This window comes from Xenopus laevis, chromosome 9_10S (genome assembly GCF_017654675.1).
Source record: "Xenopus laevis strain J_2021 chromosome 9_10S, Xenopus_laevis_v10.1, whole genome shotgun sequence".
NCBI classification, from domain to species: Eukaryota; Metazoa; Chordata; class Amphibia; order Anura; family Pipidae; genus Xenopus; species Xenopus laevis.
In genome coordinates this window covers 17946348-18090526 of record NC_054388.1, presented here as the reverse complement: position 1 = coordinate 18090526, position 144179 = coordinate 17946348, and the positions used below count along the sequence as shown (strand labels likewise).

The 144179-nt window shown below is 40.6% G+C and overlaps 3 protein-coding genes across 9 annotated transcripts in view; 1 reads left to right on the top strand and 2 right to left on the bottom strand.

Annotated features, from left to right (window-relative positions):
- Positions 1–45173, bottom strand: part of LOC108702681 (ABC-type organic anion transporter ABCA8) — a 107373-nt gene extending 62200 nt beyond the window's left edge. Inside the window, exons 1-11 of one of the 4 annotated variants that reach the window (XM_018238290.2) lie at positions 45083–45166; positions 17929–18070; positions 13686–13790; positions 12769–12976; positions 10964–11119; positions 10226–10323; positions 9232–9458; positions 8396–8534; positions 7516–7701; positions 5017–5164; positions 3215–3380 (exon numbers count right to left, since the gene is read on the bottom strand). In XM_018238290.2, the coding sequence (XP_018093779.1) occupies positions 3215–3380; positions 5017–5164; positions 7516–7701; positions 8396–8534; positions 9232–9458; positions 10226–10323; positions 10964–11119; positions 12769–12976; positions 13686–13790 (1433 nt within the window). In that variant the 5' untranslated portion in view covers positions 17929–18070; positions 45083–45166. Of the gene's footprint in view, positions 1–3214; positions 3381–5016; positions 5165–7515; positions 7702–8395; positions 8535–9231; positions 9459–10225; positions 10324–10963; positions 11120–12768; positions 12977–13685; positions 13791–17928; positions 18161–45082 lie in introns of those variants that run through there. The other 3 variants (XM_018238291.2, XM_041578221.1, XM_041578220.1) reach the window with 3 other exon arrangements.
- A 16105-nt stretch (positions 45174–61278) lies between these two features.
- On the bottom strand, positions 61279–109757 carry pgs1.S (phosphatidylglycerophosphate synthase 1 S homeolog). 3 transcript variants are annotated; one of them, XM_018237517.2, is made up of 10 exons: positions 109612–109757; positions 79998–80196; positions 78984–79061; positions 77547–77634; positions 76819–77008; positions 73622–73800; positions 71830–72324; positions 69328–69476; positions 65004–65134; positions 61279–61569 (listed from the first exon to the last, which is right to left on the bottom strand). In XM_018237517.2, the coding sequence occupies exons 1-9, from the start codon at positions 109707–109709 to the stop codon at positions 65015–65017; spliced, it is 1596 nt and encodes a 531-aa protein (XP_018093006.1). In that variant the 5' UTR covers positions 109710–109757; the 3' UTR covers positions 61279–61569; positions 65004–65014.
- Positions 109758–122947: 13190 nt separating this feature from the next.
- socs3.S (suppressor of cytokine signaling 3 S homeolog) lies at positions 122948–125566 on the top strand. 2 transcript variants are annotated; one of them, XM_018237266.2, is made up of 2 exons: positions 122948–123145; positions 123984–125566. In XM_018237266.2, the coding sequence occupies exon 2, from the start codon at positions 124078–124080 to the stop codon at positions 124675–124677; it is 600 nt and encodes a 199-aa protein (XP_018092755.1). In that variant the 5' UTR covers positions 122948–123145; positions 123984–124077; the 3' UTR covers positions 124678–125566.
- Positions 125567–144179: the final 18613 nt, after the last annotated feature.

Here is a 144179-nt window from a genome sequence, read left to right as displayed (position 1 = left end):
AGTGGCTGCGACCAAAAAAATGCCTATTTTCTGCATTTATATGACATAATTTTTCTGGCCTCTGTGCTTCAGTGGCTGCAACCAAAAAAATTTATATTTTCAGCATTTATATGGCATAATTTTTCTGTCAACTGTGCTTCAGTGGCTGCGACCAAACAAATGCATATTTTCTGCATTTATATGGCATAATTTTTCTGGCCTCTGTGCTTCAGTGGCTGCAACCAAAAAAATTACTATTTTCAGCATTTATATGGCATATTTTTTCTGGCAACTGTGCTTCAGTGGCTGCGACCAAAAAAATGCATATTTTCTGCATTTATATGGCATAATTTTTCTGGCCTCTGTGCTTCAGTGGCTGCAACCAAAAAAATTTATATTTTCAGCATTTATATGGCATAATTTTTCTGTCAACTGTGCTTCAGTGGCTGCGACCAAAAAAATGCATATTTTCTGCATTTATATGGCATAATTTTTCTGGCCTCTGTGCTTCAGTGGCTGCAACCAAAAAAATTTATATTTTCAGCATTTATATGGCATAATTTTTCTGGCAACTGTGCTTCAGTGGCTGCGACCAAAAAAATGACTATTTTCAGCATTTATATGGCATATTTTTTCTGGCCTCTGTGCTTCAGTGGCTGTGGCCAAAAAAACTGGGCAAACAATGCCTACAAGGTCAACGACGTTGACCTTGTAGGCATTGTTTGCCCAGTTTTTTTGGCCACAGCCACTGAAGCACAGAGGCCAGAAAAAATATGCCATATAAATGCTGAAAATAGTCATTTTTTGCCATACGTTGACTCAACGTATATGGCAAAAAATGACTATTTTCAGCATTTATGTGGCATATTTTTTCTGGCAACTGTGCTTCAGTGGCTGCAACCAAAAAAACTGGGCAAACAATGTCTACAAGGTCAACGTATGGCGAAAAATTACTATTTTCAGCATTTATATGGCATATTTTTTCTGGCAACTGTGCTTCAGTGGCTGCGTCCAAAAAAAACTGGGCAAACAATGTCTACAAGGTCAACGTATGGCGAAAAATGACTATTTTCAGCATTTATATGGCATATTTTTTCTGGCAACTGTGCTTCAGTGGCTGCGTCCAAAAAAACTGGGCAAACAATGCCTACAAGGTCAACGTATGGCAGTTGTTTAAAGAGAACAGTAGATTACTAGCCAGCAAAGCTACCTAAGCTAAAATGTCCCTCAAATCCCTGCAGACTTCTGTCCCTCCAATACAGAGCAGTATCAAGCAGATTACTAGCCAGCAAACTTACTATCATCTGTCCCTGAAATCACTAACAGCTCTCCCCCTACACTATCTCTTCCAAGCACACACAGGCAGATTTTTCAGATACATTTTTGCCCTTGATCCCCCTCTGGCATGCCACTGTCCAGGTCGTTGCACCCTTTAAACAACTTTAAAATCATTTTTCTGGCCAGAAATGTCTTTTCTAGATGTTAAAGTTCGCCTTCCCATTGAAGTCTATGGGGTTCGCGAACCGTTCGCGAACCGCTCGCATTTTTGCGCAAGTTCGCGAATATGTTCGCGAACTTTTTTTCCGACGTTCGCTACATCCCTAACTGCTAGTATAGGAATAAAAAAAGTCTGCAGGATCATTTACTGAGGGTGTTGGTCAATGGTACATTCTCTGCTTAGAGCAGAGACACACTTGGAGATTCGGGGAGATTTAGTCGCTTCTTCTTTGGGCGACTAATCTCCCTGAACTGCCTTCCCGCCGGCTAGAATCTAAATCGCCAGCGGGATGGTACTCGGAGCTCTTTGTTTTCCAAAGTTGCCCGAACTTCCCTCACGAGGCAGTTCAGGGCAGGGCCGGAACTAGGGGTAGGCACAAGAGGTACGTGCCTAGGGCGCAAAGCTTGGGGGGCGCCAGGCACTTACCTTATGTGCAGCCTACCCCTAGTCTGGCAACTGTTACCACATTGAAAAGTGGGTGCGCTCTGTGAAGTCGGTGCTTTGCGCACCATCACGCACGCACGTCCTCGGTTGCGCACGGTTACGCACAAACGTCCTCGGTTGCGTGTGGTTACGCACTGTTACGCAAGCGCGTCCTCGGTTGCGCTCCGTTGCCCACAGCTGCGGTGGGGACCGAGGTTGCTAACGGCCATCTGGGTTGCCTGGGGCAACTGACAGACCTGGCCTGACACTGTTTCATATGGCTTTACCTTTGCATCTATGGCCAGCTTTAGGCAGGTTTCACTTTAACAAAAAGGTTGAATTGATGGGCATGTGTTTTGTTCAACCTCAACTACTGTGTTACTATGCATCTGCCCAAATACTATAAAATAAACTAGTGTTCAGTTAAAAAAGGTGGTTTTTATTGCCCTTATTGCATTAAAATATGTACCCATATCCAGTGAAAACATAATACTACATGTGGAGGTTGGGAATCAGCCTTCAAACTAATATAGATAGCAAGCATTATCAACTAAGGAACATCAGAAGTAAAATGGATCTAGCAAAAGAGAAACAGAATGAGAAAATGTGGCAATTCCACTCATTGTTTTACAATTCCGCTGAGTAAACAAATATGCTCCTTGTTATCTGTTATCTAATATATCTGGGGGGGGTTGTCATGAGCAGTATTTTTCATAAACATATGAAGAAAAAATGTTTAAATTAAATGCATGAAACAACTTACCATTTTAACTCTACAAGCTTATTGTTATACTTGGGATTCCAACATTTACATTTGTAATTAGTCGTGCAAATGCTACAACTTTTCCCACTGTTTGTATGTTGGTTACTCCTAATAAATAGTGCAGAGCCGCTGTCACACAAGGGGTTAAACAGGAATAAAAATGGAACCTGTGAAAAGGACCCAACATCCAGCTTACCTTCTAGAGCAGTGATCCCCAACCAATGGTTGCTCACCAACCCCTTGGATGTTGCTCCCAGTGGCCTCAAAGCAGGTGCTTATTTTTGAATTCCAGGCTTGCAGGCAGGTTTTGGTTGTATAAAAACCAGGTGTACAGAGTCTCCTGTAGGCTGCCAGTCCACATAGAGGCTACCAAATAACCAATCAGAGCCCTTATTGGGCATCTCAATGAACTTCTTTCATGCCTGTATTGCTCCCCAACTTTTTTTTTTATAATTGAACATGGCTCACTGGCAACATAAGTTGGGGACCCCTGTTCTAGAGAGTACATTTTTCAAGTCACTGATTATTAGTTCGAACGATAAATACCGTACCTTATAGCCTTTTTTCCATGTAAATCCGTAGGAACCTTTTCAACAAAGTCTCCCAGGGAGGATTCACCACCATCGTCAGTTTCTACCATTAGTGGAGACAGTTTCTCTTTGGACCAATAAGAAGCTTTCAGGAAAAACAATGGCTTATGCTTAACTCCTTGCTTATCTATGCATGGTGAAAAGAAAAATGTTTATTTACAAAATGCTACTGACTAGCAAAATGTCTATTTAATGTGTTATGTAAAAAGGTGCCCAGTGACAGCTAACATTCTATATTCTGAAATTGAGACACTTAAAATTGTTATGGAAAATACTGTACCTATAACGGTATACAGTTCAGTCTAATCATACCTGTGTATTAGGGAGTTTGTAATAGGGATCCACCGAATCCCTGAATCCTTTTTGAATCCCATACACGGGCCGATAAAAGCTGCTGACAAACCGAGTCAGCAGCTTATTGGCCCGTGTGTGGGGCCATCTGATTGATATCTGGCTGAAAGTCGACTAGATCTCGATTGGGCAGGTTAAAAAATCCCGTAGGATCGCAGCCGCATCTGTGCCTCAATGCAGTCCTGCGATCCGACCACCCCTATCGGAATCATTCTGATCCGATCATTGGGCCCTAGGGTCCACAATCGGATCAGCTCGATATCGCCCACTTCAATGTTCAGCTAGTTTGGCGACCCTATGCATGAGCCTCTTCTGCCTACCCATAGTTCTGGCTCTGGCCTAGGGAAGCAGGATTCTAGGGGCAGTATGCCTAATCCATATTAGTTCTGAAGCACTGGGGATGCACAGGTAGGGTTGCCACCTGGCCGATATGATGATTGATTCCAATGTTATTAATAAATATAAAAAGATAAATATATAGGAAGGCCGGTATTTTTTTCCAGAAAAGGTGGCAACCCTATTCACAGGAGAAGTGACCGTTTTTAAAAATTTCCTGTGTGTCAATCCCTAGAGCTATGGACCCGACAAAGCAAATTTGCTCAAGCTTGTGAAGGGGATTTGACAAGCAGTGTTTGGCCTAGGGGAGGCCACTATGTAAATCCGGCTGTAAATATTAGTAGAGATGCAAGATATGTAGATAGGAAATATAATTAAAAACAGAACAGCAAACTGCATTTGCTTCTAATAAGTTAATTCCATACCATAGTCTAATATTCACCAATATTCTTTCTGCTGAGCTTTAAATGATACCAGAATAATGGATTACCCTAAAATTTATCCCCATCATATAGTTACCTGCCTGTTGAAAAGAGTAACAGTGTTTTTCTGTTTTTAGAAAAACACCGTATTTCAGCAATAGGTATACTGCACTGATAAACTTTGTTCTGTAGATGATGGGGTTAAAATACAGTATGGTAAAAGATAATAACAGTAATTTTTTTACTTTATTTCCATGCCTTTAGGACAAATTAATAGCATGTAGGCCTGGACTGGCAATCTGTGAGTTCTGGCAAATGGTGGGTTGCTGTAAGATGCCATAGACAATCACTATTTAGTGGGCTGGTGGGTGGCTATTTGGGCCTTGTTGTACTTGGAATGTCAGGACCTGTTTTGACTCCTAGTCCAGATCTGACAATATGCATGGGGAAATAGCAAGAAGTCTCCTTCTGAATCCAGTACTTGGCTGTGTCAAACTTAGCCTGTTTGTAATATAATTAAAATATAACAAATATTTAAAGGTACCAGATACTTTCTATATAATTTAGTGACCAGAAACCTGCAAAAGCCCTTATGTCCCCTTGAGAACTTTGTGCCTTAATGAAAGAGACAAATAATACTTAAGCTGTACTTACCTGGCAGAACTTTTTCTAAATAAATCGTCAGGACCAGGAAAAATACAGAATCAAAAACAAGAATGATGAAGCTGGATAACATGTGAGAAGAAGCCCCCATCAAATCGGAGAAATACACGCCTTCTATATCACTCTCCATATGAACACTCTAAAACAACAGATGCATCACATTTGTAGAGATCAAAAACAAATAATCATAGGGTAATCTACCCTCTATTTCTATGTAAGGGGAAAACAGGGGAGAGCAGCCCCTACTCTTTTCTTTAGGCTATAGAATCCTTTGTCCTGTCCTTATATTTTAGCCTGTTCACGATACAAACCCAAACTATGAAGGCCATCATTTTAAAAAAAGGCTTATGGTGATGCACTGTAAGAGCCATGGGGACTCAGATGGCAAGTCAGAGGAGAACATATTAGAGGTCTTATTATATTTCAAAGTTTATAGTTAAAACATATTATACAACTCAAGAAACTAGCATTAGGTCAACAATTCATCAGCTAAGTATGAACCAATTTTAATGGGGCTAATTTATGAATATAGGTGCTTAAACTGCACAAGTGAAGTTGCCAAAAGCAACGCAAAAATGAAGGCAAAATCCTGATTGGTTGCTGTACTTGTTCAGTTTAGCACCTATGTTCGGAAAGCAAAGATGTAGGGGGCTTATTTATTATAGGTCGGATTTTAGTGGTTTTAGAGGTTTTTGAAACCAGAACTAAACACACAAATCCTAAAAACATGGTTGTAATTGAATTTATTAAAAGAGCGAATGCAAAAAAAAAGGACAAATACCTCAAAATTTGAAGTATAATCTAAAAACCTCTAAAAGTCCAAATTGATTTAAAGTAGTTCAATCAGATTAGCGCAGCTCCTATTGACTATAGCACCTCGACAACTTTTACTCTGCAAAGTTTGGCCTTAGAGGTTTTCATGGTTTTCACACTTAGGAGCAAATTTACTTATGGTCGAATAGCGAGGGTTAATTAACCCTCGATATTCGACTGCAGAATTGAAATCCTTCGACTTCGAATATCGAAGTCGAAGGATTTACCGCAAGTAGTTCAATCGAATGATCGAACGAAAAATCGTTCGATCGAACGGTTAAACATTGCACCTTCGAACATTGCACCTCGGTAGGTTTTAGGTGGCGAAGTAGGGGGTCAAAGTTTTTTTTAAAGAGACAGTACTTCACTATCGAATGGTCGAATAGTCGAACGATATTTAGTCGAAGGTCAAAGTAGCCAATTCGATGGTCGAAGTAGCCAAAAAAAACATTCGAAATTCGAAGTTTTTTTTATTCTATTCCTTCACTCAAACTAAGTAAATGGGCCTCTTAATAAATCTTGGATTTTTAGAACTTTTTAGAAATATAGGAAAACCACTTTTTTAGAGTGACTGCTTCTGTGGCAGTTAATGGACATTCATTTTTCATATCCCTCTACTAGTTTTGAGTGTTTGGTCATTGGGTGCATGCTTTTTTATAGGACAACTAAAGATTAACAAAGAAGTAGGCAAGAAATGTTGCACATCATGTTTTGTGATTCCGTGCCAGCCCAAGGCAATAATAGCAGTGAAGACGCCCCCAGTAGCTCCCCATTCTTTTCTTACAATGTTCTGTGCTGCTGTCAGTTACTTGAGCTTAGGGTTCAACCAACAACATATTGCATATATTAATGCTAAAAGCAGCTGGGAAATTGACAATATGTCTAGCCCCATGTCAGATTTCAAAATTGAATATAAAAAAATCTGTTTGCTCTTTTGAGAAATGGATTTCAGTGCAGAATTCTGCTGGAGCAGCACAATTAACAGATTCATTTTGGGAAAAAGAATTTTCCCCATGACAGTATCCCTTTAAGTACAACATCTCTGCTTCTCTTTGTTTTTAGGGTTTAGTTTCCTTTAATCTAGTGTAATTTGATCCCTGCTCACTAATTGTTGGAGCTTTGCAATTAGGTCTTGATCCGACTGATGTCCACTATCTTAAGGTGGCCATACATGGAGAGATCCGCTCGTTTGGCGATGTCGCCAAACGAGCGGATCTCCCTCCGATATGCCCACCTTGAGGTGGGCAATATCGGGCTGATCCGATCGTGGGCCCTAGGGCCCAACGATCGGATCCTAACGATGCCCAAATGGGTGGTCGGATCGCGGGACCGCATCAACGAATAGATGCGGCCGCGATCCGACGGAATTTTCTGTCCCATCCGATCGAGATCTGGCCGACTTGCGGCCAGATCTCGATCGGTGAAGCCCGTCTGAGGGCCCCATACACGGGCCAATAAGCTGCCGACACGGTCTGTCGGCAGCTTTTATCAGCCCGTGTATGGCCACCTTTACTCTTCAGACCTACAAATGGACCATGTGTGACCAGAGTTTTTACTATATCTTTTTTGTATAACTTTGTTGCACGATTCTTGATCGCTTTACTTTGCACTTTTAGAACTTTAAAAAGTCTCTATCTGAGTCTGAATCTGAGTTGGGTTAAAGCTGTCAAGAATTACCTGCGTTATTCCAACTGCAAAGGCAAACTGTGGGAAGATACTCAATAGGACTTCAAGAGATTTAGGAAGATCCTTTAATAGTAATGTGAGACCCAAAGAAGAGAGTAAGAGTGTAATAAAAAACCCAGCAATGGCTGTTGCTCTGGGACTCCTAAACAGGGCACTCAGCATGAAGGTGAAAGACATCTGGAAAACAAATATCGTTTTGCTTTAGTTAAAACAACTGAATGCAACCACACCAATAAACTTTTTTAGAAACACCTTTTTTATGCTAATTAATTCTGGAATAATTGTGGAATCAAATGAAAAACTGAATTCTGAATTTGGCGCATCCCTAGAATATACCAAGATAAAGGAACCTGACCAAGCTGTGTGAACTACAAAGATGAAAGATGGTGAAGAGAAATGGACATGGGGGAGTTTGGGGAAGGTATGGGGAAGGGGAGTCCAAGAAGGAGATAATTAGAATGAGGTTAGGAGGAGAAGGTAGTTTGCAAAGTTAATTGCTTTGTGAAAGGTAAAGAAAAATGGTATCCAGAATGCTTGGCACCTGTGGGTTTTCCGGATAAAACCCTTTCATTTTTTTGTGTTACGTTTCCTTTAAAAATAGACCGAAAATGCACTAGTTACTTTTATAGGTAGCTCACAGTTACTTCTCTTACTGCTAGGGAAATGAAGCACTCTGCATCCTATAAAAACTATTGTCAATTGGAGGCATTTCTGATTTCTTTTTAGTTTATTCGTTTATTAGTGGCAAAAGAGTTGAAGGTTGCAGTTCCCTAGTCAACAGTAGTATTTCTTCTAGACTAGCAGTAATGCTAGTTATTACTCTTCAAATGTCACACTGTACTTTTCAGAATTACTGGGAATGCAGACTTACCAAAGCTATTCCATAAAGGAAGAAAAGAAGCATAATGACACCATAGGAACTTGTTATAAATATGAAAGGCTTTGTGACCAGAGTCATCAGGTTGGCCACTATTAATACATAGCAGGCATAAAACAACCCCCAGGATAACCTGAAAAAAAAAAGTCAAATAATAGATTTAAAATTACTGTTCTGGTTCCACTGCAAATAATTTATTATTTTGCATTTGAGGATAAAACTGGATCAATAATAGAGAGAATAAGGTCCTACAAATTAAATGGTGGGATTTGCAACTTGAGGGTTACCAGTGAACACCAGACCTATTGTTTGGCCTATGGCCAATCTTCCTTGTGAATATAATTTATACCAAATGTATGCTGCTTCTAGCTGTTTGATTCCATGACTTTGGGTTTGCTTACTTATCATTCTAGCCATTATACGAGATGGGTTGCATGATGGTTGTTTTTCAAGAAAAATGCACATAGTAACATAGCTAAATAGTAATTTAAGTAAAAAATAAAACCGCACACATTCATCAAGTTTACACTTTTGGTCTAAATGAGACCTGCTTGTTGATCCAAAATTACTAATTACGCACATCTGCTTAGTCCTTTAGAACTATATTATTTCAGTTTTAAATTGAGCTGCAGTCTGTACCTGCATCTTTATACTTTTGATACACTAAAAAATGGAATTATTCTTTTCCAGTAAAGCAATCAGTTCCTCGTTTTCTAGCTTTGACTTATCGCAGTAGTAGTAGATGCAATATTCCTGTCACCATAATGTAGTTTCTGCAATTAATTTTTTTTGGCCTTGTTATACTTGGGTTGACATACAAATGAACTTACCAAAATGCTAAGTCTTTGAGCCGCATTAATCTTAATATCTCCTTCATTTCACACCTTTCTCTTGTCACATACAGGGATAAGAGGTACATCAGCGAAACATAGCACATGGGCATAACAAAAATAAATGATCCAACATCCAAAAGTTGTCTAAATGACCGTTCAGTAGATTTCATTTTCATTGCCACAATAGAAGCCATATTGCTCCACACAGAATGATTGCTGGCAAGCTGCAATAACAACACATTTAGTTGAAGTATAGTGTGCACAAGTAAACATATTTTATGTCAGCACAATTAAAGAGTCACATACTGTCCATACTATCTACATTTTCATAGTGATTTGTGCACAGATTCTCTGAAAAGGGAGGGATGTTCCAGAGTTCATCACTTCTCAAAGAACAAGTGACATGACACTGTGAGCCTGATGAGGCTGGGGATGGGGTGTATACTGTATGTATATATATATATATATATATATATATATATATATATATATATATATATATATATATATATATATATATATACACATACACACACACACACACACACACACACACACACATACATACACATACATACCTACAAAAAGCATTGAAACAGTGAAAAAGGATTTAAAACCACACATTTTCTTAAGTGTAAAACCATGGCTCTAAAAGTTGCTGAAATCATGTAGATGTCAATAGGAGTTGTCCTTAGCAAATGGTAAAATATTTACTGTGAGGTTTTGAATTTTTCAGGTTTCTTGGAATTAAACACATAATAATGCTGAGTAAATGATGATTTCTGATTTATAATTCAATAAATAAGGAAACATTTGTTCATTTTAAATGGTGAGTTAGACAATTATTAGGCTCCACCTAGCGGTAATACTCAAACCATCATCATCATCATTTATTTATATAGCGCTGTCAAGCGGTAATACTCAACCCTTCTTCCTCCCATGGTTTTTATAAAAAGGAAAATTCACAAAACAATCCAACCAAACTACTTACTTCAATAATAGCAGAGTCAATACTTGCTTGCAGTGAAAGGAACCCATCTGACCAGTAATATGTAGGATAGCAGAATGGCAAGCCACTGCCACAATGACCTAGAGACATGAAAATGTGCTGAGCTGGAGTATCTACATGGGATTTTCCCCGGTTTTGCATATGCTATGTACAGGGTGATGGACAGTGTTAGACCGGAATGCCAAGGGCCCACTATTGTTTAGCCTTCTCTCCATTTCTTCTCATACAGAAAAGATTAATGACAAATACAGTAGAGGCACAAAAGGCAAAATGGCTAGATGAGCAGGAAACTTTGACACCTGTGCCCACTAGGAGTTTTCCAGATATCTTGGGACTGTCGACACTATAGATAGACTTTTCTTACTCGTGTCAGTAAGATTTGCTTGTTTTTTATTAAGGTACAGCCTGAAATGTTATTGTTTTTCACATTATGTGGCCTAAATGAGTGAAGCACCTGCCTAATGTAAGTTGTGTGTTTGGCCTCTAATTTGCTTTCTACTGGTCATTCATTCAACATACACAACCAGATAATAGTACAAACCTTTCAAAAACTTCTCTGTATGTATGGCCAATTTAAGTCTCCTTATCTTTGCATGAAGGATGCTTGGACGGTCTTATTGTTGCCATTATTGTTAATATTATTATCATCGTCACCCCAATAGCATGGAGGTAGTGGAAGACTCTGACTAATGGCACACAAAGGATGAAAAATCGTCTTACCCATAACAGCAAAGTAATCATTTGGATGTTTCATTTGGTGCAGTGGGTATCTGATATGGTAACTGAACTTGTCTACAAAGGTGACTCCAACCACTGACTTGTTACGAAAAGCCTCCATTAGCTCCTCTTCATCCGCAAATTCTTGGATCTTTATATCTTAGAAGTGAAATGGTTTTTGATGATTAGTTGGTTAATTACAACTATTTTAAAAAATAATGTACCTCCTACTTTAAAATATGTTGATATCTTAAAGGACAAGGAAAGTCTAAAAAAGAATAAGGCTAGAAATGCTGTATTTTGTATACTAAACATAAGCATGAACTTACTGCACCACAAAGCCTAATCAAACAAATGATTTATGCTTTCAAAGTTGGCCACAGGGGGCTGTCATCTTTGTTAAACATCTTTGCCTGACCCTGACCCTGCACATGCTCAGTGTGGTCTGGGCTGCTTAGGGATCATCATAAACAAAGCTGCCCCTACTGTTCATAAGTATGATTGTTTACCTGCTCAGCAGTTAGGCACTGTCTGACAATTCCTATCCACAGCAGTAAATGAGAGAATTTCACTGCATACAGTCAGGTTTCTTATAAAAACGGCACACATTTTTTAATTAAAGTATTTTGGAGATAGGTTTCTTTTTCATTAAAGAAATTAAAAATGGGATTTCATTTTTTTGCCTTTCCTTGTCCTTTAAGTCCCCTTGAGAGTTCCATGTGTATCTTTAACATCATTTTCTAATAAAATGAACATTTCTGCTATAATCTGTCTACTATGCACATAGACAAAAAAAACATAAACATACTGGTTAATATTGAACTCCAACATTCTGGTGAAGCCCCTATGATTCGTCCATGATAAATTAGTTAGGAAGCTTCAGAATTGTTATTTTTCAAAAAGGGTTTGTATGGTTTTCAGAAAGTACAGTATCTCTGAGTGGTCCGAGGTTGAACATCTAATTTATTTTAACATTTATTTCTTCATACCTGAAGTTTGCTGTAAAATGCAAGCTTATGTAACCACTGAAATATCAGCTATAATCTTGGGACCCTTCAGGGCAAATCTAATAAACCTATCTTTTAACTCAGTGCCTCTACATCATCAAGGTATGAATCTACTAAAATTTTATTTGGTTACATAGCAGTTTTAACTACTTCTTGCTCATAGAAAAAAAAAACAAATTGTAGCCCTGCAACTGCCAAAAATAATTCACAGTGACTCCCACCCAGACATAAACAAGAAGTGCTCTCTACCTGAACCAACTCATGGTCACATATTTACCCTCAAGTCCAGACACACCAACACAGTAAATACATTAGAAGTAGTGCTGCCCTAAGCTATTCCACTATTCTTGCAACAGGAAAGTGACCATCCTGCAGGTACATTTCTAATTAGGGGAACTTCTTTGGTAGCACTTGCATTTTTTGACTATTATTCAATAATTCAAAAGTGAAAAAAAGATACATATTTTTATATCACTATATGGGAGTGCTGTCCTAAATAACAGAACATTATTAGCAGTATAGGATGAAACATAGTAAGTTAGGTTTAAAAAAGACACACATCCATCAAGTGTGAACAGGAAGTGTCATGAACACAGTCCAATAAGAACTTCAAACAGAAGCTCTTAAACTACTATGTTTGTGAGGTAGAGCTAATTTTTGTTCTTTTTTTGTTATTTTGGTAATTACCTTTAACTAATAATTGTTGCAAATGTGCTTATCAAAAAGTACATGCAATGATAATATACAAAGTTTTTAAATAGTATACAATGGGCTTGCTAAATCTTAATGATGCATTTTTACCAGGTACAATGACGCTTCTGGACACCTTCTCCATAATAGCTCTGGATGTAGCGGTGGTGCTCACATATCCAACAGAGAAATTGTTAAATGCATCCAATGGACCAAGGACTTGTGCTGGTGATATATGAGTCGCTGATGTGGTGCTATTAAGCCCTAGGACAATTATTAGAAACATCAGGAACACAAAGGCCAAGTTCTGCAGCCATTCCTGGGTAGAGAAAAAAGTTGGCTTAGATAAGGTTTATGCTTTAGTTATGAAATGAGGCTGTGTAATGTAATGGGCATTGCGGCCTAAGACAGGCCCTGAAGATGTATGATTCAAAGTACGTAACTTTGGAAAAAAAGAAGACCAAATTAAAAATGTTTAGAATAGATCTCTAACATAAACTCATGGATTGTGGGGCACTAGGCGTTTCTATGGTTGTGCAGAATGCATGTGGAGAAAAGGCCAATCCATTGTCTTCCATTCCAGTAAGTATTATTGTATACAAACAGGTGTCATCTTAACTATATTATTACAATTATTATTATTGTGTTGGGATTTAAAAGAATCAGTGTACTAGAACAACTACACTGCAAACTTAAAACAGTCAGTTCTCCTAAATGCAACAAAAGTAGTTATCAGGACTTGTGTTTTTCAAACTGTAAGGCCAACCTCCTCTCCCACCAACCAGGGAACTTCCAGTGAGCTTACCTTTTCTACCAACCATTAGCCCTTCTATACTTGGACTTTGGCTATACCCTCTTACTGAATGCAAATGAAAGGGTCAGAAGGAAAAGGTAAAGAGAAAGTGAGTTATTGAGACTATATTTTAGAAAGAGCCGCTGATTATGAGTGTTACCACGACATTATCTACAGTTGCATAAATTCTCAGTTATCAGTTTATAATAATAATTCTGTTCGTTTGTGCACTTACCAGGGTAGTGTGCCACTTCCTCCTCCATTTCAGCAGCAGGTTCTTCCAGAGCAATGCCATGGTCTGTTGAAACAGACTTGTCTCACTCAGGTTAAGTTCCAACATCTGGAAACAATAGTTATATAAGTATATCAGTGCTGAGAAAAATTTGCCTGGAAGACAAAGAAGAACTAAAAAAGCAACCATTTTGCATAAAGTCTGATTATCTGAGTGCAGGTATGGGACCTGTTATCCAGAATGCTCAAGACCAGGGGTTTTCTAGATGACCAATCCATTTCCGTTATTTGGATCTTCACACCTTAAGTCTACTAGAAAATCATGTCAACATTAAATAAACCCATTAGGCTGGTTTTGCTTCTAGTTAAAATGTACGGACCTATAATTGCCAGACTGAGACTGTAATCCCTTTTTAGATATTGGTATTACATCAGCTTTCCTCCAATCCATAGGTACCATACTTTTCTTCATACCAGAAGAAAGTAACTAAGGGTGTATTCCATCAGGCCCTGGTCCTTTGGTTCACATTCATTTTGAGTTAACATTTATGTACCATATCCTTGAGTGAGATGAACAATCTCTGCTGCTACGGAGTGGGGTTTTTAAACTCTTCTAATTCCCCAAAGTAGCAGCCTCTTCTATTTGCAGCAGGAGATTAGCCTCTTCACTAACATGCGTGGGTCTACAGCAGGAGTATCCATACTTTACTAATGCGAGGTCTACTTTTAGTGTTGTCCAATTATGATCTACATCCATAAAACATTGTTAGCATTCTGTTCCATGGAAAATATTACTTAAATACTGATTTATGAGAAAATGTATATTGTTATATTTGCAATTATTTCTTATGTAACCTTAACGTAATAAATATCTGAATGAAAAGCATGGAATAGGAGGGTAATTTAGACAAGCTCTTTATTGACAATGTCTTCATCACCATCTAAAGGTCTACTGGTAGATCCCGATCTACCTTTTGGGCACCTCTGGTCTACAGCATGCCCCTACAATTAATTTACATGACACTATAATCTATGAAAAGACTGACTTATACGGCTTCAGCCACCTCATTTTCCACCATCACATCTTCATTTAAATTGGTTTCTAAATTCTGCTTAACAAACAGGCATACCCTCATCCATTTCTATTGCCCTTCTACATCTGAAATAAAGTACAGGTATGGGACCTGTTATCCAGAATGCTCGGGACCTGGGGATTTCCGGATAACGGATCTTTCCATAATTTGGGTCTTCATGCCTTAAGTCTAATAGAAATTTATTTAAACATTAAATAAACCCAATAGGCTGGTTTTGCTTCCAATAAGGATTAATTATATCTTAGTTGGGATCTGGTACAAGCTACTGTTTTATTATTACAGAGAAAAAGGAAATCATTTTTAAAAAATTTAGACTATTTGGATAAAATGGAGTCTATGGGAGACAGCCATTCCGTAATTCGGAGCTTTCTGGATATCGGGTTTCCGGATCAGGGATCCTATACCTGTATAGCCTTCTATATTTACTTCCCAGTCATGTTACTCATTCAGCCATGTTTCACCAATGCCAATTATGTCATATACTGTATCTCCTTCAGTGCCAGTAACTCTATCTCTCCCACTTTAGCAGCTAGGCTTCTTGTATTTGTAAATATACATTTACCATCCGAAATAGTTTGTAAATACAAATTGTACCATTAATGATACCTCCATCCAATGCTCCACCCCGATTTTCGATTACTATAGCCATAAATCTTAATCAGTGAGCTACAATAATAAACTCTAGCCATCCTCTCCCTCAAAGCAGCTGTAGTCAATTGAAAGAGGAGCCCAGTTCTCCAAAAACCCAAATCCCTCCTCCCTACACTACACTAATAAGCCACACATTCATCTCCCTAGCTCTCTGAACTACCTCAGAAGTCCTCCACCTCAGCTTTTCATTTAATTTTTAACCCCATTCTCGAGGACTGCTTTCCCTCCTCTAACTGTGTTATTGCTACCAATATGTACCAAGACCACCAGGTCTTCCCCAGCCCCTCTTGATTTTATTTTCACTTGGCAACAGACAGTTTGGCATGTCCAGTCATCTATAACTTTTGCAGGAATTCTGTACTTTTTTTCTTCAACAATTTTTTTTTGCCTTTCAGTTTTCTCTTTCCCACGTAACCCCAGTAACCAGAAAGAAAACCAAACTAAATTGAAGAGAAGAAATAAAGCAATACAAAAAGTGTGTCCAACGCTTCCACGGCCAACTGCAATCTGCAGCACTCACAGCACTACTGCCTGTATTATACTAACGTTTCATTAAAGACAAATCACTCATTATTATATCAGCCCGCTATATAACAAAATGATAAATACTGCACTTCTACAAAATAAGTGTGAAAACAAAATAAAGAGTCTCTTAATTTTCTAAGTAGTTTCCATTAAACATCTGGGCTGCAGCTGTCTGAGTTGGCCGATATCTTTGCTGTGCTCCTGGGGATCATGAAAAATTCATGCACATTCTCTCAACAGACTGAATGTTTTAGGGAGATGCTATGTAGACCCTTACGATTTTCTTAAGTCGCCATATCACATGCTCTCACTATGTCTCAACATGAGACCTTGAGTGTTCACTTCTTGCGTGACCACTGGTTATTTTTGCTTCCATTTTTTCAAAATACATCAGTTAATAGTGCTGCTCCTACAAACTTTTGCACTCAAATCCATTTTTCAAAAGAGCAAACTGATAAAGTATTTTTTAATATTTAATCTCCCCGAATCTGCCCGTTTGCCCCAACCCAGAGTAGGAGAAACAACAGCCTACCTGAAAGCAGTTCTACGCTGAAGTGCTGGCTCTTTCTGTAAGCACATGACCAGTCAAAATGACCAGAGAGGCACCTACACATCAATATTGCTATCACTGGCATACCACCAAAAGTGCTTATTTGTTTCTGTTTATTTTGAAAATATTTTATTTGATTTTCATATTAAACAAATAAAATCAGTATGACAGCAAATGTTATGCAGATGAAGAGAATGTGTTACATTCAATACAATGGCATAATATTTATTTGTTTATGTTATACCCGTTTAAGTACCAGACTGAGGTCAATGTTGTGCTGCAGTAGTGGATGCTAATACCTGTAGCACTAGCTAGTACAGGTATAGGACCTATTATCCAGGACCTAGGGCTTTGTAGATAACATATCTTTCCGTAATTTGGATCTTCATAGATTGTCTATTAGAAAATCATGTAAACATTAAACAAACCCAATAGGCTGGTTCTGCTTCCAATAAGGATTAATTATCTTATCTTAGTTAAGGTACTGTTTTATTATTACAGAGTAAAAGAAAATCAAAATTTTGATTATTTGAATAACATGGAGTCTATGAGAGAGGACCTTTCCATAATTTGGAGCTTTCTGGATAACTGGTTTCCGGATAGCGGATCCCATACCCGTATTAGTACTGGAGACCACTATAAAGTTCCACCCCAGGAGATATATGTGTGCATGTCCCATGGGAAGCTGTACTGATTGTATGTTTGGTGGCTGTATCTTATCTTATTACTCTATTCATAATTGTGGATTGCTATCACTTAATTTTTACTCTACTTGATGATTATAATGCTTTATTTGTATATAGGTTAATCCCCACAGACAGCCTCATTTATCTGAATCTTTCCATTTATTAGAGGTAAATGTATCTAATTGTTGTTATTTTGTAAGGAGAAAGTAAAAGTAAAAAGTATTGTGAAGGATAATTTTGTTTACCAAGCCTAAAAATCTAATTGCACAACACGATTCTGTAAACCAGTCATCCCCAACCAGTAGCTCGTGAGCAACATGTTGCTCTCCAACCCCTTGATGTTGCTCCCAGTGTCCTCAAAGCAGGAGCTTATTTTTGAGTTCCTGGCTTGGAGGCAAGTTTTGGTTGTCTAAAAACCAGGTGCATTGCCAAACAGAGTCTCAATGTAGGTTGATAATCCACATAGGGGCTACCAAATAGCCAATCACAGTACTTATTTGGCACCCCAAGAACATATTTTATGTTAGTGTTGCTCCCCAACTCCTTTTCTTCTGAATGTTGCTCACAGCTTCAAAAGGTTGGGGATCCCTGCTCCAAACTATCAACCCCAAGTAGTAAATAATAACAGGATGAGACTTCAAAAGAAATTATAGGAGTATACAGTAATGTGCTGTCCTAATGAAAACGTTACAGTTAGTAGTCGTATGAGAACACATTTGAAGGATGAAGATGATTACTTACTCTGAAAGTACAAAAAAGAACGTTCCAGTCAAGAGCTCAATTCTAGGATAGACCCCACAATTCAGCGCTCAGGTTTCAGCCTTGCTCTCTTTGATTCATGTTTTTGGTGATTTCGAAATTGACAAAGAATCCAAATGTGCAGCTGTGAAAGTATCAGATGGATATAATGGATATTCTTATTTCCTGTTAGCAATGCAGCTGCAGCCCCTCTCGCTCCCTCATACCCAAGTTCCTTTTTTACTTACAAAACAGCCAGTCCCTTTTGGGAAGGAGGGACCGGACTTCAACAATATGTCTGAATAACTGATCAAATGAAGCAATCTTTTTTTGTTTGTTTACTGAAATCCAGCACACTGAGAATTCAAGAATGACCACCCAGATGGGAGAGCTGCGATCTAATTGGTTTACCATGGGTTATTTCAGAGAACAAATAATAACAACCCCCATGTCCTATGTACTGTAAATTTTGGATTTATTTTTTTGGTTAAATATGCAATATTAGACAGCTCTGATGGCATATGCCTTGCATTTCACTGCTGCAGAACTACAGTTCCCAGTATATTCCCTGCTGGTTACAGTTCTGCAATAGCCGAGTGTGGTCCGTGCAAAGCTCTCCTTTAAACCTACTGTATCAAAAAATCAAATAACAAACATAATTGCCATGTTCAACCACTCAAAGAGATGTATAATCAATTTACAGTAAAGTCTTTATACTGCTAGTGGACTAAAAAAAAAAAAACTTACTGTAAGGGGGTTATTTATCAAAATTAAATTTTTTCAGATTTTTTTTAAATAAAGTCCGACCAAACTAAAATCCACTATGTGACCCTATTTAAGCACAATTTGATTGGATCAGGGAAAAACTTGATAAAATTGAGCAAATCCGAATCGTATGATTTTTTTGGGCTTTATCCTGAATAGCCCACATTTTTCAGATTTTTGCCAGTGAAGTCCGAAATAGTCGGATTTTCAGGCTAATTTCAGCGCAGACCATAGAAACTTCCAAATAGTATAGGGACATCTCCCGTATACAACCTTGGCAGGTCTGAGATGCTGGATTTTCGGATTCTGACTTTTTCCATCCTCGGGGTATAATAAATCTCGAAAAATTTGTGGGGTTTTTTTTCCACCAAAAAAATAGGATTTTATAGCAAAAAACTAAAATCTTTCACGTTTTTGGCATTCGGCTTTTAATAAATAACCACCCAAGTGTTTACATTACTTTACATCTGGCGAACAAAGAGAAGAGAAGGCTGGATTGTTGCAGGTGCATGAATTTCCTCCAACAGACAGCATTTCAACTTTTGTAAAACCGTCTTTATTATTTGAAGGACAGCCTCATAATGCAACGTTTCGAGCGGCACTCCACTCTTTGTCAAGCAAAAAGTACAAATTGGTGAAAACAGTAGGTTCGGTTTAATTGCCATAGTTGCAGGTGCAGTAAGGGTCCTGTGTAAAACTCAAATGTTTATGCACATTGTGGGAAGATTAAACTATGCAAAGGTAGGCATGTGGGTTTCTTATACAGATAAGAGACAGGGACACAAAAAATGCAAATATGTAAGACTTTACATCAACAGGGTGTTTATCTTCATAAGACATCAACATATAACAGTTTCTCACAGTTTCTTTCAGACTCTGGATCACCATAAGTTTAGCACCCTTTTTATATATATTACACACTTGAAAAAGGGCAGTTGCGCCCGAAACATGTCGTGTGTGGATTAAAATAAAATTTGGCACATTTGCAGTTATCCTGCGATTTGGTCCTTTGTTCCAGACTACAGATATTGGATTGATATTTTAGGTGCTTGGACGGAGCACCATAGGAACAGTAATAGGATCCACTGCAATCCTCCGTGTGTATCAATCACATTATTGAAGTTTAGCACCCTGTTACTCACAGTTCAGAGATCATTTCTCCCCATCAGTCAAGCCACACAGCCTTCTTCCAAGTTAGCTTCACTGCTACGCTTTCTCCAAAAGACTCAGTCTCTCTCCAGGCACAGTCACAGGTCCTTTAGCACTCGTTTTCTCTCTCAAGTCCAGACTCAGGCATTCTGTTTCTCCTTATCAGACACTGTCTGTGTCTCGGGCTCCATGGGCCCCCTTAGTCCTTTCTCAGGCTTCCTCTAAAACACTAGGAACAACCAGGACCATGTCTCTCCTCCAGACATCCAAGGAAGAGCCATAAGGTGGGAGGGTACACCTTGTTTACCTGCAGTAGCAGCTCTGTTCTCGGCTTCCATCTAATTAATTACCTGAAAAATGTAGCATTGTAAGCTCTGTGGTGGTTCTAAGTGCATAGTTACATAGTAAGTTAGGTTGAAAAAAAGACACGCGTCCATCAAGTTCAACCTTTTTACTTTTTTTTAACCTGCCTAACTGCCAGTTGATCCAGAGGAAGGCAAAAAGCCCCATCTGAAGCCTCTCCAATTTGCCTCAGAGGGGGAAAAATTCCTTCCTGACTCCAAAATAGCAATTGGAGTCTCTGGATCAACTTGTATGAGCTATCGCCCATAACCCTGTATTCCCACACCATCAAACCCCTTTTTAAAGCTATCTAATGTATCAGCCTGTACAACTGATTCAGGGAGAGAATTCCACTTCTTCACAGCTCTCACTGTAAAAAAAAACCCTTCCAAATATTTAGGCGGAACCTCTATACTTCTAATCATAATGGGTGACCTTGTGTCAGCTGAAAAGACCTACTGGTAAATAAAGCATTAGAGAGATTATTATATGATCCCCTTATATATTTATACATAGTTATCATATCACCCCTTAAGCGCCTCTTCTCCAGCGTGAACATCCCCAATTGGGCCAGTCTTTCCTCATAGCTAAGATTTTCCATTCCTTTTACCAGCTTAGTTGCCCTTCTCTGTACCCCTCCCCTAAGTCATTAATGAACATTTGTTCATTAATGAACAAATGTCAGACTTACTGGCCTATAATTGCCAGGTTGATATAATCCCTTTTTAAATATTGGAATGACATAATTTCTGATTCTGGCTGTATATCCCAATAGTGTTCAGCATTGATCTTTTGTATACATGTACAATACATCCTTAATGTATATTATAAGGTGCATATATGCCAAGAGACGGGTTAAACTGCATTAAAACCCTAAAAATAGTATTTAGGCATACCAGAGTAACTTCTTCCCCACACTCTTATAGCAAAGAGCAAGGATTCCCTAACCTGATTATCTCATTAGGCCTTATAGATTGCAAGATGTTTCTGGCTAATTTCTGCTGTCTGTAATCTCATCAAGAAATGGCAGTTAAAGGGAAACTGTGGAAGGTAATACAAATACAAGAAATTGTTTAGGGACAACTGTTCAAATGTTGCCCCGTAGGGCAAAGGCAATCTCTCATTTGACAGCAAAGAAGCTGCAAGAAGGTTGACATCAGGGGAATTCAAAACAGCTTCTGGGCAAGCTGGAACTCTGGCCACAATCACACGGGGTTTGTCTGGAGTCAAAAAAGGAGTAGCATTTGATGAAAAACATAAAAATACTTGGGGACTGGATCCATTATACTTTGAGGTTGTGACAGCCAGTGGCCTGGGAATGGATCCCAATAAGACCTACCTCAAAATGAGCTTGACCAAAATGACCATAAGCTACTTGAAAAAAAAGCAAGCTGAAGGTTTGGGCAAAAATCTCTACAGCAAGAACTGAAAGACTCTTAGCGGGACACATAAGGTGTTTACAAGCCGTGTGTTGTGCCAAAGTGGGTGACATACTTGGGTGTCCAAACTATTGTAATGTACACTCCACAATTACTGTATTCTTTGTTCATATATTTTAAAGTTGGTGAAATATTATGTGAATGTGTCGTGACATTTGAAAATATGTTGTTTTTTTAACAAGTACACCCAACAGAATCAGAAAAAACAGGAAAAACAGTGCGCCCACTTTGCATATAGTTCAGAGTTTATCTGCAGCATGTTTGACATTGAACTTCTGTATTTACAGTGTTGCTTGTCTGGCAGAATGAGTTCCCGAAAACTGTCAAAACCAGCCAATTGTGACAATAGATTAGTGCAACGTGGCTGCTATACTGTTTCTATTACACTAGAGGTGGGTGCAAAGTGGGATTGTCTGAAGCATAATGTGACCATTTTCTATTCATACAAAGTGGGCACATCAGTGTGAGGATATGTTTCAATTAAAGAAGTAATATATGCTCTTGTGCCAGCCACGAGTCCTAAATACATCCTTACAGTGTCGGACTGGCCCACCGGGATACCAGGAAAACTCCAGGTGGGCCAAAGTGCAAGTGGGCCCTCATGCTGCTAAACTTTTGGCCTATTACATGGCCATTCCCTATTATATGAGAACAAAGAGGCTAAATAGATGGAATAATAGATTATAGTATATAAAGAAACAAACTAGGAGAATAGAGGTTGATTGAGGAGATTAAGAATATTAGTACTGAGAGTGGCCCCTGGTCGAAGGTTTTTGTATGGGCCCCTGGTGTCACAGTCCAACACTGCATCCTTAAACATGAAAGAATAGGACAATTAATTGACAATTGCTAGTGCAGGATCCACAGACTGCTGATTTGGATGTATAGTATAGTTTAGAAATGCATAGGAAGGACAAATTGTAGAATATTTGGATTTTAGCAACCTAATGGATTTTGGGGGCTGAGGAAAATAGCAGAGGCTACAAATGGAAGCTCACAAAAGAAATAAGCAGAAAAATGGGAGTAAAGATATGAATACAGAAAAATGGGAAAAGGAAATTGTAAGGACTCATCCTGGTGGTCTAGTAGGCGGCGGGGTCCCCCTGCCACGTCTCCGGCGTCTCTCCAGTGTCCGGTTCCCCTATGGCGCGCGTGCTGTTGCACTTCCTGGTTTATGCGCAGACGTGATGATGTCACGCGCAATGGCGCGAAATTCAAATACTATAAAAGGGGAATTCGTTGTGTAGCAACTATTTAGAAAGTTCCTAGGTGCCTTGCTTAGTTTAATCCTATCTGTTATACTGTGTATTGACCCTTGCCTGCTTGACTACTATGACCTCTCCAATCCTGATCCTGCCTGCTTGTGACCAATCTGACCTTTGCCTGTCCTCCAACCATTCTATGCTCTCCAATCCAGATTCCGGCCTGTCTGACGATTCTCTGCTTGTGCTGGCCCGGCCTGCCTGTTCCTGGTGGTGTTCTTCCTTCGATTATCCTGATGAGACGATCGTGCCCCTTTGCTCGTCCAGAACCGTTAGCTTAGCTCCTCTCTAAAATAGGACCTGCAGGATCCGATTAGCCGAGGGCTCCTCCCGAGGTGAAAGGCGGTGGTTAGAGGCTGAAGTGAGAGCCGAGACCAGGGAGCTTAGTTTGGGTTCTGGATATAGGATGCCGAACGTGACAGAAATACAACAACAAATTAATGATGGGGGTGGCACAATATGCAGAGCACAACATTTGAGAATTATAGAAATGCATTTATGTAAATAGGCGCAACCAACATGCAAGAAGCTAATGCCACTGTAATGCTGTTATCAACGCCATGCCCAATGGAACGACGGTGATGCCATCCCCACACTCTAAATATGCTTGTTTCGACTGGCGTCTGTGATGGATCTGTGAAAGGGGGGGCATTCTAAGTATTGTATCAGTGTTTGCAGATGTTACAAAATTGACAAACTGGCATTCTGTGCAGTTAAGTGTAGAGTTGCCACCTGTTCAGATTTTACCCGGGCAGCCCTTCCGACTACCGGGCTGTCCAGGTGAAATCTGGACTGGTGGCAATCTGTCAGGATTTCCAAATTAGGAAATCTGGAGAGGACATTGAAAATAAAGACATGGTGATCAGCCAATAAAGACTCGAAAGGCAGACGGCACTTAACCTATGACTAAGGGATAACTCCCGAAACGCGTCAGGTTTTTTCCAGCAGGAACTCCAATAAACCCCATCTTCAGAAGTGCCGTCTGCCTTTCGAGTCTTTGTTGTACCTACAGTGGGGACACTGTTTTTGACTGTGCACCTGAATTGAGGGGAGAGCGGTGAGCTAGTGCGGTCCTTATTTGCTTTTCTACCGTGATCAGCCAATATGCAAGTTACTTCTACCCTTAATGGGACTGCACTAGGCAAATCCATAATGGAAATGGGCCTGGGAGCACTTGTTGATAATAAACTTTGCTGTAGCAACCGATGACAGTCATTAGCTGCAAAGCCAATAAGGTTCCCAACTATTAAAAAGGGTATAGATTTGTGGGAAACAGAGGGAAACAGAGGTAATGCTCCATCTACAATAACCCATGCCGTTCTTGTTCAGTGCTCAAAAGGGATATTATGGAATTAGAGGGAGTCCAAATAAAAGCAAGTAAGATGGTACAGGGTATGGAAAGTCTTATGATGAAAGACTGGCCAAGTTGGGCTCGTTTCTGCTGGAGAAAAGGTATTTAAGGGGAGTTATGATAACTATGTATAAGTATTAAATGGGACAATACAATAGCAACTATACAATCCAACTATCTACTTACCAGTAGGTCTTACCCCCTCTGGGACAAATTGGAGATGACTACAGAGGTTTTTTTTCTTTACTTTGGATCAAATAGCGGTTAGGCATGTTTCACTTAGCCTTAAAAGATTAAGTTCAAGAGACAAGTGTCTTTTTCCACTTGTATTGTACTATGTTACTTGTCTCTCCTTGTGTACCAATTGCACTTTATTTTTACACACTTTAAAAATATAAATAAATATATCTTAATATGTTATGCTGCACTAGATTTTATGTACTGTAGTAAGTAAGCAGAAATAACTCTGCTGTTGGAGGCACCCCAAACAGGAAGTCTTTAGTCAAAAAATAACCATCCAAAATCTGAAGTTCAGCAGTATTTGTGTGTGTTTATTCCAGCCCTTTTCAAAGTACAGCATTCTGTCCCAAGCCAGAATGCTCCCAGAACAATAGCTCCTGATATTCTGCAACTCTGGCAATTGGCAGGGTCCTTGTTACTGAATTTAATTTGAAGGTCATGTCCTTAATCCCCATAGTTCTGTGATCAAATCAGCAAAGGATTCAAGTAAAATGGATGAATTCCAGGTTTATTGACATTTATTTTCCGCTAATGACATTTTCCTGCTGAATTAATTTATTTAACAAAGAAAGAGAAAAAATTAAGCAAGTTTAAAGCATAACAAAAACCTCTTTGCTGTTTGGGCTGTACTGGTTGGGAATTCTTTGCAGAGCAAGTAATTCTTACCAAATTGTAATAAATATTTTAGTAAATATTGCCCTTTTTAAATTTTTTCCTTTCAACCCCCATATTGTGAGTGTCTCTGCGCTTTCTCAGAGATCACCTGATCAGAAATAATACCTCTCTAATTGTAATAGGAAGAAGAGGAAAAAACGAATTCATGTGCACCATGAATCGTATGGTCCCTGGGGTCAGCTCAGAGACAGGTTAAATATTACAATATTTATAAAAAGGGAATTTTTCCAATTTGTTATTTCTACTTCATTGGTGTACTTTCCGTAGCTTTCACACAAAGCCAGCCTGGAGGACTAGCAAACAGATACCGGACAGAGGGGCATGACAGATTATTTGTTTAAAGGGGTAAAGCTAAATCTTAGTATTCTATAGAACTGCTAATTTTGATAAGCCTTAATTTTTTTCTCTCTTTTATAGTTTTTGATTTATCAAGGTTCGAAATATTCGAATATTGAAATTTATCACGTACTGTCTCTTTAAAACGTAGACTTCGACCATTCGCCATCTAAAACTTGCCCAATTGCTGTTTTAGCCTATTGAGGTCCTCTTAGAACCTACATGGAGTCAATTGGTGAACTTTGAAAAACCATAGGTTTTTTTTTTTTTAAAATACTTCGAATCGAATTCGATTGAATGCCACAATACAAAAACTTTCAATTTTTTTAAATAAATTTTCGTTGGTCTTTTTTTTATTCGAATATCGAAGTTATGGGAGTTAAAAAAAAAAACTCCTATTACTTCGAAATTCGACCCTTGATAAATCTGCCCCTTATTGTTATTGCTACAGTACTTTTTATGACCCAACTTTATATTCAGGTCTCTCTTATTCATGTTCTAGTCTCTTATTCAAATGAATTATGGGTCCAAGTGGGTAATTTGGACCCTAGCAACAAGATGGCTGAAACTGCAAACTGGAGAGCTGCTGAATAAAAAGCTAAACAACTCAACAACCACAAATAAAAAAAAAAATGAAAAGAAATTGCAAATTGCCTAATACAACACACTAAAGGTTAATTTAAAGGTGAACAAACCCTTTTAATATTGTTCTTGTATGGCAAGTTGCCCACATGTCGATTTTGCCACTACGCTTATGGTTACGTGTTCTGGTTTTATTTTATGTGCTTTCGTTTTTTTTAGTTATGGTCGATTATACTACAAATATTGTATTCATTTACTTTGTAAACAGTGATAGAGAGTGAATTGAAATAATTTCTGTCAATGAAAATGGATTGAATGTCCCTGAAAAAACCCACTACTTTAAGAAACCTATTTTAAAAGGAGCAGGAAAGGCGCTCCAGCACCACAGAGCTTCTGGCTTCTTATTTCTTCGCACGGGTGCGCATACACAGCCGAACTTTAACAGCTATTTTGTTCAACTGTGCATTCATCTGCCCCAGGAAATTTGAAGAAGGAAGCCAAACGTTCCATGGTGCTCGCTGGCAAACCCCCAGACTGGTGCAGTTTTCCCCTGAAAGGAGCACCGGCCTAGGGTGTGAGGTAAGTATACTGTATATAATCACTTTTGGGTGCCTAACTTTTGGCAAACCCAATTAAATATTCCTTTCCTTCTCCTTTAAGTGGAAATACACTGCACTACAAAAATTGGGTACATATTCATGTACTTCTACCACCCTGTACCAAGTGAGTAGCTATAGGAATATGTAAAAATAGAGACTTTGGGGCAGATTTATTAAGGGTCGAATTTCGAAGTAAAAAATACTTCAAATTCGAATATCGAAGTCGAAGTATTTTTCACCGAAGTAAAATCGTTCGAATGGAACGATTCTAACAATTCTAACGATTTTAGCGTACGATCGAACGATTTTACTTCGATTTGTGTGAAGACTTAGGAAAATGTTCTATAAGGCAGGTTTAATTTGGCGAAGTATTTTTTAAAGAGACAGTACTTCGATTTTTTAATAACTATTTTACTTCGAATCGAATTCAAAGTAAATTCGAAGTCGTAGTAACCTATTCGATGGTCGAAGTATCCAAAAAATTACATTGAATTTCAAATTTTTTTACTTCGAAAATTCCCTCGAATTCACTTCGACCCTTGATAAATCTGCCCCTTTGTGTTAAAAAGATTCCCTAATAGATCAACATGGGAGTTTGTTTTTTATCAGAGGGTTTTATACACTGCATCATGTGCACCATTGGTTGTATCTCTCTTCCCAACATGAATCACGTACAAGAAAACTTGGCAATTTTGCGGAGAGTTTATTGATTATTGGTGAAGATTTAAATATCACTCTTAATCCCCTCATAGATACATCCAAAGGGCACTCAGTGTTATCAGAATTAAAAATAGCAACAAAAGCTCAAAATTATTTTGTACACACATTTTAAACTTGTACGCTCAAGTCAGAATTGATCAAGATTTTGTATTTTTGCACCACATTCTTTGTGCGCACCACTATTTGTTGTGTGCGCTGGCCTTAAAATTTGTATGCATGAGTGCACCACATTGGGAACATTGCTCCCAACACCACTTTCATTGGCTTAAAACAGAATAAACAGGTATGGGATCCATTATCTGGAAATCCGTTTATCTAGAAAGCTCCGAATTCCAGAAAGGCTGTCTCTCATAGATGCCATTTTATCCAAATAATCCAAATTTTAAAAAGGGATTTCCTTTTTCTCTGTAATAATAAAACAGCACCTTGTATTTAATCCCAACTAAGATATAATTAGTCCTTATTGAAAGCAAAACCAGCCTATTGGGTTTAATTTGTACATGATTTTCTAATAGACTTAAGGTACAAAGATCCAAATTACAGAAAGACCTCAGGTTCCGAGCATTCTAGATAATAGGTCCCATATATTCCCCTGTATTTAAGAATTCTATGGTTAGATCACGCCACTATGTCAGCCCATATAATGATACCTAACACAATTCAATGTGCCTGGCAATGGCTCAATGAAAGTTTATTAGATCTAACGAAATGGCAGGCTCTTAAATGTATCAATAAGGCTATAGTTATAAAACATGGCTTCCGAATAAAAAACACAAAGGTCACATAAAGCAGACTTATCAAAGGGATCCATGATTTGGAATTGCAACATAACAGAACCCTAGACATAAACCCTTACAATTCGAACTGAAAAAGAAAATTTTTTTTTTATCAAATGACTATCTTTATTTTATTGTTTTTGACCAGCTTTACAAGTCATTTAAGTTTTAATTCTTCACGTTGCTCCCAGATCCCGCTAGGTGGAGACACTGCACCACAGATAAAATACATGCTGTACAATAGCACAAATATTGTTACAAATATACAGGAGACTGAACAGAATACCAAAGGATACTCTGGCACAGACCTTATTGGTCTCTAACCAAGGCCAATAATATCAGGCTTGTGTGAAAGTAGAGATGCCATCTAGCCACAAATTCACTAAGCTAACTGATACAACTGGTTAAAGGAGAACTCAACCCTAAAAATGAATATGGTTAAAAATGCCATATTTTATATACTAAACTGATTGCACCAGCCTAAAGTTTGAGCTTGTCAATAGCAGCAATGATCCAGGACTTCAAACCTGTCACAGGGGGGGTCACCATCTTGGAAAGTGTCTGTGACACTCACATGCTCAGTGGGCTCTGAGCAGCTGTTGAGAAGCTAAGCTTAGGGGTCGTTGCAAATTATCAAATATAAACAGAAAATAACATTGGCATGTAGGTATGGGCGAATTTTTTCGCCTTGTTTTGCTGCGGAAATGACGGCCATATACTTTAATGGGCATCCGCATCATTTCACCAGCGGCGAATTTTTGGCAAAACTAAACGGGTCAAATTAGCCCAAGCCTATTGACCTGTAATATTAGATGATGCTACAAGGCTGATTATTATATTCTGATGCTAATTGCACTGGTTTCTGTCATGTAGTAATTATCTGTATTCAGGCCCGGATTTCTGGCTAGGCCACGAAGGCCCAGGCCTAGGGCGGCAAAATTTTAGGTGCGACAAGCCGCCCTGCCGCATCCTGAGGAGCACTGGGTGCGCTGGTATTTAAGAGCGCAATTGGGTGCGCACAGGGGCCGGCGCTAGGTCTGTGCAGCCGGTGCTAAGACCGGCGGCCACAGGAGGGCGCGCACGTGAGAAGCTTCCACGCTGCCTTGGGGTGCCGCTTGAATAAATCCAGCCCTGTCTGTATTAAATACTAATCAGTCTTATATTGTGACATTTCTATTCTATGTGTACTGTATATAAGTCAGACCCTAAGCTCAGTAAGTGACAGCAGCACAGAGCATGTGCAGTGAATCAGCAGAAAAGTAGATGGGGAGCTACTGGGGCATCTTTGGAGACACAGATCTTTACTGATACAGGGCTGTGGTTGCCTTGGGCTGGTACAGAAGCCCAAAACATAATGTACAAAAATTATATGCATTGTTTCATATACTACAGTATCTGACAGTATTAAATATGTTAATTCTCAGTTTATGTTCTTACTGGCTGTTCCACAGGCAGAATTTCAGTGGCTGCACGCTGCCCAAGCACATCCAAACTAGATATGAGCTTAGATTTGAGATTTGAACCGGACTGGTTAGACATGAGCATGTGAGCATGTAAAGTGAGGGGACAGGGAGGAGAAGGGAAATTGGGGGTTGACAAGCAGAGCTGGACTAGGGTCACCTGGTTAGTAAGTCCAGTCCTGTGGAAGCCTGCTCTTTAATAGCAATATTAGTATTAATCAACTGAAAATACAGATGTTCAAAGCATCAGAAAAGTTCTATGGCTTGTCCAATCTGCTCTGAGCAACTGTGAAACTCCTATAAGACCCACTTTGCTCACTTTTTAATATTCTGTCATTTATTACTGTGGCAGAATTGATTCAAAAGAAAGAATAGCAGTAAAACCCCTCACTTCCTTAAATTATCATATTTGATTGGGAATAAATATAAAGTGCTTCTGTGTTCTAAAAGTGCTTAGTGCCAATATGATCACAACAACGTCCAAACAATTCTGTGCCTGTGCACAATTCATTAACAACAAGTTTAAAAATTTCCGTGTAAGTTAATTAATTAAAGTGCTTGTGCTATATTCAAATTTTCAAGGTGAGTTTGTGGTTAATAAATATTAAAAAAAAGCGCCAGCAACTCTTGATAAAAGGTCAGAAAAAGAAAATAGTGTAGAGGAGGAGCTGTCCCAAAGAACTATCTATAGGTTTTTCTAAGCCCTGGGACGCCACACGAGGGAGAAGGCAGGACACTGAGGACTGCGGCCTTGTATATTACATTTAGTTAACTGTTGTTGAAGAGCTAACTCAACTAAAACATCAGCAAATCCCCAGTTCCTTAGAGTAAAAGAGTTTTAAGAGAATGCATTCCGCACTTAAAATGGCCACAAGGCTAATGAGATTCAAACGATCCGTTAATTATATTTCAAAAGAGAAGGTGAAAGATTCCTCCATCAATTTTCAGATAAATAAAAGTAGAAGGCTTGCAGACGCGCGTTTCGCATATGCTTTATCAAGGCAAATGGGCGCGCTAACCATTGCGTAGCTATTTAAGCTATTAATAGTTCTAGAACATATTTCTTATTGAGTTATAGTATATAACAATGAACATGTAATATTTATACTTTGGCACAGATTTTAAAGGGGTGGTTCACCTTTAACTTAATTTTTAGTATGCTACAGAATGGCCAATTCCAAGCAACCTTTCCATTGGTCTTCATTATTGATTTTTTATAGTTTCTGAATTATTTGCCTTTTTCGTCTCTTTTTCCAGCTTCCAAATGGGGTTCACTGATCCCATCTAAAGTACAAATGCTCTGTAAAGCTACAAATGTATTGTTATTGCTACTTTTTGATAATATTCAGGCCTCTCCTATTCATATTCCAGTCTCTTATTCAAATCAGTGCATTGTTGCTAGGGGAATTTGGCCCCTAGCAAACAGAGTGCTGAAATTGCAACTGGAGAGCTGCTGAATAAAAAGCTAAATAACTCAAAAAAACACAAATAATAAAAAATTAAAAACTATTGCAAATTGTCCCAGAATATCATTCTCTACATCATATTGCAAATTGAACAAACCCTTTAAGTGTGAAATTAAAGCTCACCATTCCTAGGGGATTTTTAGAAGTGTAACTTTCACCCATTTTGCTTGGAGCCCCTGTGAAAACGCTGGACCTTGATTTCACACAATACAATCAAGTTTCTGAATTCTATTTCTTGTACAGGTATGGGACCTTTTATCCAGAATGCTCAGGATCTGATCTTTTCTGGATAAGGGATCTTAGTACACTGTACTGTTTTATTATTACAAAAAAAAGGAGACATTTTTAGAGATTTGTATTACTTGTACCAATGTCAATCCCATCATGTGGGTATATGCATTGATTACTTTCAATTGCTATTATTATCATCATCTCTTCTGCCAAAAAAAGTTCTCTTTCTGTCACTATATTATGAGTGATGACAGCTAGAGATGGGCATATTGGGGCTCATTTATCAACACTGGGCACATTTGGACCTTAATCCATAGCAACCAGTTAGTGATTGGCTTCTTTCAGCCAGCTGCAGGTAGAATAAAAAAAATGCAACAATTTGATTTGTTGCCATTGGTTACTGCACATGTGCAAAGTTGGCCATTGTTGAACAATAACCATCATTGTTTTTTTTTATCCCACACATCAGAATAAACACCATGTGCCATAATCCTAAGGGATTTGTCATGTTAAACATTATTATGGGACTTGATTAGAAATGTGGACAAATGGTCAGTAATTCAACACTGATTTGCAACATACAGGGTGCATATAACAGAATTGGACCAAACTATTGGCATCCATGGCTCCCAACCATACTAGTCCACTTGCCACCCCTGCAATTCACTATCCTCTGCCACACTCTTAACAGTTTCTACCTTCCCAGCTGTTCATTCCCTGTCTAATTGTGCCCCCCACAATCTGCACCCAAGGCACATGCCTCTACAGCCTACCCCTAGTTCTGGCCCTGGTAAATAATATTATTATAATGTGCCGTTATTCCATTTGAAACACAATGGTGGTTGCAGATATAGTGGCCCTTTAAGATCTAGATTGTTTAATATACAAAAAGCCGAGTCTAAAATTAGCTTTTACAGGAACAACTCCGTCACCTCTAGTTCCTAAATATAACAATAATTGGTTAAAGATCTCTTGGTCATCCATTTCTGAAACCGTAATCCAGTTATTGCAACACCTTTCAGTGAACTGATTTTGAGAACACAATTTAATCAGGTTTTCAGTGGTTGAGAGAGAACAAAATGTTTTCGCCAAGCTTCAAGGTTCTGTGGAGAAATCCAGTCACTGAGAAAACTGATAGGAATGGCTTGGCACAGAAACAAGCTCTTATATAGAACAGTCCTGAGCTACAAATAAAGACACACCAAGTAAGTCATTGTTAGTCATCAAGCCCTTTCACTGGAAAGAAACCTTCCAATATTAACACAAAAAAACAGAAAATATCTTTGTGGTATTGTGGCATAAGGATAGATTCCATGAGGATAGATTCAAAAACATTCCAGAAAAGTCCATCACCCTTCCAGGGCTCTTAGGAAAACAAAAAAATAAAAATTCAAAACCATCAAGACTGAACAATTCTTAACTCCAAGAAGAGAATCGGAATTCTGCCAGGATAGTTTAACAAGTTGATGGGGTTAGAAAGCCTTTTTTCTGATATTTTTCATTTGCAATTATTTTATTTAACTTCATTGCATTAATATAAACCCTTCCTGATACTGAAATTTCCTTTCCACCAATCTCTCTGAATTCGCTTATGATATCACAACACACTCCCTCTTTCACCCATGAGTCAATGGATCGGACAGAATGGGTGGAGAGTGCCAGGGAGGATCCTTTCTGCCCCCCTGCCAATGTGTCTAAACCATTTATTCTTTATTACCGTTGGTGTCCTTGTGCTAAAATATAGGGTCTATTTATTGTTCTCAAGGGGATGTAAAATGCAACCACATGGAATCAAAAGAAAACTATGCTTAGAAAGTGCGTTACTTTATGTGCTGATGTCGGTGATGATGATCAGGGCCGCCATCAGGGGGTCACAGGGGGGACAGTCCTCCCGGGCCCGGAGGATTTTTAGCTATGAGGGGGCCTGGCCACGCCACAATTAACAAATCTCGCCGTCGAAATTTACATTGGTTGCGTACCGTGCGTATGCATGACGTCAGTACGCATGGACGCAACTCTATTTAAACCGCCGGCAGCCTGCACACAGGAGATTGAAGACGCGTCTGGAGAAGGAGCTTCTTCCTGGAGACGGCGAAGACGCGGAAGACACTGCTGGAGGAAGAAGACTGCACAAGAGAAGAAGACTGCACAAGAGAAGGAGAAGTCATCACTGGAGACCCCCAGTTGCAGGTAAGTGCCACTGACCACCAATGTGAGCCCCTGATCCCACCATGCAGTGCCACTGACCACCAATGTGAGCCCCTGAACCCCCATGCGGGCCCTTGAACCCCCATGTGGGCCCCTGAAGCCCTAATGTGGGCCCCTGAAGCCCCAAGGAAGGGCCCCTGATCCATCAATGCAGGGCCCCTGATCCTCCCAAGGAAGGGCCCCTGATCCCCCCCCAAGGAAGGACCCCTGATCCATCAATGCAGGGCCCCTGAACCATCAATGTCCACATGACCTGGTGGGGGCATGGTTAGGGGAGGCATGGTTAAGGGAGGCATGGCAAGGGGGCCCAGAAAATTTTGTTGTGTAGGGCCCCGTGATTTCTGATGGCGGCCCTGGTTATAATAGAAACCTTTTCAGAAGATATAACTTACTTCTTAAGTCCATTGTAGACTTTTGGCATATAACCACATTAATACAAGGAGTCAGGTCACACACACACACATGGGAGACAACATTCTGACTTTTATATTTAACCAACTGAGTAGCTTGGATGTGGAAAGAAGGAACACAACCTGAGTTTCCTTGAGTATAATGTTATATGCTCAAAGTTTTTTAAAACGTTATGCTTCCTAGTAGTGATAAACAAATTTTTTTCACCAGGCTTGGATTAGGGATGAAATTCCGCATTTCTCCATTTGTAAATTTTTGCTCGAAACTGTGGCAAGAATCCACCGTGAAACATTTTGCAGCGACAAAACAAAAAAAAAAACCACCTATTGAATTTAAAGGAAAAGGAAAGGCCTATTTTCTTGGGGGTGCCAAAAGTTAAGCACCCCCTCACACCTGGGCCGGTGCTCCTATCAGGAGAAAACTGCACTGGTCTGGGGTTCTTCCAGTGAGCACCACGGAGTGATTCGTCCGTTATCACCCTGCTTTTGGTGGGCATATTGATGAAAGATCTGCTTGTTTAGCAATCTCGCGGGCTTCTGAATTCTTCTTTCTTCACATGCGCAGTACAATAAAATAGTCGACTTCTTCTTTGGCACAGCCTTTCCTTCACCTTTAATGCAATTGGACAAAAAAGCCTCGGAGACAAAAAAAGTCTCCAAGACAAAAATGTCGCCAAGACAATGATGTCGGCAAAAGAAAAACGCCCTGTTGACTTTAATGCATTTGGAGTGAGAAAATTTTTTTGTGGGCAGTTTCTGGGAAAGCGATTCGCTCATAACTACTTCCTAGACCTAAGGTCCATTATATCCAGGGTCGTTTCTGTGTCAGGAGTAGTCTGAGGCGCCTCCTGCAGTGCCACCCCCAGTGCTTACCTTTCTTGCTCTGGAGAAGGTCGGGGGGGGGGGGCAGAGATTCAAATTTCCGGTTTCCAGTTACCAGGAGCAGTGGGGAAATCACATGGAGTTGAAAATTGTCTTTCTACTCAAGTAAAACATAGTGGTGTTACTAGACTTTTACCAACCGAATAGTTTCCATTCTGTGCAAAAATATTTTCACGCTTGATATAGAATGTAATACAAAAGGCCCCATTACAGTTAATGAAATTGGAGAATATTAAAGAATTTTACAATACATTCAATCAACAGCATGGTTCTGCCATTTTTGTTTTGTTCTCACTGTCTGGAAGATAAGTATGTGGGGTAGGCCCTATGTCAGCTTCCCTAAAATAGCTGCAGTCTTTAGAAAGAGGTCGTTATCATAATTAATCAGATATTGTAAGCTCTGTTGGGAAGGACCCCCCTTTACCCCTTGTATGGGTGTGTCTTGTGTGATTTACTATATGTTTAATGTATACAAGTTATTATTGCTCTTGTTTTTAGATTTACCTATACTAGATATACCATGACCTGGATGAATGAAAATCTTCATAGTCATATTATTGCTCTTCATTACAATACATCACTTGTCTCACTGTATGTTCTTGCGTATCCTCTGCAACTCGCAGAATTGTCTTATCACACCATCCGCATCCATTGCCACTTCTAATCTAAAAGCTTTCTATCTTGCTGCCCCATACCTCTGGAATTCCATCCCTGAATTCTTCCATAAAGATGGCCATACACTATATGATCCACTCATTTGGAGAGGCGGATCTTCCCTGCCCACCAAAGTCAGGGCGTTATTGGACTAATCCGATTCTTTGGCCCTAGGGTCCTCTATTGCAACGGAAAATCAAATATGCCCGATTGATATCTGGCCAATTTTTTGCCTGATATCGATCAGGGGGGCCCGTTGGAACACCCCATACACGGGCAGATAAGCTGCCGAATAAGTCTAAAGGACCGATATCGGCAGCTGAAATCTGCCTGCGTAATTCCATTTTAAGGAGCGCTTGTGGGAGGGTCTTCCAGATTCTAAAGGGGAAATTAACTCACCACACGAAACTCGATGATAAAAATTTAACCAAAAGATTTTTATATACAGGAACACTAAGATCTTCCACACCAGGCACACTTTACTCACTCCAGCACATGCTTTTCTTTACATGCATTCAATTACAGATGTTGCAGGGAAATCAGTCTTCAGTTAATAGGCCCACCTTTCCTTTAAAGACCTTGGATCCCACCTAACTGCTTGTGGTCCGGTATATGCATCCACCCATATCCCCCCAATCTCTCCAATAGTGGGTGATACCCCTCCACTCTTCCAAGTAAGGACCTTTTCCATCCAAGTCCTGGCCTGAAGCCTTGGTGTCCTTCCTACCTTGTCCTAAACTATCACGGATTCCCTTACTTACGGAGTGCCCGTAGGAAACAAATTCCACTTTACTCCTTGATGGGGCCACAGCTGCCCTTACTAATTAACCTCACTGTCTCGTGCACCTAGTGCTCGCTTTACTTAAGATCTTACTATCTATCATTTTCCTATCTGTCAATGATGTCTCCACTCACCAACCAGCTGATGTTTCTTCGGCCATGCCCTCCCTTCAAGACAGTTTACCTTCAAGGGTTATAAAAGGCACCTCCTTTTATAGCCCTTCTGTGTTCTATAATGGCTTCTAGTATCTGGGGTAGAAATTACAACTAAACTAAACTGCCATCTAGTGGTAATTTACACAAATTACACTCAACATTTTAAACACACAAACATTTTACAGTCAAAAACAGGATTTTTGATACTCACCGTTAAATCTGTTTCTCTATGGTCGATAGGGGGACACAGGGACTATGGGGTTAAGCTCCACCCTCCAGGAGGCAGGACAATTTATTCAAATGAAAAAAGGGGGTGTGCCAGTACTGCGGCTTAACCCCAGGCTAGAGCCAATGTATTCAGTTGGTACCAAAGACCTGCTAACCAAAAAACATAAGTAATGCTCATATAAAATATTAACGGCAGAACAGATAACTCAGGAAGAAATTCCACACAAACCAACATGGTCAAACTCGCATAGGGCGGGAAGCCCTGTGTCCCCCTATCGACCACAGAGAAACAGATTTAACGGTGAGTATCAAAAATCCTGTTTTCTCTGTTGTCTCAAGGGGGACACAGGGACTATGGGGACTTAACAAAGCAGCCCCAGAACAGCAGGGTGGGAGCGAGAAAAGACACATTATTGCACCACAGAGTGCAACACCTTGCGGCCAAAAGCGGCTTCCGCAGAGGAAAACGTGTCAATTTTGTAAAGGTGTGAACGGAGGACCAGGTAGCCGCTCCGCAGATCTGGTCCAAAGAAGCCGAGTTGCGCCATGCCCAGGAGGCTCCCACCGACCTCGTGGAATGGGCTCGGACGCCCTCTGGCGGAGATTTACCTTTGGCTAGGTAAGCCTGACGAATGGTCTCCCGTAACCATTGAGCAATGGAGGTCTTGGATGCTACCAGACCTCGGCGGGCTCCAGAAGGCAGTACGAAAAGATTTTGAGACAGTCGAAAATCCTTGGATCTCTGAATATACCAGCGGAGAGCCCGGACAACGTCCAGACCATGAAGTCTGCGTTCTTTGTCGTTCTTGGGATCAGGGCAGAGTGAGGGTAGTACAATCTCCTGATTTATGTGAAAGGATGAAACCACCTTAGGCAGAAAAGACGGTAAAGTGCGAAGCACCGCTTTGTCTTTGTGGAAGATAAGGAATGCAGGATCGCAAGATAAGGCACTGAGTTCAGATACTCTCCGAGTTGATGATATTGCCACGAGGAAGACAACTTTCCAGGTAAGCCATTGTTCAGAGACAGTCCCGAGAGGCTCGAAGGGGGGATCCAAGAGAGCATCCAAAACAGTATTCAGGTCCCAGCCAGGAACCGGTGGACGGAATGGAGGACTGATGTGTGCTACACCCTGCAGAAAGGTGCGGACGGAATCATCCAGAGCCAAACGGTGTTGAAACAATACAGAGAGAGCTGAGACTTGAACTTTCAAGGAACTAAGCTTCAGGCCCAACTGCAGACCCCGTTGGAAAAAGGACAGCACTCTAGGGATGTTACAGTCAGTGAAGGAAAAAGGGCTGGAGATGGGAATTGCGGTGTCGTTGCACCAATTCCAATAGTTGCGCCAGACTCTGTGATAAGCTTTAGATGAAGTGGGCTTGCGTGATTGCAGCATAGTATCAATGACATCCTCCGCTATTCCCTGTCGTTTCCAGAAGGCCGCCTCAAATAGCCATCCAGTCAAAACGAAGAGGCCCGGGTTGTGGTGGGAGATGGGACCCTGGCGGAGTAGATCGTTCCTGAGGGCTAAGCGAACGGGCGGTGCTATGGACATGTCCCGGAGATCCGAGAACCACGTTCTTCTGGGCCAGAATGGAGCTATGACAATGACTGTGACAGGGGACCGCTTGATCTTCTTTAGAACCCGTGGTAACATGGGAAGAGGCGGGAAGATGTAGGCCAGGTCGAACAGCCAACATTGTGTCATGGCGTCCACTCCTGCAGCGAGAGGATCCCGTGAGCGGGCGAAGAAAGTGTTCACTTTGCGGTTGTTCCTGGAGGCCATCAGGTCGATTTGAGGACGCCCCCAACGATGAACGAGGTCCGCAAAGGCTTCCGGGTGAAGTTCCCATTCCCCTGGGTCCAGGAGATTGCGGCTGAGAAAGTCCGCTCTGGTGTTGTCGACTCCTGGGATGTGAATGGCTGACAGTCTTGCCGCATTGGATTCTGCCCAACTTAGAATCTGCTGAACTTCCGCTAGTGCTGCTCTGCTGCGGGTTCCTCCTTGGCGGTTTATGTATGCGACTGTGGTGGAGTTGTCGCTTTGGACTCTTATCGCTTTGGCCTGGAGAAGAGAGGACCAGTGAAGGAGCGCCAACTTTACAGCGCGGAGTTCCAGGATGTTTATGGAGAGTTTGGACTCCGCGGGAGACCATAGACCTTGTGCGGATAGGGAGTCGAATGTTGCGCCCCACCCCAGGAGACTGGCGTCGGTCGTGAGAACCGTCCAATCCGGTGTCGCCCAGGATTGACCCCTGGAAAGATTGCTCGGCTTGAGCCACCACTGGAGAGACAGCTTGGTGGAGGGCAGAAGAGTCATCTTCTGAAGGAGAGATCCGCCCTTCCAGGCAGCTAGAATGTGTTGATTGAAGGGGGCATAGGTGAAGTTGAGCAAAGGGTACCGCCTCTATGGTGGACACCATTGATCCCAGGACTTTCATGGCCAGATGAACAGTGGGGCACTGAGAGTGCAGGAGAAGTGTGGACAGAGATCGTAGTTTCTCCCGTTTGTCGAGTGGGAGTAAGACACGTTGTGTCAGAGTATTGAACTCGAGACCCAGGAAGGTCATTTGGTGACTGGGAACAAGGTTGGATTTCTTCCAGTTGATGGTCCAACCAAATTCTTGTAGAAGGACAATCGCTCGTCGGAGATCCTCTTCGCTCTTCTCTGCTGTGCTGGCCTTGAGTAGCAGATCGTCCAGATAAGGGGTCACCGAAATCCCCTGAAGCCGTAACGCCGCAGCCGTCACCGCCATGAGTTTGGTGAACACCCTGGGGGCTGATGTGAGACCGAAGGGGAGCGCCACAAACTGGAAGTGACAATTCTTGAAGGCGAACCTCAGAAACCGATGATGAGGAGGCCAAATTGGGACGTGAAGGTAAGCATCCTTGATGTCTAGGGACATCAGAAATTCCCTCGACTCCATGCCTCGAATGACTGATCGCAGAGTTTCCATTTTGAAGCGAACTGAGCGGATGTACTTGTTGAGGAATTTCAGGTCTAGTACTGGCCTGAAGGACCCGTCCTTCTTGGGGACTAGAAAGAGGTTGGAGTAGAAACCGGAGAAAGTCTCTGATGGGGGTACTGGTACGATCACCCCACTTTGTTCCATCTTGGTGATGCAATCCAGAAAAGCCTGGCCCTTGGTGGGACTGGTTGGAATTCTGGACATAAGGAATTTTCTTGGGGGAAGGGACGAAAAATCGAGATGATAACCCTCTGTGATGATCTCGTTGACCCAGGCGTCTGAGGAGTGTCGACTCCACACCTCCCGGAATTGCAGAAGCCTTCCCCCTATGGACTGCTGCGGTTCCGGAGGGGATGGCCCGTCAGCCTGATACGGGCTTGTTAATACCTCAGTAACACCTTTGATGATATGTTCAATATCGTGTTGGACATCGTGGCCTTTAGCCTCATCCTCAAGTTCCTCTTCATCCTCCGACGACACCTCGGAGGGGAGAAGTTCGCCCTCTGAATGAGAGGAATCCCCTCCCGCAGTTGAACCACCAGAGGGAGTGTGGGTCCCTGTGCGTGGTCTGGAAGGCTCTGGCCTCTTGCGTTTTCCGCTGGATCTTTGACACAGTCTGGTCAAGGCTTTACCCAAATTATCTGCGAGGGCAGGTAGATTTTGAAGGGAGGCCAGAGACTGTGAGAGTTGCAGAGCCCACAGAGGAGCAGGGGGTTCTGAAGAGGGCCCGGCTGCGCTGTCTTGAGGAGTGTCGTCTCCTGACGGGGGACCCGATAGTTCTGTGTGAGGGAAATTAGAGCCCCCTGAAACAGGTACAACAGAAGCTCCCTTGGAGCAAGATCTGCAAAGGGGTTCCCCCTGTCCCCCTGGGATTTTGCATTGGCAATTCTTGCAGGCAAAATAGGTGATTTGTCCTGCTGTTGCTGGTGCTCTGCCCCCCCCCCGCCCTGGGGAATAGTCCCCCAGACTTACCTTCTGCCATGAGCAGTGTCTGTGGTACCTGCTGAATAACTGGCTGTGCGCACTGAAGTAAAGCAGCTTTGTCCCCAAAAGATATACACTGCTGCAAAGGAGATGCGCTGCAAAAACGGGCTCTGTAGAGGCACTAAGCAGGGTAGTTAGCTAAGGGTAGGAAGAGGAGCGTCCTCAGGAGTAATGGGAGCGCAAAATGGCCGCCGCATTGGAAAGGGCGCGAGATGCGGCATGAGAGAGAGGCTTGGAACGCGGTTCCGCCCCCTCCTCACCCATGTGTTCCACGGGAAGCGCGCTGAAGCGCTAATGGCGCCAAATGTAAGGAGACACCTATACAGTACCCCCTGAAGCAGCGTGAGAAGAAGAACAGACCCTGGAAAAAGAGAGAGGGAGAGGGGGAGATACAACCAGGCGACCTGGCAGAAAGAAAAAACTTCCCCTCATGCAGCACAACAGCCAGAGCAGTATCAGATTGGGTAGGGGGGAGAGCAACCACAGCGTGAGGTAAAAGTAACCTTTGTACTCACATGCAGCCGCACTGTAAGGCCCTCTGCTCTCCCTCAAGGAGTGCAGGCATGCCTAACCGAGTCGGTATAGCCTATGGGCCAGGGAATGACTCCAGTGGGCCTCCCACGGAGGGGTGTACTCAACAGATACAGGTAGCCCTGATTGTGGTAGCACCCCTGTCTACTTGAAGCTTGAAAACTTGGAGCTTGCAGGTTGTCCATCCTCCTAGTAAGCAGGACACTTAAAAACTGAATACATTGGCTCTAGCCTGGGGTTAAGCCGCAGTACTGGCACGCCCCCTTTTTTCATTTGAATAAGTGTCCGGCCTCCTGGAGGGTGGAGCTTAACCCCATAGTCCCTGTGTCCCCCTTGAGACAACAGAGAAAACATTTTTGTCATTCACAAGATAACATTTTCGCATATCACACTTTTCATCTGGTTCAACCCCTTACACGCTCTCTCAATCTCTTCATGCTCTAAATGTGATCAGACTGCATATTTTAAATGTGTTTGTCTTCACCATCTCAAAGGCATGCAGAGCTTTCCTCCAGATTATTTTCAAACAGCTAAAATGCACCAACTGCAAGCAGCAGTTTGTGATAACTAGCAATAATATTGCTTTAATACGTGCTTTGGTCCATGGTGAAGAAAACAGCACATGAAGGGTACCAAAGAGCTTAGCTCTACACAGTCCTGTAATTAAGGGGTCATATTTCATTTTTCAAAAAGCCCTGTTTTCCCACACTGAAAGATAAGATCAGGTTCCCTTTCAGGTCACCTAGCTGGTTATTGGCTACCACTCAGGGGGGCACAGTCTTACTGGTCCAGGGCTTAAAAGGGGCCTGGGTGTGCTGCACTTTCTGAATCAGCCTGGCCCCACTTAACAGCACGTGAGCTAAACCCGAAGCGATGAATCCCAAATCCTGAATTGGCGAAGACTCTATGTGTCGAAGATCTGTAGTACTGAAGACCAGAAGCAACGAAGACCTGAAGTGTTGAAGACCCAAAGCCACAAAAAGACATGAAGCCACAGAAGGAGCTATAACTGATGCTCTGAAGCCACAAAAGGAGCCAAAGAAAATCAAAGGAACTGCCAAGGACAAGGAAGAAGAACCTACGGTAAGTTCCACTGAACACCAATGTGTTTTTTTCTTATTTTATTAAGCCCCTGGCTACCAATGTATGAACACCTGGATCACCGTTTTCATAGGGGGTCTTATCTGGTACACTGACAGTAGTCCTCTATACACTTGGTTTGCAAGGGCTTCAAAGGAAGAAATCACTGCAGCTTCCACTACTGTGGCCTAGTTGGTGTGGGTGAAGCCACCACCATGCATAAACTAGTTGACTGGCATTGATTGTAGCATTTGTAGGCTTATCCTAGGTCTTTCCCCTGCCCAGATAAAGTCTCTAATGCATGCTTCTGGGTGCTTAAACCATGTTTTGGTAAGTGTTATTGGTGCGTTGTGAAAAGCGTATAGAAAAGAATATCATTTTAAAGACATTGACCCGACAAGGTATGGATAGAGGTATCTTAGCCCAGTGCTGTAGTTTGGTTCTCAGGGATCTAACTATTGGGGCCAAGTTTAGCTCTAAATAATTTTTGGGGTCCTTGTGTACTATAATGCCCAGATAACTGCGTAGCTGCGTATCATGCTGTGGGTCCCTGGTGACACCCGAGTCTATTGGGAATATGACTGATTTTGCCCAGTTAACCCTAAGGCCTGAGAACCCTCCAAATTTTGTAATCTCCTGTAGGAGTGCTGAAAGGGAGCCCCTAGCATTTGTGAAGTATATCAGCGCATCATTGGCTTATAACGAGATTTTCTCCTCGAGTATCCCTATTTTAAGTCCCTCAATAGAGTGGTTATTTCTTATTCTAATGGTTACGGGCTCTATGGCTAGAGCAAAGAGCAGAGGCAACAGTGGATACCCCTGTCTCGTGCCCCTTGCCAGTGTGAACTCCTGCGACAGGTCTGCATTTACCAGTATTCTGGCTCTAGGGGAGTTATATAGGGCTTTTACCCACGTAACAAACTTGACCCCCAGCCCGTATTGTGCCAAAAGGGTCCAAAGGTACGGCCACTCCACCGTGTCAAAGGCTTTCTCTGTGTCCAGCGACACCACCACTCTTTCCCCAGTGACATTGTGCTTGGCCCATATGTTTGTGAATAGGCTACTAATATTGACATTCAGTGGCATAACTAGACACCTAGGGGCCCTGGTGCGGAAAATTGCAACTGCCCCCCCCCCACTGCATGCCTGTCTTAGGCCGGTAGCAACGTCATAACTAATGACCTAATGTCATAGGACTGAAATTAAAAATGCAATTATATAAACTGGTACACTTTGTTAGGGTAAAGTACTGTACAGGTATTGGACAATACAGGTATTGGACCTGTTATCCAGAATGCTTGGGACCTGGGGCTTTCCAGATAATGGATCTTTCTGTAATTTGGATCTTCATGACTTTAAGTCTACTAGAAAATCAAGTAAACATGAAATAAACCCAATAGGCTGGTTTTGCTTCCAATAAGGATTAATTATATCTTAGTTGGGATCAAGTACAAGCTACTGTTTTATTATTACACAGAAATTTTTAAAAATTTGGATTACTTGGACAAAATGGAGTCTATGAGGGAGGGCATTTCCGTAGTTTGGAGCTTTCTGGATAACAGGTTTCCGGATAACGTATCCCATACCTGTACAACTAAAATTACATTTTTATAACTCTGTAAAAATGTACATATGCAAATTAGGGTTCGGATTTGGTTGGGCCAGGCACAAGGATTTGGCTGAATCCTGCTGAAAAAGGCAGAATCCTGGCTGATTCCCGAACCAATTCCTGGTTATGGTACATCTTCCACTGCTTGTTTCATAGTCAAATAGCACTAGAATTCACAAAAAGAGTAGAATAAACACAGGGTCATGTATGAACAGTGGCAAATTTGCTCCTGGGCAGTAACCCATAGCAACCAATCTGTGCTCAGCATTTTTTAGCCAGATGCAGGTTTAACAATAAAAGCAAGTTTGCTTGGTTGTCATGGGTTACTGCCCAAGTGCAAATGTATCCACTGTTTATAATTAAATACAAGATTCCTCTGCACTCAACCCATTATCAATATATTTAAGACAGAGACATTTTGTGCATACTGCTACTGAAAAATGCCTTACCCTTTAAACAAAACAGGGATTGTTTGTCCATATATTGCAATATATTTAAGCTGGACAACTACGTCAAAGTCATCCCATATCTGGCCAGTCCTATGCTCAATTTTCATCTGATTCATTAAGAATTCTATGGTTTAATTATACATTTTATAAAAGGGACGAATACGTTTTACCTGCAACTTACTTGCTGCTTTCAAAGTAAAACTCCCAAACTTGGCTGCCCTTTTATTAGACACCACTGTTTATAATTGATGCATATTGTCCCAGAATACAGTATAAATGTAGTGCCAATAACATGCATAATAAATTATATGTAAAAGTGTAAAGAAATAAAAAAAAGAATACATTTACAAATAGCACAATAATATTAACTGAACAAACACTATGTATAGCTTATGTTAAACAGTAATGAAAGCCTGGAGATGTAGTGTAATTTGTATACTTAGGCTTTTTATGCAGTTGCACACATACATACAGTCATACTAGGGCAGGCATACAGTGAAAATATACAGCAGGTCTGGAGTGGGTGTCAAAATAGGCCCTGCCATTTCAAATACATACAGGACCAAACAGCCCCACAGGGGCCCAATAACTAGTGAGTGTCTATGGCATCTTACAGTAGCCCCTCTGCCATTTCCAGAAGCCACAGGCCTGAAATACACAGCTATTCTTTGACACACACACACACACACACACACACACATTTTATATTTACTAAAAAATACTAAACATTATGTTGAAACATCACTGCATATTTTATCATAGGCAATTGTTTTATATTTAAATACATCCAGATACAAATGTGCTGCTGCAGCACAGACACTCACTTCTCACAACTTCTGAACTTCACTGACACGATCATCTGCAGCTGCCTGGAGTTCCCGCCTCCTCTCTCCTTGCTCCTGCTCCGGGTGCTCCCTCCTCCCTACATTGATTGAGATTGATAGTGGCACTGTCCAATCAGCTTCTTGCTGATGCTACACCGCCTCCCCGTGGGACAGCTCCATCTTGCTTAGAGAAAATACAGACAGGCTGCAGGTTTGAAGATTTTTTTTCAAGATTACCTGCTGGTTAGTTTTAATCCGCCCAATGACTGCTCCAGTATACGCAAATTGTGCTTAAAACTTCTTTCGGCTGCTTACTTCCCCTCCTGTACATACACGGCGGATGGGCCACATTGGAGGCGGACCCTGGTGCAGTTGCACCGTTTGCACCCTGGTAGTTACGCCACTGTTGACATTGGAGGCTCTGTTTGGCATAAACCCTGTTTGATCTGGGTGTATTAGGATTTCAATGACCCCTTTAAGCCTATTGGCAAGTATTTTAGCTAGAATTTTAATATCAGAGTTAAGGAGGGATATGGGCCGATATGAAACACATCTCTCTGCAGGTTTGCCTGCTTTGATTATAAGAGTTATAGTAGGTAACTTGGAGCTGTCAGGTAGTTTTGCCCCTTTTGGGATTGCATTAAAGAGGGAACTATGCAGTCTTTGTTTGCTTTGTACCACTCAATGGGAAGTCCATCCGGACCAGGGGACTTGCCATTGGGGAATTTATCTTTCTCTTCATGTGTAATCTGCATATTGAGATTATCTGAGTCCTCTAAGGGATTTCCCTCACCCCCCCTCGCACGACTGCACAAGCTGCGTTTTCCCAGTACTCCTCAGAAAGCTACTGAGCGCCCCTAATATATTACCGCCATTGCCACAAATCTGGGCTGTACTGTAAATCCCCACAGGTTTTCACCAAAGCTCTCATTGTCATAATTATCATCATTTTAGAGTCCCAAAACAAAACATTTAGGGCTCTTACACAAGGACGTTTTTTGCTGCGCTCCCGTGTTCCGCTTTCTTCCGTTCAGCCGCAGGAGTACTTCAGGCGCATGTAAGCGCCAAACGCAGGTGGGATGCAGCATGTTGCATTCCACCAGCGTTTGGTGCTTACATACGCGTCTGTGTGAGTACAGCCCCCTTGACAATAATTGAGTGTATTTACTCCTGTGCTCCCCTGTGGAAAAAATCGGAACGCAGGGGAGCGCAGCAGAAAACATCCGTGTGTAAGAGCCCTGAGGCTCACACAGGCTGTTTTCAGGCTGCGTATTTTTGCAGGCTGAGAGAAGCAGATCTGCTTGATGCCCCTGCTCCGTTAAATTGAAACATCAGCCTGTGTGCGATCACACATAGAGGAGCTGAAGCTGAGGTGTGAGTGCACACAGACTGATTTGATTCAATTCAATGGAGCAGGGGCATCAACAGGCCTGGACCAAGCCAGCCGGGCGCCCAAGGCAACCCGGCCAGCTGCTTCGCCTCCTTGCTGGCACGGCCTCGACTGCGCATGTGTCCGGAACTGCACATGCGCAGGAATCAGAGCCGGGCCACACTGAGTTGACGCCGGCACGCATGCGAAGAAGCGCCAATCATCGTGCGTAAAGAAGCGGGAGCGCAGGAAGATGGGTAGTGACTGGACATGGGGTAGGCGAAAGAGCAGGTACGTGCCTGGCGCCCCCCCCAGCTTTGCGCCATAGGCACATGCCTACTCTGCCTACCCCTAGTTCCATAGCCTTACAGAAGATGTAAATTATTCTGCCAAAGAGGCTCAGTTGTTGCATTGGAGCACACTCTATGTATTGTAGATGCAAGGATGCAATTTTTCCTCTTTCATGCTCTCTCGCTCTCTCTCTGTAAATATATATAGTTAATACAGTACCCTCTTTGTAAAATATAACTAAATTATAAACCAATAAGGAGATACATGACAATATAAAAGCAAAAAGCCAGAGGCCTAAGCAATGTCTATAAGGATATAATTTACAAGATTATATATAAATCTAAAATGTGGTAATTTCTCTACAGGAATAAACTGTAAATTATATAGTGAATAAAGTACCCCCTATTGTAAAATATAAGGATATTATAAGTTACCGAGGAGTTTCATGTCCATATAAAAACACGAGGCTGAAGGCTAAGTGTTTTTATACAGGTCATGGAACTCCGAGGTAACTTCTAATATCCTCATATTTTGCAAATGGGGGTACTTTATTTATTATAATACACAAGTTTAAGTGAGTCATGTGACAGAAATGACATCAGAACTCACCGTTTATAACTGATGACATCAGAACTCACCGTTTACAAGATATAATTTACAAGTTATTCATGGCTTTTGTCTATTATATCCTTATTAACAGCCTGTTCTTACATCATCATAGACGCGCTGTTTATAATTTATGGTGATCCCTCTTTCTCCCTGCAGCCTCGTGCTTTTATATGGTCATGTAACTCCTCAGTGACTTATATCTTTAAATTACAGTAACTTTTAGCATGTCATAGAGTGGCTAATTCTAAGCAACTTTCCAATTGGCCTTCATTTTTTTAAATTTTTAAATGAATTGCCTGCTTCTGACATTTTCCATAATTCATATGGAGGGTCACTGACCCAGCTAAAAACAAATGGCTCTGTAGGGCTATACATTTATGGTTTATCTCTCATCTTTCTATTTATGCCCTCTCCTATATTTATATTCCAGTTTCTTTTTTAAATCAGTTTGTGGTTGTTAGGGAAATTTAGACCCTAGCAACCAGATTACTAAAATTATAAACTGCAGAGCTGCTGAATAAAAAGCTAAATAACTCAAAAACCACAAATAATAGAAAAAAATAACCGATTGCAAGTTTTCTCAGAATATCACTCCCTACATCATACTAAAAGTTAATTTAAAGGTGAACAACCCCATTAATTAATTGTGTCAAGTATCAGGTCAAATGGGGTTATGTAATAAAAGGCAGCAATTTTGCCCAGGCGCTGTAACCAGTAGCAGCCGATCAGCAGGTGGTATTTACTGATCATCTGTTTAAAAGCAAACATCTTATTGGTTGCCATTTGTTCCTGCACCTGGACTGCCTTTTATTGGAGCTATGAGTTCCGATCTAACATGCTTTATAATTTATGCATGTAGCCAAAGTAGTCCAAAGCAGAAAAGCATCTTATGCAAGGAGCTAACTGAGAGAATACATGCTTCTAAAGCCTTCCAAAAGTGCCCTATTCCCTACTTTTTTACATCCCGTTTACATCAGATAGTCTGGTTGTGAGATGTCAGTGCTGATTCACAATGCTGATCCCTATGACATTGTGCAAGATTTGTTAGGTCAGGCAAAGTGGGTGCAATAGTTGGCACATTTAGAGCGCAAGCTGATTTTCTTTATGGTGCGCTTCATGGGTGTGTACAGAAGAGACATATTATACTCAGTTTATTTCCAAATGCAGGAAATGTGCAATGTTTGTTGTCAGGACTTTAGCAACATGCATTTCCCCAGATATTGTCTTTTTGTGCGTGAGAAAAATTGCATATAATTAAAGAACTATAAAAAAAATAAGAATAGGCCATTCATATAATGAATATTCAGGGGTGGTTCACCTTTAATATAACCTTTAGTATAACACAGCTAGTTCTAAGCAACTTTTCAATTGGACTTTATTTTTTAGGTATAGTTTTTGAATTATTTTCTGATTATTTCAAGCTTTCATATGACCCCTTCAAATTCGAATCGAAATTGGACTATTCCCTAGTCGAAGTACACAAAAATTAGCTCGAAATTCAAATTTTTTCAATTAGAATTTTCACTTCAAACTTTGATAAATCTGCCCCTAAGGGTCAAAGTGAAAATTTGAATTTTATATTTTTTTATGTCGGATTTGAATTGTGAATTATCCAAACTTGATTTGAGTTTTAATTTGAATGCAAATTCTGAGATTTATCTGGCCCTTTAAGAACCTTAAATTTGACTAGTTGCCACCTAAAATCTTCCGAATTACTGTAAAAGTCAATGGGAGAGGCCCAGGGATCAATTTGGTGATGTTTGCAGCCTTCCTGACATTCGAATAAAAAAAAACTTGAATCAAGTTTTTTAAATTCGAATCGAGTTTTTCTAATTCAAATCGAATTTGATTCCGGTTTTCGGGTCGATTCAATTGGAGGCCGAGCTGAGAAAATTAGATTTTATTAATATATTTAGATTGGTCGAATTTCGAATTTATTGGAGTTTTAAAAAAACTCAACATTAATTCAAAATTTGACCCTTGATAAATTTGCCTCTTATTGCTACTTCTTATTACTCATCTTTCTAGTCAGTCCCTCTCGTATCCATATTCCAGTCTCATATGCAAAGCAATGCATGGTTGCTAGGGTAATTTGGACCCTAGCAACCAAATTGCTGAAACTGCAGACTGGAAAATTGCTGAATAAAAATCTAAATAACTCAAAAACCACAAATAAAAATAAATAAAAACCAATTGCAAATTGTCTCAGAATATCTCACTCTCTACATCAGGGGTGTCCAACCTGCGGCCCAGGATGGATATGAATGTGACCCGGCTTGAAAAGCTCAGTTCTCGAGGAAATGTCATAATAATATAATAATAAATCTGTTTAATATCTAGGTGTCCCATATTCCAATGTATAGCTTCATCTGGTTATCCAACTGGTATTGTAGTTCTTTTCTGTGTATTTTCTTTACTTTTACAAATCAAAAGTGTTTGTGTATTTCATGTGTGGCCCAGACAATTTTTATTTTTCCAATGTGGCCCAGGGAAGCCAAAAGGTTGGACTACCCTGCGCTACATCATACTTAACGTTAATTTAAAGGTGGAAAGCATTGTGGATAAATGATTAGATAATGGATGTGCAGACTAGTGACTAAAGAAACATGGGCTGAATGTAAGGATGTATATTGCACAGTGAGTGATAAGGTTAATAAGGAAAAGTATTGGTCTAACCAGTGGTGAAACTCGATGTTTCTGGAGCTCATAGCTAAATAATTTTAGGGCCCCCAAAATATCCAGAGGTTGTCCTGTTTTACCAATATATATTAAAATTACTCATTATTAGGGCCTCATGGGGCCCCCTATACCTCCAGGGCCCCAATCTGGCCCCCCCCGCCCCGCTACTGCGATGTGCCGCTCATTGCGTATTCTCGAACGCCATGCACATGTGTGAACTGCGCAGATGGCGCTGCATGGAGCCGTAGATTTTTTTTTTACAATCCTGAATATTGGGAGAGGGGGGTGTGGCCCGGCAGGGGCCCATGAGGGTCGGGCCCACCGGGTTTTTTCCCGGTGTCCCGCTGGGCCAGTCCGACACTGAAAACAAGTGATAATAAACCTAGTTTAGATAAGTGGGGGAAATATCAAGCTACTGAAAACCCCCCTAGAATTGCTGTTTCCCAAATCAATCCCTATTTTTTTTCAAAGTCTGCTCAGCTTTAAGGAATGAGCAGTTCTTTGTTCCGTCTTGTCGGGCTAGTAGCATATTGCTGTAATCATCTGGCCACAAATGGCTCATTACAATTTTTATATATTTCTGGCTGATGTTGCAGAAGAGCCTGTGGCGAAATGAAAAGAGATCCAGCTTAAGGTTGTATTCTGCTGTCTGCCTTTTCCCATAAGTCATCACAGTTTCTCATCATGTTTAGTTTAGCAATTTTGGGGAGAACCGAGGAAAAAAAAGCTTATTCGCATGGGGTGAGGCAAGAAGCAAACATGTGGTAAGAGTCAGTGTGAAACTGAATGCATATAGTAACATAGTAAGTTAGGCTGAAAAAAGACACACGTCCATCAAGTCCAACGTTTTAACTTTTTTTTAACCTGCCTAACTGCCAGTTGATCCAGAGGAAGGCAAAAAAACCCATCTGAAGCCTCTCCAAATGCCTTAGGGGGAAACAATTCCTTCCTGACTCCAAAATGGCAATCGGACTAGTCCCTGGATCAACTTGTACTATGAGCTATCTTCCATAACCCTGTATTCCCTTACTTGCTAAACACCATCCAACCCCTTCTTAAAGCTATCTAATGTATCAGCCTGTACCACTGATTCAGGGAGAGAATTCCACATCTTCACAGCTCTCACTGTAAAAAACCCCTTCCGAATATTTAGGCGGAACCTCTTTTCTTCTAATGGGAATGGATGACCTTGTGTCAGTTGGAAAGACCTACTGGTAAATAAAGCATTAGAGAGATTATTATATGATCCCCTTATATATTTATACATAGTTATCATATCACCCCTTAAGCGCCTCTTCTCCAGTGTGAACATCCCCAATTTGGCCAGTCTTTCCTCATAGCTAAGATTTTCCATACCTTTTACCATCTTAGTTGCCCTTCTCTGTACCCTCTCTAATTCAGTAATGTCCTGTTTGAGTGATGGAGACCAAAACTATACGGCATATTCTAGATGGGGCCTTACAAGTGCTCTATACAGTGGAAGAATGACCCCCTCCTCCCTTGACTCTATGCCCCTTTTAATACAGCTCAAGACCTTATTTGCCCTTGATGCTGCTGACTGGCATTGCTTGCTACAGCCAAGTTTATCATCTACAAGGACTCCAAGGTCCTTTTCCATAATAGATTTTCCTAGTGCAGTCCCATTAAGGGTATAAGTGGCTTGGATATTTTTATATTTCAGATGCATAACCTTAAATTTCTTAACACTGAATCTCATCTGCCAAGATTCTGCTGCAAATATGCCACATCCTGGATGGAATTAATCAGGCTGCATAGTTTTGTATCATCTGCAAACACTGATACATTACATCTAATACCCAAGTCATTAATGAACACATTGAATAAAGGTGGACCCAATACAGAACCCTGCTGTACCCCACTAAGAACCAAGCAGAGGATGTACTACATGTATGGGATCTATTGTCTGGAAGCCTGTTATCCAAAAGGCTCCAAATTACGTAACGGCTGTCTCCCATAGACTCCATTATAATCAATTACAGGAATGGCATCTGCTATCCAGAAACTAGTTATCCAGAAACTAGTTGTCCAGAAAGCTCTGAATTATAGAAAGGCCGTCTCCCATAAACTCCATTTTATCCAAATAATCCAATGTTTTAAAAATTATTTCATTTTTCTCTGTAATAATAAAACAGTAGCTTGTACTTGATCCAAACTAAAATATAATTAATCCTTATTGGGTGTAGAACCACCAGCCTATTGGGTTTATTTAATGTTTACATGATTTTATAGTAGACTTTAGGCATAAAGATCCAAATTATGGAGAGATTCATTATCTGGAAAATCCCAAATCCCGAGCATTCTGGATAACATGTCCCATACCTGTTATCCAAATTTTTAAAAATGATTTCCTTTTTCTCTGTAATAATAAAACAGTACCTTGTACTTGATCCCAACTAACATATAATTAATCCTTATTGATGGCAAACCCAGCCTATTGGTTTTATTTAATATTTACATGATTTTCTAGTAGACATAAGGTATGAAGATCCAAATTACAAAAAGATCTGTTATCTGGAAGCCCCCAGGTACTGAGCATTCTGGATAACAGGTTGCATACCTGTATAACATGCATTCTATATTTCATTTTGCATTCAAAGAACCACACATGAAAAGTTGAGTACAGTTTAGCAGAATAAATTGGAATTAATTAGCTCAGTGCTGTCCAACTTCTACGGTACCGAGGGCCGGAATTTTTCTAATCTACATGGTGGAGGGCCGATAACGGAAGCCAGTGTTAGCCACTCCGTTTTTAGACCACACCCACTTTAAACCACACCCAGGTTACCGCAAGACCATGTCCACATTAATAGCACACCAACAAACCAAATGGTTGGTGCTCACTGCAGGGATCAGGGCTAGGGAACTAGGGGTAGGCAGAGTAGGCAGCTGTCTAGGGCGCCATCATTGAGGGGTGCACTTTTAAGGGGATTTTTTTTTCGTTTTTTTAATCATTTCGTTTTTTTCAAGCGTTTATTTATTAATTTGTTTCAGTAATCATAGTCACCCAGTTGGGTGGAATCCATGTCCTTCACCTTCTCCCTCTTGCCGGCAAGTAATAGCTCCTTCTGTGTTGTGCAGCGTGATGTGCATACACGTGTCAATGACGTCACTGATGTGTTGGGTGACAGAGAGAGGCAGAGAGCTGGCGGCCTGCTTGGTGTGTCTCGCTCTCGCTGCTCTCAGCCTTGCACATATGATGGCTGCTCAAGGACTGTATGATGGATGGCTGCTGAGCTTGCAGGTACAGGTATGGGGGGCAGTAATATAAATGAAAAAGTGTTGTACATTTTCTTGCTCTCTTTATTTAAAAACCATCATGGTAAGGAGGGAAATGGTAATGCAGGAAAGGGTCACTAAGTGAAGCTCTTGCCTAGGGTGCCAAACTAAATTGTGCCTGCCCTGGCAAGGATTGAAGTAACTGCAGCAGCACTCTGTTCTGTGATAAATGATATTTATTCGTGCATCGGCAACGTTTCGAGCTATACCAGCTCTTTATCAAGCCAAACAATGTGTATAACAAACGTGTATAAATAGGTGATTGCTAAGTGATCCAGGGGAGTGGTTACCAATTAGTAATTCACTCCCCTTAACGAGACTCATTTCCCAGCAGTCTCGGTTAAACATAGTAAAAAACATAGTAAAAAACTGTGTAAAATCTGTGTTTAAAATCCTTCTTGTGTTGCTCATAAAGCATCCATAGGTGATCAGAGTCCATAATGTGTCCATCCGTGATAAAAGTCCATGATCCATCAAGTGTTATAAATATTATATAAATTAGTATAAAAATTTTTGAAAAAATTTTTTGTTGAATTTCAGTGAGATCAATAAAACATGTGTGTCTATAGTGTAGTCCTTAATAACAAATATCATGACATTTAAAAACATTCTTTCTTGGACTCACATATTACGTTCTGTTACTGGAATTCTGGATGTCAACCTTTATCAGGACACCAGTACTTCCAAGGCTAGAAACATAAAAGAATGCATAATTTTGAGTTTAAATGTTAAAATATAACAAATTGCTTAATAATTGTAACTATGTCTATTTGATAGAAACCTTTTATATTACATAAATTTGTCTTGTTATACTGTCCGCACGAACCTATAACTAAGAAACACCATTTCAAATAAATACTTCGGGAGTGTATTCTCTATTTAGTCCCCCTGGGGTCAACGTTCCCAATTTTAATATCCATTTCATTTCCTTTTTCTTTAATAACTGTATTCTGTTTCCACCACGTCTCAGAGGGCCCACACTGTCTATCACTTGATATCTTAGTTGGCTCACTGTGTGTCTGGCTTCTGCAAAATGTGCCGGTATCGGTAGATGTATATACTGACATCTAATATTGGACTTGTGCTGCTTGATCCGATCCTTGACTTTTTGTGTAGTCTCACCCACATACGCCAATCCACATGGGCACTTAATTAAATATACAACAAATGTGGAATCACATGTGTAAAAATTGTTAATCCTGATTGATTTCCCTGTATGTGGGTGTGTGAAATTGGCCCCTTTTGTGATATTATTACAATTGGCACAATTTAGGCATGGGAATGTTCCCATTTTGGGAGTTCCCAAAAACCTTTGTGCTCCTTTCTTAAGTGATCCTACATCTGCTGTAACCAATGTGTCTCTCAAATTTCTACCCCTTTGGTATGCCATCAGGGGAACTTGTGTAAAAGCCGGAACATGTGGAGCACATGTCTGCAGTATGTGCCAATGTTTCATGATTATTTTACGTATATGTTTACTGGCCACATTAAATTTACTAACAAAAGCCAATCTCTGTGTCTGTTTTTTCTCCCTCTGTTCAATCAATTTATTTTTGGGGATATCTTTCACCTCCTGTATACATGTGTCAAGGAGTGCTTCAGGGTAGCCCCTCTGTAAAAATCTATCTTTCATCTCCCCCATTCTCACATCACTTAGAAATTCATCCGAGATGATACGTCGTATTCTCATAAATTGTGTTTTGGGTAAATTATTTTTTAGGGGGGGTGGGTGGAAACTCGAGTATTGTAACAGACTATTCCGGTCCGTCTCTTTTTTATATAAATCGGTTGTAAGGACGCCATTTACATTTTGAATTGTGACGTCAAGGAAATTAATGCTCACAGTACTATGTGTCATTGTAAATTTTATAGTAGGTACTGCTGAGTTAAGTTGGCCACTAAATGTCATTAGGCTCTCCAATGTACCTGACCAAATCATAATAATGTCATCGATATATCTCTTATACAGCTGACCATGTAGCATAAAACTCGGATTAGTATATACATACATGTGCTCAAACCAGTCCATATACAAATTTGCATACGTAGGGGCCACATTACTCCCCATCGCTGTGCCTTGTAACTGTTGAAAAAATGTGTCCTGAAATAGAAAATAATTCTCTCTCAACACAATATTCAGCATTGACATAAGGAACTGCTTAGCTTCTTGGGAATAGTTATCATTAGAGTCTAGCATTGTCTGCACTGCACACAGCCCCTCTTCGTGCATAATTGATGTATAAAGACTCTGGATGTCCATCGTCACCAGCGTCGCATTCTCTGGTATTCTCAATGTATTGAGGATACCCAGTAATTGTGTCGTATCTTTTAAATAAGATTTAGTTTGTATCACCAGTTCCTTATGTCAATGCTGAATATTGTGTTGAGAGAGAATTATTTTCTATTTCAGGACACATTTTTTCAACAGTTACAAGGCACAGCGATGGGGAGTAATGTGGCCCCTACGTATGCAAATTTGTATATGGACTGGTTTGAGCACATGTATGTATATACTAATCCGAGTTTTATGCTACATGGTCAGCTGTATAAGAGATATATCGATGACATTATTATGATTTGGTCAGGTACATTGGAGAGCCTAATGACATTTAGTGGCCAACTTAACTCAGCAGTACCTACTATAAAATTTACAATGACACATAGTACTGTGAGCATTAATTTCCTTGACGTCACAATTCAAAATGTAAATGGCGTCCTTACAACCGATTTATATAAAAAAGAGACGGACCGGAATAGTCTGTTACAATACTCGAGTTTCCACCCACCCCCCCTAAAAAATAATTTACCCAAAACACAATTTATGAGAATACGACGTATCATCTCGGATGAATTTCTAAGTGATGTGAGAATGGGGGAGATGAAAGATAGATTTTTACAGAGGGGCTACCCTGAAGCACTCCTTGACACATGTATACAGGAGGTGAAAGATATCCCCAAAAATAAATTGATTGAACAGAGGGAGAAAAAACAGACACAGAGATTGGCTTTTGTTAGTAAATTTAATGTGGCCAGTAAACATATACGTAAAATAATCATGAAACATTGGCACATACTGCAGACATGTGCTCCACATGTTCCGGCTTTTACACAAGTTCCCCTGATGGCATACCAAAGGGGTAGAAATTTGAGAGACACATTGGTTACAGCAGATGTAGGATCACTTAAGAAAGGAGCACAAAGGTTTTTGGGAACTCCCAAAATGGGAACATTCCCATGCCTAAATTGTGCCAATTGTAATAATATCACAAAAGGGGCCAATTTCACACACCCACATACAGGGAAATCAATCAGGATTAACAATTTTTACACATGTGATTCCACATTTGTTGTATATTTAATTAAGTGCCCATGTGGATTGGCGTATGTGGGTGAGACTACACAAAAAGTCAAGGATCGGATCAAGCAGCACAAGTCCAATATTAGATGTCAGTATATACATCTACCGATACCGGCACATTTTGCAGAAGCCAGACACACAGTGAGCCAACTAAGATATCAAGTGATAGACAGTGTGGGCCCTCTGAGACGTGGTGGAAACAGAATACAGTTATTAAAGAAAAAGGAAATTAAATGGATATTAAAATTGGGAACGTTGACCCCAGGGGGACTAAATAGAGAATACACTCCCGAAGTATTTATTTGAAATGGTGTTTCTTAGTTATAGGTTCGTGCGGACAGTATAACAAGACAAATTTATGTAATATAAAAGGTTTCTATCGAATAGACATAGTTACAATTATTAAGCAATTTGTTATATTTTAACATTTAAACTCAAAATTATGCATTCTTTTATGTTTCTAGCCTTGGAAGTACTGGTGTCCTGATAAAGGTTGACATCCAGAATTCCAGTAACAGAACGTAATATGTGAGTCCAAGAAAGAATGTTTTTAAATGTCATGATATTTGTTATTAAGGACTACACTATAGACACACATGTTTTATTGATCTCACTGAAATTCAACAAAAAAATTTTTCAAAAATTTTTATACTAATTTATATAATATTTATAACACTTGATGGATCATGGACTTTTATCACGGATGGACACATTATGGACTCTGATCACCTATGGATGCTTTATGAGCAACACAAGAAGGATTTTAAACACAGATTTTACACAGTTTTTTACACAGTTTTTTACTATGTTTAACCGAGACTGCTGGGAAATGAGTCTCGTTAAGGGGAGTGAATTACTAATTGGTAACCACTCCCCTGGATCACTTAGCAATCACCTATTTATACACGTTTGTTATACACATTGTTTGGCTTGATAAAGAGCTGGTATAGCTCGAAACGTTGCCGATGCACGAATAAATATCATTTATCACAGAACAGAGTGCTGCTGCAGTTACTTCAATCCATGTGTGAGAACCTTTTGCAGAGAGGAGACAGCGTGCACCTGTGACTTCAAACAGTGATTGGTGTGAGTGTGGCTCTTTACCTTTGAATTGCCCTGGCAAGGATGTCACTCATATGTGAAAAAAGCTAAGTCAGATACCCATAAATCCATATGCCTCCTCCTCCCCTGTGTATAATACAGTACCCCAGCATATGATTAAACACCTTAGGGGTCACTAACAATAATTTTCAAATGCTAACAAACCCCCAGAACAAATACCAAAGTATGACACACACAGGAGCATATGGAAGGCAGAACAAAGTAGGAAACAGGAATCAGGACCAGTCTAATATGTACTACATACAGTGACACAGTGCTGGTGCCCCATTAGGATTTTGAATAAGGTGTGAACAGGAGAACAATGTGGGCAGTTTCAGTCTGGGTCTCAGGTATGAACAATACAGGACTTTAGGGGAGTGAACAATAGAGGTGTCACACGTGTGAACAATACAGGGGGATCACAGGTGTGAATTTGAGGTTTAAACAATGCAAGGGCCTGTCAACCTCTGTAGTGATACGTTTTAAATCTTACATATGGTAAACAGACACAGCAGGCAGACTTTGATGTGGAGGGCCATATAAAGGGGGTCGCGGACCGCATGCGGCCCGTGGGCCACCAGTTGGACAGCCCTGAATTAGCTCATGCATTTACTGTAGGTGTGCTGAACTTGCATCTCAGATGCACAAATAACTCATGTGTAAAAGCCCTAAAAGCTATTTCTAAAATGCCACTCGACTGTTCATGGATGAAAAATCTTATTTGGCAAACTCAAAAAACCTGTTGAGTATCATTTACTGTGTTATGACTGAGGCATCTAAATTATAATATTTAGGTGAAACGTACACAACAAGTTTGTGTAGGTGAACAAGCTAGTAGCGGTATTTTGTGCTGGCTGGCACGCTAATTGCACTGTGGATCTTGCCTAAGGCTAGGGGCACACGGCGCGATTTCGCCGCGATTCTGCGCTGGGCGAGTTGTCGCTGCGGTTTCAAGCGTTTTTTAAGCCGAAATAGCTTTAACTTTGGCGCTGGCGTCAATGCAAATCGCGGCGAAATCGCTGCGCTAATTCACACGCGGCGATTCTTTTTCTACTGTCGCCCGGAAACGCCCAGCGAGGCAACTTCGGGCGACAATAGAAAAAGAATCGCCGCGTGTGAATTAGCGCAGCGTTTTCGCCGCGATTTGCATTGACGCCAGCGCCAAAGTTAACAAAGCTATTTCGGCTTAAAAAACGCTTGAAACCGCAGCGACAACTCGCCCAGCGCAGAATCGCGGCGAAATCGCGCCGTGTGTCCCTACCCTTATGGCGACATTCAAATTAAAGGCCTGCAACGCACATCAGCGGACAATGAAGAAAAGCCTTTGTATTTTAAATCAAAGAAGTTTGATAGAATGGCTATACACCTTTGTGAACAAATAATTTTTGTCGTTGTTGCACCCTAAGCAGCTGTCTTCTGCTTACCCTAGTTCCGGCCCTGGTTATCCAGAAACCAGTTATCCAAGAAGCTCCAAATTACAGAATGGTTGTCTCCCATGGGGCAAATTTACTAAAGGGCGAAGTGACTAAAGCTGGTGGAATATCGCCAGCGGGACGTCATTTCTGGACTTCGCCGATTTACTAACAGTTCTTTTTTTATCAATACAGGTATGGGACCTGCTATCCAGAATGTTCGGGACCTGGGGTTTTCCAGATAACTGGTCTTTCTGTAATTTGGATCTTCATACTTTAAGTCTACTAGAAAATCATGTAAACATTAAATAAACCCAACAGGCTGGTTTTGTTTACAATAAGGATTAATTATATCTTAGTTTGGATCAAGTACAAGCTACTGTTTTATTATTACAGAGAAAAGGGAAATCATTTTTAAAAATGTGGATTATTTCATTTTAACGGGATACAGCCTTTCAGTAATTCGGAGCTTTCTGGATAACTGGTTTCCAAATAGCGGATCCCGTACCTGTACTGAAATACAAATCTTACCATAAGACATTTTTTGCCGAAATAAGACCAAAATATCCTTTGCACCAATAACAATATGCTAGTCTTTTGGGGTTAGTACAGTTTTCTAATTGGACCAGTGTTGTTAGTGGAGTACCGCAGGGCTGTGTACTAGGTCCCTTGCTTTTCAACTTGTTTATTAATGACCTGGAGGTGGGCATTGAAAGTACTGTTTCTATTTTTGCATATACAAAATTGTGCAGAACTATAGGTTCCATGCAGGATGCTGCCACTTTGCAGAGTGATTTGTCTAAATTGGAAAACTGGGCAGCAAACTGGAAAATGAGGTTCAATGTTGATAAATGCAGGTTATGCACTTTGGCAAAAATAATATAAATGCAAGTTATACACTAAATGGCAGTGTGTTGGGAGTTTCCTTAAATGAGAAGGATCTAGGGGTCTTTGTAGATAACAAGTTGTCTAATTCTGGGCAGTGTCATTCTGTGGCTACTAAAGCAAATAAAGTTCTGTCTTGCATAAAAAAAGGACATTAACTCAAGGGATGAAAACATAATTATGTCTCTTTATAGGTCCCTGGTAAGGCCTCATCTGGAGTATGCAGTGCAGTTTTGGACTCCAGTCCTTAAGAGGGATATAAATGAGCTGGAGAGAGTGCAGAGACTAAGTGCAACTAAACTGGTTAGAGGGACGGAAGAATTAAATTATGAGGGTAGACTATAAAGGTTGGGGTTGTTTTCTCTGGAAAAAAGGAGCTTGTGAGGGGACATGATTACACTTTACAAGTACATTAGAGGACTTTATAGACAAATAGCAGGGGACCTTTTTACCCATAAAGTTGATCACCGTACCAGAGGCCACCCCTACAGACTAGAAGAAAAGAACTTTCATTTGAAGCAACGTAGGGGGTTCTTCACAGTCAGGACAGTGAGGTTGTGGAATGCACTGCCGGGTGATGTAGTGATGCTGATTCAGTTAATGACTATAAGAATGGCTTGGATGATTTTTTGGACAGACATAATATCAAAGGCTATTGTGATACTAAACTCTATAGTTAGTATAGGTATGGGTATATATAATATGTGAAAGTAGGGAGGGGTGTGTGTATGGATGCTGGGTTTTCATTTGGATGGGGTTGAACTTGATGGACTGTCTTTTTTCAACCCGATTTAACTATGTAACTATATTCAAATGATATACCAAATATTTACAGCTCCAAGCCCATATCCCTCAGGGTTCCAAATCCAGTTAATGGTAAAAAGTAGCATGTATATCAACACCTTATATGCTCAAACTCATCCCATTGGCTGCATTGTCAGTGCTGAATCCATGATGGGTTAGACATACTGTATACAGCAGGCATCCCCTTCTTACACACTAATTTGTACAACAATCAGATACACAAGTTAGGGAATGGTGGAGGACTCTGGCTACAGTGGTGCCCTATACTCAACACCTGCCCTATTGGATGCAAGACCCTGATGCAACTTATGTATAACAGTTAAACAAAGGTAATGTTAATGGTGTGATGATTAATGCTGCTACTGTACAAAGGAGAATATAACAAAACAGGCAGCTTTTGCAACAGTTTTATTCATATGCAAAAAAAAAGTATATATATTATACATACATATGCAACATTAAGCTCAAAATATAAGTTAGTTGGAGGAAACAGTTCTTGCTAAATCATCATAAAGGCCCAGTGGCATTTGCAGGATACCTTTTTGGCTGGTAGTGGAGGCAATGCATCCTTGTAATGTTGGTATAATCAACAGGAGAGTGAAACAGGTGCACTTTCAAGAAAAATACTCTCCTTTCATAACGATCCGCTTCATCAAGTCATAAAATGCGTGCCTTCCTGTACCTTGAACCAGAATTCAAACAAAAATATAGTTAAGAGCAGTAAATAGTCCATCTCTATGCAACATTTTTATCAGCCTTGAAAATATTTGTAATCAAAAAGTATTTGATTACATTGTGAAATAGGTTTCCCCCCAATCAGAACGTATGATAAAAAGGATTATGTTTCACTAGATCCATTCCTGCGGAATATGATAAGAGAAATGCAGAAAATGAGAAACACCAGAATTATAGCACATCATATTAACTAGTATAAATGATGTGATTTCATTATCAGGAAAATTTGCAATTGGCCTTTTTGTATGTGACTGATATTTTATCTTTAGAAAATGGCTTCAACATTAAAGGAGAAAGAATGGCTAAAACTAAGTAAGCTTTATTAGAAAGGTCTATATAAATACACCAGTAAATCCTCAAAGTAATGCTGCTCTGAGTCCTCTGCCAAAAGAAACACTGCATTTCTTTCTGTCTTTTCATGGACTTCTGTATCAGACTTCCTGTTTTCAGCTTAAACCTCCAGGGCGAGAGCTTGAGCATGCTCAGTTTGCTCTTCCCATCCCTGCTGTAATCTGAGCCCAGAGCTATGAGTGAGCAGGGATAGACTCAGGCAGGAAGTGATGTCACACCAAGCTAATATGGCAGCTGCTATCCTAAACAAAGAGAGAGCTTCTTATACTTCGTGATGTCACCAGGAACACTGATTTAATTTCATTTAATTTCCATTACACTCCAACGCACACATTTTTTTGTCCTGCATACAGGCAGAGTATTTCTTATGGTCCAAGGGCCACTAGGCCTGCAAAGTGGTCACAGCTATCCTGCACATTGTCATGGTGATTATTAGTAAAGGTCATTTTATAACCATTACTAATACATGAGTAAGTGCTCCTTTAGGCACAAAACACGCTAGGCATATGTATGTCCTAATAAAGTCTTTTTAACTTAATACTTGGGCTACTGCTTATCTAGTAGTGTGTCTCACCCCATTCTGAATTCTCTGCATACTGCAAAAATTGATTGGCAACTCTTGGCTGTGGGTTGTCCTGGTGAGAGACCACTTTACAATTTATGGTTTTCTTTTTCTCATTATTTTGGATCTAAGATTGTCTGGAAATCCTGGAATTAGCATGCACTCCTGCGACACACCAATTAGGATAAAATTTGATCTTTATTCCATGAGTTAAAAACAGATGTGGAATAAAAATCGAATTTTATCTTAATTGGTGTGTCGAGTGCATGCTCATTCCAGGATTTCCTTGCATCTCACCCTAAGCTACGGGTTCGGGAGCTGCACCCAGACCACCTATCCTCATCGGTGAGTGCGAACTATCTATATATTGTTTGATTAAATGTGCTGAGAAGGCTGACCCCTCTAGAGACGGACCTGGAGCTTTGCACCCAGGTCAATTTTTTTACTGGATGAGCTTCCATTTTTTTAGGGATGCACCGAATCCACTATTTTGGATTCGGCCGAACCCCCGAATCCTTCGTGAAAGAGTCAGCGGAATACCGAACCGAATCCTAATTTGCATATGTAAATTAGGGGTGGGAAGGGGGAAAACATGTTTTACCTCCTTGTTTAGTGACAAAAAGTCACACGATTTCCCTCCCCACCCCTAATTTGCATATGCAAATTAGGATTCAGTTCGCTGGGCAGAAGGATTTGGCCGAATCCGAATCCTGCTGAAAAAGGCCGAATCCTGGCCAAATCCCGAACCGAATCCTGGATTCGGTGCATCCCTAGTTTTTTAAAAGTAACTGCTGAGCATTTAATACTCGGATAGAGCCGCGGATTTTCCTTGTCTGCGTCTATGATTTTCTGTTTAAAGAATAGAGCCACACACCATTGTTCATGCGTTTATTTATGTCTTTCCACAACACTGTGTATTACAAGTGCTAATTAGAATTCATCTGTTGCATTTGATGTGAGGCATTACTATATAAAATTCAGCACACACCATATGCCAGACAGGGACTGGAAAAATAAAATCATCTAAACCAGATTGGGAGATTTGTTTTCCTGTAACGCAGGGTTATGGAAAACCCACCTTTCTTTTTTTAGAAGAAGCGGCTTGAGAGAAAGAGACAGAATCAGAAAGCTAAGAATTGCAGAGCCACTGAATTAAACAGTGCTCTTTACCTGGGGATTTGCACAATGTCAGTTTTATGAAACTCCGAGGGTGTTTCTAGAAATCATCCTTCACGCCGACTGATTTCAAACTTCCAATTTTGCGTCAATTTCTTTTAAAGTGAAAAGTATAATAAGAGGAAGTATGAGATCACAGATGTTTCTGCTGAAAGCTCTAACTTCTTCAAATGAGGGGGAGATTTAAAGAAACACACGCTCAGAAGGCACAAGGTCGCCAGGTCTATGTAACTGAAGCAGAATGAGTCACAGGAATGACAATGAATGTACATGGAAAAAGAAAAATGTGACAGCACTTCCTTTTCTGCTTATCGCATTGTGAAATATTTCATAACTTCACTTAAGAAGAAATACTGGAGAGTTGCAGCTAGATGGCCACAGACACTGAACTTGTACCAAGAAATGTTGTTATTAAGTAACAAAAGTTATTTTTTCGCCTCTCCTTTTTCAACGGGCTGTTGTGCCTTGGGTAATTAGGAAAAATAAATGATACAGCTGCTGACCTTTTTTTTTTCCATTATAAAATATTTTGATAAAAATAGTTGGGTTGTCTACCAGCATATACTGTAGGACTAAGGAACTGGATGTCACACTATTGTTCTAAAAAGAAAAAGGTATAACACACATTTGGGTTTGTGCAAAAAATTAAGCTTTAAATACAATTACAGCTACCAGGATCCTCTCTTTGGCACAACAGGTATGGGACCTGTTATACAGAATGCTCGGGACCTGGGGTTTTCCAGATAACCGATATTTCCGTAATTTGCATCTACGTACATTAACTTCTACCTCTACTAGAAAATTATGTGAACATTAAATAAACCCAATAGGCTGGTTTTGCTTCCAATTAGAATTAATTATATTTTCGTTTGGATCAAGTACAAGCTACTGTTTTATTATTACGGAGAAAAATGAAATCATTTTTAAAAATTCGGATAAAATGGGAGATGGCCTTTCCGTAATTTGGAACTTTCTGGATGTGTGTTTCCGGATCCCATACCTGTAGCACAGCACAAAGGCAGGATATATTCTCACAATAAGAAGCTTTTATAGACTGTTCTGCATCTAGTACTTTTTTTGGCACATGTAATTTGTTTTTTATTATTTGGGGGAATTAAATTTAAAAAAAACAAACAAAAACGTTTACGTTTGTTCAGTCATGCACTTGGCAACTTGTCTGTGAAATCATTAGAGAAGTAATCTTCCCGTAGGAAGATGTGGGCATGGAAAGTCTAGTCACCACTTTAAATGCCACTACAACTCTTGCAGTATAAATGCGAGTAGTTACTTACCTTTCAGTACTTTAGAAGAAATTCTTAATTAAAGGAGTCACCAGTTTCACCCACAGTTTCACAAAGCGGCTCGGGTGCTGGAAGGTAGCAGGGCTCACAGCATTTGACAGGTTATAAAGCTGCTGCTGTTCCTTTAAGATAAATAATGCAATACAGGCAGTGAGAGATCAATCCATGTAAGAGTTCTACCGGCTACCAGTCAGAATAAAATACAAATCTGTAGAAATTGCAGGGTACTAAAGAACTATTCAACAATAGTCTCTAAAATAATAAATTATTTGAGTGTATTTTTATTATTGAGTCAAAACTGAATACATTTCAGGTAAGTCTTACAAATAGATCTTTAAGTGGTCCCCCTATTTACTGGATTCACTTATTGGTTATGTATTGGTGTCGTTCTTCTAATGAAATATAGGTTCAGACAGTGTCGGACTGGCCAGGCGGGATACCGGGTAAAAACCCGATGGGCCCCCGCCGGGCGCATTCACACAGGCACGCCGAGTGTAGGGGTGCACGTCACAGTAGGGGGGGCCCTGGACAGTAGTCCCAGGGGCCCCGGGCCCCCCAGTCCGACCCTGGGTTCAGAGATAACAAATGCCTCTACAAATGGCCAGTTTCATATACTTTACACTGTGAAAAACTAAGCCAACAAATTTGTTGGGGAACCATAAAATTTAAGGCACCTGTAAAAATGTTTGATTGATTATGGTGTCAGTGACACTGCACATGCTCAGTGGGTTCTGGCCTGTTAACAAGCAAATCTTAGGGGGCATCAAGCAGAAAATGACATTTGCATGTCCTATAAGATGATGTTATAGGACTGATTATTAAATTATGATGCAGACTGAACTGGTTGCAGAACCGGTCTCAATTGATTACTAATTAGCACTGTATTTTGACTTTTCTTTTTGCTTCAGAAACACTACTATAGTTCATATAAACAAGCTGCTGTGTAGCAATGGTGGAAAATGAAAAAAAGGCTAAATGGCACAGGTTAAATAGTGGATAACAGATAACACCATTATGTTCTACAGAGCTTATCTGCTATCTGCTGTAGCCATTTCTCATTGCTACTAGGGATGCACCAAATCCACTTTTTTGGATACGGCCGAACCCTGAATCTTTTGTGAAAGATTCGGGCAAATACCGAACCGAATCCTAATTTGCATATGCAAATCAGTGTGACGAAAAGTCACGATTTTAAGAATTCGGATTCGGCCAGGCACAATAATTCGGCCGAATCCTGGCCAAATACTGAACCCTGGATTCTTTGTATCCCTAATTGATACACATCAGCTTATTTATATAAACAATAGTAGCGTTTCTGAAGCAAACACCGGTTTTTCCAGTGCAGGGCAACACTGCATTATATTTTTGTTACTTTAAAACTTATTTTTTTGATGTTACTGTTCGTTTAATGCAGTTTATTACAGTAATGGCTTTCAACACAAGTGATATGGCAATAGCACACAGGCAATTTTGGCACTTTGGTGTCTACAAATATCAGTAGCTTGAGAAGCGGTGACAAAATATGTTAAAAACTACTTGCCAGGCAATCCACATTTTGAGTGACTCGTCAGAGGTACTTGAAGAAAAAATGCCTGAGCAGCCAAAGTAGGGCAAGAGTTTTGGGCACACTGGGGCTGCTACAACCCTTATACTTGGAATAGTTTCCTCTTAACATAGTTTAAATGCTGATTATGTCTTCTGTGACCTGTATGTAGCGCTGGGAGCAGAATATATTCTTTTTTTCATAACCCTGTCACAAGGGACAGACTAATAATAACTAGCTGAACATTTACTGGCAAGTGCTTAGTACATTTCTAATGAAATCTCTTAAATTGGATAACTTTACCACGACAAAAACACAGTCGTGGTAAAGGAGGAAGTCTGTACAAATAATAAAGTTGAAAAGCATAGAGCTCAGTGTGCCCACCAGGGACAAGAAATTGCTTGTGGGATTTCCTGTTTCATGATAAGCAGTAGATTTAGAAGAAAGCAGAACAAAACAGAAGTGAGCAGAATTTGTTGTTTACGCTGAAACATAATGCTATAAGTGGATTCATGCAAATCCAAAAGCATCTGTTGCACCATCAGGCTTTTCACATACTGGTTTCCGGTAAAATCAGGAATCCCAGCATCACACAGAGAGGAAAGTGACATAAACATGATTAACTATTTCAAGAAGCCATTTATTACAAGCCCTCATAGCTAAAGGTCAACTCCATGACTAAACCCATTTCACGTATGGGATCCGTTATCCGGAAAGGCCGTCTCCCAAAGGCTCCATTTTATCCAAATGTTTAAAAGCGATTTCCTTTTTTCTCTGTAATAATAAAACAGTAGCTTGTATTGGATCCAAACTAAGATATAATTAAAGGGGACCTGTCACCCTAAGAAATATTTCTAAATTCTTTTCTATCCAGTTAGTTGAGCAAAATAAACTTTACTTACACTATATTTATTATTTCAATTTTGTTTCCTTCAGTCTTGAAAGTATACAATCACAGCACACAGGCAGGTGCCATTTTGTGGACACATTGTAGTAAAGTGTATCACCGCCAAAATCTTGTGTATGCATCAGAATGGGGGACCTAATGTCCATGCGCAGTTCCCTACACAATCCTAGAGTGTGAGGAGGGAAGGGGAAAGGAAGTGACATGTAGGAATTGCTGAATGGAAAGTGAATGACTGCCCCACCTCTATGCCTCAGGCATAGAGGCAGGGCAGGTAATATTTGATTGACAGCTCAGATATTCAAACACCTTTATAAGAGGTATGGATGCTTTAATGAAGACAATTTTTAGGTCCCATGTTTAATTTGCAAAGGACTTTCATTATACAGCTTTTTATGAATAGGTGACAGGTCTGCTTTAATCCTTATTGGAAGCAAACCCAGCCTATTGGGTTTATTTAATGTTTATATGATTTTCTAGTAGACGTAAGGTATGAAGATCCAAAATAAGGAAGGATCCTTTATCTGGAAAACTCCAGGTCCCGTGCATTCTGGATAACAGGTCCCATACCTGTATTTGCATTAGCAGACAAGTGATTATCTGCTTAAAGGGGACCTGTCGGCAAAAAAAAAATATTCAAAATCCTATTTTATCACATTAGTTAAGCAAAAATGAACTTTAATTACACTATATAAATTATTTGAATCGTGTTTCCTTAGGTCTGGGAACTCATAATTATAGCAAGCAGGCAGGAGCCATTTTCTAAGGCATAAAGGAGGGGCAGACAATATTTGACTGACTGCTGAGATTTTTAAATGCGTTTGCAACAGCTATGAATACTTAAATGAAAAAAACAATTTGGATTTCATGTTTAATTTGAAAAGGACTTTTATTATAAAGCTTTTTATGTCGGGGTGTTATGTCCACTTTAAATTTTAGGGTCATGGCACTATGAAGTGTGACTTTTCAGACATTTACAGTGTTAATAGTGACATTCCCCTATTGTCAATAAGCACATATACAGGGAGGTTTCAGATCATACCTGCCTATTCTTTAACTCAATAACCAGGGTTGTGCTGAACATACTTTCTACCTGTACTTTTAATTTAAAAAAATATACAGTATAGTTGTTGATTTCTTGAAAAGGGCAACATCTGAAAATGAAACTAAAGCCACATTCTACATACTACAAATAAAAAGAAACCAGCTATCCACCAGGAAGCTTCTGTTTAATGAGCTGGTCTTTATCTAAAAAGATAAAGGGCTGTACCTAGCAGAAGGGAGGGGTTATTAATGCAGAGTCTTTGACCTGACCCATAATTTAGCCATATCCCAAATATCATGACTATATAAAAAATGTAAAAAGAAACAAAAAAAAAAAAAAACCAGATATGAAGTGGAACGCATGGCCATCTTTGATTTCTCCTGTTCTATCAAACCAACACTGGTGAGCAGGACATTGAAACTGCAATCCAGGTCTGTGGGTTTTTTTACATGAAAAGTGGGACTGCCCTGCAGAAATCATGACTGCTGAGAGGTATGGTGATATTCCAGCATTTGATTACTAAAACAATTACTAAAAAAAATGCATATGGCAAAACACACCCGATGGCATCAGATAATATGTCTTTAAGAATGATTTTAGATGTGAGAGAGAACCAGAGCATCTTCTGGTTTCACAGCAGTCTTTTAAAGGGGTGGTTCACCCCTGATCAACGAGATGGATATCCAAGTCGTTTGCCTATATTGGTCGCCTCGTCTTCCACCATCGTATTATCGTACAAAGTGACGTTTCGGGTGATAATATCTGTTCAAGTATGATCACCTTATGGATAAGAGGACATCTGCCTCCCAAACAGCAATCTCACCTTATGAAGCTGCTGCTGCAGTTCCTCGTTTTCTGTTACAAGAGCAATTTGGGCTTCTAAGTCCCTGTGAACTGATCTATAACCAAAATTTGGAGAACCAATAAGAGTGAGGCATGGAAGATCTGCACCAGCTGAGTAGAACCACAGACCTGCAAAATGGTAAAAATAATTAACACAAAGATAAAACTGTATCATGAGACAGATATACACAAAAAAACACAAAACTGCACAACTGACTACAGGAAGACAACAGGTTCATGTCATAAACTACAATTTATAAGCACATGAACTATAAAGTTTATAGATGAACTACAGATAGTTGTGACTATTGCTGAATTAGTTTTGCAGTTCCCCCGTATAGATATAGGCTTGCAAATACAATATCCTTGGCTTATGTTAAAATTTGTCTTATCCAACCATTGATATAATACACCAAAATAAAGGCTTAGAGTCCAAAAAAATCACCACTTTTCCAATTTAACAGGGCAGTTACATTATAGTTATTGTTGTTTAGCTCTTACTTGGGTTGGGATAGCTTGGCATAGTGTTAGGGTGTCTGCTACCAACTCCCTGTGTATGAAACGTTCCTTGTTCCTATCTCCCATAAGCTATAGGTTATGTTCTTTTTAGTACAGGTATGGGACCTGTTATCCAGAATGCTCAGGACCTGGGGTTTTCCAGATAACAGATCTTTCTTGGGATCTTTATACCTTAAGTCTACTTGAAAATCATGTAAACACTTGGATTAAGCAGAAAAGTTCTCCGCACTACTTTTATTCACTGTGAGTGCATCAAATCCTCTTCTCGGTTACCGCTATCCCAGCTTCAATCAATCACTACTACACAACAGGTTTCGGGTCATACATACCCTTTTTCAAGTGTATCGCTTATACAATTGAAAAAAGGTATGTAAGACCCGAAACATGTCGTATAGTAGTCTTTAAATAAACACAATCACAGCATTTTGCTACTTTGGAGTGCTCACTTCTTACTATATGAATTGATTGAATGAAATAAACCGAATAGGCTGGTTTTGCTTCCAGAATTAATTATATCTTAGTTGGGATCAAGTACAGGTATGGAACCTGTTGCCAAGAATGCTTGGGACCAGGGGTTTTCTGGATAACGCATCTTTCTGTAATTTGGATATTCATACCTTAAATCTACTAGAAAATCATTTAAACAATAAATAAACCCAATAGGCTGGTTTTGCCTCAAATAAGGATTAATTATATATTGGTTTGGATTACATATAAGGTATGGTTTTATTATTACAGAGAAAAGGGAAAAATTTAAAAATCTGGATTATTCGGATAAAATGGATTCTATGGGAGACGGCCTTTCCGTAATTTGGAGCATCCTGGATTACGGGTTTCTGGATAACTGATCCCGTACCTGTACAAACTACTGTTTTATTATTACAGAGAAAAAGGAAATCATTTTTAAAAATCTGGAAGGGATCCAATTGGTGTCTAAAAACAAGGGCAGCCAAATTTGGACTTTTACTTTGAAAGCAGCTAGTAAATTGCAGGTAAAACCTAGTCCTTTTGTAAAATGTATAATGAAGCAATAGAATTCATAATGAATCAGATAAAATTGAGCATAGGACTGGCCAGATATGGGATGACTGACAAAGTTAGCCATCTTAAATATATTGCAATATATGGACAAACAATCCCTGTTTTGTTTAAAGGGTAAGGCATTTATAGTAGCTGTAGGCACAAAATGTCTCACTATCTATGATAATGGGTTGAGTGCAGAGGACTCTTGTATTTGTCTATATGTATTTTGTGGTCACAGTCTCATTGCACCCCCGCCTAATGATTTTAAAAATTAGTGGTGAGCACAACGTTTCCTTGTTTGTCTATGGGAGACAGCCTTTCTGTAATTCGGAGCTTTCTGGATAATGGGTTTTCGGATAACAAATCAGATACCTGGGTACTGTGCTTATGCAGGCTTGTGTATTTATCTTGGACCTGTTAATAATGATTTGGAATGATTTCCTTGTATTTTTCACGAATGCTGTATGTAATGTTAGCATATGGAAAAGACATGTGCCTTCCAATACCACATTGAACCAGCTCTCATTTGGTGTGTGTTAATGCTGGATGTAATACTTGCATAAAATTAAGATCCAATCTACTACGTATTATTCATTATCTAAATAGCACACCTATTGAATGAATGTGTGCTTTTAATTGTATGATGTGGAACAGGGTTTAAGAGACTAAACTATGCAGAAGGAGAACTATAATAACCTGAAACCTGCCCTTTATGAAACTGGCAGAACCTGACAAACAACTGCCGGTAAATACCATTTTTGCACTTACTGCCAGTAAAGTCCTGCAGATCCAGAATATAGGTACTGTATATTATGTATTTATATGAATACAGTAAACACTTGCTGTACTTCAACCAAAAGCACACTGAATTGCCAAGATCTTTGCTTCATAGGTTAGGCGGAATGCACAAAGAGTCTCATGAGGACAAGGCAAGACTTACCTTTAGCATGAAATGTCCAGAGGTCTCGATAGTATTCTCGTAGCTTAACCCTCATTTGTTGACCATGCCTGCAAACCTCATTATAGAACTGATGCTCTATATGTACATAAGCAGCTGGAATGGCTCCTGCAATACCCTTGGCTCCAAAAAAGCCATTAACCTCAGGGGCAGCTAACAGGATGTTATAGTCAGCTCTTGTGCCAAGAAGCAGGTCCATGTATCCCTGTGTTAGGTTGAAGTACCCAGTGGTCAGATACAGCTGATCTCCTCTTTCGGCCTCTGTTAGCAATGTTTCTGTGACTAGTTCATCTATCTGAATTCCAAAAGGTTTCATTTGCACCAGGGGGTACACCCAAGTATCTGGCGGTTCTATGTTGGAAGCTGATCTCTCACTCTGGAAATTGGTACTGCGCTTTTCATATTGCCGGCGTCTGGCATCTTCTATTACTCCCATAACCTTCTCACTGGCAGCTTCACAATATTTTGTTTTATCACCTGAAAAAGAGAGCAGTTGCTAAGTAAAATATGTTAGAAAATCAATTACAATAAAACAGAATTTATGTTTATTTAAATGGCCCTCAAACTAGATTCCTGCCCGGGTCTTTTTTTCTGATACCCGTACCCGACCCATACCCGCTACCAGTGACCCGCAAACCACAATTTTTTCACACTGATTTGCGAATTGACCTTACCCGCAATAGGCCAACTAAACTGCCAACCTGGGGGAGACGCAAAACTGGAAGTGATGTCACATTGGACTGGAAGTGACATCACTCTGCGCCAAATCTTTCCAAAAAAAGAAAAAAACTGGCAGAACCACAAGGGAAGGATCAAGCCAGCATCTTTGTCAGGTACCCGGCAAGGTTACTCGTGCACTGCCCCCACGACCAAGGGATCAGGGGCTTTTTGCCCAAAACCCAACCACTTTGCGGGTATTCTGTTCTGATCTGATGCAGGACTCTACCTCAAACAGTTCTCATCTGTTGTTAGGGTCACAAAAGAACCACTCCAGCTGTAATACCTGATTGCTATAGTCTTAGGAACAGTAACTAAAGCTGGCCATACATGACATCGCCAGACAAGCGATGTGCCCACCAACGGCAGGGCTATATTGGGTTAAACTGAACGTTCGGCCAACGAGGAGCAATAGACTCCGACAGGTCGAAAAATTAAATCTTCCTGATCAATATAGTGGCCAGATATCGATCAGAAAGCATCCATACACGGGCAGATAAGATGCCGAATTGATCTAAAGGACCGATATCGGCAGCTTTAATATGTTCTCTTGCCATAATTAACAATAACATTAAATGAACCATTAAAATGAAAATTGAGAGCATTAGCTGCTCATGCTATGATTTCTATCATGCTTATGCTGTGATGTCTATGAAAAGCCAATGTCCTTTGCATTGATATTTTGCCAGTGATTAGTTATGGCAAGTCATAGCAGGTAGTAATTGATTACATTGAAAAAAGCTTGTCTTCAACGCAGCATACATAACTATCTACCAACAGCATCCTTATAAGCACACGGGACAGTTACTTTCCCCAGAGAAGAATGCTAAAGTGGTTTAGGTGTTACCCTGTTTGTGGGCTAACTTCCTGCCAAGTTTCACAAACTACATGTGTTCTCGAGTAAATCACTTTTATCTTTATGGGATTGCTTGGGAGGAGCTGAAAACAAGATGTTTATCAATCTGTGAGACAAGAGGGTCTTACTAAATACACACTGCTGTTGCTAAAGTGAAAACAGCAAATAGAATTTGTCAGGTGCAGAAGGGAGGAAGCTCACCTTCATATGGATGCTCCATTCCTTCTTCTGCCTGAACAGTGTCGTCTGGTTGTAACTGCAGAGAAACCTCCGACACTGCTCCAACAAGATCACTGAAAAAATCTGCCAGTTCAGAGCAGCCCTGGAATAGTACATAACGGTCTTGCCGGTTTGTGAAATAGGAGTCACTTAGGTTCGCTCTGAAACAGACAAAAAGTTATATATATATATATATATATATATAGATAGATATGCGCATGTACACAGTCTGTATGCAAGACAAACAAGATACTGATATTATACATACTATCATAGGGATCTACAGGAAAGGACAGGAATAAAAGTGGCCATACGCTATAAAATATGCTCGTATGGTGGGGTCGCCAACCAGCGGATCTTTCCCAGATATGCCCATCTAAAGTGAACAAGATCAGGCTTTAATAGAATCATTGGCCCTAGGGTCAAATGACTGGATTACAACTGTGCCAATAGGATCTACTTAAGCAAGGAATGCATCAACTAGTCAATTTCTGGCCAGAAATGCATCAACTAGTCAATTTCTGGCCAGATATGGGTCGAGTGGGCCAGTCGGAGGTCCCCATACACAGGCAGATAAACTGCTGAATCAGCAAGAATCAACAGATTAAATCTGACCATGAATGGCCACCATAAGACCTTTCTGCTACTGCTATGGTGAATAAGTTATTTACCTTCATTGATGTTGCAGCATGTTACTTAGGCAGTGAGCAAATGTATCTGCAGCACCACAAAAACAAGCAAGTGAAATATATTCATATTGCTGTAGGAATGAAAACAAGCAAACTAACTCTGGTAATTTGCCATGTTTGCCATGCTATATATATGTGAAGAAAACATAGCACTATGCAAATGCAATTCATGGTTGCAAAAATTGCTGTTTCTTGGCACATGCTAGGAATCCTGAGATGTGTACATGTGCATTAGATGTGTGCATGGGCTGCTAATAAACACTGCTAATAAGTTGCTGAAAGCACAGTATGAAAACAGATATTTTGCAGGCCTTTTTTCACCTTTTTATACTTGGTGGTGGTTTACAGATAAACTGCAGCACTGACATATGGTTATAAGAGAAAACAGATAAGATTACTGAAACTGATTTTTATAAAATAAATATTATATGAAGGGAAGAGTGCTGGGGAGAGACTCTAGGGTAGCGGTTAGATACATAAGAAAAGATAAGTTGAGAACAATATACATATATTTCACTGAAGATGTTATAGGGAAAAAGTATGGATATATCTATATCCAAAGTTATAGAAATCTTTGCAACACAATATACAATTTACAATACAAGGCTGATTAGTTAATTAATGAATTCATGAATTAATTAAGACTCGGGACAAGGTTAATCACTGCGGGGAGGACCAATTTGTTTGACGCGCCTCAATAATTATAATTGCTTAACACAGAATGACCTGGTTACTATTCTAGTTCACGCTGCCATCTTGTTTCCTTTACCTCTCATACAGCTCAGTGTGCTGTGCATATTATATGTGCTTTTCTAAGTTTAAATTTTACTCTACTGCAAACAGCCTGCAACAGTTACAAAGGATGGCAGGCGTAAAGGGGGTAGAACAGTACCAGCTGCTGTTGAAATTTTAAACTGGAGAGCTGCTGAATGAAAGCTAAATAATTCTAAAACAACAAATAATAAAAAAAGAAAACCAATTGCAAATTGTCTCAAAGTAGCACTCTCTACATTACACTAAGGGGCAAATTTACTTAAGGTCGAATATCGAGGGTTAATTAACCCTCGATATTCGACCGTCAAAGTTAAATCCTTCGACTTCGGATATCGAAGTCAAAGGATTTAGCGATATTCGATCGAATGATTAAATCCTTCGAATCGTTCGATTAGAAGAATTTTAATCCATCGATCAAACGATTTTTCTTCGACCCAAAAAAGCTTAGAAAGCCTATGGGGACCTTCCCCATAGACTAACATTGACTTCGGTAGCTTTTAGGTGGCGAACTAGGGGGTCGAAGTTTTTTCTTAAAGAGACAGTACTTTGACTATCGAATGGTCGAATAGTCGAACGATTTTTAGTTCGAATCCTTCGATTCAAAGTCGTAGTCGAAGCAGCCCATTCGATGGTCGAAGTAGCCAAAAAAAACATTCGAAATTCGAAGTTTTTTTTCTTCTATTCCTTCACTCGAGCTATAAGAAAGCAATACATTCAATCTCCTAATCCAAAGGAATTAGCTAAAGTGTAGTAGTGCAGTATTGGACCTGGGAAGCCGCTCTAATAGCCAGCATGGTTGAAATTATGTGAAGTTTTAAACCCTGTCACCATAAAAAAATCCTAAAACTGAATGCATGCTCTAAATTTGTGATCCATAAATGTGTGGTGGATGTATTTGTAGATCTGGCTACTGTACACTAAGGGGCAGATTTTTCAAGGGTCGAATAGTAAATTTGAATTTCGAGTTTCAAAACTCACACATTCAGATTTTAATCCCCCTATTCGAATGTAAAGTTTAATGTGAGATTTGTCACACCTCGACCATGGAACAAATCCTAAATCGAATATTCGTCACCTAAAACCTGCAGAGTTCATGTATATGGCAAAGTGTCACGAACGCCGGATTAATTAACCAGAGCTCCGGGCGGCACATCCCTTCCCTCCGGCGTTGCTCCCAAATTGGCGGCGCCCATGGCCGCCATGTGGGTAGTGGAGCTGTTGCAATGACGCCAGCACGCCACGTCTGACGCCGGTGCAATGGAGCCAAATTCGTGATAAAAGTGCGCCCAGTACACCTAATCACTGCCCAAGTATAGGACCTGTTTGCTAGCATTCCTGGGTGTTTTATTATTATGATTTCTGGAATTTGATCCCTGCCTGGACTTTTGATTCTGATACATTCTGACATTCTAGGGGTTTTCTAGGGGTTTTTTTCTGGAGAAAAATTCATACAAATCGAATATGATTCAAATTTTCGGGTCAAATCTACTGAACCAAATATTAGACGTGAATTTTTTCCAAAATAACCTCACAGTTGAATTGTGAGTATATTCGAATTAAAAAAAATTCACATGAAATTGAAATTCGACCTTTGATAAATCTGCCCATAACAGTGAGAAATAAGTCTTCCTCATACTATCTGCCCTGCCTGGATGCTAAGTTTCTCTGTTGTCCATTTTGTGTACACAAGGGCATACAGTGAAAAGCTGTTCTCACCCACTAAGAATGATGTTATCATCAAACAAGTAAATCTTCATATGTTGCAATCCAATGGTCTCATTAAATCTCTCTGGGACCAGGAGACGCAGAAGGCCACGTAGGTGAGGGGTATGGAAAAGAGAAACCCGTACATTGTCTGGGAATCTGCGCAGCAGAGGAAGCAGCATTGTGCGAGAATTATTCCTACCTGGTTAGGATTAAAAGAAGAAAAAAACACGATTAAGGCTAAATTTTTATAACGTATATATTAAAAGTACAGGTATTCATTATCCGGAAACCCGTTATCCAGAAAGCTCAGAATTACAGAAAGGTTGTCTTCCATAGACTTGAAATAATTCAATTTTTTTTTCCTCTGTAATAATAAAATAGTAACTTGTACTTGATCCAAACTAAAATATAATTAATTCTTATTGGAAGCAAAACCAGCTTATTGGGTTTATTTAATGGTTAAATGATTTTCTAGTAGACTTAGGGCATGCAGATCCAAATTACGGAAAGATCCCTTATCTGGAAAACCCCAGGTCCCAAGCATTCTGGATAACAAGTCCAATAGCTGTATTATGCATTAATGCCTACCATCTTAGGACAGGAATAAAATATTCAGATAGGCAACTAAACAAACTGAAGAAGGTATTTAACATAGGCTGTGTGTCACCATCCTCTTATGCAATGACAGTGATTTTCAGAGGGAGGTGTCACAACCTGTTTCAGGGGCCATCACTGACCCCGGGATCCTCTGGTGTAGTCCAGCAGGATGGAGACATGAAGGTCCGAGGAGTCTAGGCATCTGAGGGTCTCCTCTAGAGTATCCACCTGAAATAAGATTGATATAATTTATTCATATGCTCAAGAAAGCACATGATCCAAGAAGCTTGAAAGGGGTAGTTCACATTCCAAACACATTTTTCAATTCAGTTGTTTTCAGATTGTTCACCATAAATAAAGACTTTTTTCAACAAAGTGTTTTAGTCTGGCAGTCTGTGATCCAGGAACATTCTGAACTGTTACAATTTGCTAGATTTATTTGATTAGTTGATACATTTCTCTGTGGAATGTGGAATAGTAGCAACTATTGTATCAATTCTTACAGCTGCCTTTAATGAAACTCAGGGATTCTGCTCAGCAGGGACAAAGATAACAAATGTATCAACTAAAATAAAATGACTTTCTATTTTCCACTGTTTTTCTAATATTGAAGTGTAAAGTTTAATTTTTCACCTTCTAAAGCAGCTCGGGGGGAGGGGGGTCGCCAACTCTTTTACTGTTCTAAATTGATACATTTAGGGCAGAGACACATGGTCATATTTGGGGAGATCAGTCGTCCGGCGACAAATCTCTTCTTCGGGGCGACTAATCTCCCCGAACTGCCTTCCCACGACTAGAATGTAAATTTCTGGCGGGATGGCACTCGGAAAGCTCTCCGAGTGTCACCCCGCCGGCGATTTACATTTTGGTCGGCAGGAAGGTAGTTTGGGGAGATTAGTCGCCCTGAAGAAGAAGACATTTGTCACCGGGCAACTAATCTTCCTGAATCTGACCATATGTCTCTGCCCTAAATGTACCAATTTAGTAAAAGAGTTGGCGACCCCCCCCCCAGCTGCTTTAGAAGGTGAAAAATGAAACTTTACACTTCAATATTAGAAAAACAGTCGAAAATAGAAAGTAATCAGAGAAAGTTTTTATTTCTGGTGAACCTTTCTGAAACCAACTGAACTGAAAAAGTGTTTCAAGGTGAACAACCCCTTTAATGAAATGGAAGAAATTAAAAACAACTTCTGATCCAAACACACACCTCCCCTCCCAAACTTCAAGATGTGCTGTGTAAATTCACATATATTGATAAAGCTTTGTTATGTCTTGTGAGTGGATCGTGGATATTGTCTTTTTCCCGGGCAGAGGAGAGCCCTAGTGATCGCTGGACTGGGAATACAGCGCTCCGGAGATTCGAACTTGTCATTTGTTAAAGCTTTGTTATGTTAAATCAGTCTTGTGTTTGTGTGTGTAAATGGTGTGATAGATGTGGTGAAAAAGTAAATACATATTTGTAACATATTTGTACACCACTGTATAAATATGTACCTTAATAGAAGATTCACAAATAATTTTATAATGCCCCTTCCTAACCCAGAATTGAATAATTTAATCCCATTTCTCTTTCTTACCAGCTCCTGCTCCAGTGGCCCAATCCCTAGGTATAATGATGCTATTGTAATGCGTTTCTTGGATGTTTTTATTTGTGCCTGGTGGAAGGAAAAAAGGAAACGGTAAAGTCAGCGCTCCTATTCTTTAAAGATAAGCTTAACTATGCAATCCTATGCTTAACTACTAACCAAGTCACGCTGCCTGTCATATTTTTTAAATATTCATATGTTGCAGAGGCAGAACATGCTGAATGGTACAAACTACTTGGAATTAAAGAAATTACTGAGATGGGGTGATTTGGGGTTCTTTTGCACTTTTTTTAAGTCCTAAGGAAAAAACATCTTATTATATGCACCAATTCTAATAAGGTCAATACTATGTAAGCATAATAAACAGCATTAGAATGGGCAATGATTGTTTAAATAACATATGCAAAGGTGACAGTGAGAATGTAACAATGAATAATAATCTATTTGGCACCAACACCGGTTCTCAGTCATTAAAGGGGACCTGTCACCCCAAAAAATTATTCAAAATCCTATTTTATCACATTAGTCAAGCAAAATGAACTTTAATTACACTATATAAATTATTTGAATCTTGTATCCTTCAGTCTGGGAATTCATAATTATAACAAGCAGGCAGCAGCCATTTTGTGGACACTTATTAAGACAAGTCTTGTATCATCTCAGAATCTTGTTTGTGCACCAGAATGGGGGACCTGATGTCCATCCCCATGCACTGGCTACACAATTAAATGGTGAAGAGAACGGGGGAATGTGGGGAGAGCAGTGACATGTAGGAAGTGCTGAATGGAAAGTGAAAGTAATTGTCTGCCCCGCCTCTATGCCACTGGCATAGAGGAGGGGCAGACAATATTTGATTGACAGCTGAGATTTTTAAATGAGTTTTCAACAGCTATGAATGCTTTAATAAAAAATAGAAATTGGAATTCATGTTTAATTTGAAAAGGACTTTTATTATACAGATTTTTGTGTCTGGGTGACAGGTCCACTTTAAGAACCATTTTTTACCTTCATGGTCTCGTAGAAATCAGATGGTGTCGAAAGAATCTTCACATTTGAGCTTGAGATGCCAAATTCTGGAACCTGATTTCCAATCCATTGGAATTGATGAGCCCCATGGGGGCTGACGCAGCCCAGAGATGGGTATTTTGCAGTTATCTGGGGGGCAGACTGAGCTAGAAGTGGAGCAAGGAGAACCAGTGGTGTCCTGGAAGAAAATAGAAGGGAACAAACTAAATATTGCTACGTTGGTATGAACATATAGCTACAGGCCTGAACCAGTAACTGCAGCTATCCGGAGGCAACATGCAAGGAGTACTACTGCTGCAGGTCAATAAAGGGAGTACAGATCATATTCCAGCTTACCAAAACAGATGGATAACCTATGAAGGGGGCATTATAGGCTAGGAGGTATACTGAGGCATGACACCGAATTTTAGTACAGGTATTGGATCCGGTATCCGGAAACCCGAAATCCACGACTCCCATAGACTCCATTTTATACAAATAATTCACATTTTTATTTCCTTTTTCTCTGTAATAATAAAACAGTAGCTTGTACTTGATCCCAACTAAGATATAATTAATACTTATTGAAAGCAAAACCAGCCTGTTGGGTTTCTTTAATGTTTACAGGATTTTCTAGTAGATTTAAAACCCCAGGTCCCAAGCATTCTGGAAAACAGGTCGCATAGCTGTGCAGAATTGAAGGATTGGGCTGTGCACTCATGGAGCATGACATATAGACACTTAATTGGGGAACCAATGAGCCTTGACAATTTCAGAACGTTTTGCTGGCTGATGATGTAGAGCAAAGGCTTATGAGATGCACTAGCCAGAGAGATTTGAATAGAGATTCGGAATAGAGATTTTTGAACCAGAGTAGATCATACAACAGTGGCTGTAGGGCTAGATATGGCAAGCTCAGAGGGAGAACATTGCTAAATCTTAGAGGCACATTTATCAAGGGTTAAATTTCGAAATCATGTGAGGTTTTTTTTGGGGTTTTTTTTTTTTTTTTTTTAAACTCCCATAAACTCTAAATTCGACCAATCGAAATTAAATAAAATAGAATTTATAAAACTCGGATGAAAACTCAAATCAAATGATTTAAAAGACTCTATTTGAATGTCAGGAAGGCTGCAAACAATTCAAAATTGATCCCTGGACCTCTCCCATTGACTTAAACAGCAATTCGGAAGGCTTTAGGTGGAGATTAGTCGAATTCGAATTCTTAAAGGTACAGAGTATGATAAATCTCCAAAATGTAATTCAAATGGTTTTAAAAACTAGTATCCAATTTGAATAACTCTCAAGTCGTATTTGACCGTTTTGACCATAAAATAACTCGAAAATTAGAATTTTCAATTCGATCCTTGATAAATCTGCCCCTTGTTTGGGCAGCTTTCACTCATGACAACTATAAAGCATTCCTGTATGCCAAACCAGGGCAAGTCCTACTCTATGCATTTATAATCTTCCAAATTTTTGTTCTCCTACCTTGGGAAAACTGTATAAACTGAAAGAAAGTACGGTCAGACTGACAGTTCAGGTATCACATGTCAAGTTTCAGAATAGTCATCCACACCCCATATCTAGTGATAATACAGAGCCTAACCCTCTGGCATTGTATTGCCATTCAACATTTCATCTGAGATTGCCAGCCCTACCCAAACCGTTCTTGGAGTTCAGGAAAAGGCATGCTATTTGGTGATTCACCCATTGTTTGTACAGTTCAAACTAACTTAACTGCTGTGAGTCACTTAAAGGGGTTGCTCACATTTAAAATAAATTTTAGTATGATGAAGAGACTGATATTCTGAGACAATCTGCAATTGGTTTGAATTTTTTATTATTTGTGTTTTTTTGAGTTTTTTCGCTTTTTATCCATCAGCTCTCCAGTTTGCAGTCTCAGCAATCTGGTTGCTAGGGTCCAAATTACCCTAGCAACCATGCACAGATGTGAATAAGAGACTGGAAAACGAATTGAAGAGGCCTGAATAGAAAGAGGAGTAATACAAAGTAGCAATACATTTGTAGCCTTACAGAGTATTTATTTTTTTAGATGGCTCAACTGGCAGGCAGGTTAAAAAAAGTTAAAAGGTTGAACTTGATGGATATGTGTGTCTTTTTTCAACCTAACTAACTTACTATTTAGATCGGTAGTCAGTGACCCCCATTTGAAAACCAGAAAGAGTTAGAAGAAGAAGGCAAATAACTCAAAAACTATAAAAAAAAAATTAAAAATGCAGGCCAACTAATAAGTTGCTTAGAATTAGCCATTCTATAACCTACTAAAAGGTCATTTAAAAGTGAACAACCCCTTTAAGACACCTGAGCAAAGGCTGCTCCCTTACATTAACCTGACCCACATGAAAATCCAGCTTCAAACCAGCAGGATAATATACGCCAAAATGTTTAAATCTGTGTATTGTTGAGGAAGGTAAATTGAACAGAATAGAATAGAATTTGCAAATAGGATACATCTCTGCATGTTTTGGATATTTTATAAAGCAAAGCAAAGCAAAACCTTTCATGAACAGGTTTGCTGAAAAAAAAAATGTTAAATCTACAGTAAAATATCAGTTGTTTCCATTTTGATCATTATGAAAGATAATACAAATCTCAGTGTTATTACCTAGACTCTGAAGGAAAGCTCCAAGACGGTTTAATGTCAACAGATTAGCCACAATAGTGCAAGCTAGAACACTATATTTATTCTGCAGAATGCTTTACCATACCTGACTAAACAGCTGTAGACACTGTCTCTATTTGTTTAGGATAGAAGCTACCATATTAGCTTGGTGTGACAGGGAGGGGAAGAGGAGCAAACTGAGCATGCTCAAGCCCTGCCCTGGAGATTTATGCTGAAAACAGGAAGTCTGATACAGAAGCCCATGTGTACACAATAGAAGGAAAGAAATGCTGTGTTTCTTTTGACAGAGGACTCAGAGCAACATTACTTTGAGGGTTTACTGGTGTATTTATATAGACCTTTCTGATAAATCTTATTTAATTTTAGCCTTTCCTTCTCCTTTAAACAATTTTCCAAAACGCCATATATATTTTTTTCAAATGGGAGATTCCAAGAAAAACTGCCATGCGGAAAGGGGTATTTGGTGCTGGGAAGTCCCAGAGTTTTTATCAGTCACTGTAGTCACTTCCAGAATTGTGACCACATATTACTGAAATTAACTATGTAGAAAGAAGGAACTGACAAAGCATGTGTCAAAGCAAGACTGGAACAAACGCATCAAGGTAATTCTGAACTTCTCTGACATGAGATGGATTGGTCCATTATAGACAATTTTGGAATTTAAAGGGTTAAAGTCATGATTGTTATGATGTAGTTTTTTTTAGGGATCCACCGAATCCACTATTTTGGATTCGGCCGAACCTCCGAATCCTTTGCGAAAGATTCGGCCGGATACCGAACCTAATCAGAATTTGCATATGCAAATTAGGGGTGGGAAGGGGAAAACATTTTTTACTTCCTTGTTTTGTGACAAAAAGTCATGTGATTTCCCTCCCCGCCCCTAATTTGCATATGCAAATTAGAATTCAGTTCGGCCAGGCAGAAGGATTCGGCCGAATCCGAATCCTGCTGAAAAAGGCCGAATCCTGAACCAAATCCTGGATTTGGTGCATCCCTAGTTATTTTTCTAAATTACACTGATTACATTGCAAACAATTCACTCTACCATATAAAATGTAATTCTTGAACCAGCAAGTGTATTTTTTTTAGTTGTAATATTGGTATGTAGCCAGCCATCTCAGGTCATTTTGCCTGGTCATGTGCTTACAAAAAAGAGCCAGCACTTTAGGATGGAACTGCTTTCTGACAGGCCGTTGTTTCTCCTGCTCAATGTAACTAAATGTGTCGCAGTTAGACATGGATTTTACCATTGAGTGCTGTACTTAGATCTACCAGGTATATGTTATCTTGTGTTCCGGAGCTGTTATCTAGTTACCTTAGCATTGTTCAGTTGTTAGTAGGGATGCACCGAATCAAGGATTCGGCCTTTTTCAGCACGATTCAGATTCGGCCGAATCGAATCCGAATCCTAATTTGCATATGCAAAGTAGGGTTGGCAGGAAATCGTGTGACTTTTTGTCACAAAACAAGGAAGTAAAAAATGTTTCCCCTTCCCGCCCCTAATTTGAATATGTAAATTAGGATTTGGATTCAGTTCGGTATTTGGCCGAATCTTTCGCGAAGGATTCGGGGGTTCAGCCTAATCCAAAATAGAGGATTCGGTGCATCCCTAGTTTTAAGGCTGCCGAGGGGTCTTTTTAAGGGTATTACAAATTTACCGGCAGCTACATTTATAATACCTGCCCCAGCCTTGGTAGGTGTTTAGGTGTTTTATATATATATATATATATATATATATATATATATATATATATAAACACAAACCGCACCACAGATCCCTTTGTTTACTGTAAACGTTTTTATTACGCCTTGATAAAGCAGATATTGCGAAACGCACGTCGCGTTTGAATTTACAGATCTTTTAGCTACTTTATAATTTAATATCCTTGGTTCAAAAACCCTTTTTGGGGGGGTGGAATCGCCAATCCTTGCTCGGTTCATATTCTTTTCTCTCTCTCTTAATACTGTGTTTTTTTAGGACATATTAGCCTCTTAAACAACTTAGGACTTAGTTTAAAAACTGAGAGCACAGTCCCGGTTACTCTGCCTTCTACACTGTTATGGTGTCCTAGGGAAAGAAAATTGTAGGCAGTAGTTTTGGGACAACTCCACCTCCTCTTTTTTTATTTTCTTCCTTTATTCATGAACTTGAGCATTGATTTTAGTTTTTATCGGATGAATTTGCAGTCAATTTAATTAATCTATTCCTCAATTGCCTACGAATAATTATTATTTTTAATACAGCACTCTCAAGCACTTTATAATTTATAAACTAATTTTCTCTAATTGATGTAACAATTCTAATTAACTTTTTAAACGCATTACCATTTATTAATTCAGCGCCTTAGCACTTTAATACATTTTTATGAATTAATAGTCTCTAATTGATGTAGGAATTTAATTAATTCTTTAGAGCAACGTTTGTACACAATTAATTAAGGAGGGTATAAATCTCTGTCAAGGGACCCCCCTTTGTATCAATGGTTCTATATTGTAGGAAAGATCACTAAGGGGTCCTAAAGTTTCTTAATTTAATTATTCTGCACGGCACTTTATTATTAATTAACATAATTAATGGTGTTAATTTATGCATCCAATACAGTTGGATGTTTGTAATCGAATGCACTGCACTTTATAATTTATTTAACTACCTAGTGATTATTTAACCTAGTGGACAATCAGTGTTTTTTTTTTTTTTTTACCAGAGTGTGTATAACTAAAATCGTTATTCATTAGGCAAGTGAAGAAGGCTAGCTTATATTGTGACTACTTTAGTTTAATTGAACAAGCGGGGGTATTTTTCAATCTTCTTTTATTTTATATATATTTATTGTACTAATATGCATAAAAAGCAAGGCTTATGTTGAAAATGATTAGTAGATAAAAATATAGTTGGACTGGACCCCCAGGGGAGACCTGAATAATTGGCAGGGGATTTTAGCCTGAAGGTCAGCAATGGGAGCAGAATGCCTATTTGATCTCTCTTGATAGAGCTGAAAGCCCAGCTTGAAGGTAATTCGGGATGAGAATTTGAGTATTATCAATAAATTGTAGTGGACTGGCTGATACTACAGTGTTTTTCTATATCTGCGACCTTGTTATGAGATGAAGAGAACCAAAATCTGAAATCTATGTCCAACATCATTGGTTCAGAAAAATGCACCTATATGAAGTTAGTTGCTCCTAGGAAACATGAGAGGGTGGACAATAAAACTTTATATAGGTATGGAACCTGTTATTCAGAATACTAGAGATCTGGGGTTGTGGATAATGGAGTCTATGGGCAATGATCTTCCTGTAATACTGAGCTTTCTGGATAACAGACCCTATACCTGTACTTTGAATACATAGGATAATATTCAAAAATAAAAAGCGACTTAAAAAAGAAGTCTGTTTTTGGAGTATTACATGAAAACAACCGAGTTGGAAAAAAAAGTTGGGAATGTGAACTTCTAACTGGTATAAAAACTGTACGCGGACCTTCTATATTTTCATATGTTAAATCATATACCTAAAAGTAAATATTTTGGATAAATCTATAAGCGCACACATCTCAAACCTGGCCTGGATGACACCTGCTTATAATTCCATTGAATAGCTGAAATAAATCTGATCTTGATGAACAGGAACCAATGTATAAAAAAATGTATTAAAAAAAAAAAAGTAAATTTCTAACTGTATCTGAACAGATCATCTCAATTTATAGAAATTGCGACATTTGTCGAGAAGTCAATGATGAAACTGAACTACTGGGGAGGGAATTCTTGCCATACTATTTCACAGGTCCTGATCACAGCAAAAGGAAAAGAGTGTAGGAAGTACAAACAACAGTCTTTCATCCAATTTCTGGGATCTTGCTTCAACAGTGTGATTCATGACAAAAGAGAATGTGTAACGGTCACTTACAATCAGGGCTAAATTCCCAGAAGCCAGATGTTTGCAACGCCAGGTCAGTACATGAAGGATCTGAGTCACTGCCCTCAGGAACTGCATCCTCCAGGCAGCAACTGCAGTTAAACGGGGTAGTTCCCCTTTAAGTTAACTTTTAGTATGTTACAGAATGGCCAATTCTAAGCAACTTTTCAATTGGGCTTCATTATTTATTTGTTATAGTTTTTGAATTATTTTCCTTCGTCTTCTAACTCTTTCCTGCTTTCAAATAAGGGTCACTGGGGCCCATTTATTAACACTGGGCAAATTTGCCCATGGGCTGTTACCTATAGCAACCAATCAGTGATTAGCTTTTTAAAGCCAGTTGCATGTAGAACAATAAATGCAGCAATCTGATTGGTTGCCATGGGCTACAGATGACGGAACTTTTTTTTTAATTTGGAACATACAAATTAGTGCCCAAATCTTTTTGTAATGATCTGGCTTTCTGGACCATTTTAGGCTTCACTCATTTCATAGCTGCTTTCAATGCGACACTGATTATGTATTATTAGACCCGAAGCAACATGTGCCAGTTATTAGATTGCACAAAGGTTGCTAAACAACAAGTACAACAAGGGCTCACACCCCCAAAGCTGATTACCAAATAGGAGGGAACATATAATGGTTTTGGCACAACCAAATGCTGTAAATCCTTTTGTACTGTCAAGCAATGCTATAAAATATAGTTGCTTAATTAAAGAGAAAATAAAGCTTAAAGTAAAACTATACCCCCCAAACAATGTAGGCCTCTATAAAAAGATATTGCATAAAACAGCTCTTGTGTAAAACCCTGCTTTATGTAAATAAACCATTTTCATAATAATATACTTTTTTAGTAGTATGTGCCATTGGGTAATCATAAATAGAAAATTGTTGCTTAAATGTTAATTTTTTGGAGTATAAAACATATAGAAGCACAAAACATAATCTTGTACATTCTGTTTGGGGATTCTATACCAGACCAAGGCAACCACAACCCTTAAGCAGTAAAGATCTGTGCTTCCAAAAATGCCCCAGCAGCTCCCCATTTTCTTTTACTGAGCTTTTGGACTGATGCACAATATACTAAATATATATCATATAGATTCCACAAAATAAGGCTGAGGCTTATTAGTAAACAATTATTGGTACATGGCAGCTCAGAAACCAGCACAGTTAGCATCAGAATGTAATAATCAGCCCTGTCTTATATAACAAGCCAAATTCATTTTCTGCATGATGATTTGCGTCGATTTCTCTAGCTTAGTGTCTCACCAGCTGCTCAAACACACTGAGCATGTGCGTGTCACAGACACTCCTAACCAAATCCAAGATGGGAAACTCCTTTGTTAACTTTAATGGTCTGGATCATTACTACAGGTATGGGATCCCTTATCCAGAACTACAGAATGGCTGTCTCCCATAGACTTATAACCAGATCATCCAAATTTTTAAAAAATTATTTCCTTTTACTCTGTAATAATAAAACAGTACCTTGTACTTGATCCAAACTAAGATATAATTAATCCTTATTGGAAAATTATCTTATTTGGTTTATTTAAAGTTTACATGATTTTCTAGTAGACTTAAGGTATAAAGATCCAAATTACAAAAAGATCTATTATCCGGAAAACACCCCAGGTCCAAAGCATTCTGGATAACATGTTTCATACCTGTACTATAGAGATGCTTAAAATTTAGATTGGTTCAATACAAAATACAATACAAAAAATGGCATTTTTAGCCATATTCATGTTTAGGGTTTAATTCTCCTTTAAGCAAGGAAATACCAGATCATCATTTCTATAATACAGCACAATCTTACAACATGCATTAAAGGGGTTGTTCACCTATGAATTAACTTTTAATATGATGTAGAGAGTGATATATTTAATTTTTTATCGTTTGTGGTTTTTGAGTAATTGTGTCTTTTATTCAGCAGCTCTCCAGTTTGCAATTTCAGAGCTGGTTGCTGGGGTCCAAAATTCCCCTAGCAACCATGCATTGGTATGAATAAGAGACTGGAATATGAATAGGAGAGCCCCGAATAGAAAGATGAGTTACAAAAAGTAGCAATGATAATACATTTGTAGCCTTATAGAGCATTTGTTTTTAGATGGGGTCAGTGACCCCCCTTTTGAAAACTGGGAAGAGTCAGAAGAAAAAGAAAACTATATAAAAAAAAAAAAAGTTGTTTAGAACTGGCCATTGGGGCGGGTTTGTAAAAGAGACCCGGAGTCGGACTCAGGCAGGCGCAGGTGGAGGGAGGGCTTGTGGTTGCGGGTCAGGAAAAGGCCGACCCGCACATAACTAATGTGTGGGTTGGGTTTTTCCTAACCCACCCGAAGCCTGACCTCCACCCACCTACCTTTTATAGACCCCCACCGCCCCACCGATGATGTCACAAAAGTGGTAGGGCGAGCAAGTACGCGACTACAAAGCCGGAAGTCAGAAGCCAGCAGTTGAAGGTGGCAAGCGGGGAGAGCAGGAGAAGAGCTCAACCTGCACCCGCCTGCGAAGAGGAGTGTGAGGTCAGCCCGGACCTGCCTGACCCTCCTGCGGGTATTGGGCCGGCCCTCACATCACTAGGGGGAATGTAGCGTGTGTCCCAGTGAATAACAATCTCAGCACATAAATGGGTACAATACAATATACTTTGTTTCAGGACAAGTCAGTGGCACTGTACAAAAGATTGCATTTCTGCTTAAACACTCCATAATGCAAATGACGAGAGTTACAAGAAGTACTGGAAACCACTAGGATGTGATGTGCAACAATACATTTACAGATCCATATCACTGCACAGTGCATACAAAATACTGGCAGCAAGAGGGGAAAAAAAAGATTTCCAGAAACTTAGACTGTGACTAAAGCATGATAAGAGACGTGTAGAAAAAGAACCAAGAACTATAGGGAAAGTAGGGAAAGTGTAAAGCCCCTGGTACACATAGAGATTAATACATATTTGTCAAGCAAATCAAAAAATGTAACGATGAATCAAAAATACATTAACTTGTGGCTTGTTGATCTGACATTTCTCTGGAGCAATACACAAGGAATAGTCACAGACTTACCATGCTGTGTAAAACATTGCAAGCAAACATCACCGGTGATATTGCCCATAGCAACCAATCAGATCTTTGCTTTTGTTTTCTAACTTGCAGGTAACTTCAAATCTATGTAGGTTAGGGGGGTAGTGTTTTTTTTTTATCAAGCGTATGATAAATGTCGAAAATCTAAATAAAATTTTTAAAGGTTGTGACTTTAAAGGGGAAGTAAAGTCTAAAATAGAATAAGGCTAGAAATGCTGTATTTTGTATACTAAACATAAACAAACTTACTGCACAACAAGACTAATTAAACAAAAGATTTATGCTTTCAAAGTTGCCCACAGGGGGTCACCATCTTGGAACTTTGCAACATCTTTGCAAGACCAAGACTGTACACATGCTCAGTGTGGTCTGGGCTGCTTAGGGATCGTCATAAATTATTGAAACAGCACAAGTCATATAATATCTGCCAGAAGCCTATACAGCAAGACTGATTAATAATCAGAATATTCAGACTGCACTGGGTCCTGTGTTGTCATGTAATCTAATGTGGATTTTATAATTTTTGTATTGTTTAATACAAACTTTCTCCAACTCTGCAGAACCAGTGGCTGCAGCAAAATAATCCTCCAAATAGAATCCCAGTTTATCTGTTTAAACCTGGCTCCATGATCTTAAAGCCAAAATAAAACGCAATACAAATCTCTAGACAGTCGCTGACTGTTCTACAGGGAAACAAACAAAGCTGCTTGAGTTCTGCATGGCTGGGAAGGCGGGGGCTCCCGTGCTGTTCATATGTATGATTGTTTCCCTGCCCAACAGTTGCATATAGGGATGGGCGTATTTGTCTTGTTTCGTTTTGCCAAAAATCCGCGAAATGTCGCTGACGCCCATTAAAGTCTATGGGCGTCAAAAAAATCATTGCGCGGTGAAATTTTTTTGACGTGCGTCTTTTTATTTTGACGCACAACGCCATCCAAGTCCATGGGCATCATTTTTTCGGTGAAAAAATTCGCCCATCCATAGTTGCATACAGTCAGGTTTCTTATAAATACGGTACACATTTTTTTAAGTATATTGGAGATAGGTTTCTTTTTCATTAAAGAAAGTAAAAATTGGATTTTATTTTATTGCCTTTACATGCTCTTTGCTTCCTACCTGTAATGGAAACTATGACACTCACCCAAGATGGCGTCCAAGATGGCGACCTTCTGCTCCACCGCATGGCTCCTGCTGGGCGCTGTCCTGTGACATCGGCGTCTTCTCGATCTGGGATTGGTCGCCGGCGACGGAACGGACGCCGGCGTCAGAATAGGGCGCCGGCGTCAGGGCGTCAGCGTGGGGACGCTGGCGTCTGCGTCTGACGCCAGCGCATCAACATTTTGGCGCCAAGCCATGGACTATTTAAACCCCATTGCCCTTTTCTTCCTTGCCCAATTATAGGTTCCATTGACTTGTGTTCCTGGGTGTGATTTCTAATACTGATTTTCTGTGTACCGATCTTTGCCTGTTTCCTTGACTCCGTTGTTTGCCGCCTGAACTGATATTTTGCCTGTACCCTGACGATTCTTCTGGATAAACCCTTTTGTACTTCGAACCTGGTTTTTTGTCTCCTCTTTGGTCCACAACTATTACTGCTGCGCCTTCGGGCCCTTACAGTATAATTGGGCCATGGACCCTTCGGAGGAGGCCCAAGCACCTCTCGATGTAGGAGGGGCCATTCGTGGATTGGCTTCGCGGATGAAAACCTATGAAGCCCAGCAATCCCATTTTGGCCAGGCCCTTGAGGCAATTCTGGAGAAGTTGACTGCTCTGTCTCCTGCAGCTCCTGCGGTAGTGCCTGCTCCGGCCATTCCTATTCCGCTCCAGGTTTCTGAACCTCGTCTCCCTGCTCCATCTCTTTTTAGCGGTGATCCGGAAGCGTGCAGGGGCTTTATCAACCAGTGCGAGATTCAGTTCGCCCTGCTGCCAGGTCAGTTCGTTTCTGAACGTGCCAAAGTGGGTTATATAATCACCCGTCTACAAGGAAAGGCTTTGGAGTGGGCATCACCCTTTTGGGAAAAGGAGGTTCCACTGATTGACCACGCCAGGGCATTTGTCCAAGAACTCCGTACGGTGTTTGATGCTCCAGGTCGTGCCACTGCATCCTCCGCTAGGCTTTTCCAACTACAGCAAGGCGTCCGCTCGGTCTCCGAGTATGCCATAGAATTCCGCACTCTGGTGGCGGAGACTTCTTGGAACAACGATGGTTACCATGCAGCCTTTTACAATGGGTTAGCTACAGTGGTGTGAAAAACTATTTGCCCCCTTCCTGATTTCTTATTCTTTTGCATGTTTGTCACACAAAATGTTTCTGATCATCAAACACATTTAACTATTAGTCAAAGATAACACAAGTAAACACAAAATGCAGTTTTTAAATGAGGGTTTTTATTATTTAGGGAGAAAAGAAATCCAAACCTGTGTGAAAAAGTAATTGCCCCCTGAACCTAATAACTGGTTGGGCCACCCTTAGCAGCAATAACTGCAATCAAGCGTTTGCGATAACTTGCAACGAGTCTTTTACAGCGCTCTGGAGGAATTTTGGCCCACTCATCTTTACAGAATTGTTGTAATTCAGCTTTATTTGAGCGTTTTCTAGCATGAACCGCCTTTTTAAGGTCATGCCACAACATCTCAATAGGATTCAGGTCAGGACTTTGACTAGGCCACTCCAAAGTCTTCATTTTGTTTTTCTTCAGCCATTCAGAGGTGGATTTGCTGGTGTGTTTTGGGTCATTGTCCTGCTGCAGCACCCAAGATCGCTTCAGCTTGAGTTGACGAACAGATGGCCGGACATTCTCCTTCAGGATTTTTTGGTAGACAGTAGAATTCATGGTTCCATCTATCACAGCAAGTCTTCCAGGTCCTGAAGCAGCAAAACAACCCCAGACCATCACACTACCACCACCATATTTTACTGTTGGTATGATGTTCTTTTTCTGAAATGCTGTGTTACTTTTACGCCAGATGTAACGGGACGCGCACCTTCCAAAAAGTTCAACTTTTGTCTCGTCGGTCCACAAGGTATTTTCCCAAAAGTCTTGGCAATCATTGAGATGTTTTTTAGCAAAATTGAGATGAGCCTTAATGTTCTTTTTGCTTAAAAGTGGTTTGCGCCTTGGAAATGTGCCATGCAGGCCGTTTTTGCCCAGTCTCTTTCTTATGGTGGAGTCGTGAACACTGACCTTAATTGAGGCAAGTGAGGCCTGCAGTTCTTTAGATGTTGTCCTGGGGTCTTTTGTGGCCTCTCGGATGAGTTGTCTCTGCGCTCTTGGGGTCATTTTGGTCGGCCGGCCACTCCTGGGAAGGTTCACCACTGTTCCATGTTTTTGCCATTTGTGGATAATGGCTCTCACTGTGGTTCGCTGGAGTCCCAAAGCTTTAGAAATGGCTTTATAACCTTTGAAATTGAACTCAGGTGTGATAAACCACAGTTAAGTTATTTTTTAACAAGGGGGGCAATCACTTTTTCACACAGGCCCATGTAGATTTGGAGTTTTTTTTCTCCCTTAATAACGTAAACCTTCATTTAAAAACTGCATTTTGTGTTCAATTATGTTATCTTTGACTAATAGTTAACGGTTTTTGATGAGCAGAAACATTTAAGTGTGACAAACATACAAAAGAATAAGAAATCAGGAAGGGGGCAAATAGTTTTTCACACCACTGTATGCGGATAAAGAATGACCTGGTGTCCCGGGAAATTCCCTCCAGATGGGAGGACCTGGTCGCCCTGGCCGTGAAAGTGGATACCCGCCAGAGGGAATTCCAGGTCGAACTAGATCGAGAACGCTCCAAGAGGAATTCACGATTTCAGCCTATCCTGGCCCCCCGTTTCCAGAGACCCTTGCTCTACGATCCTGCTTACATCTCGCCCTCTCCACCTCCTACGGCTTCTGCTTCTTCCTCTTCTTTACCAGCAGAGGAACCGATGCAGATCGGACGGGCCCGTCTTTCCGAACAGGAGAAGAATCGGAGAAGGGCGGCGGGGTTATGTCTCTATTGCGGGGGCAAAGCTCACTTTGCTCATGAATGCCCAGTGAAGCCGGGAAACGCCAAAGCCTAGGTAAGTTTGGGGAGACTTACCTGGGTGGGATTTGTCGTTCTCCCCATTCTTCTGCTCAACGTTTCCTCCTCCCAGTGCAGATCCAGTTTGGTTCCAAAAAGATTTCTTCTCAGGCCTTCCTTGATTCTGGCGCTGCTGGAAATTTCATGGACCGAGTGTTTGCTGAAAACCATGCCATTCCTCTCCAGTCCTTGGCGAATCCGCTTCGAGTCCTGGCGATTGATGATCGTCCCTTGTCTTCTGCTATCATCTCGCAGTCTACTCAAGAACTCTCTTTCAAGGTGGGCACCATGCATTTGGAAAGACTGTCCTTTCTTCTTATCGATTGCCCTTCCACTCCAGTTGTTCTAGGTCTACCCTGGTTGTGTCTCCATAATCCTGTTATTGATTGGGCCTCTACACAAGTTTCCAGGTGGAGCCCATTTTGTTTACAGAACTGTTTACCCGCTGTTCCTGTCGTTAAAATTTCTTCTGTGTCTTCAAAATCTTCTCTTCCCTCTGCTTATCAAGCATTTGCCGATGTCTTCAATAAAAGTTCTGCCGAGAATCTTCCACCTCATCGTCCATACGACTGCCCTATTGAACTTTTATTCGGTTCCATGCCTCCTCGTGGCCGCACCTATCCACTTTCTCCCTCAGAGACTTCTGCTATGAAGTCCTATATCCAGGAGAATCTTCAGAGAGGATTTATTCGTCCTTCCATCTCCCCTGCAGGAGCGGGGTTCTTCTTTGTTGAAAAGAAAGATGGTAGTTTGCGGCCCTGCATTGACTACAGAGGACTTAATAAAATCACCATTAAAAACAGGTACCCTCTTCCTCTCATTTCTGAACTGTTCGATCAACTCAGGGGTGCCAGCCTTTTTACTAAGTTGGATCTTCGTGGGGCCTATAACCTCATTCGGATTCGTGAGGGGGACGAGTGGAAGACCGCCTTCAATACTCGCGATGGTCATTATGAGTACCTGGTCATGCCTTTTGGTCTCTGTAATGCCCCTGCGGTCTTCCAGGAATTTGTTAATGACATTTTTCGAGATTTATTGGGGCAGTGTGTGGTCGTCTATTTGGATGATATTCTTATTTTTTCTAAGGACCTCCAGGAACATCGCAACCAAGTACGTGAAGTACTATCCAGACTGAGGAATAATCATCTTTACGCCAAGTTGGAAAAGTGCATCTTCGAAGTCTCTTCTATTCCCTTTCTTGGTTATATTATTTCTTCTCTCGGCTTCAAGATGGATCCGGCCAAGGTCTCCGCAATCCTGGACTGGCCTCTTCCTACCAGCGTTAAAGCTGTTCAAAGGTTTGTTGGCTTCGCAAATTACTATAGACAGTTCATTAAAAACTTTTCTTCCAGACTTTCTCCAATTCTTGCTTTGATCCGTGGTGGAAACAAACCTCAACACTGGCCCCCTCAAGCTTTGGAAGCCTTCAAGTCTCTCAAGGAAGCATTTTCCTCCGCTCCAATTCTTAGACACCCGAACCTCTTCAACCATTCTTCATCGAAGTTGACGCCTCGGACATCGATGCTGGAGCTGTGTTATCCCAGAGATCTTCTTCTGATGGTAAACTTCATCCATGTGCTTTTCTTTCCAAAAAATTTTCTTCCCCAGAACAGAACTACGACGTTGGCAACCGGGAGCTACTTGCTGTTAAGCTGGCCTTGGAAGAATGGAGACACTTATTAGAAGGTTCCGCTGTTCCGGTAACGATCTTTACTGATCACAAGAACCTCGAATTTATCCAGTCCCTTAAACGCCTCAATCCCCGGCAAGCCAGGTGGGCACTTTTCTTTTCTCGTTTTAATTTTGTCATTACTTTTCGCCCTGGGTCCAGAAACAGGAAGGCCGATGCACTATCCAGAAGCTTTATTCCTGAGGATTCTTGCTCTGAGGACCCTGAACCTGTTGTTCCTTCTTCCAAAATTATCGCAGCCTTGTTTCCTGCCTGTGCTCCTCAGCTACTCTCCGCTCAAGCTTCTGCTCCTGAAGAGACTCCCCTGGGTCTAGCTTTTGTTCCTCCTGAATTTCGTCTTGCCATTTTGTCTCATTCTCACAATTCTAAACAGGCCGGTCATCCTGGGGTTAAAAAAACTACTGAACTTTTGTCTCGTCTGGTTTGGTGGCCATCTTTAAGGAAGGATGTTAAAGACTTTGTTTCTTCTTGTTCCACCTGTGCCGTTTCTAAGTCTGGACATTCTCCCCCAAAGGGTTTTTTGTTGCCTTTACCCATCCCTTCTAGACCTTGGACTCATCTTGCCATGGACTTTATTGTTGATCTTCCAAGTTCTTCCGGCCACACTGTCATCTGGGTGGTGATCGACAGATTTAGTAAGATGGCTCATTTCACTCCTCTCCGCAAATTGCCATCTGCTCCGGAACTTTCTGAACTCTTCATCAAACATATTTTTCGTCTCCATGGCTTTCCTGCTGAAATCGTGTCTGATCGTGGTCCTCAGTTTGTGTCTAAGTTTTGGAGGTCACTGTGCAAAGCCTTGAATATTTCTCTTCAATTTTCTTCCGCCTACCATCCTCAGTCCAACGGAGCCGCTGAACGTGTCAATCAAGCATTAGAGCAATTTCTGCGTTGTCATGTGTCCTTGTGTCAGGATGACTGGTCGGACCTTCTTCCTTGGGCAGAATTTGCCCACAACAATTCCCTTCATTCTTCTTCCCAGAAATCTCCATTTTTCTGTGTTTATGGTTTAAACCCTTTGGCATTTCCTCAGGACCTCCTACTTACCAACGTGCCTGCCGCCAATGATCAAGCAGCCCATATGATGGCCATCTGGCATGCTACGGCCGCTAATTTGGAAAAAAGTGCTTCTTCCCAGAAAAAATTTGCAGACAAAAAGAGGATTGCTTCGCCAACTTACTCTCCTGGTGATAAGGTTTGGTTGTCCACTCGAAATATTCGCCTCAAGATTCCCTCTCCCAAGTTCATCGGTCCCTTTCCCATCATCGAGGTCATCAATCCTGTGGCTGTCCGTCTTCTTCTTCCGCCTGAGATGAGGATCCCGAATGTGTTTCATGTGTCTCTCCTTAAACCCGCAGTCTCTTCTCCCTCTTCTTCTTCCACAGCTCCTGTTGTCGTCAATGATCTTTCGGAGTTTGAAGTTAACAGAATCTTGGACTCTCGCTTTTCCAGAGGTGCTCTCCAATATCTCATTGAGTGGAAGGGTTTCGGTCCTGAGGAATGCTCCTGGGTGAGGAAGTCTGACGTTCATGCTCCCATCCTTGTCCGCAGGTTCCACAAACAGTTTCCTTCTCGTCCTGGTCCCGGTGGTCCTGAGGCGCCCCTAGGGAAGGGGGTACTGTAATGGAAACTATGACACTCACCCAAGATGGCGTCCAAGATGGCGACCTTCTGCTCCACCGCATGGCTCCTGCTGGGCGCTGTCCTGTGACATCGGCGTCTTCTCGATCTGGGATTGGTCGCCGGCGACGGAACGGACACCGGCGTCAGAATCGGGCGCCGGCGTCAGGGCGTTAGCGTGGGGACGCTGGCGTCTGCGTCTGACGCCAGCGCGTCAACATTTTGGCGCCAAGCCATGGACTATTTAAACCCCATTGCCCTTTTCTTCCTTGCCCAATTATAGGTTCCATTGACTTGTGTTCCTGGGTGTGATTTCTAATACTGATTTTCTGTGTACCGATCTTTGCCTGTTTCCTTGACTCCGTTGTTTGCCGCCTGAACTGATATTTTGCCTGTACCCTGACGATTCTTCTGGATAAACCCTTTTGTACTTCGAACCTGGTTTTTTGTCTCCTCTTTGGTCCACAACTATTACTGCTGCGCCTTCGGGCCCTTACACTACCTTTATCATGTGTGAGTTAGATTATACAGACTAAAACACAAAAATAAAAAGAAGACTGCTTCTGCAAACACCTCAACCAAAAAATACAGGAACATTACAAAATAAAAATTTCAAAAGGGAAGTTACGTTACTTAGCTAAAAATGGAGACTACAGATTTTAAAGAATAATTTTTCAGAAATTCCAACCAGTTACAGCAGATCTAGTGCAGACATAAAATAGTTTGAGATAAATAACAAGGTTTCTGTCATCAGGAAAAGAAAATTAAAAAAAAACCTTCAGAGAGGGTGGTGGATCCAAGGAGTTATTGACCTTCAGAATACAATGCAGAGCTTCAAATAAAGTTGAAAGATGAACAATTACCGTAGATCATTTTCAGTAATCAAGCAGAGGAAATAAACTGCCAATAAAATTCGACAAATGTCAGCAACAGATCATACAGTTTGCTTATTAGCAATTGAAATCTATGATTATGAATTTAACAACCTGTGTGCATGAGTACCAGACTACCAGAGCTGACTGCTCGAAACACAGCTTAGGGCAAGGCCAGACGTGTCGTTTTTACGTTGCGTTTTTAAAAAAGAAACACCGGGCGTAAATACGCCACTGAGACCACACGCGACCGTCAACATGCGTTTTCGTTGCGTTTTTTAGCACGTAGGTTTCTTTTCCCAACATGCACTTCTCATTGTTCTCATTGAGAATTTGGACGCCATATTTAAAATACGCTGCATATTTACGCAAGGTGTGGTTTCAAACGTGCAGATCCTATAGAGTCTATTGATTTGGTAGTTTCTTGACGTATTGGCGTTTCTGCTGAAAAACGCCAATACTGGCGTCCTGTGGCGGATTTCGGCTTGCAAGCGCCCTGTGTGAATTGCCATAGTGTGTTTTACATTAGTTTCAGTGGTAGTGCAGTTTATGCATATTTACGCCTGGTGGAGCTTTTTTTTAAAACGCAATGTAAAAACTCCACGTCTGGCCTTGCCCTTAGTCCTCCACGTTTGTGGCCAACAGATTGGATCTGTCCCATGAGTCGCCTGCCTGATAACCTAAAATTTGACACTTTTAACATACAGAAAGGGGGTAAGAAAATAACTAAATTGAGCAGGATTTCAATCATGTTCAACATGCTTTTTTTACATAATGATATAGTGCAAAAATCAGACAAGAATACAGAGGGGAAGACCAGCCAAAATTCTTGTGATAATCTGCAACTCGGCAGATGTAATCATGTCCTTCCTAACTCCCAATAAGATTTCCTAAAAGGAACAGTAACACCAAATAATTGAGGCATTTTAAAGGAAAACTATACCTCCAAAATGAATACTTGAGCAACAGATAGTTTATTTCAAATTAAGTGGCATATTAAAAGTGATACTGACACTAAAAAACTACTTTTTAAAATATGAATGTAAATTACATTATCTATAGGTCATGCTGGTATCCAACAGCACATAGTACTAAAAAAGTATATTATTATGAAAATGGTTTATTTACATGAAACAGGGTTTTACATATAAGCTGTTTTATGCAATATCTTTTTATAGAAACCTACATTGTTTCAGGGGTATAGTTTCCTTTAAAGGAATGAATAGATATGTTGTTACCTTGCACTGGTAAAACTGGTATTAGTTTCAGAAACACAATTTTAGTTTAGATGAACATGTGAAGTAGTGATGTGCGGTCCAGGCCGATAACCGCGGGTCGGGCCGAACTCGCACCGCTCCTTTCAGGGCCGCGACCTTAAAATGCCGGCTTCCAATTTCAACTTTTATAGACACGCATCTGCTCACCTCGCTCTGCCCCTTTTGTGATGTCATCGGCGGGGCGGGTCTGTAAAAAGAACCTGGATGTCGGGCTCGGGTGGAGGGAGGGCAGATATCGGGCGGTAAATCCCGACCTGCACATCACTAATGTGTAGCCATGAGGGCAGCCATTCATTCCATTGTATACTATAGAGTTTATCTGTTATCTGCTGTTTGTCCTGTGCCTTTTCTCCTTTTACAGCTTGAATGGCTGCCCCCGTGGTTACACAGCAGCTTGTTTATCTAAACTATAGTAGAGTTTCTGAAACACACCAGTTGTACCAGTACAACAAAAAAGTACATTTTTTCATTACTTTAAAATACCTATTTGTTGGAGTTACCGTTCCTTTAAAGAGGAAAAAGAATATCCAACCAAGATCTATGTAACGCACTGAAATGAGCTCAGCCACTCCAGCCTGCATGAAGTCATAAAACATTGCCTCATTGTGTACATGGCAGTGTTTAGTACAGGGTTGTATTTTAGAATGTGGGTAGAGTTACTCGTTATTTATAGCTTCTCCACCTCCATACACTACTCAATTAACTTTAAGTCTTTCCCATGCCGTAGGATAGGAAAACAGCTGCTGATGACGACAGTACTACCAGAGTGAATTATTTACTTAATGAGATTTAGAGACATAATTTTAGTCAATAGATTAAGCTGCATCACTAGTGCGTATTACTGTACAGACTGAAATATAACTACTACACACTACTAGCAATAAGTAGTAGTTACACACACACTACTAAACTGTAGTAAACTGTCCCTTTAACAAATTAGGAGTTTAGGAGTTGCTTTCTTCGTTTTAGGGGGGGTCTTAAAAATACATGCACAACAAACTGGAGCTGGTTGGTGTACAGGTATGGAATCTATTATCTGGAAACCTGTTATCCAGAAAGCTCCTAATTACAGGAAAGGCTATCTCCCACAGACTCGATTTTATCCAAATAATCCAAATATTTAGAAATGTTTTCTTTTCCCCGTATTAATTAACCAGTACCTTGAATACTTACTAGAAGCAAAAACAGCAATTTGGAATCATCATTTAACATTTACATGATTTTCTAGTAGACTTAAGGTATGACCATCTAAATTACGGAAAGATCCATTATCCAGAAAAACCCAGATCCTGAGCATTCTAGATAACATATCCCATATCTGTATTATCTTTATTAAAGGGGTTGTTCACCTTTAGGTAATTTTTTAGCATGATCACATAGTGAATGATATTCGGTAACAATTTGCCATTGGTTTTTGTTTTTTATTATTTGCTTTGTTGTTTTTGACTTATTTAACTTTTTATTCAGCAACTCTCCAGTCTGCAGTTACAGCAAGCTGGTTGCTAGGGTCCTAATTAATCTAGCAACCATGCATTGATTTGTATAAGAAACTGGAATATGAATAGGAGAGGCTTAAATAGATGAGTAATAAAAAGTAGCAATATCAATATTTTTGTAGCCTTACAGACCATTTGATTTTAGATGGGGTCAGTGACCCCCTATATGTAAGCTGGAAAGAGTCAGAAGAGGAAAGCAAATAAATAAAAAAACTCTAAAATAAATGAAAAATTCTATAACATTCTAAAAGGTAACTTAAAGGTGAACCACCTCTTTAAGGGGGGCCAGTCACCCAAAACACTATATACACTATATAAATTATTTGAATCTTGTTTCCTTCAGTCTGGGAATTCATAATTATAGCAAGCAGGCAGGATCCATTTTGTGGACACTGTTATTAAGATAAGTCTTGCATCATCTCAGAATCTTGTTTGTGCACCAGAATGGGGGGACCTGATGTCCATCCCCATGACCTAGCTATACAATTAAATGATGAAGAGAACAGTGTGGAGAGCAGTGACATCTAGGAAGTGCTGAATGGAAAGTGAAAGTAATTGTCACCCCGCCTCTATGCCTGAGGCATAGAGGAGGGGCAGACAATATTTGATTGACAGCTGAAATTTATAAATGAGCTTACAACAGCTTTAAATGCTTTAATAAAAAATAGAAATTGTATTTCATGTTTAATTTGAAAAGGACTTTGATTATACAGCTTTTTTTTGTCTGGGTGACAGGACCACTTTAAGAGGTATTTATAAAGCACCACAACATGAAATTTCTGGATTTATTGCTGGATTATATCATTTTTTATTCCCAGTATCAATCCAACTACACCAGAGTCACAGCAGTGGGGTGAGGAAGCAAAATGATTTGGGCTAGTGGTGGATGACTGCTCACCACATGCAGAATATGAAGGCTGCTGGAACCATTCTTAATCAAGTCATGCTTCATTTCTGAGAAATGATACTAAACAACAAAATACGGACTTCTTCAAAAGGGAACTAAGTAAATAAAGAGCGAGACTGACTGAGTTACTTCTGCTAACACCGAAACAGCATGACTGGCACGAACTGCGTAAGAACAGATGACTGACACACTAGATCATGAAATATATTTGTTTCAAGATTTGTCACCCGCAACCAATAAGCAAAAAATAGTATCTCCTGAGAATTACTAGCAGGGCTTTTTATAGCGCTAGCAGGAATTGGGGGGGGGGGGTAGATGGGGACACATTATAAGAATCGGTTTCATGTGTACAGCATGAGACAATGTTTTCCAGAAGGGGTAACTCAGATCTCAATGTCAAATCACTAAACCACATTCTGCAATGATTTCTCATTGCTGAACAGCAAAAACTTTGGCCCCCATGTGCAGCTACATATACCCTCCGATTCTTACATTCATATATGATTATATATTGATTCCAGTAATAAATACCAAATGTTTATCTTGTTTTGTGAAGTTTTAGGTTGCTTTACTACTGCACAGGTATAGGATTCATTATCCGGAAACCCATTATCCAGAAAGCTCTGAATTACGGAAAGGCCATATCCAATAGACTCCATTATAATCAATAATCTAAATTTTTAAATATGATTTCCTTCTCTGTATTAATAAAACAGTAGCTTGTACTTGAGCCAAACAAAGATATAATTAATCCTTATTGGAAACAGAACTAGCTTATTGGGTTTATATAACGTTTCCATGATTTTCTAGTAGACTTATGGTATGAAGATCCAAATTATAGAAAGATCTGTTATCTAGAATGCTCGGACCTAGGGTTTTCCAGATAACAGGTCTCATACCTGTATGTTAAAGGGATACTGTCATGGGAAAACATGTTTTTTTCAAAACGCATCAGTTAATAGTGCTGCTCCAGCAGAATTCTGCACTGAAATTCATTTTTCAAAAGAGAAAACAGATTTTTTTTATATTCAATCTTGAAATCTAACATGGTGCTATACATATTGTCAGTTTCCCAGCTGCCCCCAGTCATGTGACTTGTGCTATGATAAACTTCAGTCACTCTTTACTGCTGTACAGCAAGTTGGAGCAATATCACCCCCTCCCTGCCCCTCGCCCAGCAAACAAAACAAAAACAATGGGAAGGTAACCAGATAGCAATTCCCAATTGTTGTATATTTCCATACAAAGTTATATTGCTGTATTGTATTTGTGTGTGGTCAGGTCAGTCTTCTTCTATAATTAAGTGTATAGCCACGCACCATCTGCATATTTGACAGACAAAAAGTAAGCAAAAAAATAAATGAACCTCAAACTGCTAATGTCAGTTGGCCTTTCAAGAAGCAAGCTGTAAATAGTAGCTTACATTTCCATGGCTATTACAGTAAGAACAATGTGGAAAATGAAATATGATGAAAGGATTCATGTGACCAATACAGCGTGACTTGTATGTTCTAGAATTGACAACACTCCAGTATGGTTACAGAGGACAGATTCCACTTAAAGGAAAACTATACCCCCAAAATGAATACTTAAGCAACAGATAGTTTATATCAAATTGAAGGACATATTAAAGAATCTTACCAAACTGGAATATATATTTACATAAATATTGCCCTTTTTCAACTCTTGCCTTAAACCACCATTTTCGTGCTGTCTCAGAGATCACCTGACCAGAAATACTACAACACTAACTGTAACAGGAAGAAGTGAGAAAGCAAAAGGCAGAACTCTGTCTGTTAATTGGCTCATGTGACCTTACATGTGGTTTGTATGTGTGCACAGGGAATCTTACGATCTCTGGGGGCGGCCCTTATTTTTTAAAATGGCAATTTACTATTTATGATTACCCAATGGCACATACTACTAAAAAACTATATTATTATGATAATGGTTCATTTACATGAAGCAGGGTTTTACACATGAGCTGTTTTACTCAGTATCTTTTAATCGAGACATACATTGTTTGGGGGGTATAGTTTTCCTTTAAAGGGTGGTTCACCTTTAAAGTGATACTGACACTAAAAAATGAATTTTAGCATATGAATGTACATTAAATGTTACCTATACGTAAAAAAAAAATATTTTTTTTTTTTCAAAATGCAGAATTCTGCCCTGAAATCTATTTCTCAAAAACAGATTTTTTTTTATATTTAATTTTGAAATCTGACATGGGGCAAGAAATATTGTCAGTTTCCCAGCTGCCCCAGTCATGTGATTTGTGCTCTGATAAACTTCAGTCACTCTTTACTGCTGTACTGCAAGTAATAGCACCCCCTCCCTTTCCCCGCCAGCAGGCTAACAAAAGAACAATGGGAAGGTAACCAGATAGCAGCTCCTAGCACAAGATAACAGCTGTGTGATAGATCTAAGAATTACACTCAATAGTAAAAGCCTGGTCCCACTGCGACACCTTCAGTTACATTGAGTAGGAAAAACAACAGCCTGCCAGATAACAGTGCTACGCAATATGTTGGCGCTATATAAATACATGTTAATAAATAATAATAATAGCAGTTCCATCTTAAAGTGCTGGTTCTTTCTGAAAGCACATGACCAGGCAAAATGTCCTGAGATGGATGGCTACACACCAATATTACAACTAAAAAAAAATGCACTTGCTGGTTCAAAAATAAAAACTACATCAGAAAAAGCATGACAAAAACCCTTTAAGGTTTGGAACACACCACCTCTCTTTCATCCCTTACATTGTACATGTGCAGGGCAACCCTGTTGTAAAGTTTTCAATAAAAAACATAAAACCCCTAGTGCAGACACTTATGACTAATCGATCCAGTGATACACCGCATCCATTTTTTTTTCGGCCAAATACTGGACCTGAACCCTAATTTGCATACTCAAATTTGAAAGCGATATGCATACATTTTGAACAACAAAAAAGTCTTACATTCAGTTGCCCAGAGATGTTAATTTATATAACTAAGGGTTCCCTACTTAGGACATCAGGGGATCCATAAACAAAGGATTAATTAAAAGCAGCCTATTCAGAGGTGAAATACAAAGTCACCATAGGGATACTGCAGGGCTGGCCCCAAGAGGACGCCCAAAATATCAAAATTTGCCACAGTCCAATGGGGACACTCCACACAGTTCTTCCTTGATTTTGATCAAAGGGTAAATTGTATATTTACCATTAGATAACCTACAAATTCTATGCAAGAGCCTTAATAGTAGTGTCATACCCCTCTATTTTCACCCATGGTTATATATGCCCCAGTGTGGAGCTTTTTATTATGCTTTCATTGAGTTGGTGTTAGCCTTCATGCCCCACAGAGGCATCCACATTTTGGTCTATCACCTCTCGATGGGGCAAATTCACTAAAGCGCGAAGTGGCTAGCTCAAATTTGCCAGCGTGACGTCATTTCGTTACTTCGACGATTTACTAACGGGCGCTGGCGTAAATTCGCTAGCAAAGTGGACCTACTCTAGCGCTACTTCACACCCTTACGCCAGGCGAAGTTGCGCTATGGCGAAGGGATGTAACTACGCTAATTCACTAACTTGTGGATTTTCATGAACGTTAACTCTCGAGCCCATGACTAAGCACCCTGAAGGGTGTGAAACGCGTAGGGTGGATGGAGATGAAGCTATAATTTTTATTTTTTCTACCAATAAATTTATCTTTTAACTGAATATCTCTGGTCTTGTGGATCCGTTTGAGTGCCGGTCAGCCCTGCTTCTTTATCTTCTGCTGTACCGCTCCCTGAAGCTGGGGGTCTGGGGCTGGTGCACCCTGACCACTTTCACTGTTTGGTGAGTAACTTTACAACTAATTCTGGAGAACCTTGTCGTCCTCTAACCATTTGAGCCAGACTTGCCTTCGCCAACTGAGACCAGGCGAAGTGCAATAGAGTAGATAGGGCTTGCTTCAAAAAAAGTTGACATTTTTTCTAAGTCCCAAAAAACGCTGGCGTCTTTTCCTTTTTTAAGGGTGATAGGCTGAAAAAGATTGTGCAATTTTTGGGGGGTACCCTCCTTCCCCCCTAGATTTCCTAACATACGGCACCTAAACTATACAGTGGGCACATGTATAGGGCAAAATAACAACTCTTATTTTATGAAGCTTTCCCAGCTTGTGTAGTGTAATGTATTTGGTGCTACACATACGTCCATTGTACTTTAACTTGGCACCGTATGCAAATTAGGCATCGCTAGCGTAACTTCGCTTTGCTTGACGAATAAACGCTCGCGCAACTTTGCTACCGTTCACCTCCCTGAGCGCAACTTTGCATTTTAGTGAATTTGCATAGCTGCAGCGGAGTGTGGCGAAGCTGTCGCCGGCGCAACTTCGGATCTTAGTGAATTTGCCCCTATGTGCTTTCGAAAGGGCACAGTCCAAGAAGACAAACTAAAATCAGTTAAGCATTGCCATGCAATATATATTCATACCTTCCTCCAGCAAACCTGGCAAAGTGGGTTCACTGACACAATCAAAAGTTGAAACTCATGTGATCACAGAGCCTGTTGGTAGAGTCCTGCACGCAACTAATTTGTTAACCCGACCCGCAACCTGCACTCGGACTTAACCGCTTGGACCCGCTAACCGACCTGACCCGCAAGTACCTTATCCGCAACACGATCCGCTGACCATCAAGAAACAGGAAGTGCTGTCATTGTAAACCGCCAGTGACATCATTGGAAGTAGGGGTGATCAGGAAAAAAAGGAGTAAAACTTGCTATTGAGAAGTCCCGCAAACCCGGAGAACCGTTGACCCGCGTCTATATGCTCTCCCGAAACTTCTACCGGCAACCTGCAGGGTACTGCAGGTTTTTGCGGGTCCCCGACCCGCTGCTGGACTCTAACTGTTGGGTCATCTTGAACTACACCAGAGACAGGGGCATAATTACCGGGGGTGTGATTGCACCAGAGCCCGCACACCCTTAGGCTGCACGGCCTGCACCCAAGCCCAACCTTGCTTAGTTACTTTACTTTACTGACCAATTGTGCTGCATCACTTTGGCAAAAGGCTCTCCAATCCAAAGCATTGGTTTCACAGCTTGAGCCTCCCCTGCTGTAGTTTATTTCTATATATGTAAGATCTCTAAACCAACAGCCGTTGTAAAGACACAAGACCAGCATTAAAGGAAATGTAAACTTTATAAATGCATAATACCTAAAAGTTAATGAATATAAACTGGATTTTGTGTATTTAGCTTGCTTAATTTCTTTCCTGTGTCTCTCTCCCTCTACGGTTTCCCTGACAGATAAACCATGATGAAGTTTCTGTATTTGGCATCTGTATCTGACAAGTGGGGGGTCCTGCAGTGTTAGGCATGCCTTACTGCAGTAAAATTCTGCTAAAATACAAATTTATGAAGTTGTTTGTGGGAGTTCTCCAAGACTAATTATGCATGTTTTTCATCTAGGGGGTTACTTACTAAACTCTGAATGCCAAAAACCCGAATTTTTTTTTTGTTTTTTTACTATAAAATCCATATTTTTATTTATTATACCCCAAGAATGAAAAAGGCTGAATACGAAAATCCGGCACCTCAGACCTGCCGAGGTTGCATATAAATCAATGGGAAAAGTCCCAAAGATATCTGCGCTGGGTTTCGTGCAATAATCCGAAAATTTCATAGAATTGGAACTTTCCGGTGGGAAAAAAAACAGAAAATTTGGACGATTCATTTCTTCAAAATTTTCGGGAAAGTGTATTTATAAATAAGAAGAAAAAACCTGTGCGGATTTGGTCAGAGTAGTTTTCCAAAAATATTGAAATAAATTCGGACTTTGATAAATGGGCTTCCCCATCTCAATGCTTGACAGTCACTTAAATCTTTCTAGTAAACACAGTACTGTAGTGAGAGGAATATGGTATTGGGTTGACAAGCACCTGGTAGAGATCTTCCTTCTTAAGCTGGCTAAGGCAGTATAACAGTCCCATTTAAAGGAACATACAAGCTCGCAATATGCAGCTGGCAAAGTGCATCTATTAGAAGTAAACAGACCTGACATAGAAATCACTGGATCATAAATGACCTGCCTAGAGCAAGCAAGGTGCAAATCTGGCTGCAATTCACTATCTTTTTACCCACAAAGGCAGTTTTTCCCCCAACACTTCCAGTATTATTGCTCCACAAAGAAACTTTTGGACGTGAATGCCATCCCACTGGAGATTCACATTCTTGCCGGTGGGAAGGTATTTTGAGGAGATTAGTCGCGCACAGGAGTGAAGATTTATTGCTTCCCGACTAATCTCCCAGTGTGCCACTGGCCTTTGAAATTCTATTTACTTTTGGCTACTAATCTTCACACGACTTTATAGTGTTTCCGATTATATTGGTGGAAAGTGCACATTGTTCATTTTATTAAATAAGCACTGGAATCAGTGTCGGAAATTATATTTCCAAGGGATGCAGCATGGTGGCAGGGTGGGTAGGATTTCTGACACATGTGTGTAGGTAAGAACTGAAGATAATATCATCTGTATTAAAACAGGCATCGATTCACAGGAGGAGGGGGTCATTCTTCCACTGTATAGAGCACCAAAATAATATGTAGATAATTATGAAGAGGACCAGCACTCCGTTTCCAAAACACAGTCGTTTTTTGTAGTGTCACAGTGTCTCCAACGTTTCGGCCCAGTTTGGGCCTTTATCAAGGATGATTACCGGCACTCATGATGGTTCAGTATATTCTGCCTGGGTGCCGACCAAAAAAAAGTAAATAATATCTGTAAGTAGATGTCACACTCACAAGTCTTAGCAGGAACAAACAAATTTTATTAACAATGCCCTCAAAGGCACAACAATATATATATATATATATATATATATATCTCAACTTTGAGCAGTCAGCCAATGGGCCTTCATAGCTCACACATATGTGATCTGGCCAAACCGTATTCATCCCGTTTATGAACACGTTAGCTAAGAATATGACTTGGATGGCAAGCAAAAACTTTGAAAAAAATAAATATATATATATATATATATATATATATATATATATTAACTGAGGGAAGTTATACAATGTCGCAGTTTTAATCAGAAATTTGCGTTTTTCACTCTACAGGGCATGCACTGTCCAGCCTGAAGAAAAGATGAAGACTGACAAATACACCAGGCCAGTGCAGTTTTCTGCCCTGTTACACTGCAACTCACATATAAAGTATCCCAGACTCATATTAATTATATATATATATATATATATAATATATATATATATATATATATATATATATATATATATATATTTTTTTTTTTTTTATTTATTTATATTTATTTAACTGAGGGAAGTGACGCAATGCCACAGTTTTAATCAAAAACTTGCCTTTTTCACTCTACAGGGCATGCGCCTGTCCAGCCTGAAGAAAAGAAGATGAAAACCGACAAATCCACTGTAAAAAAACACTCCAGCCCAGGCATAAAGTATCTCAGACTCATCTCATATAGATTTAACTAGGGGAAGCAATAAGCCACAAGGTCACAGTTTTAATCAAAGTCATCACCACAAGAGAAGAACTGGATACAGGCCCTGCCTTCAACACAATGATTAACCAGCAGGCATATGGAGTGGAACTGCATTCAGTTCAACACTGCCAGAAAGCACAATGGGGGGAAATACGTCACTATAACTTGGCACTTCAACCCTGTCCCTGTAGCTATGGGGCATTTACCCGAGGCCCTTTGCTTTACAAAGATCTATTAGAGGGTAAAATCGATGTAATAAAGGTTAACAGTCATTGCAACTTCCAGCCCTGGCCCTGCTGCAAATGTTGTTCGTCCAAATCATTCTCAGCCTAAATGAACAAGAGCTGTAGTTTAACAGTGGCCCGACGTGCAGCCTCTCCCCTCCTCTCCCTTCATTTTCAAACCAGCTGTGTACAGCGCGCACAATATCAGAAAGCAAAGAAGGTTACGCAGCGGTTGAACGCAATTATATAAGATACAGTTCTCCTCACAGTGACGCCGCGAAATAGACTTTATTGCATTAACGCGTCTTCTATACCTGCCCCTGTGGTTCCTGTTACGGTTACATAACCGAGCGAGTAGCGCGATCAGCCCGGGACCACCGAGCCGTCTCCACAGAGCTGCGGGCGCCGCCATCTTATCCGGAAACTAAGCCATGGAGCTCCGCCCACAGCTAAAGGGGAACTTTATTTCTATTCACTATAATGGACAATGAGCTGGATAAGCAACTGTCGGCGGGCAGCCCAGGGGGAATAGGCTCGTAATGGTTCTGTATTGATGCAGTTAAGAAATTTGTGGAATACACCCGCATACCTCCCAACATTTTGGAAGTAAAAAGAGGGACAAAATTTTTTTTCCCGCACGTAGCACAGCAATTTCTTGACCACACCCCTTTATGTGGCCACACACCCCTAATTACCATGTTTATTTTACAAAATTTGGCAGGTTATGAAAGTTTGAAAATATTTCTCCTTATCTAAACTGTGTTTTTGTGTCTCAAAATTGTTACAAAGTATCTAATTTGCACCTGTTAGCTGTTCTGGGCTCTCTGCTAAAAGCCAATTAAGTTAGAAACTTTGTTTTTTTTTTCTGGCTGTTCAGTGCAGAGAAAAGAGGGACTTTCCAGTACAAATGAGGGACTGCGGGTTGAGCTGTCAAAAGAGGGACTGTCCCTCCGAAAAAGGGACAGTTGGGAGGTATGCACCCGCCCTAAGCAATGTCCATCATTCCTGCACACACGTGACCTCTCTATGCGAAGAAGTGTTCATCGCCCACATTATAATAAAATGGTGATGCCGTCAAAATAGTTTTGTCTCAGAATCTCAGTGGAGTTTTTGAGCAGTATGAGGTGAAGAATCTAGTGAAGAATAAAGCTGGCCATAGATGGAAAGATTTTTAAAAGATCTTTTCGTTATCGTTAGACCCAGCTGACCTTGAAACGATCGTTTCAATGTACGATTTGTCCATCGACTAAAAAGACCGTTTCAGGCGATGTTGTCTGGTTGAAGCCAGGAAAACTGAGGGGAGCTGCCTGCTTGGCCCTGCGAACAATTGGACAATAGACAGATTTCACGTTGACCGATGAAAGTTTTCTAACCTGCCCGATCAATTTTGTCGGAGGAAAAATCGTTAGATGCACAATCGTTTGATTCCCACTAACCTTTACAATAATTTGATGGATTGGTTGGATTCATCAAAGAAAAATCTTTGCGTCTATGGGGAACTTAAAGGAGAATTCAACCTGTGGGGGAAAAAACCCATACCCCCCCCAACCCAGGTAGAACCCCCTTCCTCCTCCCCCCAGGCTAACTACCCCCCGAGGAAATGCCCATACTTAACCCTCGCCATAGATTCTTCCAGTGGAGTTGCACGCATCCATCTTCCGCGTAACAACCAGGAGTTAAGCAAATGCTGCTTTCAATAGCAATTGTTTTTTAAAAAAATTTTAAAGCCCTGAACATTTTTAATACGGTATATTGTAAAGTGGCTTAAAATTCTGTTTTCTTTTATAAGGCAAATTTTATTTTGGGGTTGACTCGCCCTTTAATGTTGTGGATCATTAAAGTTATCTTGGTGTCACATTTTATACATTTTATACTCGTTAGTCAGATTTTAATTGTATATGTGAATGAGAATCGAGTGAAAGTTTTCATAGTATACAGTGCGCAGTCATGAGTAGTGGCAGCATGCTGTAACTTTGGTCTGGCTATTTATTTCCAATAGTGGGACTTTGGTTTTAATCAACCAATCAGATTATATATATATATATGCCAGTGCTGGGCTAGGCGAGCTGGGCGCCCCAGGCCAAAAAAGAAAGTCTGAAATGTCCATGTCACGATCGGCACCCAGAATCCAGAACCAATGCTAGGCTCCCTGGTCTCGGCTCTTGCTTCCACCTTTAACAGCCGCCTTTCACCTCGGGAGGAACCCTCGACTTATTGGATGCTGCCAGGTCTTATTAAGAGAGGAGCCAAGCTAAGGGTTCTGGACGAGCAGAGGGGCACGAACGTAACAAAGTATTTTTGGGCAGAAGGTCACAATTCAAGGAGCAGACAGAAAACGTAGTCAAACTAGGCCGGGTCGTTGCAGGCAGAATTCAGGCGAAGTCAAGACAGGCAAGAGTCAAAACCAGGATATCAATCAGATGAGTCAGACAGGCACGAGTCAGAATAGTCAGATTTCAGAATAGTCGGTTACCAGGCAGAGGTCAGGATCACAGAAGTCGGATTAGTCAGGCAGGCAGGGGTCAAAACAGGAATCAGATACAGATAACAAACAGGAATGGCACCCAGGAACTCACTAAGACGAACCAAACAACGGGCAATATTTAAATACACAAGGTCCCTTTAAATACCTTTAAACTTCGCAGCCCTGTGGGATGATGTCATCACGTTGGCGCCGCTTGTGCATAAACTAAGGAAGAGTGCGCCGCACGCGCCATAGAGGAATCGGCAGCCAAGAAAAACACATCAGCGAGGCGGGCTTCCCCGCCAGCCCACTATACCACCAGGGTGAGTCTTTGTCACAGTCCATAAAACAAGCTACACAGTCATAGCATGGTCCATAATAAAACAAGAATGATCTGGTGCCTTTGAAAGAGCCTGAATTTCGGCCAGGGTTTACTGCTGAATTGTCAGAGGTAGAATTCTATTGTTTCTAACTGTATATCAGATGATTTGGCACTTAATTTTTGTAATCAAATCTAATACACCACCCAATAGTCACAGGAAAGATAGTAATTATTACATGTATTATTTACAATTTTAGCTCCTTACTGTACTATGCATGCTCGCTATTCAGGTGAGTGCAAAGGATCCTAAGGAAATCAGCAGGTACACCTATTCACTAAAAAGTGAATAAGCTTGCACCTTGATATACTGAATTTAATAATACTGTACATAATTTTATTTTGGGAGCATAGCTCCCTCTGTTAACCTGCACCACCAGTGGGGGAAACAATTTTTGGGTGATTGCTTTAGCAATGTGCTTTTTGGCCGATCCAAGTCTTTTGCCAATAGTGGCCGGCTAGTCTCCCTCCATGAACAAACTGAATATTGTATAAAACTTTGTTCCATACGATAATATACTGTATGTACATGTATCGCCACCTTAACTTTAAAGTTCAGGTTTGTTCTCTACTGGGCATACATGGGCAATGAATAGGATCGTATTAAGATCCACAGAGATGGCAGTGCAGCAATAAAAATACCCCAGACTAGTGTACTGTTCAGAGAATATACGTGCCAGCCTGGGGTCTATAGTAAGTGATTTTATTCACTGGGGAGTGCCTAACACATGGCCAGGGACTGGGAGTCAAAATAGGCCCTGGCATTTCAACTACACAGAGGCCCAACCAGTCCCCCACCAACCCACTCCACAATGACTGTCTATGGCATCTTACAGCGGCCCCACTTGCCAGAACTCACAGATTGCCATTCCGGGCCTGCACATGGCACTCCCAGTGAATTATCCTTGACTTGTTCTTTAACCTTGTGATAGAGCTTAAATATTTTACTGTTATTTAAGACTATCAGTGTGACTTTCTCTGGATTGGCAAAAACACATATTTGGCCTGCAACTTCCTTCAGTGCTGAGTATGGATGGGCGAATTTGGCTGGTTTTGCTTCGCCAAAAATTCGCTGCCGGCTAAATGTCAACCAACGCCCATTAAAGTCTATGGGCGACAAAAAAAGTTTTTGTTACACCCCGCATACAAGTCTATGAGCGTCATTTCTGCGGCGAAACAAGGGGAAAAAATTTGCCCATCCCTAGTGCTGAGTAGGTTAATAATACTAAGTGTTATTTGCATAGTGAAAGTGGCCTTTGTCCCTGTCACCTCCCCTCCCAGTGGCGTCACAATATGGCTGAGAGCCAGAATGAGATATGGGACACTTAGGGAAATCCCTTAAAGGCATACATAGAATTTTCAGCTCAAAAACTACCGGGTACAGTAAAGGGAATCGATGTGTGCTTTCTATAGAAATGTGACTGTTTATCACTGAAAAGCCCCATTTCTTCCTGCTTTATCTGTCACTCACATACGCAAAGCATACAGACTATCTCACAGCCATGATGTCAGTGACAATCCAGCTACAAGGAAGAAGCTAGGCAGCAGCAATATTTGTTATATCCTATTTAAAGGAGAACTAAAGCCTAAAAAAAATATGGCCACAAATTCTGGGAAACTGTAACGAAAATGAAAATTTTATATAAATTCATCATACTGAAATTAGAAACTTTCTAAATATCAATGAAATATTCTACATCATTTCTGAAATAATCAAGTATATGTTCACTGTCCCTCTCTCAGCATCCGTTTCTCTTTATTCTGAGTTGGGTGTCAGGTATTCTTTGCCAGTTAGATCCAATACATCCTTTAGGATAGGTGGGCTTCCTTTTGTAGCAGATGTATTAGAGCTCATTCAAATAACTGATTCCAATACAAACAACATTTAACAAAATAACTGCCTTTTGCAGAAATCCTGCATGTAGAGAGACGTGTCTGGTGATTTTAATAGAGTGAGCTCCAATACATCTTCTAGGCAAAAGGAGCCCATGTCCATGACAGCTCCTCATATTCTGCTCATCTTAAACCAGACCCCCACCACTTGAATTTAGCCTGCGCTAACATACCCCTCAGACCCAATCGCAGTGGAACCCACTTTTAGCTCCAGTTCAGAGTGCAGATGTGGCCAGCAGGTCTGAGAAATTGCCTATTATGTATGTTTTGTTTGTATAGGTTTGTGTGGTTTAAATAAGTCATGCATTCATTATTTTCTCATTTGAGGGATTATTTATCAAATTCCGAAAATTTCTGATAATTTTCAGTAGAATAATCCGACCAAATCCATACAGATTTTTTCCTGTTATTTATGTACACATTTTTCGCAAAAAAAAAAAACGCAAAATAAAAACGTGAAAAATTGTGAATTTTTTGGATTCAATACCTGATAACTGATTTTTTTGTATTATTATTGCCCATGAAATCTTTGGATTATTGTGTGAAACCCAGCACACATTAGGATATCTTCGGGACTTCTCCCATTGATTTACATGAACTCGGCAGGTCTGAGTTGGACTACTTTTTTATTCTGCCTTTTAACACCCTTGTTGCTTAATATATTTCTAATATTTAGATATATATTTATTCTGTAATTTGGCATAATAAATAACTGTGTCTATTTTTACAGAATATAAAAGACTGTATCAATACTTTGGCAGAGAAATGGCAGCTTTTAATTGAAACAAAAATAAAGAAGGCCCTCTACGAGAATCACTTTTGCTATACTCACTGAGCTTTTATAGGAAAAGGAAAGTAATCTCTTCTGATAAATAAGATATATTTCCCCTTAGTGTGGTGTTGCCTTTAATCAGATAAGAAGGTGAAAAGTGAAGACACATACAGTACTCAAAGTAATAGCTGTCATTTAGAAAGGCATTTGACTATTGTCAAGTGGAATTGACAACCAAGGTCCTTCTGAGATTTTCACATGAAACACTAATGGCAATGGCAATTTGCTGCTGTAAAATATAAAAAATAAAAAAGGGGAGCAATCTCATTGTTTGTACAATTAAATATTTATTCACAAAATAATATAATTGCCCTTACAAGGTATTAAATGGTAAAAAGTTTATCACACATGCCCAGGATCTCAGGGAAGCTGCTCTCCTTGTTACACCAGTAGTAAAGTCTTTAATGTGTGCAAGTGGGTTGTAGTTCAGCCACGTTGTCCCACTGTGGACCTGGAGTGGCATGTAGACTATGATTATCAACACGTTCCAAATTATTCAGGGTAGATTCAAACGAGAGACAAATAATGTCCTCTTGTTTTTATTTTTTTGTAAACCTGCAGCAATGATCTCATACTACTCCCCATGATAGTTGAATGGAATCACGTGGCTTTTTGCAGAGGTAATATCTCAAAATGTGTATGTCTGAGATTATGTGCAGCATAAGCATCACAAATCCTATGAAAAAAAAAGTTACGTGACATTTCTGACATTTGGTAGCAAAAAAAATTTCTCTGTAATAATAAAACAGTAACTTGTACTTGATCCCAACTAAGATATAATTAATCCTTATTGGAGGCAAAACCAGCCTGTTGGATTTATTTCATGTTTACATGATTTTCTAGTAGATTTAAGGTATGAAGATCTAAATAATGGAAAGATTAGTTATCCATAAAACCCCAGGTCCCAAGCATTCTGGATAACAGGTCCCATACCTGTATTGATTTTTGAGAAAATGTATATTGCTATATTTAACAAACAACTATTTTGTATGTAACCATAACATAACAAATATCTGAATAAAAAGCAGGAGGGTGATTTAAACAAGCTGTTGACAGTGTCTTGAGATCTACTGATCACCAGCTAAAGGTTTTCTGATAGATCCCGATCTACCTTTTGGGCACCCCTGTGCTAGGGTCATCAATGGTATTGTTATAGGAGAATTTGCTAAATTGTTGTATCACCATCACTTTATTTTCAATAAGTGGCTATTCAAAGACATATTGTAAAAGGCAAATTTTATTGCAGCACTTGTATAATGGCAGCTGCTGAGATTATGCAAAATCAAACACGTGAAAACCCATTATGACACTTCATTAGGCCTTGTCATGTGAAACAGCTCTCTGTTAGTCAGAACATATATGTTCAGGACCGCCATCAGAAATTGCAAGGCCCTATACAACAAAATTTCCTGGGCTCCCTGGGCTGCGACCACCGCAAGCCCCACCTAGAGGTCCGCCCTCCCCCACCCCACAGGTCCGCCCCCCACCACACAGTAAAAAAACAAAAAAATTATTGGCAGCTAGGGTTCCCACATATTAATAAAAAATAAAAAGATATTGGTGGTCAGGGCCCCCCATAAAAAAAAAATTTGTGGCCAGGGCCCCCCATTTAAAAATATTGGTGGCTAGGACCCCACATGAGAAAAAAAAAATTGGTGGCCTAAATTGGTGGCCAGGGCCCCTTAAACGTCCATGCCTTCCCGAAGTCAGCAGCTCTCAGAAAGATGGGGGGCAATCAAGTAAGTGTGGTGTGGCCGGGCCCCCCTTACCCTCGGGGCCCCCTACAACTCTCCCTAATGGCAGCCCTGTATATGTTGTTCCATCTCACTGCATCTTCGCTGCTAACGCTTTTCCCTACTGAGAGATGGGTTTGTTTGGGTTTAACGAGAGCATGTCCAGTGCTTGCCCAAATTGCTTAGTGCCTGCAAAAGTTACCAGCATTATCATGGGCAGGGGGAATGAGCAGATGTTACAAAAAAAAGCTGCGCTCCCCTGCGTTCCGTTTTTATGCGTTCAGCCGCAGGGGAGAGCGCAGGAGTAGACGCATTCAGTTTTTTTCAACGGGGCTGTACTCACACAGGCGCATGTAGGTGCTGAACGCAGGTTGAGACGCAACATGCTGCATTTTTCCTGTGTTCGGCGCCTACGTGCGTCTGTGTGAGTACAGCCCCAATGAAAAAAACGGAATGCGTCTACTCCTGCGCTCCCCTGCAGCTGAACGCATAAAAACAGAACGCAGGGGAGCGCAGCTTCAAACACTCGTCTGTAAGAGCCCTAAGGCAGGGGAAAGGGGTCTCTCAATTTGTTAATGTATGAAAGTCAGATGAGGGTTTCTCTCCACTCATGCTACAGGTTTTCCACTTATTAGGAGATGCAATTTTTCCTTAGCTAATATAAAGTTTATTTGAGGCCATGTGGCCGGCCCCCTGTCTCAGCACACTGAGCTCTATGTACATGCTCTGACTAACTCCCCGCATAGGAAATATGGGTCTTTTATTTTTCAGGAAAACCTTTTTTCTATTCCACAAAGTGCTGCCAAGTATGAGCAGAGAGAGCGCTAGAGCGAGCGTGCAGTTAGCACTCTTTAACTGCTGAATCGTGCATCTAATCAGCCTGCCTTGAGGCCATGCTTTGCATTTCACCTGAAGAGGCAGCAGCTGTGTTTTCAGAAGCGGACTTCCCAGAAGCAGACCGTATGTTTGTATAGTTACAGTACAGAGAAGCAAGAGCAGGCAAATTTACTATGTTTAACAGTTCCCTGCCTGCAGGCTTTAAACTTGAGACATTTCTACTGCCTAAAAAGGCAGGAACATCAAAATTCAGAACAGAAAATTTAGATTTTATGTTTTGATGTAACATAGTCTGTATCAAAGTACAGTGAAACCCATGCATCTGGCTCCTTATATGCACAGTGAATGTAGGATTAAGAGAGTCACACAAACACCATATTGTTGCAGATGGGGAGCTTACCCCTTTTATTGTGACCGCCTGTGCATCAACGTTGGCCTTTAAGCAATGTTTTAGGACTATGCGTGCCAAGCCTCACTTTGGGAATACACTGACCTTGGAGAACTATGGGTAATGGGATGGGACTATGTATGCCCTGCAGTGGCGTAACTAGATATTACTGGGCCCCACAGCAAATTATTTCTCAGGCCCGCAAAATGTTTAGAGGTTGACTTGTTTCTCCAATATTTATTAAAATTGTATATGAATTAGGGCCTCATGGGGCCCCTATACCTCCTGGGCCCCACTGCAGCCGCAAGGTCTGCTTCCTCTATAGTTACGCCCCTGATGCCCTGTATGCTTTAAATGTTGTAGCACAAATGTTTGTATCCTGACGAAGGAAGGGTTAAAGGAGAAGGAAAGTCGCTTCACACTTGGGCCAAATGTTAGTTACCCCCAAGTGAATGTATTTATTATCTGAAACCCCAGGCCAGTGCTCCTATCAGCAGAAAACTGCACCAGCCTGGGGTTATTCCAGCGAGCCCCACGGAGTAATCCTCTTCCAGCTTCTTCTTTCTTGTGGCTGCACCTGGGCATTAGGGTGGGACTACACAGACGTTTTCGTCGCAATCCGACGTACTGCAAAAAAAACGTTGCCGACAAATCACATGCAATGGTAATAAGGTAAGTTAATGCATTGTCGGATAAAGTCGCAGCGTTGATCCGAAGTCGCAGCGTTGACATTCACTTATGAGGTACGTGAATGCATTATCGGATGAAGTTGCAGCGTTGATCCGACACAACACTACTGTCGGATTGCATGCGATTTGTCGCTGGTGTTTTGTTGGAACGCACCGAAAACATCCGTGTACTCCTACCCTAAGACTGAAGTCGGCTTTTCCATCTACTGCGCACGCATCTGCCCCGGGAAATTTGGAGACAGAAGAAGCCAGAAGAGGAGCACTGTGTGGTGTTCGCTGGAATAACCCTGGGCTGGTGCAGTTTTCTGGTGATTGGAGCACTGGCCCGGGGTTTCAGGTAAGTAAATACATTCGCTTGGGGGTGCCTGACATTTGCCACCCTCAAGTGTGAAACAACTTTCCTTCTCCTTTAAACCCCTCAGAAACTTTGATGCACAGGTCGTCACAATAAAAGGGGTAAGCTCCTCACCCAGGGCCGCTCCGGCCATGAGGCAAGGTGATAATCTTGCCTCAGGCGGCACGGAGCGGCCAGTTACCAAGGGCGGCAAAAAGCCGCCTCTGGTAACTGTAAGAGACGAATTTCCGTTTTTTAAAATGGAAATTCGGCTCTTCTAGTGCAGCGAGCGGAATAGCGCTCACTGCACTAGCGATGCGGCCCCTCCTCCACCCGCTCCGACGCTAGAAGTTAGAAGAGCGGAGCAGGTGGAGGGGCGGCATTGGGGCTGCTGCCTCAGCCCCTGAAACGTGCCTGTCCTCACCTGCAACTATATGGTGTTTGTGCAACTTTCTTAATTCTACATTCACATTGCATCAATGAAGCACCCAGGTGATTTTTGTACATCTCTGGCCTTTAACCGCAACTGTGTGCTACAGAGGTGTGTCATCCAGGAAATACATGAATGTCACTCATCTAGTGCTGAGGCATAACAGATTCTTCAAGTGTTACCAGCAAAAACAATAGACCTACATTCTTCATGCAAAAGTGACCTTTTTTAAGGAACAGCTTTTATGACGCAAGTATAATCAAAAATAGGAATTTTCCAGGAACCACAATCCAGTGTCCCTAGACTATAGTGTTCCTTTATTATTCTTAATTTTGCTGTGTCAATAAAAAGGTTGTTTGTTGAGGAGACCTAGATCTGTGACACCGTCCCACACACACAGTGAAACATGGTCTGTGGCAGATTTACCTCTCATTTAGCAAGTGTCCTTGCTCTCTTGGCACTTACACCACTGCATTTTGTCAAGGTACAGTGGGGTCACCACCAGCCAATAAGAACTGGACTGGATTTTTAAGAAGGTGTCTAGAGGAAGGAAAATGTGCAAAGTGGTGCATGTTGGACCCCGAGGGAGCCATTTACAAGGCAATGGTTTGTGCCAGTGGAGTAACAAATGGTAGAGGCCGGAATCTGAGAAAGGGGGTTCTGTTCAGCACAGTCTCTACGGTGCAATGTTATAAAATACAAAAGAGTAGTACAGGTATGGGACCTGTTTTCCAGAATGCTCGGGGACCTGGGGTTTTCTGGATAACAGATCTTTCCATACTTTGGATCTTCATACCTAGTCATACTCTTGGTCTACTAGAAAATCATGTAAACATTAAATAACCCCAATAGACTGGTTCAGTTTCCAAGAAGGATAAATTATATCTTGGTTGGGATAAAGTACAATGTACTGTTTCATTATTACAGAGTAAAAGGAAAACATTTTTAAAAATTTGTTTTATTTTATTATAATAGAGTCTATGGGAGACAGCCTTTCCCATAATTCAGAGCATTCTGGATCATGGGTTTCCAGATAACTGATCCCATACCTGTACAGCACTTTGATAAAGCACATAGCTTTCTCGTTAAATGCTCATTAAAACATTTTATGTGCTGAACAAATACATTTCTATTTTGTTTTACCCAGATACTGAGAATAACCAAAATAAACCCATAACTGGCACGACTACTGGCAGGAACCCAGCACTCCAGCTGCAACACTGACGTCACTTGGGTGTGCGACTGATTCCCAAATAAAAGACAGGAAAAAAACAAGTCTTATTAAATCCCTACAATTTATATTTTCCACACAGTGGGAACATCACTGCCGCCACTGTAATTACAATTCACCTGCTAAGTAAGAAAAACAGCAAAAGGTACACAGTGAATGTACTCATTTGTGCCTGTTGTAAACTCAATTAGTGTTTTAAAAGATCCACAAATACATGCAATTAGTACTTGTATTTTTCACATTAGCCCCCCCCACTAATAGCACATAAACTTAATAAACTTATTTAATAAAGTAAGGTTTTGTATTTTAATCTTCTATTCTTTAGAAACAATGGCAGTCGGCATGCTTTCCATATGTAAAAAGCCTCTCTGGTCTAACATGGGTGTGAACGCACGGAGGTGTTAAGCTGGCCATAGATGTTAGGCTTTTTAAAAGATATTTTTGTTATCGTAACCAAGTATATCTTGAAACAATCGTTTAAATGTATGATTTGTCCAAAGATCATTTCAAGCAATGTTGTCTAGTTGAAGCCAGGAAAACTGAGGGTAGCTGCCTGCTTGGCCCTGCAATCAATTGGACAATAGATAGATTTCACTGTGACCGATGAAAATTTTCTAACCTGGGCGATCAATTTTCTGCCGAAAAATCATTAGATGCACGATCGTTCAATTCCCACCTAGGTTGTGTGTCAAGGTCTGTCACCTGGTGGTAGAGTCCTGCACGGGTCCATTTTTTGGAACCTGCACCCAACCCGTACCCGCAACTTGTAATCCGCAACCCGGAACCGCAGCCCGCATTCTTACCAGCTTGGGCCCGCTACCTGACCCGCAAGTACCTTATCTGCAACCCGGACACGCGACCCGCTGACCATCAAGAATCAGGAAGTGCTGTCATTGTAAACCAGAAGTGACATCATCGGAAGTAGGCGTGATCAGAAAAAAGGAGTAAAAACCGCTATTGAGAAGACCCGCGGCCAACCCGCAAACACGCTGACCCACGTCTATACCCACACCCTGAACTTCTACATGCAACCCACAGGGTACCCGACCCGTTGCAGGACTCTACCTGGTGGAGCAAGTTTGGATACCCACAGCATTGCCAACAAGTCCCACATTTCTATGGTGCCAAGTTCTTGCATGTTGTGTTAGGGTGGAGGGGAAGTAATCCTCTAGTTACACCAATACCATCACTGATCCAGGTACTAACTTGCGCTATGCTCTTCTACAGTGACGGATTAATGACATGTGGGGCCCCTAGGCTTCATCCACACAGGCCCCCCTTCTAGGCTGCTGCTGGGCCCAGATGCATGCAGATCCAGGCACAAATGCACCCAAGCATGGGCGGAGTTCAGTGGGTGCCAGTGATGTATCTGGAGCTACACGCATCCAGGTTTATGCATGCACCTTGCCTGCCTTCTTCTCCCACCTGGTGCACCCAAGCATACTCACCAGCGCTTAAAGAAAATAGAAATAATGAAAAAAAAGCTAGATAGCCCCTGATCCAACTGGGCCCCTAGACTATAGCCTAGGTTAGATTGTGCATTCATCCATCCTTGTTCTTCTACAAGCCTCATCAGGTATGATGCAAATGTACATTTTTTAAATGTATAAAACATGCATGACAAATGGATGTATAACAGATTTCCACTTGATTCCATAAAAATGAATGGTGATGCAATGGTCTGTTTTGCTACTTGGAACCAAGGTGCAAGCCTTCTAATCGTAATAATGAAATAGTGAAACAGATCCATGAGACACTTGCAACCCATTTATTTTTAAAATATGGCCAGAGCTGTGCAGCTAGCTGCCCTCCAGCTCCCAGCATTGCAGGCTGCATGGATAGTCTTGCACCAATGTGCAGTGTTTTTTAACACACCGGTCTGATGACCAGAAATACATTGCAAGAATTCTGCATCTCATTTTGACATTAGGCAATAAACTCGCTGAGACGGTGCTGAAGTTCTACAGTGTAAAAGTACAGTATTTGGTAAAGTGCTAGCAGGAAAATGTGAAATATTAAAGAAGCCAAAAGCCCCGTTCTTATTGCAGATAAAATTTCCCATAAAGATTTCTGATTTGGTATTGTGACCGCCAAATAGATTTTTATGTCATAATGGTTGAAACAGTGCCAGAAGTTCTTTTGGTTTTGTTTTTGTTTCAAGGGCCAACCGTTTAGGGCCACACATGGTTAGAGTCAGTGCCTGTGTGTGTCCTGCAGATTCTTGGAAGAACAGCCAGTTACAGACAGGAGAAGCCAGATCTCTGAGCCCTGCCAGGAATAGGGAGTCTAGAGTTGGAAGCTTGCCGTCACAACTCTGTGTATCATACACACAGCTTTAACATTACAGGAAGAGCCTCTTCCAGGAATAGGCCAGCCGGAGGGGGGGGGCAGGCGGGGGAAAGGAGGAGCTGTTCACCATATAAGAAGGTGTGTGTGAGCTCATGGGGTTTCAGAACTAATGTGGAACTTGTGAGACAGCAATAGCATACACTTTTTAACACAACTTGGACTATACCGCGACCGCCCCAGGGATCTGATACTGTCTGAAACAGCTGGGATTTATTTGTTATCTGCCTTTGAATATCTTTATTGTGACTCTGCTCACTCTATAGCTGCGGGAATTGAGTATTTCATATAGGTAAGGTATTGATTATGGACTTATAGGGGCTTCGAGGGGGGGGTGGTCTTTAAGTTTTTATATTTTATGGTAGAAAATAATAATAATAATTTTTAAAAAAATGTTAATTCATCAGTACGTATGTATACTCAAATGTATATTTTTTAGACATACAAATAGTAGTACAGCAATTTGTTGTGACTCTGTTCTAGCAGTTTTAATAAACGTATATCTTTTAAATGTCAAGTCTTTGCCCAACAGTGACCTAGGCTTAACTGTAACTCTCAGCATCTTTAAAGTGGCAGGACAGTAGGAGCTGTAGTTGAAGTCTAGGACTGTCCCCAAATAATAAATGCTAAATAGATGAATGACAAATCCACGGTACAAGACCTTCATACATGCTTCAGACGAGCACTTCTATAAAGCAGTGGGTGATGCCATACTGCAGTGCTGGAGCTAAAAGTGCTAGTCCTATACGATATGCTGTAAATTAGGCTGCATGTGTTGGTTTGCATATATGGCTTGGTCATGTGATTTACTGTTTGTGAGGTTGCACACTATTGATTCTTTGTAGCAAATCCCATAACCTACTATTAACCCTTTAGGCAGCCACCGTTGCACAGGCACTTTCCTGTATCAGCTCAAGCCTGAAGCCACACACAGTCCATTTACTGCAAATCCCAAACAATGCAGCAGCAGCAGCTGTCATGAATTCATACTTCCAAGAAACTGCACAGCCCACATTCCAGCTAGGGGGCCCCTTCCAATACGGCACTGTACACTCGAGAGCTGTTGATTAAATGTTCATTCACAGTTGTTTTTATGCATTGAATACTCATATTCTTTCTTTTCTTTTCAGTGTGTTGCTGTGCGGAAGAACTGAACCCGATCCTTCAATAACACTTGCCAAAGGACTAGCTCACACTCCGTTAACAACACTGGCTCCAACCGTCATGGTAACGCAGAGCAAGTTCCCGAGCATGAGCCGGGCATTGGACTCTAGTCTACGGCTTAAGACCTTCTCTTCCTGCAGCGAGTACAACCTTGTGTTGACTGCAGTGCGCAAACTCCAAGAGAGTGGTTTTTACTGGAGCACCGTAACAGGGAGCCAGGCAAACCTACTATTGAGCACTGAACCTGCGGGAACTTTTCTGATCCGAGACAGCTCCGACCGGCGGCACTTCTTCACCCTCAGCGTCAAAACTGAGTCTGGCACCAAGAACCTACGCATCCAGTGTGAGCCTTGTGGATTCTCCTTGCAGACTGAACCACGCAGTGCCCAGCCAGTACCACGTTTTGACTGTGTCTTAAAGCTGCTGTGCCATTATATGCCAACCAAGGACAGTAGCAGTGGCTCCAAACGGGCATATTACATTTATTCTGGAGGGGAGCGTGTCCCCTTGCTTCTGTCACGGCCACTATCAACCAATGTGTCTTCTCTACAGCACCTATGTAGAAAGGCCGTGAATGGTACCTTAGAGGGGGGTGAAGGGCAAGAGCAGCTTCCATTGCCCATAAAAGACTTTCTGCAGGAATATGACTCCCCAGTGTAGACAAAGAAAACGATCAACAGGAATTTAAATTCAGTTGTGCAGAGTGGATTGTGCCACACAGAGTTCCCGGTGCCTAGGAAGAAGAGAGCAGTGGCACAGAGATCAAGAAAAAATTATGGCAAAGTGGATCCACAGAAACAACATTTGCCTGCAAAGGACATTTTGTTCAGTATTAAAGAGCCTGAGACAAAACAAGTACTCAACTCAAGTACCCAACGCAAAATGGCAAGTATTACTTCAGAGATGAAGCATCTGCAATAAGAACTGTCTAATGAAACACAGTATGTGCCCATCAGACACTTCCCCTTTACCTCTCAGATGACCCTGCTCGCCGGGCGCACAGGGAAGTGGTGGAAATGATGGCGGCTGCTTTAAGGGCCTTGGTTCTGGTTCCCTCCCCGGCAAACTCTACTAGAACCCAGGGTCTGTTTTGCACTGAATGTTGGAAGATTTATTTATTACATTGTCACCTGCACAGCCTTAATCAAATTCCCTGGAGGGCAGTATCTATCACACTGCAGGGCATTGCCAGTACACGTAGAGCTATACACATGGCAGCTTCTACGTATTTATCTCCAGGAGAGACTGAACTCATGCACAAGCATTGGGCCGATATACATTTGCTCGTTACATCGTTATCATCGGCAGAAATACAAAAAGACTTGAACCCTGGACAATGAATGGTGACGTCGCCAAGATATTTTTTTCTTTTTGCACAAGAAACGTGTGCCTTTGCTGGGTGAGACCTCAGAGGGCACTGACCTCAATCGCGTTTACATGACGACCACCATAAAAGGGCAACATCCCCAGGAGAAAATTTGCACATATTTATATTTAACACAAAGAAATCCATTTCAGTAATTTATAATAAAAAATACTTTTTGTAATACGTCTGTTTTCAATGTGTGTGTGTCTTTGAGGTTGCCACTTGTAATCACAATGGAAGCCACCAGTACATAATAGGACAAATAGATACACAAGGATGTTAAACCATTGGCAGTCAACCCTTGCCAAGCTACAAATCCAAGGACTCCTCCAACAATATTCAGATTAAATTATTGCCAGCCTATTTCACTTGCAGTTGATCATGCCATTCCAGAAAGCCCATCCATAAAATGATAAAAAGTTATATATTCCTTCTGCATAGTAGGACAAAATGGACTTTAAAGGTAAAATATACCCTATTTTTATGTATATATGCATTAGGACATTCTTTATGATGCCCCAAAACATTTATTCTCTACATACTTGCCTTTATACATAAACAAGAGTTTCCATTTACCTTGTCTTATTAGACAGAAAGTTCAGTTGCTATCTGTGTCTGTGGGACATTCCATAGCAGAGAAGCAAGAGAGAGAGGGGGGTATCAGACAAGCCCTATCTATAAACTGTGTGTATTTATAATCAGTGGCAGTGTTGGACTGGCCTACTGGGATACCAGGAAAACTCCCGGTGGGCCCAGGTGTTAGTGGGCCCTCATGCTGCTAAACATTTGGACTATTTCATGGTCATTCCTTATTTCTATGAGAAAAAAATGCTAAATAGATGTAATAATAAATTATTATGGAGGGAGGTTGGGGGAGCCCTGCTGCACGGCCTGCAACCGGGCCCCATGGGGGTTAGTGACTTTACTGTTAATATTTAAGGGAAGTGCAGCATCTGCTTAGAGGAAATGTCTCCAGGGTTACTTCTGCCAGAGCTGAGTGTACTAGACATGAGGCACTCCTTTTGTGTATTATGTAAAAGCTCCCCTAAACAAACATAGACTCTAAAAGCACAATTAAGCTCATAGTAGAGAATATTTTTAGATTCGTTGTCTGTCAGTTCACGGTATTATGCAATTTTCTTTTTTTTTTATTTAATCGGCTTCCCTTTTAACCTCATTTGTTCTCTGCAGCACACAAAGGTTTCCAGTGTAGGCCGCAGAATGCTGACACACGCAGAGTTAACAGGCGTGTCTCAATAGCTTATGGGAAACCATCCTTTCCTGTTTCAGGATTATGAATGGCGCCTGTGCGTCACTCAGATAATGATATTCCTGGTAGCGCCGCCCTCCACACATTTCCTCGTTTCCAAGGTAATGGCAGCAAAGAGGAAACAAACAGATTCCCATTCAGGGGTGCCAGGAAAGGAAACTGTGCAGCCGCTGCCTAATGGGAAGCTCAGTACCTGTAGGAACATGTCATTCAGTTCTAAAGTTATGGCTCTGCTGCTGCACCTCCCTGAGGGGCTTTTCTTAGAAAGTTAAGGGTCACACAACATCAACATCAACTGATAACCTCTTTAACCCACTACCGTACAGCCTCCACCATATGTTCTAGATGAAGCAGTAACATCTGCCCAGAGCTTCCCTATAGGGACACAACATGGTTTTTGCTTTGAAATTCAAAGCAAAAATTCAAGTTAACCCCTCCCCATCTTGGGGCCTATGAATAAGTGTCCTTGGGCGACACGAAATGCGTAAGGCTTTTTTAACATAATGTAAAATAAAACTTTTTGTAATATCTAAACTTTGGGCACCTGGATCCTACTCCGGATTAGTGCCTGCCTACAATTGTATTTCCGTGACGCTCTCCCCATCTTGATCAGAAATGTTTAGTCTTTGCTGTTTTGTTACTGGCAGCCTGTAGTTGCTGTGAATGCTGGGAGTTGTAGGGAAACAGCTGCATACCTCCCAACTGTCCTGTTTTCTGTGGGACAGTCCCGATTTTGACAGGTCAGCCCGCAATCCCGGGTTTCTTACTGAAGTGTCCACAGGCCTGGATTTGCGGAGAGGCCACCAAGTCCTAGGACGGCAGGATTTTAGGGGACGGCATGCTGCCCAACCACACCAACAGTGGTTCAAAAACACTGGGGATGCACAGTTTTTTAAATCTCATGTGCTCCAATCCCAATTGCTCCAGTCTCGATGATGGAAATTTAAGCAAATAAAAGGGAGGGGGGCGAGGGCGACGAACGACAGCGGGCCTAGGGGCTCCCGCTATGTAAATCCGGCCCTGAATATCCCAACTTTCTCTTAGATCTCCTGACTCGAGAAAAAGATTTCTGAAACAATTAAAATAAAGGGCTTTTTCGCAGAGAGCCCAGAACACTCAGCAGCTGCACTTTTGTAACAATTTAAGATAAGCAAAGAAACAATTGTAACTATTTAAGATGAGCAGGTCTCTTGGGAGAACTGAGACAAGCGGCTTAAAGGGCAATTCACTCTCCTTAGCAAAACTGTTACAACGCATAAAACATTGCACTAAAACTCCCAGAAATGTTTCCAAACTTCCATAACCTGCCAAATGTTGTAAAATGGACATGGTAATTAGGGGGTGTGGCCATTGAACAGGCGTGGCCCAGCTGCATATGTTGGGAGGTATGCAGCGGGAGATTTTTTATCTATATCAATTAAACTGGCAGCCTTCCAGTTGTTCAGCTACAACTCCAAGAATGTTTCACTGGCTATGCTAGGGAGATGCAGTACAACAACAGCTGGAGGGCCTAATCTATAGCATGCCTATAGTACAGCTGTGTTGCAATGCCTGAGATATATTCTACTCATACAGCTACTACTCAGCAGCTAATAATAGTAACACGTTGGACTGGTCCGGGATCACTCATGTAGGTATTGCTGAACTACAGCTCCTCAATACACGGCAACTCCTCTACAGCTGCTTTGTATACAATACCAATCATGTATGCCTAAAAGGGGAAAAACAGACAGTAGTTTTAATGTACTTAAAAAATCATCTAAGAAACTGTGTTTTTTCTTGAGACACTAGCAACGCTTGTTACCCCAACAGCATCATCTGTATAAGGTTATGAATGATGCAGCCTCATACCAAGCAAAATCCCGTCTACCCCTCCCACCCCCATATAGGGATCCCGAGATGTGTCACCTTCCCAGAAGTCTCCATATTAAACAGGGAGGGGTGCATTACAACACCTCTCTTCTCGTCAGCTGGATCACGTTTGTGTTCCGTGTTGTTGTGGTTACGCACATCCCTTGCCCACTTTCCTAGCTGCTGGTGAAACATTTCCACATCAGATTCCAGACCTCTGCACTCATCCCAGTCTCCAAAACCAGCTGCAGTGAGTGCGGAGGGAGGGAAGTACAATAAGCATGAATGTGGGAGTCAGCCCAAGTCAAATGGGGAATCCCTTTCTTTTAGCCAAGCCTAAGAAGAGCAAACCAGCTTGGCACCAGCCTGCATACTGTTCTCAGAATCACACTCAGTTTCCCTATAAACAACATGGCTGGCGTATATACAAAGCTTAATGAAAAGGGTCCTCCACCTAAAACCTGCTTTCTGCATAATAACAGAAAATGTCATTCTAAGCAACTTTCCGTTATACATTCAAAGCAACAAAGTTTAAGTTGGCCTGAAAAAAAAAGACTATCTTCAAGTCATCAAGTTCAAGCCCTTTAAATGATCCCCATTGCCCGAACTGGCAATTTGAAGCTAAGTAGTGACAAATTCGCGGCGAATAAATTCACAAATCTCCCATGAAAATTTGTCTGAATTTTGGACGCGTGTATGAAAAGTGGCTCGTGTCAAAATCGCCACACGTCAACACTATTCAGACGCACGTTGACTTTAACGCCAGCGTCAAGATTGAAGTGAGTGACTTTTCAGACGCGCGTCCAAAATTGGACTATGTATAAATATATAAGGGGATCATATAATAATCTCTCTAATGCTTTATTTACCAGTAGGTCTTTCCAGCTGACACGAGGTCACCCATTCCGATTAGAAGAAAAGAGGTTCCGTCTAAATATTTGGAAGGGGTTTTTTACAGTGAGAGCTGTGAAGATGTGGAATTCTCTCCCTGAATCAGTGGTACAGGCTGATACATTAGATAGCTTTAAGAAGGGGTTGGATGGTGTTTAGCAAGTGAGGGAATACAGGGTTATGGGAGATAATTCATAGTACAAGTTGATCAAGGGACTGGTCCCATTGTCATTTTGGAGTCAGGAAAGAATTTTTTTCCCCTCTGAGGCAAATTGGAGAGGCTTCAGATGGGTTTTTTTTGCCTTCCTTTGGATCAACTAGCAGTTAGGCAGGTTAAAATAGAGTTAAAAGGTTGAACTTGATGGACGTGTGTCTTTTTTCAGCCTAACTTACTATGTTACATGTACAGGCACACTTACTGTATTCAGAACCATCTGCACACTTACACATATAAACTATATATATAATACACAAAAGCTATGAATATCTTGTAAATTATATTAGAAGTTACCTCGGAGTTCCATGACCTGTATAAAAACATGGTGGTCATGAAACTCCTCGGTAACTTATAATATCCTTATGATATACAAGAGGGGGTACTTTATTCACTATATCAAAACCTATACTAACTGTAGCTCTTAGCCTTGGATATTATGCCTGTTCAAGCATTTATCTAAACTACTCTTAAAGGCATAAATATAATTTGCCATCACAACCTCACAGAAAAGGTCAGTTCCTCAAGTCTGAGAGGTGGCCTCTGGTGCGTTGATCTTTAATATGGGAAAAAGATCCTCCACTATCTGTTTATAATGTCCTCTAATGTATTTGTACATCGTAATCATGTCATCTCCAGAGACAACAACCTAAGCCTTGACCGTCATTGTTTATATCTTCCATCCCTTTAATCCGTTTAGTTGTACATCTCTGTACTTTCTCATGAAAGGGGACCTGTCACCATAAGAAATAATTCCAAATCCTATCTTATGATGTTAATCAAGTAAAATAAGCTTCACTTACACTATATAAAGTATTTAAATCTTGATTCCTTTAGTCTTGGAAATTACAATCAAATCACACAGGCAAGCGCCATTTTGTGAACACTTTTATTTAGACAAACTTTGCATCATGGAAAAATCTTGTTTGTGCACCAGAATGGGGCACCCGATGTCTATGCCCAAGCACTGGCGACACATTAGATGGTGAGGAGGAAGGGGAAATGTGGGGAGGGCTGTAAAATCTAGGAAGTGCAGAATGGAAAGTGAAAGTAATTGTCTGTCCTGCCTCTATGCCTAGCAACCAGATTACTGAAATTGTAAACCGGAGAGCTACTGAATAAAAAGCTAAATAACTTTTAAAATCACAAATAAAAAATAAAAACCAACTACAAATTGTCTAACAATATCTCATTGCCAATATGTTATGTTTTGGTAGCTGAGGATGAGTAGAGTATAACAGTGTTTTATTAGCAGGTTCATGCAGCCATTACACTTCAACAGTAACCAACTCTTATCCTTTAAGATGTATAGAAAGTACTGTGTATTCACAGTATAACTATTGTGTACAGTGACACCTACAGGCCATTTGTATAAACACCACAGCTGTTACCCCTCTATATTGTTAAAACTTGAAATGCAAAATAAAAACTTGAAAAAATATTGTAGAAGTCAATTCATTTATTTTTAAATGCACAGCCAGAGTTTCTTCTGACAGCAGTAGGCACTAGCAAAATGCAAAGCGAGCCTTTTATTCTGTTCTTTAAAGCACAAAGTCTATCAACGAATTTCAGTGTGTGATTGTGCCTTTAAATATAAATGTACATGCTATGAATACAAACCAACTTCCTGAAATGTAATCTACTTTATGACTACTTTCTGTAAATCTATATAAATGACCTGACTGCCGTTGACGGGAAGAAAGCTTATTGTTATCTGAAAGGAACTAATAATTTATGTTATCCACAGAGAGATACCTAGGTCTTATCATTTGTGAAGCCAGCTGCCTGCATATCCCCAGAGACTCTCTGTTGCTAGGAAGATGCTGGCAGGGTAATATACACTGGCAGCATTGGCTCTGCAGAGGCAGATTGTTATATATGCAATTTGCAACTCGGCCAGGTTCCCTACTGGAATATTCAGGGCCCCACAAATGCAAGGTCTGCACTTGCCTCAACACCAAACCACCTTATAAACACTAATTTATAAAAACAGAAATATAGTGCTCTACATTTATCACTTGCTTCCATGCCAGGCAAGGCCGCCGGGCACCCTAGGCAACCTGGCCGGACACCCCCCCGCCCGTGCTTGCCTGACCGCAACTAAGAGCGACAGAGGGGAGGGGAGGAAGGGGAGAGAGATGGAGGGGAGGAGTGAGCGACAGAGGGAGGGGAGATCGATCGAGGGGAGGGGTGAGCGACGGAGGGGAGAGCAATGGAAAGAAGGGTGATAGGAGGGAGGGGAGAATGATGGAGGGGAGGGAGGGGTGAGCGACAGAATGTAGGCAGGGAGAGCAAATGTGGGGAGGGAGGGGTGAGCGATGGAGGGGAGATATGGAGGGGAGAGTGATAGAGGGGTTTGCGAAGGAGGGGAGAGAGGGAGGGTGACAGGAGGGAGGTGAAAGAGGGAAGGAAGGGGAGTAAGAATGAGGGGAGCGAACACTGACTAGGGGCAGAAAATAATTTTAGAGGTAGCTGACCAGCGCCCCCCCTATCATTGTGCCCTAGGCAGCTGCCTCTTCTGCCTACCCCTAATTCCGTCCCTCCTTTCTTCACATCTGATACTCAATGTATATAACCTTAATGTTGTCATACAATGGCAGATTTAACTTGCCAATTTAAACTGAGTTGACAGTTTATCTTTCAATGTATAGAGTCTGATTGGCCTGGCGACTAATTTCTGGCTGAAAATTGGCCAGGTTGGACAAAGACAAGGAATAGATCCTTGCTTCCACCATTCATAACCCTTACTCTTAAGCTTAACTTATACTAGTCTATCCCAGTTATGTAGGGTGGTCCGTTTACTCTTCCTCCTAAGATGCACTGAAATATTATGTTAACATTTTATATGTTATAGTATACAATATTCCTAGCAATAGGTCTTCATTATTTATTGTTTATATTTTCTGAATGATATGCCTTCATCTTCGGCCTCTTTTCTTTTACTTTTAAATGGGACTCAATGACCCCAGAAGCCAAAAAAACATATCTCTGTGAGGCTACGATTTTATTGTTATTGTTAATTGTTATTGTTAATTTTTATTACTTTCTTTCTATGCAGACCTTCTCCTATCCATAATCTCATGTCTCTTTCAAACCACTGCTTTGTTGCTAGAGTAAATAAAACCCTAGCAACCAGATAGCTTCTAAAAATACTGAACTGGAGAGTTTGGACCAATTGCAAGTTGGCTCAGAATATCATTGTCTACATTGTACTAAAAGTTAATTTAATGGCTAACAGCCCTTTTAGTGTATATGCAGATGGACACAAAACTAACACAAATTTTAAACAAAATTTGCCTTTTAATGAAAAAAGGCATCATTTATAAATAGAGCATATTATTAGCACAGGTTGTTTTGTTTGGTGTTTCTTAACAGAGAACTATTAAGAAAAAGAAACTTCCCTAAACGTTCCATATTTTAGAAATAAGGAACTTTCTAAATATAATCAATTGAACATTTTTTGCTGTTTTGTTAATAATCAAAAAAAACTAATTCAAAAAGTATTGTAGAAGTGATACTTATATTGGCTAACAATAAAAATACATTGCAAGCTTTTAGAGCACATAGGCCCCTTCATCAGGCAAATACAAATGAAAACTGGAAAGGCACAGCATATACTATTAGATCATTGAAAAGTATTCATGGGCAATAAATTAGGAAGTTACAAATAGAGAGATAAATTAAACAGATGATAAAATTAGTTATGGGGGGTTACAAATGTTCCAGGGGTCTGGATTCAATCACGACACATAGTGTGACATGAAACCGAACCCTAAATGAAGGCCCTGTCTTAGGGGCAGATTTATTAAAGGGGAACTCCGGCTTCCAAACCAAAAAAGAGGCCCACATAACACAGAAACCCCTAATATACCCATCACAGTTTCCTGTTTCTTCAAAAAGTATGAATAAATGCCATTTCTATGCTGAAATCCAGCTGTTTAACAGTTCTTCTCTTTCTGCATCATTTGAAATCCTGGCAGGGAAGGAGGGACTAAAACACTGATGTTACAAATTGTAACAACTTCTCCCCTGCTTACAGACAGCATGCAGGAACTACATAACCCACAATGCATTGCATGGTGATGTTCTGTTGCTTATTGTAATCACGTGTGCAGGGCATTGTGGGGTTTGGAGGATGCAGGCTGAGGACAGCTGTACGGAACGCATTTTAGGACATCTTCAGGAGAATACACGCTCCTGCATGCGCTCTCGTAAAGAAGAAGTATGCAGACTCGTTTCTTATTCTACTCACTTATCTGAAGAAACTGCAGTCACACCTCCGTGCTGCCCACATTTGCTGTTGCAATTTCCCCCCCTCGTGGCTCATTCCTCAGCCCTCCCTCCTCGGTCCTCAGACCTCCCTCCTCAGCTCTCATTACAAAAGCCCTCCGTCCTCAGCCCTCCCTCCTCAGCTCTCAGCCTTCCCTCCATAGCCCTCCGTGCTCAGACCTCAGCTCATAAGTCAGGCTGAGGAGGGAGGTCTGATGGCTGAGAAGGGAGGGCTAAGGACAGAGGGCTTTTGTAATGAGGGCTGAGGAGGGAGGGCTGAGAAATGAGCCACGAGGGGGGAGATTGCAACAACAAATGTGGCCAGCACGGAGGTGTGACTGCAGTTTCTTCAGATAAGTGAGTATAATAAGTCTGCATACTTCTTCTTTACAAGAGCGCATGCAGGAGCGTGTGTTCTCCTAATAATGTCCTAAAATGTGTTCCGTACAACAGTCTGTTGATACAAAGTTACAGTAGTCAGCCAGCTCAGCAAAGTAGTCAGACAGATCAGCAGGAGAGCAGGGGGCTAGGCTAGGGAACTGTCAGAAATCATTAAAAATCATGAAAAGTCTGCATATTTTTTAACTGATGTATATTGCACAGTTGCTTGAAATTATGTTTACTTTTCAAAAAGCTTAAGTTATGTTTTTGTGGAGTTCCCCTTAAGGTTTGAATTGTAAATTCGAATTAGAATTTTCGAGTTGGATTTTTGGTCAAAACTTACAACAACTCAAATTCGACAGTTCGTCACCTAAAACCTGCAGAGTTTGTGTAGAAGTCAATGGCAGAAGTCCAGTGACCCATTTGAAGATGTTAATGGCCTTTCTGACATTTGAGTTTATTTTGGAGAAAAAATTTGATTCGAGTTTTCGAGTCTGGAATATATAGATTTTTAGACGTTCAATTTTTTTCTTAAATAACCTCCCATTTGAGTTGTGAGTATATTTAAATTTATTAGAGAGAAAAAATTCTACCTTTGATGTTCTACCCCTTAATGTGTTAAATAACTCCATACATTTATTGAATATTGATAGATCTTCCTGCTCCGTTCAGTTTTAAAGTTCCCCTTTAAAAATGAAGACCTCCATGTCCTGAAGACTGTGATATTGATTGATTATAATCAAATTACTCTTCCTTATTCTTCTTTCTGGTGTCCAGTGGCGTAACTAGATGTTACTGGGCCCCACATCAAATTCATTTTAGGGTCCCCAACATAACCAGAGGTTGTCCTTTTTTTTTACCAAAATACTGTATTTGTTGAAATTGCTCATTATTTAGGGCCTCATGGGGCCCCTATACCTCCTGGGCCCTGCTGCAGCCTCAGGGTCTGGTTCCTCTGTAGTTACGGGCGACTAAATCACCCCGTATCTCCACTAGGGTTGCCACCTTTTCTGGAAAAAAATACCGGCCTTCCTATATATTTATCTTTTTTCCCTATTTATAACATTGGGATCAACCATCATTTTTAAAATACCGGCCAGGTGGCAACCCTAATCTCCACGTGTGTCTCTGCCCTAAAAGAAGAGACAAAGATAGTTCCATGACTACAGATGTAGAAGTCAGCTTATTTTGACTTAAGTGGAATGGAACAGAGAGATACAATTGTTATGGAGACTTTGCATAATCAGATTTGGGAAATAAACAAAAAAAGCACATCATCCAGTCTGAGAATCTTGACGGGAAGCTTTGGATATGTGTTGGGAGAAGGAGTGGATAAGTACATCAATGCATCAAGTACACGTCATGGGGGAACATGAGCAGCTGTGAGAGCAGAGCCATTTAAAACAAACAAATGAATAAACTAACAAAAATGTGATCAACTGCTATGTCATACACAGATGAAGGAACACAAATGATCTGAAAAAATGTCGAGTTTATTTGCAGTTGTGCTGCACGCACATCCTCGGCAAAACTTCTTGGGGTAATTTACTTGGACCGTAGTCATACTTTCCAAAATCCATTCATGACCCTGGAAACAGATTTGCTGCTTTGGCACATCATCACTTCTGGAAAGATTTTTCAAGGTTAAGAGATAATGAGTCCCCAGTAAATGTTTCCATTCCTGTTCGAAAGTGTCCAGGAAGTCTCGGCATCCTTAGTTGGCACTTTTTGAGTTACTATAAAGTGGCCTGGGGAGAAATAAATGCCACTAAGAGAAAAAAAACAGAATGCAGGGAAATGACTCTGAGCATAAATAAAACATTTTTAAATCATATCCAATAACTACAAGCCACTGTCTAGAGCTACTTGATCAAGTCCTTAGCTTCTAGTGTTTATCATGATTCACAAGGCTAGGCCTAACACATGCAGATCAGACGTGCAAGTGGGCAAAGTAGGAAGGAAAATTCCAAGGTGCGCCAAAACCACATATAAATCCCTCACCTCATGTGCACTTACAGTAATGTAACTGAAGGAACACTGCTTATGAAAAATGTTAATGGCATGTTGTAATCAACAGCAAAAGGCATTTACAATAACAGAACATAGATAGCTCCAACATTCAAATTAATAAGGAAGTAACATTACCCCAGACGTTGGAACACACATGAAAGAGTACAAAGAAGATTTCTTTATTTACAGTAAGAAAAAAGGATATAAGGAAGTATGTGATGTGATATAATTCTCCCTGGGTTGCCGGTCTATAATGGATAAGAAGGGTCTTTAGCTACTAGAGGATGTTGGAATAACATTTTGACAAAACTAAAGAGCCTTTGGGGAAACATTTTCTGAACTTTATTCTTATGTAATTTTCTTTTGCTTTTCTTTGAAACATTGTGATTAACATATAGTCAAGTCAATGTATTTTAATGAAAAATTCAATAAAAAGAATTTTAAAAGAATAGAGCCATTGGTTGAAGTTATACAACATCATTACAATAAAGGTTTTAAGGCACAGGTTCCTAATGCTGTAGGCCTAGCTGGGACGGTGGATGGTAGGGCTTCAAACTGAAGGCCACTTTGGTTGGAATTTAGTGTGATTGCTTGCTTAGTCCTATAAATAGTTCTGGAGGAAGCAGATTGGTGAAACAGTTCTATTTCTAGATCATTTTGCAACTGTAGCAGGATGTCCAATATCGCAATGCCTTCTCGAAGCTAGAAGCTTTAATTATTATTATTTAGATATGGTTTGTTATATATAGGGAATATTGTGAACGCCACTCTTTTCCTGTAATTTTCTTTTTTTTAATTTTTGTTTCTTATTATTCTTTATTTGTGAAAAAATTTAATAAAATATCTAATTGGTTTGGGTAAAACTCGATAAAATCTAGCAAAAACCAAAAAGCCCAAAAACGATTTTCCAGCTAATTACAGCGCAGACCACAGAAACTTCAAAACAGGATACGGACCTCTTCCATTGACTTATACACAACCTCGGCAGGTCTGAGATGGCAGATTTTCAAATTCGGGCTTTAATAAATCTCCAAAAATTCTAACCCGAAAAAATTTGAGTTTTGCTCCAAAAAACCTGACCGGAGATTAGTAACAAAACCCCCAAAAGTCTAAAGTGTTGTTATAAGGTGAGCAAGTTACAAAAAAATTTGCATTTCATCACCATATCATATTAGGGAGCAAACCAGCACAGTGATTAGTGCCATATATAATGATTTATGCAGAAAATAGTAGGGATGCACTGAAATCCACTATTTTGGATTCGGCCAAACTCTCGAAACCTTCGCAAAGATCCGCCGAATACAGAACCAAATCCGAATCCTAATTTGGATATGCAAATTAGGGGTGGGAAGGGAAAACATTTTTTATTTCCTTGTTTTGTGACAAAAAGTCAAGTGATTTTCCTCCCCACCCCTAATTTGCATATGTAAATTAGGGTTCAGATTCACTTTGGCTGGGAAGAAGGATTCAGCCAAAGCCGAATCCGAATCCTGCTGAAAAAGGCCAAATCCTGTCCGAATCCCGAACCGAATCCTGGGATTGGTGCATCCCTAGAAAATAGACAAAATTGTTCCAGTCTAACCTACAGAAATCAATCAGTTTCTCCTCTCCAAATTTATTGTTTCTGGCTTGAAATCCAATTCTCTACTATCCATTTCTTGACATGACAAGCTAAATAAAAGAAAAAACAACAGCATAAGCATACTCTGCAAATATAGAGGTAAGGAGAATACTTTTATAATAAGTATATGGCATTTAGCCAGGGAACTGAGGCCCTGAAGTCATATTTCTTACTAGCTGAGGCAAAAGAAGGTACACAAAATGTATCAAATGTATTTTCGTTTAACACATGAAGACTGACCCTTTGTATGTACAAGATGTAATAATCCCTGTTGAGGCTTTGCTTGCAGGAAATCCTTATCATAAAAACAGGCCAGGCTACTGGGCTGAAGCTTTCTGAGAAATTCATTTAAATTAGTTGCACCATTTCCTCTTTCCCAATTAAACTAACACAAAAGTTGAATAAGTAATTTTCCTGCAGATTTGCAGATATGGACCCTCCCCTTACTAAACCTAAATCACATCATACTGCCAGCAATTTTACAGACAATAAATTGATTCACAACAAAATAAAATCTATCTTTTCTGTGTATGTGGGTTGAGGTAGGAGAACTAAATGAAAAAAAAAATGAAAATGGCTAAAATACCATATTTTATATACTGAACTTATTGCACCAGCCTAACATTTCAGCTCCACAATAGCAGCAGTGATCCAGGACTTCAAACTTGTCACAGGGGGTCACCATCTTGGAAATTGTCTGTGACACTCACATGCTCAGTGGGCTCTGAGCAGCTGTTGAAAAGCTAAGCTAAGGGGTTGTCACTAATTATCAAGCAGAAAATGAGGTTGGCCGGCTATAGAAGCGGATGCTACAAGGCTGATCATTAAGTTTTGTTGCTATTGCACTGGTTTCTTGCTGCCATGTAGTAGTTATCTGTATTAATTACTAATCAGCCTTATATTGTGTACTGTATATTGTGAGTGGGTCCCTAAGCTCAGTAAGTGACAGCAGCACAGAGCATGTGCAATAAATCAGCAGAAAAGAAGATGGGGAGCTACTGGGGCATCTTTGTAGACACAGATCTTTACTGCTAAAGGGCTGTGGTTGCCTTGGGCTGGTACAGAAGCCCAAAACATAATGTACAACATTTCTAGCTACTTCTTTAGTTAAGCTTTCGTTCTCCTTTAAGGCCTCATTTGCAAAGCATGTCCTTTTGATCAAGTGCTGACTGGGTTGACTGCATGATGTGCAGCTTGCAAATGAAGGTAAAGGCTATTGACGTCATCTCCAAGCGCCGGGGAATCAATATACGGACGTGGTAACAACGCTGGTCGGGGTTAAACCATGAATATCGGGTTCCTTGACAAACTACGGCGAGGAGAAATTGATGACATGACATGCCTGTGTTCACTACGAATTTGTGAGTGCATAGTTTTAAGTATTTTTATCAGTAATAAAAGGTTTTTACACTATCACTGCTCCACATCTTTTAACAGCAAGGAGTTCAATTTGGAAGCTACATTTTATTGGTCTTGAGTTATACGCTGATTATAATTCTAAACGTTTGTGAGTTCCCACCCATTATTAACCCATTTTTCAGGTGGAGGTGTTGAACTACAACACTAGAAACAACAAAATACTACACTATAAGATCTCTCTATGCCATATTCTTTTCTCTCCTAGCTATTTTAGCGCTGACCCTCACCATTTTATTTGTTGGTTGTATCCTTGAACTCTGCCTGTACCGACCCCGGCCTGCCTAACTACACTTATCGTTTTATCTGTGAGAACCTGGTGTTGCCAAGTAACACTATTGTATCAATTCTAACAGCTGGCTTTAATGAAACGCAGGGATTTTGCTCAGCAGGGACAAGATAACAAATGTATCAGCTAAATAGAAAATAGAAAGTAATTGGAAAAGGTATTTATTTCTAGGGAACTATCTGAAACTAACTATATAGAGTTATATAGAGTTAAAGTTTGAACTTGATAAACGTATGTCTTTTTTCCACCTAACTTACTCTGTTACTTGCTACTGTTCAAGGCACACACAGAATGCAAGGCTTTCATGCACCAGTCAGGACTACATTCTGGTGCTGAGTGCAGTAGCACTGTCCATGGGCAGGGCCGTTAATGCTTAAAGGGATCCTGTCATCGGAAAACATGTTTTTTTTTCAAAACGAATCAGTTAATAGTGCTACTCCAGCAGAATTCTGCACTGAAATCCATTTCTCAAAAGAGCAAACAGATTTTTTTTATATTCAATTTTGAAATCTGACATGGGCCTAGACATTTTGTCAATTTCCCAGCTGCCCCTGGTCATGTGACTTGTGCCTGCACTTTAGGAGAGAAATGCTTTCTGGCAGGCTGCTGTTTTTCCTTCTCAATGTAACTGAATGTGTCTCAGTGGGACTTGGATTTTACTATTGAGTGCTGTTCTTAGATCTACCAGGCAGCTGTTATCTTGTCTTTTGTTTGGCTGCTGGGGGGGAAAAGGGAAAGGGGTGATATCACTCTAACTTGCAGTACAGCAGTAAAGAGTGATTGAAGTTTATCAGAGCACAAGTCACATGACTTGGGGCAGCTGGGAAATTGACAATATGTCTAGCCCCATGTCAGATTTCAAAATTGAATATAAAAAAATCTCTTGCTCTTTTGAGAAATAGACTTCAGTGCAGAATTCTGCTGGAGCAGCACTATTAACTGATTCATTTTGAAAAAATTTTTTTTTCCCATGACAGTTTCCCTTTAATGTATTGGATTTTAAAAGAGATATAATTCTTTGATTTTGCCCAATACCCGATCCTTCACACAAGATCTGGCCAAATATCAGCAAAGAATATAGAATATAGAAAGCTGGTATAGTTACCCTTTAGGATGTATTCTTATAGGAATATTGAACCCCTGCTTCCATCCAAAGCAAAATCTAGTAATGCTAACAAGTATGGGGAAAGAATACCAACAGGCGCAAAAACTGCTGCACAGGTGCCTGTATTCACTGTCACACGACATGTTTGAGCTTAGTAGCTCTTTTTCACTTGAGCTACTAAGCTCAAAACATATCGTGTGGCGGTGAATAAAGGCACCTGTGCAGCAGTTTTTGCACCTGTTGGTATTCTTTCCCCATACTTGTTTGCATTACTAAATATCAAAGCAAAGCCATAGCATCTATTGTGAACAGCAGATTGTTCAGTTGTTCAGATTTGTTGGATAAAAAAGTGTTTCTTGGCACATTACAAACAAAACATCATATTTAGGCAATATCATTATAATGTATATGTCATATCTATAAAATGACCACACATTTAATGATTAAGTTAAGGAAGTACATGGCCTATAAAACAAACGTGCACTACAAGTATTACATTCAATTATGTGCAAATATTTGTACAAGCAGTAATGCAGGTCACCAATACAAGTATCAATTACACTTTTACAAGAAACTTGCCTGTTACTAGAGAATAAGTTGTGGAGGCACAACAATGTCTTAAAGGAGAAGGAAAGGATTTTTAACTTGGGGGTGCCAAAAGTTAGTCACCCCCAAGTGATCGCATGTACTTAACTGTAATCCTGGGCCGGTCCACCTATCAGAAGAAAACTGCCCCGGCAAAGGATTCTTCAGTGAGCACCACAGAGCGATCCTCTTCTGACTTCTAATTTTTTCTTGTGGCTGTGCATGCGCAGTTGCACGAAAAGCCAAACTTTAACGAAAAAGTCGGCTATTTCATTCTACTGCGCATGTGTCTGCCCTGGGAAATTTAAAGATAGAAGAAGCCAGAGTACGATTGCTCCATGATGCTCACTGGAAGAATCCCGGGCCAGTGCATTTTTTTTCTTAATAGGTGCACTGGCTTGGGTTTCAGGTAAATACCTGCAATCACTTGGAGGTGGCTAACTTTTGGCACCCCCAAAGTTAAAATATCTTTCCTTCTCCTTTAACTATGAAGGTACAAATAATCCGCACTTTTTGGGATGTATTATGCCTTTTTGGGTTTTGCTATGCTAACTATTCTTTCTATTTTATTGCAGTGGCACCTTGGTAGGATGCTGGGAAAATACAGTGGCCATTCACACGGCATTCATGGAAGAAGGTAGAGAAAGGCAGTAGGACAAACACATGCAGCTATGGTTCCCTCTACTGACCAAACCCTTTCTGACTAAAGTCATCCTAGTGGTATACTGAAGACTGGGATTAAACTTGAAAACGTAAAACTTCTGCATTACCCAGAGATGTACCAGACAGGGATGACATTATGCAACGAAAGCTTAGTCCCTTTCTATAAGGACAGTTCATTTGAGGATTTGGAGAGTAAGAAGGGCCCATAAAAATAAAGGGGCAGATTCACTAAAGGGCGAAGTGGCTAACGATAGTGACTTTTCATCAGCTTTACCATCTGCAGCGACATCGCCAATTTACTAACAGGCACAGGCGCCTATTCGCACTCTATCTGGCGAAAGGCCGTCTATCTGCAAATTCAGCAAAGTGCAGATTTTACTGAACGTTACCTCCTTCGCCAGACTTGATTTCGCCACCTCAGACCAGACGAAATGCTAAAAAGCAGCTAGATCTTCCTCAATCTTCTGTCACTTACATCATATCCTGTGTGCCGAAAATGCAATAAAGTTCCAGAAATGCTGGTGACTTTCCCTTTTTTGAAAAGGAATTGCCTGCAAAAGATATGCCTTTTTTTTTGGGTAACCAGTTTTCTCCAGACATTTAATAACATATGGAACATTCATTTTACAGTGGGCTCGTGCAGGGTCGGACTGGGGGGACCGGGGCCCACCGGGACTGCTGGTCCAGGGCCCCCCGCCCCCCTACTGCGCCGCTCGAACGCCGCCATGCGCATGCGCGAGCGCACTTCTCGGCGCGCATGCGCAAGCGGTGATGCGATGCGCATCGCCGAAAACTTTTTAAAATTTTTTATACTATTAGAGGGGGTCTGGCCCGGCGGGGGCCCACGAGGGTCGGGGCCCACCGGGTTTTTTTCCCGGTGTCCCGCCGGGCCAGTCCGACACTGGGCTCGTGTGTAGGGCATTATATTATCTCTTGTCTTTATTAAGGTTCCCTGGACATTTGTAAGAAAAAGTGGTAACTTCAAGCATTTGCACCAACATTTATAAAAAAAAAGACCTCTATACAACCTTAAATTACCCGCCGTATGCAAATTGACCTAAGCGCATGATCACTAGAGAACTTTCGGTAGGCACAAACGAACGCTAGCACATCTTCGCTATGAAATACTCGCAAGTAATGCTAGCGAAAAGTCTCCAGTGTTCGGCGACCATGGCACAACTTCGCTTATTAGTGAATTAGCTTTGTGGTAGCGAATTTGCGCCAGGAGAAGTTGTGTGCGAAGCAGTCCCTGACGACAATTCGCCCTTTAGTAAATCTGCCCGAAAGAGTTATGTCAGGGTGTTTAGAGGCAGGATGGCTCACTGGAGCAAGATGGTGGTTTTAGGGAAAGGACATCACCATGGCCAAGAAAAAAAGCTTACACAAAACAACATTTTAGGAAAGCAATAAATATGTGTAGCATTGGAGGATTTGGGGTAAAACAATAGAGAAGGGAGAGATTATAATTAAGGGAGACCTCTGGGGGATGAAAAGACTTGAAGAGAAATAATTACTAGGGATGAGATAGACTGGAGAGCCTGCAAGAAAGTTCATTTAAACATGGGCTGAGAGTTTCTGGGTAATTATCACAAGTGCCACTCACACTTCTGTAACTCCACCCCATTTGTCCAAGATGACGACCCCCATGGCTGAAACATTACATCAGTGCATTGACGCTTGCACTGTAAAGGTGGCCATACACTGAGAGATCCGCTCGTTTGGCGATGTCGCCAAAGGAGCAGATCTCTCCCCAATATGCCCAACTTGAGGTGGGCAATATCGGGCTGATCTGATCGTGGGCCCTAGGGCCCCAACGATCGGATCCTAACGAATAGTAATGGGCGGTCGGATCGTGGGACCGCATCAACGAATAGATGCGGCCGCGATCCAACGGGATTTTTCGTCTAATCCGATCAAGATCTGGCCGAAAGTTGGCCAGATCTCGATCGGTGACGCCCGTCAGGGGGCCCCATACACAGGCCAATAAGCTGCCAACACGGTCTGTCGGCAGCTTTTATCGGGCCGTGTATGGCCACCTTAAGACAGTCATCATCTCACAGTCTTACCACCAAATTCAAAATAAAAAGATGCTCGGGTCCTAGGAGAAGAGGGAGAAGAACAAATACATGTTTAGAAAAAGAGAAGTGGAAAACAAGAGGTAAAAACCCAAGGGGGGACATATATTACAAAAAAAAGCATCAAAAAGGTACAAGGGGTAATGGAGAATAAAA

Bases quoted from the DNA above. Each gene is read 5' to 3' on its own strand.
- socs3.S (XM_018237266.2), top strand. From the start codon at position 124,078: ATGGTAACGCAGAGCAAGTTCCCGAGCATGAGCCGGGCATTGGACTCT.
- pgs1.S (XM_018237517.2), bottom strand. From the start codon at position 109,709: ATGGCGGCGCCCGCAGCTCTGTGGAGACGGCTCGGTGGTCCCGGGCTG. The intron at 80,197-109,611 runs GTATAGAAGACG...ATTTTCTTCCAG, and splicing joins AACAGGAACCACAGGGGCAG to GACACCACTGGTTCTCCTTG. The intron at 69,477-71,829 runs GTAAGTCTTGCC...ACCATTTTGCAG, and splicing joins CTGGACATTTCATGCTAAAG to GTCTGTGGTTCTACTCAGCT.